The following is a 104,638-nucleotide window of genomic DNA, read 5'->3' on the forward strand; positions in this document are numbered from 1 at the left end:
ATACCTACCTTGAAGCTTTTAATCCAGGACCCTACTTCACCACCCGCCTTCTCTGTCACTTTCTCTACAAAGGAAGGACACGAGTTAAGACTTCCAAAAGAACAAAATATTTATTTTTTAAATTTAAGAATTATGGGAAACCTAAGTAATGGGAATTGCATCCTCATCGGGGTCTTCTGGCAAGTCGGAAGCACCACCCTCTCCTGTAGCTCGATGCTTCTCTAGTTTAGCAATCAATTCTTTCGCTGGATTGAAGACGCCATTGGTCTGCTGGTCACAGACATAGCAGCGCGGGGTGGTGCGGAAATGCTGCAGTGCACAGCTCTCGCAGAAATAATGCCTGCACTTGGTGACAACTGGGTTTTGGAAGCTCTGGCGACAGATGAAACACTTGAATGGTATTTCCTCATCATCGCTTCCCACTTCATAGTTTTCATCCTCATAGACACCATAGCGACCCTCATCAAGCTCACGTTCGATCTGCCACCCATGCTTGTAATCTGAACGGTCATGGAGGAATTTGCAGCTGTCTCCGAAGCCGCAGAAGCCAGTCTCTTTGTAGTCCTTACAGATGTCGGGCTGGTAATCCCAGCGCACAGTGGCACGTAGATGCTCGGGCGCTCGGATGGGGCCCTTCCTCACCATCCCGGAAGAAGCATTGCCCATAGACGTATCCTTGGGCTTCATGTATTTCTGGTAATTGTTGATTCCCCGATAGATCTTGTCATCCTCCTTGCCCCTCAGCTCCTCCTGGATCTTCTGGCTGCGCTCAAAGATGGCTTGTGCATCGCGCTCTTTCTCTGTGTCCAGCTCATAGACAGCTGTCGCTCCCATATCCTCTGGTCCCACGGGTTTCGCCGAGCGGGTGGATTTATAAACCACGCCGAGACTCTCGGGCTCATTTTCCTCTTCCTCCTCGCTGCTCAAGTCGCCGTAAGCCGCCTTCTGTTTACCACTGTCACGGGTCTTCTGTATCATTGGATTGTGGGTCACCCGCTTCTTTTCCGGTCGAACCACAGTGCAGCCTTCGTCGCTACTGCTGCCGCTTTCTCCGGGCTCTGGGGCGCTGGCCGGGCGCTTTCTGCGTCCAGCAGCCCCTTTCCGCCCAGGCTTTTTGAAAAGGAAGGTGCACACCTGATCCGCCGCCTTTCCTGGAGAAAGCTGCTCTGCCATTTTAGAGTCCCGAGCTCCGAAACGGCCGTGGCTGCCTGGGTTGCACTCGGCCCCTGCACGTCACTCCACGTTGTGCGCTCCGCCGGGAGTCGAAGCAAAAGACACTGACGGAAGAGGACTGCGAGAGCGCGAGCGCTCGCCTCTCTTGTGCCCTAGCAGATTCCGTCGCTTCTTCCGGAGCCGTACGTGGCACCGCCCCGCTCGCGGGCGGCCGCGGGGCTTACTGGGAAGAGAGGCGAAGCCAGGTCACCTTTCAAGGACCCAGAAGTAGGGTTTTGGCCTGGGTAACGGCGCAGAGATGTGGTTCGAGATTCTCCCCGGACTCTCCGTCATGGGCGTGTGCTTGTTGATTCCAGGACTGGCTACTGCGTACATCCACAGGTTCACTAACGGGAGCAAGGTAAGGCGGCTTCGGCCCGGGGGCCGACTCCACGGGCTGATTTCCGAAAAGGGTGGTGGGCAGGGAGGCCGTCAGCCTGCGAACCCTCTCTCCGAGGTCGGTCCTCTACTTTCTTCCGGTTGCCTAGAAGCCGAGGCTTGCGAAACGAAGTCCGGTCGAAACCACATCCTGCTCTAGTGAAAAACAGCGTTTCTGGGTGTATCAGAGTGGGCCTCAGGGCAGAGTAGCGACGCGGGGGCTGGAAAGGTAGATTAGAAGAGGTGGCTCAAACCTGAGAATCGCTCACTGCAACCTCCGCCTTCTGGGTTCGAGAGATTCTCCTGATTGGGCGCGGTGGCTCACGCCTGTAATCCCAGCACTTTGGGAGACCGAGGCGAGCGGATCACCTGAGGTCGGGAGTTCGATACCAGCCTGACCAACATGGAGAAACCCCGTCTCTACTAAAAATACAAAATTAGCTGGGCGTGGTGGCGCATGCCTGTAATCCCAGCTACTCGGGAGGCTGAGGCAGGAGAATCGCTTGAACCCAGGAGGCGGAGGTTGCGATGAACCGAGATCGCGCCATTGCACTCCAGCCTGGGCAACAACAGCGAAACTCCGTCTCAAAAAAAAAAAAAAAAAAAAAGATTTTCCTGCTTCAGCCTTCCGAGACCACGCCCGGATTTTTTTTTTTTTTTTGGTAGAGACGGGGTTTCATCATGTTGGCGAGGCAGGTCTCGAACTTCTGATCTCGGGTGATCCACCCGCCTTGACCTCCCAAAGTGCTGGGATTACAGGCGTGAGCCGCCGCGACCGGCCACCCTTGATTTTTTTATTCCCCACTTTATCTTGCAAGCCTTTAGGAATTTACTGCAAGATCTTGTTTTTTACGTCAGGATTCATTTTCCCCTCTTCCTAGCCCTTCACATCATCTCTAGAGTACAGAGTATAAATTTATTTACTTTTTGATTTTGTTATTGTTCACGTGTGATCTACAGCTGTTGTTTCTTTTTTTGTTTGTTTGTTTTTGTTTTTGAGACGGAGTCTCGCTCTGTCGCCCAGGCTGGAGTGCAGTGGCGCAATCTCGGCTCACTGCAAGCTCCGCCTCCCGGGTTCACGCCATTCTCCTGCCTCAGCCTCTCTGAGTAGCTGGGACTACAGGCGCCCGCCACCACGCCCGGCTAATTTTTTGGATTTTTAGTAGAGACGGGGTTTCACCGTCGTCTCGATCTCCTGACCTCGTGATTCGCCCGCCTCGGTCTCCCAAAGTGCTGGGATTACAAGCGTGAGCCACCGCGCCCGGCCCAGCTGTTGCTTCTTAGTGTCCCAAAAGGCAACAACTAGATATTTCTTTAAAAAAAAAAAAAAAAAAAAAAGGAAAAATTCATGTTGGTTAAAATAGTGTAAGAAGTCACAGTTACCAACTTAATCCTAAAGTTTAGTGGTCTGATTTTATTTAGGAGATTCTGTTCTTGTACTACTAATTTGCATTTTTATTTAAATGATGATTCCATTTCTCTGGAATGTCCCTTTTAAAAATTGTAATATCCATCAATTGGGTCACTCAGTTTTATAAACTGCAACAATAATTGTCTCTTATTTGAAGGAAAAAAGGGTTGCTCATTTTGGGTATCACTGGAATCTGATGGAAAGAGATAGGCGCATCTCTGGAGTTAATCGTTGCTATGTGTCAAAGGTAAGATGCCACTCTGATGCCAGCCTTTTGCCAGGGTTGAGGTGGGTTCTGGTAATGCCTTGCCAAGGGTCAAACAGTGCTAATATATAACTAGCATTTTCTTATCTACTAGTGAGGTTGGCATCTTTTTACATATTTAATCTTTTATATTTCTTTTTTTTTTTAGTTTTTCTTACTGTCATGTATTTCTTATTCTGTGGATTGTTGCCTATATCCTTTGCCTGTTCTATTGTCTGTCTTCTTCTTTTTGAGCTATAGTTGTTTATATATCCTAGACTTTAATTTTTTGTCTATTTTATATATGACAAACATTTTTCCCAGTCTGCTGTTTGTCTTTTTCACTTTATGATGTTTTTCATCAGGTAGTTCTAAATTTTGATATTCAATGTATCATGTTTTGTTGTTCTGGATTCTGGGTTTTTATGTCTCCCATACAAAGGCCTTTTCTATCTAAGATTATAAAAATACGTTCAAAAAATAAAATAGAGACAGTCTTGCTGTGTTGCCCAGGCTGGCCTCAAACTCATAGGCTCAAGTGATCTTCTTGCCTCAGCCTTCAGAGGAGCTGGGACTACAGGTGTACCACTATACCTGGCTCATAAAAATACATTTAAAAAAAATTTCTCCTAATATTGTTTCTTTAAAAAATCAGTGATTTGGTTACATCTACAAGTCATTTTGGAGTATAATGTGAAGGGAGGATTAACTTTACTTTTTTCCAAGAGGTAGCTAGTTATCGCAATTACCCATTTATAGAACAGTTTAGTAGTCTTAGCTACTCAGAAGGCTGAGGCAGGAGGATAGCTTGAGCAGGGGATCGAGGCTGCAGTGAGCTAGGATCGTACCACTGCACTCCAGCCTGGGCGAGAGAATGACAGCCTGTCTCAAAAAAAAAAAAAAAAAAAAAAAAAAAACCACAAAGCACCTAGTTCATTTTTACTTGTAATACCACTCTGGTAAACTAAATTTCCATGTACACATGGGCCTGTTTCACGGATGTGCTTTTCTATACTCTAGGTCTGCCTATTCCTGCAACAATACTTCATTTAAAGAATTACTATAATTTTATATTTGATTCAATTATGACATTGCCATTTTTGTAGGTCAAAAACGACCAAGCAGTAGCATTTCATAAGGCTCAACCTAATAGTATATTTTTTGTTTTTCTGCGTTTTTTTTTTTTTTTTTTTTTTTTTGAGACAAGGTCTCACTCTGTCACCCAGTCTGGAGTGCAGTGGTGCAATCTTGGCTCACTGCAACCCCCACCTCCCGGGTTCAAGTGATTCTTGTGCCTCAGCCTCCTGAGTAGCTGGGATTACAGGCACCCGCCACCATGCCCAGCTAAATTTTTTTTTGTACTTTTTGGTAGAGATGGAGTTTCACCATGTTGGCCAGGCTGGTTTCCTAACTCCTGACCTCAAGTGATCCGCCCACCTCAGCCTCCCAAAGTGTTAGGATTACAGGCGTGAGCTCCTACTCCTGGCCCTAATAGTATGTTCTTATATTTTGTAGGAGTCGTTTATTCTCATAATTCTTTTAAAAATGTTTACTTTTTAATATTTTCTCCTTCCTCATTTATTCCTCGCAACAAACCTAAGTAAATAGTATTTCCATTTTATAGACAAGGGTCAGAGTGATTAAGTAATATTATAAGGACTCAACCTGGGTGATACACCTCTCAGTGGAGAGGTAGTTGAGAATCTAATCCAATGAACATGATAATAGATATCTACTTATCTGGAGCCATGTTTCTCAAAGTATGGTCCAAGAATAACCATCAGAATCACCTGGCATGTGATTTAGAATTAGGATTTCTAAGAACTGGCTCCAAGGAAGATACAGTTTTAACTTCTCTTAAGGCAGTTCTTCCTGTAATAGTAAACCAAATACCTGGACTATGTTATTTAATACCTAAAAGAAGTGTCATCACTGATGAGTCTTTTTTTTTTTTTTTTTTTGAGATGGAGTCTTGCTCTGTCGCCTAGGCTGGAGTGCAGTGGCATGATCTTGGCTCACTGCAAGCTCCACCCACCAGGTTCAAGTGATTCTCTTGCCTCAGTCTCACGAGTAGCTGGGATTACAGGTGCGCTGTAATTTTTGTACTTTTAGTAGAGACGGGGTTTCACCATCTTGGCCAGGCTGATCTTGAACTCCTGACCTCATGATCCACCCACCTCGGCCTCCCAAAGTGCTGGGATTACAGGCATGAGCCACCGTGCCCGGCGTAATCTTTTAATTTATAGCTTCTGAAGTATTTGGTTGTCAACTTAGTAAGATCCAGTAGGTATTTTGAATAGATAATGTAGTGCTTGTCAGAGAAGGGTTCTGGAGTTGGGGTCCCTGAATTCTGGCTCTGCTAATTCCTTATGGACTTAAGCAGGTGACTTTTAACCTCTCTGAGCCTCTGTTTCCTCATTTGTGAAAAAAATGGAATGAGAATAATAGTATCTACCTCATGTTGGCTGTTATTTTTTAAAACAGATTTTACCTTCTTGTCCTGACTCACTGAGGTGCTTTGTAAGGATCCAGGTGGAGGCCAGGCACAGTGGCTCACACCTGTAATCCTAGCACTTTGGGAGGCCGAGCAGGTGGATCACCTGAGGTCAGGAGTTCTAGACCAGCCTGACCAACACGGCGAAACCCCTTCTCTACTAAAAATACAAAAATCAGCTGGGCATGGTGGCGCACGCCTTCAATCCTAGCTACTTGGGAGGCTGAGGAAGGAGAATTGCTTGAACCTGGGAGATGCAGGTTGCAGTGAGGCGAGATCGCGTCACTGCACTTCAGCCTGCATGATGGGAGTGAGACTCCATCTCAAAAAAAAAAGGATCCAGGTGGTAAAGAGTTGCTTGACTTTAGTTCTGACTGGGAGTCGGGGAAGGTTTGTTTCATATAAAGCAATATGCTGCTGTCAGAAAATGAAAACTAGAAATCATTACAGGTTATTCTTTAGTGATTATAAAATTTAATCTAATGTATTGTTGGAGTTAGAGAAATGTGGGATGTGGAAGCACTCTTTTTAATGACAGAATGCCATTTAATGACACTGGAAATAAAAGTACATGGCATATCTTTGATGGGAACAGACTTGTCACATTCTCCTTTTTAAACTGTTTTTCAGGGTTTGGAGAACATTGATTAAGGAAGCGTTTTCCTGATTGATGAAAAAGATAACTCAGTTATGGCCATCTACCCCTGCTAGAAGGTTATACAGTGTATTATGTAGCATGCAATGTGTTATGTAGTGCTTAATAAAAATAAAATGAAAAAATGCATTTCTTTTTTTTAAATATGTTACACAAAATGAAGCAATCTACCCAATGTAGTCTTTATCACTTAAAACTGGAAGGCAACTGTGAGGCTTGTATAGACATAATGTACATCCATAATGTACATCAAGCACCTGTCTCTGTGCCTAGCAGCTAATACTTCATAAATTGTAGTTGCTACTATTGTAATAGACACTAGTATATTTTATTTAACTTTATTTACTTTTTTAGACAGAGTCTTGCTCTGTTGCCCAGGCTGGAGTTCAGTGGCTCAATCTTGGCTCATTGCAACCTCCGACTCCCAAGTTCAAGTGATTTTCCTGCCTCAGCCTCCTGAGTAGCTGGGATTACAGGCACCTGCCACTGCACCTGGCTAATTTTTGTATTTTTAGTAGAGACGGGGTTTCACCATCTTGGTCAGGCTGGTCTTGGACTCCTGACCCCGTGATCCACCTGCCTCGGCCTCCCAGAGTGTTGGGATTACAGGTGTGAGCCACTGCGCCTGGCCAGTTTTTATATTTTTAGTAGAGACAGGGTTTCACCATGTTGGCCAGGCTGATCTCGAATTCCTGACCTCAGGTGATCCACCCACCTTGGCATCCCAAAGTGCTGGGATTACAGGTGTGAGCCATTTTGCCCGGCTGACAGTAAATTTTACAAACATAGTTTCTTCGGAGATGACTAGGGGAATACAGAAAAAGTATTTTTTTTTCTAGTTCCTTTTCTGAGTGGATCCTACAATGTTTAAAATTCCAGTTGGTTAGGTTTGAGCTGAGAGGGGTGTAAGAAAATAATTCCAGGCCGGGCGCAGTGGTGGTGTGAGACAGGAGAATGGTTTGAAACTGGGAGGCGGAGGTTGCCATGAGCTGAGATTGTGCCACTGCACTCCAGCTTGGGTGACAGTGACAGAGTGAGACTCCGTCTCCAAAAAAAAAAAAAAAAATTCCAGTTGGGATATGTTTAAAACAGATTGCACCTTCAACCTTCATGCATTCTGTATAGTATCTAACAAATAGTATATGCTTAAGTTAATTTTTGTTTTAGTATACAGCAACAGCAATCATTCGGTTTATTAAAATGAGAGTGTACTGAGCACTTGAAATAGAGATGCATGTTCAACGTTAAAGGTAACCAAAGATGAAGATCTGAAAAGATAAAACTAAAGATGGTGATAACTCCATGTGTATAAAGCAACACCACAGATGACACTTCCAGGTGAGAATACTAAGTTGCTTTTCATCGCTTATCCAGTTTAACATTTGATCTGGTTACCTTGAACATGCCTGCACTGTGTGATTGCCATTGATCTCATTTTATAGGGCGGGGCTTATAGAAGGAAGTGGTGTTTAAACTTACAGTGGTGGCTGGATTGTGCCATCCCTTGATCGGCAATGACCTTTTACTTTTTACTGTATAAGGAAAGCCTGGTCATGATTACAAACTTAATAGAACCTGTATTATCATTTAGTGCTTCACAGGCCTTGTGTAATTGACTGTTAGGAGAACTATCCCTGGCCGGGCGGTGGCTCACACCTTAATTCCAGCACTTTGGGAGGCCAGTGGATCACCTGACATCGGGAGTTCAAGACCTGACTGATCAACAGAGAGAAACCCCGTCCCTACTAAAAATAACAAAACTAGCTGGGTATGGTGGCGCATGCCTGTAATCCCAGCTACTCTGGAGGCTGAGGCAGGAGAATTGCTTGAACCCAGGAGGCAGAGGTTGCAGTGAGCCGAGATTGCACCACCACACTCCAGCCTGGGCGACAAGAGTGAAACTGTCTCAAAAAAAAAAAAAAACAACTATCCCTGGAAAGGAAGAAAGAGGGCAGGTAGTACACCTAGGGAGTTGTGGATACAGAAGATGTGTTGAAAACATGACTGATCTATTACTACTTTTATTGATTTTTAGGTCTGTTATTTCTCCATTTTGCCTGTAGGCAGGGATCATCCCCTAAACTTTTATCTCCTTAGACGACTGTCACAGCTACACAGCTGTATAGTGAGGGGCTACAAAATGACAGAGTTGGTTAGGTTCACGGTTAGAGTCCAAATTCTTCACTGCCCTTTTTTTGTAGCATCTGCTGTGAAATTGAGCTTTATTTTTGTACTCTACTGCTAGGGGGTGAACCAGATTAAAGCACTTTGAAGATAGAAGATTTAATGGTGGATTTCTTTTCTTTTTTCTTTTTCTTTTTTTTTTTTTTTTTTGCAAGTGCAATTAGAAGGGTTTTCTTAAGCAGCTCTAACTGATGTGGTAAAGCTACTGATGTCAGATCCATCTGTCACCAGCTCTTAAGGCCTGTTAAAATGCTGCTTAGGAAACAATCCCATTTGCTCGGTTTTATTTACTATCATGAAGTTTTAAAAAAAATAGATGTTATATTCACCTAGCTCAAAATCCAACAATATGAGGTATGCAGTGAAAATAGTTGCTCTAATCCCCTGCCCAACACCTGTCAATTGTCACACCACCCCAAAGGGTTTCTTTTTACTTTATTTTTATTTTTTTGCGATGGTGTTTTTGCTCTTGTCACCCAGGGTGGAGTGCAATGGCGTGATCTCGGCTCACTGCAACCTCTGCCTCCTGGGTTCAAGCAATTCTCCTGCCTCAGCCTCCCGAGTAGCTGGGATTACAGGCGCCTGCCACCACACTCAGCTAGTTTTTGTATTTTTAATAGATACGGGGTTTCACCATGTTGGCCAGGCTGGCCTCGAACTCCAGACCTCAGGTGATCCACCTGCCTTGGCCTCCCAAAGTGCTGGGATTACAGGTGTGAGCCACTGAGCCTGGCATGGGTTTCTTTTTACTTTAAAAATAATCCTTTTTGGCTGGGCGCGATGGCTCAAAAAAAAAATCCTTTTTTATTAAACCCAAACCAAAAATGGTCAATAGTGTTTCTTTTTCTTTTTTTCTTTTTTTTGAGACAGAGTCTCACTCTGTCACCCAGGCTGGAGTGCAGTAGCGAGATCTTAGCTCACTGCAACCACTGCTTCCTGGGCTCAAGTGATCCTCCCACCTCAGCCTCCTGAGTAGCTGGGACCACAGGCGCTTACCACCACGCCTGGCTAATTGTATTTTTTTGTAGAGACAGGGTTTTGCCATATTGCCCAGGCTGGTCTCGAACTCCTGGGCTCAAGAGATCCGCCAGCCTCGGCCTCCCAAAGTGTTGGGATTACAGGTATGAGCCACCGCACCTGGCCAATAGGGTTTCTTTTTGCACATACAGATACAAACGGGTTCTTCTGTCTTGTATGCAATTGTAGTGTCTGACACATACTGTTCACTTCTTTGGAAGTTTGGAAGAATGGTTCTTGTTTGAAATTACATCTACCAGGTTGTTACTTGTAGGGTCAAATAAAGTAGTCAATAGGAAAAGACTGAAAAAAGATAGAGGAAGCCATACATATTCAGAAGGAAGAGGAAGAGAATGGCGCTGCCTTTTGTTTGGGAACCAGATGATCACTTAGCCAGTGGCAGAGCTGGGACTAGAATCCTGATGTTTTGACTTCCAACCTAGTGTATTGTTCTTTGTGGTTTACTTCACTAAACACTGATTGAGTAAATGCTACATGCCAGGTGCTGTACCTCAGATTTGAATATGACACCACAGGCCAGGTGCGGTGGTTCACCCCTGTAATCCCAACACTTTGGGAGGCTGAGGCGGGCTGATCACTTGAGGCCAGGAGTTCGAGACCAGCCTGGCCAACCTAGCGAAACCCCTATCTCTACCAAAAAATAAAATGACCTAAAATAAATGAATGTGACACAGAACTGCTCTGCAGGAACTCAGTCAGTGGGAGTGACAGACAACTATGTGAAGGATAAGTGCTGTGACAGAAGTTTGCAGAAGGTGCTGTGGGAGCGCAGAGGTGGGGCAACCCAGCCTTGGGTTGAGGGGAAAGGAAAGAGCTTAGGGATACATTTCCAGAGGATGTCTACACTAAGCTGTCTGGAAGGCTGGATAGGATTTACGAGACAAACAACTGAGGGGAGGACATTCCAAGCAGAGGGAACAGCGTGAGGGTGGGGACACAAATAGCATGGCCATGTGGGAAACTCTACAAGCAGTTCTGCAGAGCAAAGAGGGCGAGGCAGAAGAGAGGGACCAGAGAGGTTGGCAGGGCCCAGAACGTGAATGTCTCCCCCTGGGTGTTGGAATTCCTCCTGAGGGCGACTGGGAAGTCTAGTAGGAGGTAGGAGAGTGATGCGACTTGCGCACATCTGCCTGGCTGCTCTGCACAGGGTGGGTTTAAAGCAGTGGTTCTCAGCTGGGTGAGTTTGCCTCCCAGGGCATGTTGCAACATCTGCCGACATTTTTCCTTGAGGCAATAGGAGGTATGGGTGGGGAGGTGTTGCTGACATCTAGTGGGTAGAAGCCAGTGATGCTTCTAAACATCCTAAGATGTACAGGACAGTCCCATGTGACAGTTTCCGGTAGCCTTAAGTGTCAATAGTGCCAAGGTTGAGAAACTCTGAAAACAGTAGCAGGGTCTTCATTAAGGAACACAGTAGGAAGTATTTTTTTAAAAAATTCTGCCTGGGCACAGTGGTTCACACTTGTAATCCTAGCACTTTGGGTGGTTGAGACAGGAGAACTGCTTGAGCCCAGGAGTTCAAGACCAGCCTGGGCAATACAGCAAAACTCCTTATCTATTTTGAAAAAAGTATTAAAGAGTCCAGGCGCAGTGGTTCACACCTGTAATCCCAGCACTTTGGGAGGCCAGAGCGGGCGGATCACTTGAGGCCAGGAGTTTGAGACTAGCCTGGCCAACATGGTGAAACCTCATCTCTACTAAAAATACAAAAATTAGTCCAGGCGTGGTGGCTGACACCTGTAATCCCAGCACTTAGAGAGGCCGAGGCAGGCGGATCACCTGAGGTCAGGAGTTCGAGACCAGCCTGGCCAACATGGTGAAACCCCATCTGTACCAAAAATTACAAAAATTAGCCGGGCGTGGTGGCGTGCATCTGTAATCCTGGCTACTTGGGAGGCTGAGGCAGGAGAATCACTTGAAGCCAGGAGGTGAAGGTTGCAGTGAGCCAAGATCAAGCCACTGCACTCCATTCTAGGTGACAGAGGGAGACTCCGTCTCAAAAACAAACAAACAAATAAACAAAAATACAAAAATTGCTGGGTGTTGTGGCGGGCACCTGTAATCCCAGCTACTAGAGAAGCTGCAGCACGAGAATCACTTGAACCCAGGAGGCAGAGGTTGCAGTGAACCGAGATGGCGCCACTGCACTCTAGCCTGGGTGACAGAGTGAGACTCCCTCTCAAAAAAAAAAAAAAAAGCGTTAAAGAGAAAAAAGTTTTAAAAAGTCCTAATTATTCAGAAATGTATGGGAGCAATTTTCCTTCTCCCTCCCTCTCCTGGTTCTTTTTTTCATTCAGATCTCTGTTGGCTCATCTGTAAACTTGAACCATATCCCTTCCCTGGAGGCGTTTGTTTTTCCAAGGAAGTATCCTAATGTACTCTTCTTTCTTTCTTTCTTTTTTTTTTTTGAGACAGAGTTTTGCTCTTGTTGCTCAGACTGGAGTGCAATAGCGCAATCTCGGCTCACTGCAGCCTCCACCCCTGGGGTTCAAGCAGTTCTCCTGCCTCAGCCTCCCGAATAGCTGGGATTACAGGCATATGCCACCACACCCAGTTAATTTTTTGTATTTTTAGTAGAGACAGTGTGTCACCATGTTGGCCAGGCTGGTCTCGAACTCCTGACTTCAGGTGATCCACTTGCCTTGGCCTCCCAAAGTGCTGGGATTACAGGCGTAAGCCACCGTGCCCGGCCTCCCAATGTACTCTCAGTGATGTGCCTTAGCTTGGGAAGGCACAGAACAACATGTTTCTTTTCCAAATAGATGATGTAAGATGTGGAGACACAGAATGTTGGGAGTAACTTCACATCAGGAAGCTGCACCACCTGTGGGTTGTGTGGGCTTTGGTAGGTCACATCACTGATCTTAGCTTCAGTTCTCCCATCTCTCAAGTGAGGACAGTATGTGCCCTGCATATGTCCCTGGGTAGCTGAGAAGATCTCACAAAATCATGTATGTGAAGTAGTTTGTAAGTGTACAGCCTTGTGCATGCGGAATGGACCATTGCTGCATTTTGAGCACCCCTTTAACAGCTCTCCAGCCGACCCCCAAATCCCTCAGGCACTTACACAAAGTGATGTTGGGAGGACCCTCAGGCCAGGTCTTTGGTCCCCTGTTAGAGTGGTCACAGCTAGGGAATCTCAGAGCACTGCAAGGACAACAGACGGTAGGAACTTTGATGAAGACACTAATTGTTTGGAAGCTGTTTTCTGAAAGCAGAGCTAAAAACGCAGTTTCATGCCACTGTGAGAACCGAGTGCCTAGTTACCCCTCTCAGCTCTTGCTGCTTGCTCTGCTCTAAGGGAAGGTGCTGAATGGATAGGACTGAAGCTGGCCATTCTCACCAAGAAGCTTCTGGTTGAGGGTAAGGGATGGAGGATGAGAGTTAAACATCAGTTGGTTTTCAAGATTCCATATCACTCTGATACTTCTGTGAACTGAGAAATTATTCTCCTGTACTTCTGTGGGAAACAAGGCACATGGTACAATTTTAGGGTTTTTTTTTTTCTATACCAAGTGTATAGATTTGGATTTTAGATATCGAAAGAGACTGTCATTCAGCTTACTGGTTTGGGTCTGTGTGTGCTTGCTTGTGTAATGCTCCCTCTGTCACCTCATCTATACCCTCCTGACCAAATATTTTATCTTTGAGGTTTGAATATTCTAGAATTTTATTATATTTTTTGAGATGGAATCTCACTCTGTCACCCAGGCTGGAGTGCAATGGTATGAGTGGTGGAGTGCTCGGGCTCACTGCAACCTCTGCCTCCTGGGTTCAAGTGGTTCTCCTGCCTCAGCCTCCGAGTAGCTGGGATTACAGGCGCCCCCCACCATGCCTGGCTAATTTTGTATTTTTAGTAGAGACGGGGTTTCACCATGTTGGCCAGGCTGGTCTTGAACTCCTGACCTCAAGTGATCAACCCATCTCTGCCTCCCAAAGTGCTAGGGTTACAGACGTGAGCCACCACACGTGGCCAGTTGTCACATTTTGATGCAGTTTTGATAAAACGTGGAGAGAAAGAAATCCCTATAAAGAATAAACCCTATGTTATGTTTACATAATCTTTAATTGTTAAGTTTTTTTGGCATATTTCTGTACCCTATATGTCTTATGCTATTGTCTGTAATACACCTTCCTCCAACCCCAAAGACTCTTCTGCAACAAAAATCCAAATAATTGCTTTTAGGATTTCCACAAATCTTGATTCACCATTAGACACATAATTGTTCTTTACAGGGCACCACTGAGAAAATGACCCAGCAGATATTACTTGTATAAACTCAAGTAACTGTTGCTTTATTAGTTTGAACACATTTGGTATCATCCGTTGTTTTGGTTCTTGGTAGGTGTCTTCCTCAGTTCGAGTAAACATGGAGAGACCAATTATTATATTTGGGCTGGAGAGTGATCAGGCAATAAAATTTATAAACAACCATGCAATTTTAATTATGACCCCAAAAAACTATAATCCCAAAGGCAACAGAAAGAAGGTAGGGAAAACACTGGGAACACTGAGCATTACTGCCCCAAGAAAACAAGGATATTTTCCAGGTGGTTAAGAGTTTCTTTGGTGGCTGGGCGTGGCAGCTCACGCCTGTAATCCCAGCACTTTGGGAGGCCAAGGCAGGCAGATCACCTGAGGTCAGGAGTTTGATACCAGCCTGACCAACATGGAGAAACCCCGTCTCTACTAAAAATACAAAATTAGCCGGGCGTGGTGGTGCATGCCTGTAATCCCAGCTACTCGGGAGGCTGAGGAAGGAGAATTGCTTGAACCTGGGAGGCAGAGGTTGCCGTGAGCTGAGATCGTGCCATTGCACTCCAGCCTGGGCAACAAGAGTGAGACTCTGTCTCAAAAAAACAAAACAAAACACCACCACCAAAAAAACCCCAACCAAACAAAAAAACACAGTTTCTTTGGTATACTGTGCCTATCTGCTCTGTACCACCTGCCATGTTGCTGGGGAGTGTTTCATTCAGCAGACAGATTTTCCCTCTAAGCCTAATACGTTTCGTTTCTAGAGGCCAGAAGTCACCCCGGCTACCAGAAGCTTGCTCTTCTCTCTTACCTCTAAGAACTTAGTATTTGGGGTGGGGTTGGTCTGGTCTCTAGGGAAACCCTGGAGTTTTCATACAGTGCCTACAAGAGCAGCCCACTCTAGTTATGACTGTGGATCTGAACATCAAGACATCACTATCAAAAATCCAGTCATTGGATTATAAATCATGCTGCTATAAAGACACATGCACATGTATGTTTATTGCGGCACTATTCACAATAGCAAAGACTTGGAACCAACCCAAATGTCCATCAATGATAGACTGGATTAAGAAAATGTGGCACATATACACCATGGAATACTATGCAGCCATAAAAAAGGATGAGTTCATGTCCTTTGTAGCGACATGGATGAAGCTGGAAACCATCATTCTGAGCAAACTATCACAAGGACAGAAAACCAAACATCGAATATTCTCACTCATAGGTGAGAATTGAACAATGAGATCACTTGGACACAGGGTAGGGAACATCACACACCGGGGCCTCTCGTGGGGTGGGGGGAGGGGGGAGGGATAGCATTAGGAGATATACCTAATGTAAATAACGAGTTACTGGGTGCAGCACACCAACATGGCACATGTGCACATACGTAACAAACCTGCACTTTGTGCACATGTACCCTAGAACTTAAAGTATATATATATATTAAAAAATCCAGCCATCAGGAACAGCTTTGCCATAATACTTTTGTTCTGAGGAAGGCACTATTCAATGAGGCACTCATGCTCAAGGATGACCGGGATATTCTGAGAGGTTTTTGTGACATCATGACTCTCAAGGACCTACCCACCTGGGCCTGACTACCACAGTACTCAGGTCTGTGGCCTTACTGTTAGAGGATGGGCCTCTGCTTGGGAAAGGCCCTGGGTTCCTACCACCTCCTCCCTCTTTCTTCCTAGGGCATTCTGGTGGCCTTTGAGACGTGAAGCAAAGTCACTTGCTAAGAACTGAGGCAGGAGAATACAGTCTGGAAGCAGGGAACCTAAGGCCATTTCACGCTGACTTCCTAGAACTAAATTGAAAGGAAAGCCCTAACTTTCCACGCTTATGTAACAAAAGAACCAGAGGCTGCCCCCTTGCAAACCCCCACCTTTCTGTGTGGCAGATGGGAAATTGAAAGTATCTCTGATTGGTTGGAAAAAAAGCAGATGGCAAATTGAAAGTACCTCTGATTGGTTGCTTTTTGCAACCAATCAGACGTTTGCATAGGAGTGTAACTTTGTAACTTCACTTCAACCTCTGACTGGTTGCCATTCTAACCAATCATACAGATTGGAGGTCAAGTCTTCGTTTGTATAGAAGGGCAACTTTGTAACTTCACTCTAGCCTCTGATTGGCTGCTTTCCACAACCAATAAGATGTTGGCATAGGAGTGTGACCTTTGTAACTTCATTTCAGCCTCTGATTGTGGGCTGCAACTTTATGAACACGGGGTGAACACCAAGTGGCCAATGGTAAACCTCTAGCGGGTATTTGGACCCCAGAAGATTGTGTATCAGGGCCCTTGAGCCACTGCTCCGCCCGTTCTCACACTGTGGAGTATACTTTCACTTTCAATAAATCTCTGCTTTCCTTGCTTCTTTCTTTCCTGTCTTTGCTGTGCGTTTTGTCCAATTCTTTGTTCAAAACGCCAAGAACCTGGACAACTTGCAGTAAAGACCCTCTACTGGTAACAGAACCTGCCCAAATCCAACATGCCTCATGTTTTGGGTAAGAAAGCATTTCATTGTCCCCTGCTTTGACTTACTTGCTAGTTATTTTTTCATGTGAACACACTTTGTCTTCCCAACTACATTGTAAGTGCATCGAGGGTGGGAACCTTGTCTTAAGCCAGTTTTACTTCTCACAATTCCTGCCACCTGCGCACTTTATGGTCACTTAAAAGATACGTGGTGGCCGACTGGGTTCATTTGACAAGCAGAGAATGTCAGCGTTAAGCCTAGGCTTGTGGCTAAGAGGCATCAGCCTTGCTAGGGATTGGTAGGATAAGAGAAAGAAGGGGAAAAAAGTAAGGGAAGGGGTGAAGGGGTGAGCATGAGAGTATAAGGGGGGGAGAGGGAAGAAACTGAGAAGGAATGAAAATGAGGCATAGGTGGAAAAGAGTATAATTCAAGGCCCAGGGTGTGGAGTCCCAAGAGAGGGCTCTGGCCTCTCTTCCTTGTGCTGTGATGTAGACTACCCCTGTCTAGGGCATCTCCCTGGATTTTCTTCAGTTCAAGAAGAAGCTAGGCCAGGCGCAGTGGCTCACGCCTGTAATCCCAGCACTTTGGGAGGCTAAAGTGGGCAGAACACTTGAGGACAGGAGTTCGAGACCAACCTGGCCAACATGGCGAAACCCCGTCTCTACTAAAAATACAAAAATTAGCAGGGTGTGGTGGTGCATGCCTGTAATCCCAGCTACTCAGGAGGCTAAAGCAGGAGAATCGCTTGAATCCGGGAGGGGGAGGTTGCAGTGAGCCAGGATCGTGCCATTGCACTCCAGCCTAGGCGACAAGAGCAAGACTCTGTCTCAAAAGAAAAAAAAAAAAAAAAGCAGCAGCAGCTAAGAGAGTGTGGGCCAGGCGCGATGGCTCATGCGTGTAATCCCAGCACTTTGGGAGGCTGGGGCCGGCGGATCACTTGTGGTCAGGAGTTTGAGACCAGTCTGGCCAACATGGTGAAATCCCGTCTCTACTGAAAATACAAAAATTAGCTGGGTGCGGTTGCACACACCTGTAATCCCAGCTACTTGAGAGGCTGGGACAAGAGAATCGCTTGAACCCGGGAGGCAGAGGTTGCAGTGAGCCGAGATCGCGCCACTGCACTCCAGCCTGGGCGACACAGTGAGACTCCGACTAAAAAAAAAAAAAGCGTGTGGATCTGCAAGACTCTCCAAAGCAGTTCTCTCTAGTGAGCACAACATCCTTGATACAAATTTCCCCCTCCCCTCCACTCCCCACATTCAGGACAAGGGAGGCGCTGGCCCTCTCGCCCCCTGGCGGTCTGTCTAGCTCCCGGCAGCCTCGGAAAGCCCAGGACAGTAGGGCAGTGTATTTGCGACCGACCCCGCCCATCGGCTCCTGGGGAGCGGACAGGACGCACTCCACTTGGCCAGGCCTGCATCAGGCTCTGGCTCTGTCGCCCAGGCTGTAATGCAGTGGTACGATCATGGCTACTGCAGCCTCGGCCTCCCCGGCTCAAGTGATCTTCCATCTCAGCCTCCCAAGTAGCTGAGACCACAGGAGCGCGCCGCCACGCCCGGCTAATTTTTGTTATTGGGGCGGCGCGTATTGGTGCAGTCTCCACGTTCTTTCAGAAGAACGCGGGCGCATCGCTGGACCACGCGCCAGCGGGCAGCCGGCGCCGCTTCCCTGCCCCCCATAGTCCCGATGCTTCCAGAGGCCCACGGTGGGGGTGTGGCGCGGGGGGTGGGGAGTCGGGTGGGAGTTAGGGCTTCCCAAGCAGCCAAGTCTATTTTCTTCCCAAAGAGGGAGGGTCTGAGGGGTCTAGCCAGCTCCTCCCGCTCTGCCCCACCTGCTCCTCCCAGCTCTCCCCTCCATCTCTGCTTCCAAGCCATTTTTCTCCACTCATACCTGCACTAGCATCCTAGCAGGGAGTAGTTTGGAAGAACCTGTCCTGGGCGCTGCATGAGGATTCAAAAGGCCTCTCAACCTAGAGAGCCCTGGAAGCCAAAATTTGTGCATTTCAGTAAGGGGCTTGGCTGGGGGTAAGAAGTAAAGTTCTGGCCACAGAATTTAAGCTTCTGCTTCAAAGAAGGAGCCTTTCTAATCTGCGGGGAAATCTCTCCAGGTTGCCTCCACGAAAGCATTTTGCCTGCATTTGTCTCCTCTGGGCAATAAGGAATCCTACTCCCAGCCCGTTGGAGTGGCTTACGCCTGTAATCCTAGCACTTTGGGAGGCTGAGGCAGGAGGATCGCTTGAGGTCAGGAGTTCGAGACCAGCCTGGGTAACATAGTGAGACCTAGTCTCTACAAAAAATTATCTGACCTTGGTAGTGTGTGCCTGTGGTCTCTGCTACTTGGGAGACTGAGGCGGGAGGATCACTTGAGTCCAGGAGGTCGAGGCTGCAGTGAGCCGTAATCGCACCACTGCACTCCAGCCTGGGTGACAGAGTGAGACCCTATCTCTCCCCTCCCCCCACCAAAAGAAAAATGAAAACAAAACAAAGGGGAAAAAAACAAATCCTGGCCCAGCGTGGTAGCTCGCACCTGTAATCCCGGCACTTTGGAAGGCTGAGGCTGGCGGATCCCTTGAACTCAGGAGTTCAAGACCAGCCTGGGAAACATAGCAAAAACCTGTCCCCACAAAACAATACAAAAATTGGCTGGGCGTGGTAGCAGGCGCCTATAATCCCAGCTACTCAGGAGGCTGAGGCAACAAGATTGAAATTCCATCTCAAAATAAAATTAAAATAAGGCCGGGCGTGGTGGCTCACACCTGTAATCCCAGCACGTTGGAAGGCTGAGGCAGGAGGATCACCTGAGGTCAGGAGTTCTAGACCAGCCTGGCCAACATGGTGAAACCCCATCTCTACTAAAAATACAAAAAATTAGCTGAGTTTGGTGGCATGTACCTGTGATCGCAGCTATTACGGAGGCTGAGGCAGGAGAATTGCTTGAACCCGGGAGGAGGAGGTTGCAGTGAGCTGAGATGGCGCCACTGCACTCCAGCCTGGGTGACAGAGTGAAACTCCATCTCAAAACAAAACAAAACAAAACAAAAAAAGAAAAAAGAAAGAATCCCACTCCCCTTCCCACACCAGGTCCTCCCCACCATGTTCCTCTCACCAGTGGCCTCTGGGCTGCCTAGGAGAGGTCTTGCTGTCCTTGCCCACCTAAGCTCGACACGAAGGAAACGGGAGCTCTACTTTACGCAATGCAGCTACTGTGGGGCCTGTTTCTAACCCCCATCCCAGAAGCAGCACAACTCCCCCACCCTGAACCCAGGAGGAGGGCAGGGCTGTGGTTCCTGGCCTGTTGTGGCACCACAGGGTTAATGACAGTTGGTGTGATGGGCTTTCTGGGAGTCAGATCGGTGAGCAGAACCGAGGGCAGTCACCATCATTGATCAGAGCTCCGGAGCTTATGTGCTCAACAACAACAACATCCACACAAATCCTCTTATTTATTTATTTATTGAGATGGAGTTTTGCTCTTGTCGCCCAGGCTAGAGTGCAATGGCGTGAGCCGGCTCACTGCAACCTTTGCCTCCTGGGTTAAAGCGATTCTCCTGTCTCCGCCTCCTGAGTAACTGGGATTACAGGTGCCTGCCATCATGCCTGGCTAATTTTTGTATTTTTAGTAGAGACGGGGTTTCGCCATGTTGGCCAGGCTGGTCTTGAACTCCTGACCTCAGGTAATCCGCCCGCCTCGGCCTCCCAAAGTGCTGGGATTAGAGGCATGAGCGACCATGCATGGCCCATACAAATCCTCTTTCAGGCTTGGCTTCCGGGCATTGACCCTACCAAATGAGAGCTCAGGACACACCGGTCCCTGGAGTACTGGGCTAATTCTCCCAGCTCAGCAGAGTGGTGGGCTCTTCCCGGTTCCTCTGCTGTTGGAGTCTGTGCTGGTCAGTCTTACCATCATCATGATATGTTAACTAATGTTTATTGAGCACGTACAATGTACCTGTCCTTGTTTTGAGGGCTCTGTCTGACTCACCTAAATTCATCTTTTTATCAACCCTATAAAAACACTATTAAGATCCCCATTGTGCACATGAGGCTCAGAGAGGTAAAACTATGGTATGAGACCACCACTTCTCCTGTTGTCCTTCCCAGCTTCTCCCCCACCTCCCCTTTTCCCTAGTTTATAAGACAGGAGAAAATGGAGAAAGCAAAAAGTTGGAAAGAAACAGAAGTAAGATAAATAGCTAGACGACCTTGGTGCCACCACCTGGCCCTGGTGGTTAAAATAATAATAATAATATTAACCCCTGACCAAAACTACTGGTGTTATCTGTAAATTCCAGACATTGTATGAGAAAGCACTGTAAGACTTTTTGTTCTGTTAGCTGATGTGTGTAGCCCCCAGTCACGTTCCTCACGCTTACTTGATCTATTATGACCCTTTCACGTGGACCCCTTACAGTTTTAAGCCCTAAAAGGGCTAGGAATTTCTTTTTCCAGGGAGCTCGGCTCTTAAGACGCGAGTCTGCCGACGCTCCCAGCCGAACAAAAACCTCTTCCTTCTTTAATCCGGTGTCTGAGGAGTTTTGTCTGCGACTCATCCTGCTACAAAACAACCTGCCTGAAGTCACAGTTACAACGCCAGTATGTGGCAGAGCTGGGATTTGAAACCCTGTACTGTATCTGCGTTCAGAGTCTGTGCTCTTTTTTTTCTTTGTGACAGAGTTTTGCTCTTGTCGCCTGGGCTGGAGTACAATGGCACAATCTTGGCTCACTGCAACCTCTGCTTCCCAGGTTCAAATGATTCTCCCGCCTCAGCCTCCCAAGTAGCTGGGATTACAGGTGAGCACCACCACACCCGGCTAATTTTTGTGTTTTTAGAAGAAATGGGTTTTCACCATGTTGGCCAGGTTGGCCTCAAACTCCTGACCTCAGGTGATCCACCCGCCTCAGCCTCCCAAAGTGCTGGGCTTACAGGCGTGAGCCACTGTGCCCGGCCCAGAGTCTGTGTTTCTTCTACTAAACCATACTGTCTCCCAAACTCCTCCCTTCCCACCCTCCATTCCCCTGCCTCACCACTCCACCTCCACAGCATGATCTCTGGGTGTGGGACCTCAAAATATGTGATGTCTTCCAGGCAGTGAGCTCAGCATTTCTTCCTGGATAAAGACACTTAACATTGCAGTTTTCTTCCTTTGTTGGGTTTGAGATCCACTGTCTTTTTTTTTTTCTTTGAGCCAGAGTTTCGCTCTTTTTGCCCAGGCTGGAGTGCAGTGGCGAGATCTCGGTTCACTGTAACCTCCACATCCCCAGTTCAGGTGATTCTCCTGCCTCTGCCTCCCAAGTAGCTGGGATTACAGGCGCCTGCCACCATGCCCAAATACTTTTTAGTAGAGACGGGGTTTCACTATGTTGGCCAGCCTGGACCTGAACCCCTGACCTCAGGTGATCCACCCACCTCAGTCTCCCAAAGTGCTGGGATTACAGGCGTGAGCTACCACGCCTGGCCAATACCACTACTATAAATAATAATACTATTAATAGAAATGATATCTAGGCTGGGCATGGTGGCTCATGCCTGTAATCCCAGCACTTTGAGAGGTGGAGGTGGGAGCCTAGGAGTTCGAGACCAGCCCAGGCAACAAATAGAGACCTTGTCTCTACAAAAAAAAAAAAAAAAAGCTGGGTGTAGTGGCACATGCCTGTGGGCCCAGCTACCCAGGAGGTTGAGTTGGGAGGATCGCTTGAGCCTGGGAGGTTGAGGCTGCAGTGAGCCTTGATCACACCATTGCACTCCAGGCTGGGAAACATTTTGAGATCCTGTCTCAAAAAAAAAAAAAAAAAAAAAAAGAGAAAGAAAAAAGAAAGAGCCTGGGCACAGTGGCTCATGCCTGTAATCCCAGCACTTTGGGAGGCCAAGGTGGGCGGATCACCTGAGGTCAGGAGTTTGAGACCAAACTGGGCGTGGTGGCGGGTGCCTGTAATCCCAGCTACTCGGGAGGCTGAGGCAGGAGAATCGCTTGAACCTGAGAGGTGGAGGTTGCGGTGAGCCGAGATAGTGCCACTGCACTCCAGCCTGGGCAACAAGAGCAAAACTCTGTCTCAAAAAAAAAAAAAAAGAGAGAGAGAGAGAGAAAAAAAGAAAGGCTATCTAATCATTATAGAGAGAGATTATGATGTACCAGGCATTGTTCTTGGTCTTCACATGAATTGCCTGGTTTGATCCCCATAAAACCCCTATTCTGTAGGCATTGTTATTAACCCCATTTTATAGACAAGGGAACTGAGAAAGAAAAATGTTAAATTGTTCCTGAGTGTAAGCTGATAAACACTATATCTCTTTCATCTTTGATTCATAAAAGACATCTTTGAAAGCTGTGAAAGGAAAATAAAAACTTGGGACCCCAATTCACTCTGCCAAAAGGAAAAAAAATTAAACTGAAAGCTGAGTCATGCAAGAAGCTGCCTTTCCTTTTGTTCCTAAGCAGACAGCTACAAATAACAGGTTAAATATCTCCACCTGTAGTTACTCTATGTTTACCTTATCTTATGTAAAGTGCTGATTTACTGAGCAGGAGACGGATACATAATTGATCATTCCTCTACCTGCTCTTTTTCTCTTATAACATGTGGATTCAATAATGTGACCATACCTTCCCTCTCTTCCCTCAAGCTCACATTTCCCCATTATTATTATTATTATTATTATTATTATTATTATTATTATTATTTGAGACGGAGTCTGGCTCTTGTTGCCCAGGTTGGAGTGCAGTGGTGCGATCTTGGCTCACTGCAACCTCTACTTCCCGGGTTCAAGCGATTCTCCTGCCTCAGCCTCCCAAGTAGCTGGGATTACAGGTGCCCACCACCATGCCCAACTAATTTTTGTATTTTTGGTAGAGACAGGGTTTCACCACATTGGCCGGGCTGGTCTCCAACTCCTGATCTCAGGTGATCTGCCTGCCTTGGTCTCCTAAAGTGCTGGGATTACAAGCATGAGCCACTGCACCTGCCCTTGTATTTCTCCTTTAAATACTGAAGCCTAGGCTGGGCATGATGGCTCAGGCCTGTAATCCCAGCACCATGGGAGGCCGAGGCGCATGGATCGCCTAAGGTCAGGAGTTCGAGACCAGCCTGAGCAGCATGGTGAAACCCCGTCTCTATTAAAAATACAAACACTAGCTGGGTGTGGTGGCAGAAGCCTGTAATCCCAGCTACTTGGGAGGCTGAGGCAGCAGAATCGTTTGAACCCGGGAGGCGGAGGAGGCTCTTGGTGGAGCCAAGATCGTGCCATTGCACTCCAGCCTGGGCAACAAGAGTGAAACTCCATCTCAAACAAACAAAAACCTGAAGCCTGGCCGGGTGGGGTGGCTCATGGCTGTAATTCCAGCACTTTGGGAGGCTGGGGCAGGAGGATAGCTTGAGCCCAGGAGTTTGAGACCAGCCTGGGCAACAGAGCGAGACCTTGTCTCTACAAATAATTTAAAAATTGGCTCCCTCTGTTGCCCAGGCTGGAGTGAAGCAGCATGGTCTCGGCTCGCTGTAGACTCCCTGCCTCGGGCTCCCGTGATTCTCCTCCCTCGGCCTGCCGGGTGGCTGGGATTGCGGGCGCGCGCCACCACGCCTGGCTGGTTTTGGTATTTTTGGTGGAGGCAGGGTTTCGCCATGTTGGCCAGGCTGGTCTCCAACTCCTGGCCTCCAACTCTTGGCCTCGAGTGGTCTACCCACCTCGGCCTCCCGAGGTGCTGGGACTGCAGACGGAGTCTCACTCACTCGGTGCTCGGGGTTGCCCCGGCTGGAGTGCGGTGGCATGGTCTGGGCTCGCTGCAGCCTCTGCCTCCCAGCCGCCTGCCTTGGCCTCCCAGGGTGCTAGGATTGCAGCCTCTGCCCGGCCGCCGCCCCGTCTGGGAGGTGGGGAGCGTCTCTGCCTGGCCGCCCATCGTCTGGGAGGTGAGGAGCGCCTCTGCCCGGCCGCCCCATCTGGGAAGTGAGGAGCGCCTCTGCCCGGCCGCCCCGTGGGGAGCGCCTCTGCCTGGCCGCCCCATCTGGGAAGTGGGGAGCGCCTCTGCCCGGCCGCCCCGTCTGGGAAGTGAGGAGCGCCTCTGCCCGGCTGCCCCGTCTGGGAAGTGAGGAGTGTCTCTGCCCGGCCGCCCATCGTCTGGGAAGTGAGGAGCGCCTCTGCCCCGCTGTCCCGTCTGGGATGTGGGGAGCGCCTCTGCCTGGCCGCCCCGTCTGGGATGTGGGGAGCGCCTCTGCCCGGCCGCCCCGTCTGGGAGGTCTACCACGGAGGCCAGACGCAGTGTGGGGGCTGGACGTGGTGGCTCACGCCTGTAGTCCCAGCACTCTGGGAGGCCGAGGCGGGTTGATCACTTGAGGCTAGGAGTTCGAGACCAGCTTGGCCAACATGGCAAAACATATGAAAAATACAACAAACTAACCAACCAACCAACCCAGCAACAACAAAACAGGTCTACCCTGGAGTCATACTCTAATTTTTTCTATTTTCCTCCCTTTCTGATCCTTTATCCCACTTTCTTTTTCTTCCTCTTCCTTCTCCTTCTTCTTTGTCAGAGACATAGAGGATTGAGTTATTATCATTGATCCATACAAAGTCCCTCTCTCATTTATTTTCTTTTATTCCCACCCCCCATTTCTATTCCGCGTCTTCCCATGTGCAACCTTCCTAATATGTTTGATATGCATCTTTTTGTTTGTATGTATTTTTAGAAAATGTTTATTGTTTTGTGTGCAAAAAAAGAAAAAAATTAATAAAAAAAAGAAAAAAATACAAAAAAAAAATTGGCCAGGTGTGGTGGTGGCACACCTATAGTCCCAGCTACCTGGGAGGCTGAGGTGGGAGAATCACTTGAGCCCAGGCAGTCGAGGCTGGGGTGAGCCATGACTGTGCCACTGCATTTCAGCCTGGGTGACAGTGAGACCCTGTCTTTAAATAAATAAATAAATAAATAAATAAATAAATAAATACTGAAGCCCTCAAAGTCATCTTTGGAGAAAGGCACAGACCTGTCTCCCAGACACATCCTTAACCTTGGCAAAATAAACTGGTAAATTGAGACCTGTTTCAGATACTTTTTGGTTTGCAAAGCAATGAAGTACACATGGTAAGTCCTAACCTCAGAATCTGGAAATGAAAAAGTAAAAGCTCAGCCAAAGAAGTCAGACAGCTTTGGGTTTGAGTTTGGGACAGTACTTGCTGTGCCTCAGTCTGTTCAACTGTAATATGCAAATACTAATACTTACCTCATAATGCTATTGTGAGGAGTAAATGACTTCAGACACTGAAGGCTTAACACAGTGACTGGCATATCATAGGGATGCCCAATACATACTAGCTGTGAAGCTTATCACCACTGTTCTTCCTGGCATGGCCCTGTAAGCTCATCTTCGGCTGAAGAGAAGCTAGGTATAGCTACTACAGTTTGGTCCTATTATTGCGGTCAGACAGTTGCTGTGATTGGCTCTCCCCTCCTTCCCTCACCCCCTCCCATCTTACCCTCTGTTATTAACATAAGCAGTCAGAAACATGTAGGCTATGCTTCCCATTGGTTGAAATTGTTGTTTCCTTGGCAGCACTCGCAAACATTCCATCTGGCAATCTGAGAGAAGCTACTGAGAGAATCCTGAGACATCCCCAGCCACCTACCACTGCTCCCGTTCCAAGCAAAGAGGATCTGCTCACTCCGGTACTGGGGATTCTCCGGGGTGGGGGAGTCCACAGAAAGGACTTGCAGTGGTTCTCCCTATTCATCACCCAGACCCCAAACGTTACCATTCCCCCCATCTCTTCCCACCCACCCTGCTTATCTGGACTCTGAGAAGGGGAGGAGAAGGGAGAGGGAGAGGGAGGGGAGGGGAGCGGAGGGGACGGGAGAGGAGGGGAGGGAAGGGAAGAAAAATAACTAGGAGATGCTAGTGGGAGGGAGGCTTAAGAATGGTGTGTGCCCACAGACGTGTGAGGGTAAAAACTGAGCTTCTTCCTGGGCACTGCTCCCCATCTTCCCTCTCCTGTTGGAGCACGGGCTCCCCAGGGAAAGTCTTAAGGAGGTCCTTCCATGCATAAAGCACACACCCCATGTGCTTCGTGTTGGAGGTCACAGATTTGACTTCTCATCAATTTATCAATAGGAAATTTGCTGAAAGCAAAGTTACTGAATGTCCAAGTTACCAAATGGGCAACTTTCTTTTCTTTTCTTTTCTTTTTTTTGAGACAGAGTCTCGCTCTGTCACCCAGGCTGGAGTGCAGCACGATCAAGGCTCACTGCAACCTCTGCCTCTGGTTTCAAGTGATTCTCCTGCCTCAGCCTCCCGAGTAGCTGGGACTACAGGCATGCACCACCATGCCTGGCTAATTTTTGTATTTTTAGTAGAGACGGGGTTTTGCCATGTTGGCCAGGCTAGTTTTGAACTCCTGACCTCAGGTAATCCCACACTGGCCTTCCAAAGTGCTAGGATTACAGGTGTGAGCCACCGCGCCTGGCCCCAAATGGAAAATTTTCTTTCTTTCTTTCCTTCTTTCTCTCTTTCTTTCCTTTTTTGAGGTGGAGTTGCACTCTGTTGCCCAGGCTGGAGTGCAGTGGTGAGATCTTGGCTCACTGCAAACTCTGCCTCCTGGGTTCACGCCATTCTCCTGCCTCAGCCTCCCAAGTAGCTAGGACTACAGGCACCCACCACCACGCCTGGCTAATTTTTTGTATTTTTAGTAGAGACGAGGTTTCAGTGTGTTAGCCAGGATGGTCTCGATCTCCTGACCTCGTGATCCGCCCGCCTTGGCCTCCCAAAGTGCTGGGATTACAGCTGTCAGCCACTGTGCCTAGCCATGCCCGGCTAATTTTTTGTATTTTTAGTAGAGACGGGGTTTCTCCATGTTGGTCAGGCTGGTCTCGAACTCCCGACCTCAGGTGATCCGCTTGCCTTGGCCTCCCAAAGTGCTGGGATTATAGGTGTGAGCCACTGCGCCCGGCCCAAATGGACAATTTTCTAAAGGATCAAGTTGATATATGGCTACCTCACCAAAGTCTACTGAAATTACCAATTTACCCAAAAACCTTTGTACAGTTGTCTTTAACTACAGAATTTAGAGCAGGTTGCTCTGGCCAAATTGGCATGGTCTAAGTAAGGGCTAGGGAGAGCCAGTTCTCTAGTGTTAAGGGCCTTTAGGCTTCTCACTGACCACCCTTTAGCCTCTGGCTGCTCTGGAGTGGGCAGCCTGGAAATGCTCTGTGTGCTCCGGCAGATGATCCTGTCTACCTCCAGCTGCAGCAACAAGGAACTGGGGCAGAGGCAAACTGGGCTTAAAAATGCTAACATCAGTCTGGGCAACATATTGAGACCTATAAAATAAATAGCCTGGTATAGGCAGGACACAGTGGCTCATGCCTGTAATCCCAGCATTTTGGGAGGCCGAGGTGGGCAGATCACCTGAGGTCAGGGGTTCAAGACCAGCCTGGCCAACATGGTAAAACCCTGTCTCTATTAAAAATACAAAAATTAGTTGGGCATATTTTTGTATTTACAATACTTTTGTATTTTGCATTTACACACCTGTAATCCCAGCTACTCAGGAGGCTGAGAGAGGAGAATCGCTTGAACCCAGGAGGCAGAGGTTGCAGTGAGCCGAGATTGTGCCACCGCACTCCAGCCTGGGTGACAGAGTGAGACTCTGTCTCAAAAGAAAAAAAAAAATAGCCAGCTGTGGTGGTATAGGCCTTTAGGCCCAACTACTCAGGAGGCTGAGGTGGGAGGATCACTGGAGCCCAGGAAGTTGAGGCTGCAGCTAGCTGTGATTGCACCACTGCACTCCAGCCCAGGTAACAGAACAAGACCCTATCTCAAGAGAAAAAAAAGGAAAAAAAAAGCTAAAATGAACAATGGCCAACATTATTTCAGGGATGTTCAAAGGCTGTCCCAGTGGTTCTTGAACTGATGGCCATCGGAGCCAGGTTGCCTTTTGCAGTATCTACTACCCCCTGGGATCAATGATGATGTCAAGAAAGGAAACAGAGAGTTGCCCTTTGTCCGGGCGTGATGGCTCACACCTGTAATCCCAGCACTTTGGGAGTCCAAGGCAGGCGTATCACCTGAGGCCAGGAGTTCAAGACCAGCCTGGCCAACATGGTGAAACCCCGTCTCTACTAAAAATAACAAAAACTAGCCGGGCATGGTGGCGGACACCTGTAATCCCAGCTACTTGGGAGGCTGAGGCAGGAGAATCGCTTGAACCCGGGAGGCAGAGGTTGCAGTGAGCCGAGATTTCGCCATTGCACTCCGGCCTGGGCAACAAGAGTGAAAACTCCGTCTCGAAAAAAAAAAAAAAAAAAAAAAAAGAGTTGCCTTTTGTGAAAGAGGCTCCCAGAGAGACAGTGGTCACTGGACTCTAGATGAAAATGTGAGAATAAGGCCAGGCGCGACAGCTCACACCTGTAATCCCAGCACTTTGGGAGACTGAGTCGGGTGGATCAGGAGGTCAGGAGTTCAAGACCAGCCTGGCCGAGATGGTGAAACCCCGTCTCTAGTAAAAATACAAAAATTAGCTGGGCGTGGTGGCAGCTGCCTGTAATCCCAGCTACTCGGGAGGCTGAGGCACAGAATGGCTTGAACCCGGGAGGCGGAGGTTGCAGTGAGCTGAGATCGCGCCACTGCCCTCCAGCCTGGGTGACAGAGCAAGACTCTGTCTCAAAAAAAAAAAAAAAAAGTAAGAAAGAGAAAATGTGAGAATAGGGCCCTACTGCTCTTTCTGAATCTTGGAAAGAGAAGAGCAGCACAGTTGAGAGCATGGGCTGTGGAGCCAGACACTGTGGGTGTACAGCTCAGTTTCCTCATTTTCTCATGGCAGCAACAGGCCCTCTGTCTGTGACTCAGGGTTCCTGTAGGAAACTGTTGGCATATTAAAATGAGGATAGCTGTAGAAGGGTTAAGTAAGGGAATATTTACAAAGGTGTGGCCAGAGTGCAGGGCAACAGAGGAAGGTGCAGCTCCCCGGGGCTAGTAACAGTGGGCCTAAAACGTTGAGGGGAGAGAATGCTTACCCTTACCACCCTGAGAAGCTGGGAGAGCGCTGCCCTGAAAGACGCTGGGGACTTCATGCAGCCAGCCATCAGCCAACTCACAGGGGAAAAACCACCAGTGACATATATTTTGACTTCCTGATCTCTTTATTGTGTGGAACCCCCTAGAAGCCAGAGGGCACCATTTATGGGTGCAGTCAGGTTAGTTTTCCAGGGCAGGAAGCAGGAGGAGATGCAAGGACAGTGGATTTGGAAAGGCAAATGAAAGGTGCCCAGTGCACTCTTTCATAGGGCTGTGATGACAGTTAAATGAAACATAGCACATTAAACACCCCCAAATTGGGAGCTGTTATTTATAGAAAAATAGCTCCATTTGGAGAGAGATACCCACTTTCATGTAGCCCTTCCACCCAATGGAAAGATTGCTTGCAACATACTTATTTTTTATTTTTTGAGACAGCCTTGCTCTGTCACCAGGCTGGAGTGCAGTGACACGATCTCGGCTCACTGCAACCTCTGCCTCCCGGGTTCAAGCAATTCTCCTGCCTCAGCCTCCTGAGTAGCTGGGATTACAGGCGCTGGCCACCATGCCAGGCCAACTTTTTTTTTGTTGTTTTTTTTGAGATGGAGTCTCGCTCTCATTGCCCAGGCTGGAGTGCAATGGCGTGATCTGGGCTCACCGCAACCTCCGCCTCCCAGATTCAAGCGATTCTCCTGCCTCAGCCTCCCGAGTAGCTCGGATTACAGGCACGTGCCACCACACCTGGCTAATTTTTGTATTTTTAGTAGAAACGGGGTTTTGCCTTGTTGGCCAGGCTGGTCTTGAACTCCTGACCTCAGGTGATCCACCCGCCTCGGCCTCCCAAAGTGCTGGGATTACAGGCGTGAGCCACCAAACCTGGCCCAGGCCAATTTTTGTATTTTTAGTAGAGATGGCGTTTCTCCATGTTGGCCAGGCTGGTCTCAAACTCCTCACCTCAGGTGATCTACCCACCTTGGCCTCCCAAATTGCTGGGATCACAGGCGTGTGCCACCGTGCCTGGCCATATTTTTTATTTTTTCTGAGACGGTCTCACTTTGTCACCCAGACTGGAGTACAGTGGTGAGATCACGGCTCCCTGCAGCCTCGACCTCCCAGGCTCAAGTGATCCTCCCACATCAGCCTTGTGAGTAGAAAGCTGGGATTACAGGCACACATCACCATGCCTGGCTAATTTTTAAAACTTTTTTAGAGATGGGGCCTTGCTATGTTGTCCAGGCTGATCTCAATCTCCTGCACTTAAGCGATCCTCCCACTTTGGCCTCCCAAAGTGCTGGGATTACAGGCCTAAGCCACTGCACCCGGCCGCCTGTAAGGAATTTAAAGCTGTGCTGGAAGTAAGCAATTTTTCATAAGCAAAGGGACTTAAACAGTAACAAGAAAAGAAAGGATTTAAGACTCAAGGGAAAAGATGTAAAAAAAATTGAAAATGAGCAAAGACTTCTAGCTCTGTGATGGAGCCATGTTTACAGCCCTAGTAACACAAATTTTCACATTGTCGATACATGTTAAAGGCATCTGGAAGATTATAGCTATCATTTATGATAAAAATCTTACTAGAACAGGAACAGACAAATGTTTTCTTGATGTGATACATCTCAAACCATAAACCAGCATCATATTAATGGTGTAACACCAGAAAGCAAGGCCAGGAAAGTCAGACACAATAGGAGGATGCTCATTATTTCCACTTTCATTTTACATTTTCCTGGAAGTATTAACCAAAGCTAATACTCATAAGGATATATACTCCTGGAAAAAGATGATAAAAGTGATAGTTTATTGGAAATGATATAATTGTATACTGTACTGGGAAAACCCAAGAGAGAGAACTATGAAACCAGTATTCCTCTGCTGTAATGCCTCTACTCATTTTAACACTATCTTTATAGGCCAGGCGTGGTGGCTCACACCTGTAATCCCAGCACTTTGGGAGGCCAAAGTGGGTGGATCACTGGAGGTCAGGAGTTCGAGACCAGCCTGGCCAACATGGTGAAACCCCGTCTCTACTAAAACTACAAAAAATTAGCCAGGCGTGGTGGCACACGCCTGTAGTCCCAGCTACTCGGGAGGCTGAGACAGGAGAATCACTTGAACCCGGGAGGCGGACGTTGCAGTGAGCCAAGATTGTGCCATTGCACTCCAGCCTGGGTGACAGAACGAAACTTTGTCTCAAAAAAAAAAAAAAAAAACACTATCTTAGCCAGCGCACTGGTTCACACCTGTAATCCCAACACTTTGGGAGGCCGAGGCGGGTGGATCACCTGAGGTCAAGAGTTCGAGACCAGCCTGGCCAACATGGAGAAACCCCATCTCTACTGAAAACACAAAATTAGCCGGGCATGGTGGCGCATGCCTCCAATCCCAGCTACTCGAGAGGCTGAGGCAGGAGAATCACTTGAACCCAGATTCTCCCGGGAGGCAGAGGTTGTGGTGAGCCTAGATAGTGCCATTGCTCTCCAGCCTGGACAACAAGAGCAAAACTCTGACTTAAACAAACAAACAAACAAAAAACAAAACACTATCTTTATACTTTTTTTTTTTTTTTTTTTTGAGATGTAGTCTCCCTCTGTAGCCCAGGCTGGAGTGCAGTGGTGCGATCTCAGCTCACTGCAACCTCTGCCTCCTGGGTCCCAGTTCAAGCAATTCTCCTGCCTCAGCCTCCTGTGTAGCTGGGATTACAGGCATGAGCCACCATGCCCAGCTAATTTTTGTATTTTTAGTAGAGACGGGGTTTCACCATGTTGGCCAGAGTGGTCTTCAACTCCTGACCTCGTGATCTGCCCGCCTTGGGCTCCCAAAGTGCTGGGATTACAGGCGTGAGCCACCGCGCTGGGCCTTTATATTTCTTTTTAAAAGTTAAGACGGGTTGGGGAGTGGGGAGATCTCACTATGTTGCCCAGGCTGGTTTCAAACTGATGGCCTCAAACTATCCCCCTGCTGCAGCCTCCTGAATAGCCGAGATTACAGGCACATGCCACCACACCCACTTCATTTTAACATCATTTTAAAAGAGCCAGGTGCCCTCAGTTGCTCCTACCAGGGATTGGGTTTCTTATCAAAGATTCAACTTGGAATCAATATTGCTAGGCACTCCAAAGAAGTGCTACTTTTTTTCTACTACATTTTGATTTAAGTCATTATGGTGTTTTTTTGTTTTTTGTTTTGTTTTTGAGATGGAGTTTTGCTCTTGTTGCCCAGGCTGGAGTGCAATGGCGCGATCTCGGCTCACTGCAACCTCCACCTCCCAGGTTCAAGCAATTCTCCTGCCTCAGCCTCCTGTGTAGCTGGGATTACAGGCACCTGCCACCATGCCCGACTAATTTTGTATTTTTAGTAGAGACGGGGTTTCACCATGTTGGTCAGGCTGGTCTTGAACTCCTGACCTCAGGTGATCCACCTGCCTCGGGCTCTCAAAGTGCTGGGATTACAGGCGTGAGCCACCTTATGGTTTTGAGAATGTGAAAATCCTTGGTTTTCAGGAAAAGTAGGTATCAGCAGCCAGGCACAGGTCTGACTCCTAACCTTAAACCCCTAATCCTCTCCCTAGAGGCAATACTGCTTCCTGTCTCTTGATTCTTCAAGAGATGATCTGTACTTATATGAGTGCGTTCACATGTGTGTACACACACAGGCACGCAGTAACTTCTTTTTTTCCCCAGGAAAAAGAAAATGGGTGAGACTCAAAATTCAACAAGCCAGAAAGCAATGGATGAGGATAACAAAGCCACAAGCCAAACAATGCCGAATACACAAGACAAGAACTACGAGGATGAATTCACTCAAGTAGCTCTAGCTCTGGTTCAGGATGTCATCAATTATGCTGTTAAGATTGTGGAAGGTAGTAATCCTGTTTGTTTGGATGCCTAAATAATTGTCTCATTATAAAGCACCACATTACCTGGCAACTAACGAATTCACACCTTTTTTTTTGCAGAGGAGCGAAACCGTGTGAAAAACATCAAGTGGATGACTCACGGTGAATTCACTGTGGAAAAGGGTCGTAAACAAATTGACGAATATTTTTCGGTAAGTCAGGCCGGCCACTCCAGCACGGTACACCGGTGTGAAGAACAATAAGGAGACTCTCAGCACATCAAAAGTCTGAAGTCTGGAAAAACTAGGAGATGGCATCAAAGGGGGCTGACTAGAATAAGTAAACATCGTCTCCATCTCAGTTCCAAAATCAAGGTGGGATAGTCTTTGAAGGTGAAATACACAGTCACAATCATTTTCCCTGTGTCTGTATCATTCTAACCTTACATTTTCCTGGGAAAATCTGCTCTTCCTATTTAAGCAATTTGTTCATGCTGGCGCATTAAATGGGGGCCTAGTGGCCTAAGGAGGGAGATGCTCCTCCAAAACAGGAATTCTCCACCACCATTATTTTGTTTATTTTTTTTTAGAGACAGGGTCCCACTCTGTCACCGAGGCTGCAGTGCAGGGGCCCGATCCTAGCTCCCTGCAGCTTTGAACTCCTGGGCTCAAGCAATCTTCCCACCTCAGCCTTCCGAGTAGACAGGCGTGTGTCACCACACCTGGCTAATTTTTAATTTTTTTTTGTAGAGACAGGGTCTTGCTATGTTGCTCAGGCTGGCCTCGAACTCCTGGCCTCAAGGGATCCTCCTGCCTTGGCCTCCCAAAGTGCTGGGATTACAGGTGTGAGCCATTGCACCCAGCCTCCACCACCAACTTTAGAATGCTCCTGTTAACAGAGGGGATGCAGATGGATCAAAAGACTTTTTGATTTGGCTTTGGAATATATTGCCTGCATAGTAAGATGTACAATCCCATGAATTCCTTTGTTTTTCTGCCTGTGTCTGACTCTGACTTCTTCGTGTGGCAGCTTTGCTGAGAAGGCCCTGGATTACTTTGCGTAACTGGTGAGTGAATAAAGGAGAATGGCTTGGGCCAGGTGCAGTGGTTCATGTCTGTAATCCCAGCACTTTGGAAGACCAAAACAGGAGAATCAATCATTTGAGCCTAAGAGTTTGAGACAGCCTGGGCAACACAGTGGGACCCCATCTCTATAAAACTAAAAAATTAGGCCGGGCGTAGTGGCTCACGCCTGTAAGCCCAGCACTTTTGGAGGCCGAGGTGGGCGGATCACAGGGTCAGGAGTTCGAGTCCAGCCTGGCCAATATGGTGAAACCCCGTCTCTATTAAAAATACAAAAATTAGCCAGGCGTGGTGCTGGGCGCCTGTAATCCCAGCTACTCGGGAGGCTGAGGCAGAAGAATCACTTGAACCCAGGAGGCGGAGGTTGCAGTGAGCTGAGATTACACCACTGCACTCTCCATCCTGGGCGACAGAGCAAGACTCCGTCTCAAAAATAATAATAATAATAATTAGCTGGGCGTGGTGGTATGCACGTATAGTTCCAGCTACTCAGGAGGCTGAGGTGGGAGGATCACTTGAGCCCAGGAGGTCGAGGCTGCAGTAAGCTGTGATTGCGCCACTGCATTCAGCCTCGGTGACAGAGTGAGACCCTGTCTCAAAAAAGAAAATGGCTTGAAATCCTTCTCATTGTGCTTCTATGGAACAGAGACCAGTTGAAATTGGTGGAGGCGAACTCCCCTATCCCTGGGAAAAGTTCCAGCTGTCTCTGTTCCCCAGGCCAGCCCCTCAAAGCCTACAGCCCTCAGGGCAGTTTCCCAGGCCTTAGGAAGGCCTGGTCAGGTGTGAAGGAGGAAAAGTCAGGGATTTCTGGCTCCACGCCTTCTATGCTCCAGCGGACACCACTCACCGTTCTCCTTAGGAGGGGTATCTCAAGCATAGTGAAAATGAATGGTGCAAGTTATTCTTGAGCCTCCCTGCTGTGGAGCACATCTCCATTTGGGGTTGGGCAAAGGCCCCTGCCTACTGCACTCAGCGTTCCTGAATCAAACTAGAATGGAACACATAGCAAGTAGGAAAAATTTCCCTTGCAAATCCCACTGGTCATTCTGAGTAAAAGGCAAAAGTAAGTCCTGACAGTGGTCTACAAGGCCCAATATGATCTGAGTTCCTTTTCCCCTCCCAACTTGTGGTTCAGCTCCCATCACTCCTTCCCCCCTCTCACCTTCTTCCCTCGGCCACACTTGCCTCCTTGCTGTTCCTCGACTGCCAGGCATGTTCCCCTGTCAGGACCCTTGCTCTTGCTGTTCCCTCTGCCTGGAACCCTCTCCCCTAAGATATATACCCATGGCTCACTGCTTTACCTCCCTTCAGATCTTTGTTAAAAAATATCACCTGCTCATTGAGGCTTTTCTTGGCCACTTCATCTAAAATCACAACCCTCTCCACTTCTCTGATTCATTTTTCCCTTCGCACTTCTTTCTGCCTACTACAGTCTATTTACTTGTCCTACTGCCTGTCTTCCACCACCAGACCATATGGTCCATGAGGGCAGATTTCTCTTGACTGCTCTGTTCCCAGCCCCTAGCAATGTCAGGTACACAGATGCTCAATAACTCTGTGTTGAATACATGAGCAGATTTATTATTGCATTACCATATTTCTTCACAGATGAAGAGCCAGGTCAAAGGATTTGTCTTACCTATTTCGTAGGGCTGTTGTGAGGATACAGACAATTAAAAAGTAAATGACTGAAAAGCTAAATATGTTATATTAACTCATGATGTAAAATCGCCCTGTTCCCAGCCCCACTAATGCAGCATGCCTGGCATTTCTTTCTTTCTTTTTTTTTTTTTTTGAGACGGAGTCTCACTCTGTCACCCAGGCTAGAGTGCAGTGGCACAATCTTGGCTCACTGCACCGTCTGCCTCCTACGTTCAAGTGATTCTCCTATCTCAGCCTCCCGAGTAGCTGGGACTACAGGCGTGTGCCACCGTGCTGGCTAATATTTTGTATTTTTAGTAGAGACAGGGTTTCACTATGTTAGCCAGGATGGTCTCAATCTTCTGACCTCGTGATCCGCCCGCCTCGGCCTCCCAAAGTGCTGGGATTACAAGCGTGAGCCACTGTGTCTGGCCTGATATATTCTTTTTAAAAAATATTTATTTATTTATTTATTTATTGAGACAGAGTCTTGCTCTGTCACCCAAGCTGGAGTGCAGTGGCGTAATCTCAGCTCACTGCAGCCTCAAACTCCTGGGCTCAAGTGATCCTCCTGCCTCAGCCTCCTGAGTAGCTAGGACTATGGGTACATAGCACCATGGCCAAGTAAATTTTTTATTTTTTTGTAGAGATGAGGTCTCACTTTGTTGCTCAGGCTGGTCTTGATCTCCTGGCCTCAAGTGGTCCTCCTGCTTCGGCCTCCTAAAGTGCTGGGATTACTGCCAGCCACTGGCAGTGGCCACTGCACCCGGTGTGAGCCACTGCACCCAGCCAGTTCTATCTGATATATTCTTTCCACCACGGTAGGAAAAGTACTTTTTTTTCTTATTTGTTTTTTTCTCACCAGCTTCTACTGACCCAGGAAAAGTACTCTTGGATGACAAAAATAATGCAGACTTTTATTATCATTTAAAAATACAAATTCAAATGATTTTAAGGTACTACAAAGTGAATACGAATAATTAAACCTGGTATCAGAAGGCTGATACAGGCTGGGCGCGGTGGCTCACGCCTGTAATCCCAGCACTTTGGGAGGCCGAGGCGGGCGGATCACTTGAGGTCTGGAGTTTGAGAACAGCCTGGTCAACATGGTGAAACCCTGTCTCTACAAAAATACAAAAAAATTAATTGGGTGTGGTGGTGTGTGCCTGTAATCCCAGCTGCTTGGGAGGATCACTTGAACCTGGGAGGCGGAGGTTGCAGTGAGTGCTGAGATCGCGCCACTGCACTCTAGCCTGGGCAACAGAGTGAGACTCTGCCAAAAAAAAAAAAAAAAAAAAAAAAAAAAGAAGAAGGATGGTATAGGATGGTATAGTTGTGGGGAGGGAACACTTACACATTGCCAATGGCAAAGTTGGTTCATTCTCTTCAGGAACACAGTCTGGCAACAGGAATATACAAATGGGTTCCTTATAAAAGAAAAATCAGAGAATGCCCATCACCTCACACAGTTAAAATTACTTTTATAATAAAAAAAGACATCACTATAAAAAATGCCCAGTGAGCAAAAAGATACAAATTAGAAAATGAAATTACCCATAATACCCATTTCTATTACCCCAAAGGTCACTTACCATGGATAACAGTTTTGTGCATATACTGTTTTTTTATTGTTTTTTTGCCTTGTGCATATACTTCTATGTGTCTGTTGATTTTGAGTGTCCAGTAGTATGTAGCTGGCTAAGCCATCCATGATCAAGTAGTACAGTGAGATACTGTTTCCTGGAAGTGAGTATATGAAGCAGTATTATGTAAAAATCACAAAACACACTCACTGCTGCTACATAAAAGTCTGCTGCCTGCACATGGATAAAAATGGGAGGAGATTCGCCTGATGAAAAGTTAAATTTAATGTCATGTGTAAGGCTGCCTTCATTCACAAAAGGGGGGAAAAATCCACTAAGAACCAAGCTGAGAAGGAGAAACTCTTAGAACTGAGGCTTCTAGTGGGGTGGAGAAAGCACTGAGCGGGCTGCTCAGGAGTCCTGGGTACCAGTCCCAGTTTATTGTGTTAGACTGTCCCTACCTACTTCTAGGCCCTGGTGTCCTCATCCGCAAAGTGAAGGGCTGCATTAGATTATCTCTAGCGACCAATTCAATGTTACAAAGTCTGTGATTGTGTGACAGATTAAACGTTAGGGCTAGAAAAGTATATTGAGTAATATAGAACAGTTGAAGGCCGGGCGCGGTGGCTCACGCTTGTAATCCCAGCACTTTGGGAGGCCGAGGCGGGCAGATCACGAGGTCAGGAGATCGAGACCATGGTGAAACCCCGTCTCTACTAAAAATACAAAAAATTAGCCGGGCGTAGTGGCGGGCGCCTGTAGTCCCAGCTACTCGGGAGGCTGAGGCAGGAGAATGGCGTGAACCCGGGAGGTGGAGCTTGCAGTGAGCCGAGATTGCGCCACTGCACTCCAGCCTGGGCGACAGAGCGAGACTCTGTCTCAAAAAAAAAAAAAAAAAAAAAAAAAATATATATATATATATATGTAAAACAGTTGAAAAAAAAGGCATGCTCTGGCTGGGTGCGGTGGCTCATGCCTGTAATCCCAACACTTTGGAAGGCCGAGGCAGGTGGATCATCTGCGGTCAGGAGTTTGAGACCAGCCTGGCCAACATGGTGAAACTCCATCTCTACTATATGTGCTGCCGAAGCGAGCACAGAAACTCCGTCTCTACTAAAAATACAAAAATTAGCCAAATGTGGTGGTGCACACCTGTAATCCCAGCTACTCGGGAGGCTGAGGCAGAAGAATCACTTGAACCCAGGAGGCAGAGGTTGCAGTGAGCCGAGATAACACCGCTGTACTCAAGCCTGGGTGACAGAGCGAGACTTCATCTCAAAAACACACACACACACACACAAAAAAGGCATGCTCCAATGAGCCATAAGGGGTTGACTGTTGGGCCCCTTCATTAAAAGGAGTAATGGGCCGGGCGCGGTGGCTCACGCTTGTAATCCCAGCACTTTGGGAGGCCGAGGCGGGCGGATCACGAGGTCAGGAGATCGAGACCACGGTGAAACCCCGTCTCTGCTAAAAATACAAAAAATTAGCCGGGCGCGGTGGCGGGCGCCTGTAGTCCCAGCTACTCGGAGAGGCTGAGGCAGGAGAATGGCGTGAACCCGGGAGGTGGAGCTTGCAGTGAGCGGAGATAGCGCCACTGCACTCCAGCCTGGGCGACAGAGCGAGACTCCGTCTCAAAAAAAAAAAAAAAAAAAAAAAAGGAGTAATGACTTTGGGGCCAGGCGTGGTGGCTCATGCCTATAATCCCAGCACTTTGGGAGGCCGAGGCATGCAGATTACCTGAGCTCAGGAGTTCAAGACCAGCCTGGATCTCTGCTAAAAATACAAAAATTAGCTGGGCATGGTGGTGAGCACCTGTAATCCCAGCTACTCAGGAGGCTGAGGAAGGAGAATCGCTTGAACCCAGGAGGCGGAGGTTGCAGTGTGCCGAGATCACGTCACTGCACTCCAGCCTGGAAGACAGAGAGAGACTCTGTCTCAAAAAAAAAAAGGAAGGAATAATGACTTTGGGAGGCCGAAGCCAGTGGATCACTTGAGCCCAGGAGTTTGAGACCAGCCTCGGCAATATAGGGAGACCCTCATCTCTACAAAAAATACAAAAATTAGCCAGGTGTGGTGGTGCATGCCTGTATATAGTCTCAGCTACTTGGGAGGCTGAGGCGGGAGGATCACTTAAGCCTGGGGAGGTTGAGGCTGCCATGAGACATGATCGTGCCACTGCACTCCAGCCTAGGTGACAGAGTAAGACCCTGTCTCAGAAAAAAGGAATAATGATACATGAAAGAATACACAGCTCCTGATCTCAAGGAATCTCGAGTCCAGTGCTCCTCTCTGGACTGAAACAGCCAATTGGGTACAAGTTTGAAATAAGCTGAGGCAAAAGGCCAGCCTACATTTATTTTAAAGGAGGGCCTGAAATCTTTTTGATGTCTCCTGTACTCCCTCTCCACATTACTGGGATTTGTTAGACTCTCCCAATTCCTTCCTTCTGTGAACCTTTATCTTAATTCAGGCTCTTCTTTGATTCAGAAGCTTCTGGTGCCCCGAGAGCCAGCCCAAGGAGGTTCAGTTGAATTGAATTTGTTGAATACCTGTGAAATCCAAGGCCCTGTGCCAGGAATCAGGGATGCATTTTGACTTCTGTGGGCCCTAGGCACTCTTCCCTTTGTAGGCCCCTTTCTCCTTCAAAATACGAAAAAATTCAAGACAGCACTGGTATAAAGATGAATATAATCATGACCCTAAAATTCATATATTCTTCTTTTTTTTGAGACAGAGTTTTGCTCTTGTTGCGTAGGCTGGTGTGCAATAGTACAATCTCATCTCACCACAATCTCCGCCTCCCAGGTTCAAACGATTCTCCCGCCTCAGCCTCCTGAGTAGCTGGGATTACAGGCATGCGCCACCACGCTGGGCTAATTTTGTATTTTTAATAGAGACTGGGTTTCTCGATGTTGGTCAGGCTGGTCTCGAACTCCTGACCTCAGGTGATCCACCCTCCTCGGCCTCCCAAAGTGCTGAGATTACAGGCATGAGCCACTGTGCCCGGCCTTTTTCTTCTAATATTAAAAGAAATGAACACATTTTTTTTGTGGGCCCTAGGTATTGAGCTTACTATGCCTTACAGATAAGTCAGCCCTGTTAGAAATGTTTTAATATTGGCCAGGCACGGTGGCTCATGCCTGTAATCCCAGCACTTTGGGAGGCCGAGGCGAGCAGATCACTTGAGGTCACGAGTTCAAGATCAGCCTGACCAACATGGTGAAACCCTGTCTCTACTAAAAATACAAAAATTAGCCGGGTGTGGTGGTGGGCGCCTGTAATCCCAGCTACTCAGGGAAGCTGAGGTGGGAGAATTGTTTGAACTTGGAAGGCGAAGGTTGCAGTGAACTGAGATGGTGCCATTGCAGTCCAGCCTCGGTGACAGAGCGAGACTCTTTTTCAAAAAAAAAAAAGAAAAAAAGAAAGGAAATTTTTTAATATGGAGACTACAACGCAGACAGTTCCTTATGGCTGTACTATGCGGGGAGGTCTCAAGTGCCATAAGACAGGCAGAAAACAAGTTCCACCAGTGTTCAAAGGGAAAGGGTGTGAAGTCACATCTGGTTGGAAGAGGGATCAGAAAGACTTCTTGGAGGTGATAGTTTTAAGGAAAACAGAATTTATCAAGTAGGTGATAGAGAGAAGCTTCTCAAGAAATGACAACAGCCGGATCAAAAGCATGGTGTAAACATGGGGAATAGTGCTAATTATAGTTTGATGGGAATATGAGCATTTTGTTGAGAAAAGTGTGACATGAAACTTTTTTGTTTTTTGAGACAAGGAGTTGCCCAGCCTGGAGTGCAGTGGCACAATCATAGCTCACTGCAGTCTTAAATTCCTGGGCTCAAGCGATCCTCCTGCCTCAGCCTCCCAAAGTGCTGGGATTACACCACGCCTGGCCATTGTGGGAGGTCTTAAATGACACAGTGAAACATTTTCATTTTGTTTGGCAGGCAATGGGGAGCTACTGGAGGTTGCTTTTTTTTTTTTTTTTTTTGGTGTGTGTGAGACGGAGTTTCGCTCTTGTCGCCGAGGCTGAAGTGCAATGGCTCGATCTCAGCTCACTGCAACCTCCGCCTCCTGGGTTCGAGGGATTCTCATGCCTCAGCCTCTCAAGTAGCTGGGATTACAGGCGCCCACCACCACGCCCGGCTCATTTGTGCATTTTCAGTAGAGACAGGGTTTCACCATGTTGGCCAAGCTGGTCTCGAACTCCTGACCTTAGGTGATCTGCCCACCTCAGCCTCCCAAAGTGCTGGGATTACAGGCGTGAGCCACCAAGCTTGCGCCCGGCCCACGGGAGGTTTTTGAGCCGAGCAGCTATGACTGAAGCTGTGCTTTAGGAAAATAACTCTGGCTTCATTGTGGGTGGGGGATTGGAGAAGTGAGGTTGAGGACAATGGAGTCTAGATAGGTTATTGCCTAAGTCCAGGTGAGAAACACTGAGAGCTGAAGTAGAGCAGTGGCAGTGGGACTGGAGAAGAATGGATAGATTTGAGACACATTTCAGGTAGAATAGATATGATTGAAGGTTAATAAAAAATGGATGAATTAAGGAAGGAAGGAAGGAAGGAAACTGAATGAATGCTACTTTTCTTTTGAGATGGAATTTCACTCTTGTAGCCCAGTCTGGAGTGCAATGGCATGATCTTGGCTCACTGCAACCTCCTGACTTCAAGTGATCTGCTCACCTCGGCCTCCCAAAGTGCTGACATTACAGGCGTGAGCCACCGTGCCCAGCCTAAATGCTACTTTCAATAATGTAGTTAACCTTAGTTGTGTACAGTTGGCTCTCCATATCTGCAGGCGAATACGTTTTCAGACCCTCCATGCATATCAAAATCCACGTGCGCTCAAGTCCCTTAGTCGTCCCCCCACCCATGGATTTAACCAACTGTGGATTGAAAAGTTTGGCCCTATGTATTAGAATCCGCAGCGGCGGGACTGTATTCCCATCTCAACTCCAAGAATAGGCCCAGACAAAGGAGACGTTCCAAGGAAGATTTTGCTTCTCAACTCTCATCACTACGAAGATTTGTGCCTTGAAAGGGAGAAGTGCCCGGGAGTGGTGGCTCACGTCTGTAATCCCAGCACTCTGGTAGGCTGAGGCAGGCGGATTGCTTGAGCCCAGGAGTTCAAGGCCAGCCTGGACAACATAGCAAGACCTGGTCTCTAAAATAAATAAATAAATAAATAAATAAATAAATAAATAAAATAAAATTTTAAAAAGAAAAGGGGGAAGCTTCTCCAAGGGTGCAAACAAGGAATCCCTCCTTTCTGTAGGATGTGGATTATTCTATTGCCTCCCTGAACTTATTTTATATACCACCTATGGCTACAATTAAGTGAGCTGGATTTTCACAAATGGCTAAAGCCAGCCTCATGACTTTCCAGTCACACATTTAGGTCTCCCGGGGTGAGCAGAACAAGTGTTCTAATCACTTTCTAATTATTTTCCAACGAATTGAACCTGCCTCCTGTGAAGGGGTCTGAAGCAACATCTGTGTGTATATACACTTAGACATTGAAGGGTGTGTCCTTGCTGGGCGTGGTGGCTCACGCCTGTAATCCCAGCACTTTGGGAGGCCAAGGCAGGTGGAACACTTGAGCTCAGGAGTTTGAGATCAGCCTGGGCAACATGGCGAAACCCCATCTCTACCAAAAATACAAAAATTAGCTGGGCATGGTGGCGCATGCCTATAATCCCAGCTACTCGGGAGGCTGAGGCAGGAGAATCGCTTGAACCCAGGAGGCAGAGGTTGCAATGAGCCAAGATCACGCCACTGCACTCCAGCCTGGGTGAAGAAGTGAGGCTCTGTCTCAATCAATCAATCAATCAATCAATCAATCAATGTGTGTCCCTACAGTCCAAGGCTCAATCTCAACTGATGTTTGCATTCTTCACTTGTTTCATTTCAGCTTAACCTTTTCTCTCCTCTACCCATGGTGATAATTGGGAGCTGACCCTAGTTTGACCCCAATAAAAAATATTAGGAGTGGCCAGGTGCGGTGGCTCACACCTGTATTCCCAGCACTTTGGGAGGCCAAGGCGGGTAAATCGCTTGAGGTCAGGAGTTCGAAACCAGCCTGACCAACATGGTGAAACCCCGTCTCTACTAAAAATACAAAAAGAATTAGCCGGGCTTGGTGGCATACGCCTGTAATCCCAGCTACTTGGGAGGCTGAGGCAGGATCGCTTGAATCTGGGAGGCACAGGTTGCAATGAGCCGAGATCATGCCACTGAACTCCAGCCTGGGCAACAGAGAGAGACTCCATCTCAAAAAAAAAAAAAAAAAAAAAATTAGGAGCAGACTCCAGAACAGAGCTCTAACCCTGACTGTTACATGCCACACTTATCCTTTATTTTTATTCGTTTTTTTAGGGATAGGGTCTTGCTCTGTCACCCAGGCTGGAGTGTAGTGGTGCGATCACAGCTCACTGCAGCCTCAAACTCCTGGACTCGGGCAATCCTATTGCCTCAGCCTCCCCAGTAGCTGGGATTACAGGTGCGTGCCACCATGCCTGGCTAGTTTTTAAATTTGTTTTGTAGAGATAGGGTCTTGCTACATTGCCTAGGCTGGTCTGGAACTCCTGGGCTCAAGTAATCCTCGTGCCTCGGCCTTCCAAAGTGCTGGGATTACAGGCATGAGCCACTGCACCCAGCCATGCTGCATTTATCTACAGGACTTGAACAGAAGGCTTTTCTTTTTCTGTGTGCTTTTTCTTTTTTCTATGAAACAGAAGTGTGTTTCTAAAACATGCTGGGGACATCACGTAGAGTTTATAGAGAGGAAAGACTTAATTCACAGCTTCCTCTACATCTACTATGTACACCAGAGTATCCCAACTGCTCAGCTACCCATATCACGAATCTCTGCTGGTACCTACTTCACCATGAAGGTCTCCAAAACCAAACCGCCGGTAAGTTCTTCTTTTTCTCCTTTCAGTGGGGCTTCAGTGAGAATGGAGAATTCTCTTGTCAAGGTCATCAATAACCCCATTTTTGCAAAATTTAATAGTCATACTTCTGTCCTCATCTTACTGGACTATGCACAGCACTTGCCAAAACTCATCACTCCCCGCTCCATGAAACTTTCCATTTGGCTTCTAGAACAACATACTTTCCTGATTTTCCTCCTGCCTCACTGACCACTCCTTCACAGTCCGTCTCTACTTGTAGTTTCCCTGCCTCATACCAACCTCTTCATGTTGGAATGTCCTGAAACTCAGGCCTTGGACCTCTTCTCTATACTCAGTTCTGTGGTTATCTCATCCAGTCTCATAGCTTTAAATGCCACCTAGAGCTTATGATCCTCAAATTTGTATCTCTAGCACAGACACCACATGGATGTTTAATAAACATCTAATTTATTGTATGTAGAACTGAACTTGTGATTTTCCCTTCCAAGCCTATCTACTTGCAGTCTTCATCTTAGTTAATAGCCAAAATCCTTGGTGTCATCCTTGACTCTTCTCTCATATCCCTCATCTAATCCATTAGGAAATCCTATTGGCTCTACTTTCAAAAATGTATCCAGAATCCAACAAATTTTTTTTTTTTTTTGAGACAGAGTTTCACTCTTATTGCCCAGGCTGGAGTGCAGTGGCATGATCTTGGCTCACTGCAACCTCCACCTCCTGGGTTCAAGTGATTCTCCTGTCTCAACCTCCCAAGTAGCCGGGATTACAGTAGTGCGCCATCACGCCTGGCTAGTTTTCGTATTTTTAGTAGAGACGGGGTTTCACCATGTTGGCCAGGCTGGTCTCGAACTCCTGATCTCAGGTGATCCACCCGCCTCGGCCTCCCAAAGTGCTGGGATTACAGGCATAAGCCACCGCACCTGGCGCCCCCAACAATTTCTTACTACTCCACTTCTATCATCCTGGTCCAAGACACCATCCTCTCTCACCAAGATTATGTCAATAGCCTCCTAATCAGTCTCTCTGCTTCCACCCTTGCCCTCATCATGTCTCTTTTCAATGTTGCAGGCAGCCTGAGTGAGTCTTGTGAAACAAATTTTTCTTTTTCTTTTTTTTTTAAGAGATGGTGTCTTGCTTTGTTACTCAGGCTGGTCTTGAACTCCTGGCCTCAGGCTATCCTCCTGCCTCAGCCTCTCAAAGTGCTAGACTTACAGGTGTGAACCACCATGACCAGCTGTAAAACAAATTTGTCACTTTTGTGTTTCAAATTTTCCAAAAGTGCTTCTCAAACTTATTTTTTTCTTTTTTAAGACAGAGTCACTCTGTCATCCAGGTTGGAGTAGAGTGGTACAATCAGAGCTCACTGAAGCCTTGACATCCCAGGCTCAAGTGATCCTCCCACATCAGCCTTCCTTATAGCTGGGACTACAGGTGCACACCACCATGCCCAGCAAACTTTGTGCTGGGATTACAGGTGTGAGCCACCACACCCGGCTGTAAAACAAATTTCCGTCACTCCTCTGTTTTATCTCTGTCTGTCTGTCTGTCTGTCTGTCTGTCTGTCTGTCTATCTATCTATCTACTTACTGAGACAGGGTCTCACTTTGTCACCCTGGCTGGCGGGCAGTGGCATGATGAGGGCTCACTGCAGCCTCTACTTCCTGGGCTCAAGCCATCCTCCTGCCTCAGCCCCCCAAGTAGCTGGGAATACAGGCATGCACCACCACACCTGGCTTTTTTTTTTTTTTTTTGAGTTTTCGTAGAGACAAGGTCTTGCTATGTTGCACAGGCTGGTCTTGAACTCCTGAGCTCAAGTGATCCACCTGGCTTAGCCTCCCAAAGTGTTGGGATTACAGGCGTGAGCCACTGCGCCTGGCCCATTCCTCTGTTTAAAACTTTCCAAGGGCAGGCGCGGTGGCTCATGCTTGTAATCCCAGCACTTTGGGAGGCTGACGCAGGCGGATCATGAGGTCAGGAGTTCGAGACCAGCCCGACCAACATGGTGAAACCCCATCTCTACTAAAAATACAAAAATTAGCCCGGCATGGTGGCGCATGCCTGTAATCCCAGCTACTCAGGAGGCTGAGGCAGCAGAATTGCTTGAACCCAAAAGGCGGAGGTCGCAGTGAGCCAAGATTGTGCCACTGCACTCCAGCCTGGGTGACAGAGTGAGACGCCGTCTCCAAAAAAAAAAATAAAAAATAAAAATAAAAAATACATAAATAAATAAACTTTCCAAAAGTGCTTCTCAAAATTTAAAGTGCTGGCAGGGCATGGTAGCTCATGCCTGTAATCCCAGCACTTTGGGAGGCCGAGGTGGACAGATCACCTGAGGTCAGGAGTTCAAGACCAGCCTGGCTAACATGGTGAAACCCCGTTTCTACTAAAAATACAAAAATTAGGCCGGGCGCAGTGGCTCACGCCTGTAATCCCAGCGCTTTGGGAGGCCAAGGTGGGCAGATCACCTGAGGTCGGGAGTTCCAGACCAGCCTGACCAACACAGAGAAACCCTGTCACTACTAAAATTACAAAATTAGCCAGGCGTGGTGGCTCGTGCCTGTAATCCCAGTAACTCGGGAGGCTGAGGCAGGAGAATTGCTTGAACCCAGGAGGTGGAGGTCGTGGTGAGCCGAGATCATGCCATTGCACTCTAGCCTGGATACCAAGAGTGAAACATCATTTCAAAAAAAAAAAAAAGAAAAACACAAAAATATAGCTGGGTCTGGTGGCTCATGCCTATAGTCCCAGCTACTTGGGAGGTTGAGGCAGGAGAATGGCTTGAACCCAGGAGGTGGAGGTTGCAGTGACTGAGATGGTGCCATTTTACTCCAGCCTGGGTGACAGAGTGAGACTCTGTCGCAAAAAAAAAACAAAAAAACAAAAAAGAAAGAAAGAAAGAAAGAAAGAAAGAAAGAAAGAAAGAAAGAAAGAAAGAAAAAGAAATTTAAAGTTTGTACAAATTACTTAGGGATCTTGTTAAAATGAAGATTCTGATTCAGCAGCTCTGGGGTAGGGATTGAGATTCTGCATGACTAACAAGCTCGCAGGCCATGCTGAGGCTGCAGGCCTAGAGACCAGCTTTCAGTAGTAAGGGCCTACAAGGCCTTGTGTGATCTGGTCCCATATTACTTGTGCTTTCCCACTACTCCTTCCCTCTCACTGTGCTCTGGCCATTCTGATCTTGCTTCTCCTCAAGTAAGTCAGGTATAGTCCTGCCTCAGGGCCTCTGCACTTGCTGTTTCTTTTAACTAGAACACTCTCCCCTAGGTATGTGAATTGCCTGCTCCCTCACCTCCTTTTTCACTCACTTTCCTATGCTTTTTCTCCATAGCACTTACCACCTTTTCATATTCTATATAATTTTTTTTGTTTTTTTTTTTTTAGATGGAGTCTCGTTCTGTCTCCTAGGCTGGAGTGCAGTGGCACGATCTCGGCTCACTGCAACCTCTGCTTCCTGGGTTCGAGTGATTCTCCTGCCTCAGCCTCCTGGGTAGCTGGGACTACAGGCACATGCCACCACACCCAGCTAATTTGTGTATTTTTAGTAGAGATGGGCTATCACCATGTTGGCCAGGCTGGTCTCGAACTCCTGACCTCAGGTGATCCACCTGCCTCGGCCTACCAAAGTGCTGGGATTATAGGCATGAGCCACCACACCCCACCCTGTAATTGTTTTATTGTTGCCTATTCTCTCCATCAGAATGTAAGCTCCACGAAGGCTGGGATTTTTGTCTTCCCGTAAAACAAGGCCTGGCAAATAGTAGGCACTCAATAAATACTTGAAGGAATGATTGCTGGTATCCACGAGGTAGACCATGAATAAGAAATATGTTAACTTGATAGCTGGTGTGAAAAGACCAAAAATAACATCCATGAATCTAGGGGAAGGGTCATCAGAGGAGCAGGGCTGGTACCAAGCATAGTGCCTGAAACATAACAGACATAAACATTTTATTTCCTCTTTGCCTTCCCATCCTTTCCCAAAAGTTATTTGCACCTTGGCCTGATGTTAAGGTTTTGTATATGACCACACAGTCAGTGAGCCATCTATGTCCTATATTCATCCTATCCTAGTACAAATGTGCCTATTCAGAGCGTTTGGAACCTGCAGTAATCTAAAGAGGTGCAATATGCAGAGATCTTACTTCTGGTCATATATCCCTCTACCAGCTGTCTTGCTAATTGGCCAGGTCAGAGGTCAGGAAGTGAGATTGGTGGGGGGGAACAAGACTACACCAGAGACCACACAGAGAGAGGTCTTGGGAGAATGGCTCTTGCTCAAAATTCCAAGTATAATTTTGGAGGCGAGGATGGGAGGGACTACTGAGACAGTATTACAACCTACATGTTTATGCTGCTTTAAAAATGTTTCACACCTTTTCATCTATATTAATTCATTCTCATGCCATTCCTAAGAGGTAGAGATTGTCAGTTGAGTAAAGTGGAGCATGTAAAGAAGGTTAATGACTTACACTCCTATTGGTGAGGAGCACAAGCCTGTCCCAACTTATTTCCAATTTTGTAAAGATTCTTAAGGTATTTGTTTGTTGTCAAAAAGATATTTTGGGGAACAGAGGTTTAAAGTGACAAAAAACTATTACCTATAGATTCCCAATTCATAAACAAGATGAATTCTAGAAATTCAAGAGTATGCATACGGGCAAGTGTAGGGAAGTAAGGAATTAAGAGTTTGTATGATTGGGCTGGGCGTGGTGGCTCACGCCTGTAATCCCAGCACTTTGGGAAGCCGAGGTGGGTGGATCACCTGAGGTCAGGAATTCGAGACCAGCCTGGGCAACAAGGTAAAACTCCGTCTCTACTAAAAATAAAAAAAATAGCTGGGTGTGGTGGCGGGCATCTATGATCCCAGCTACTTGGGAGGCTGAGGCAGGAGAATCACTTGAACCCAGGAGGCGGAGGTTGCAGTGAGCTGAGATTGCGCCACTGTACTTACACCTGGGAGACAGAGCAAGACTCCATCTTGAAAAAAACAAAAAGAGTTGGTATGACTGGTCTGGGCTAACAGTTGTCCTTCTCTTTTTTAGGATGCACCCATTGTTGTTTCTTATGTAGGTGAACACCAAGCATTAGTTCACAGGTAATGAACATTTGGAGGTTTGTTTTAAAAGGGTGGGAGAAAGGTCATCACACTCCAGGAATCCAGCAGTTGCACAACAGATAGTTCATGTAATGGTCACTTTTCTTCTTTGGACAACGAAGAATGGGCTGAAATTGTTCTAGAAAATTATTTTTCTTAGTGTCTGGTTTTTCATTCATTGTAAGCTTGAGGATTAGTTGCTGGAGTGGGGTGGAGGCAAAGTGGGTAATGTCTATCGTTTCTATGGAAAACTTCAATATCACATAAAATTAACTCATGTATAATAATCCCTTTTATAGCAGCTCTCTTAAAGTATCTTTACATATAAGCTCATTAATCCTTTCATTGACTGGGCTTAAGAAACAGTAAAGGATAGACATAAAGAACCTTAGCTACCTCCCCTCCCCCACCAATAAAAGAGGCTTCTTGCTTACTAGGAATATAAAAGAGTAAATAGGGAATCCCCTTTGTTTGATTTTAAAAGCTTTTGATTTAAAAATACTTTAAAAGTGTTTGTTTTTCTTCCTTTGTAGACCAGAAATGGTTTGCTTTCGAGAAAACTGGCTGAAGAATTTTACTGATGCCAAATATAGTTTCATGGAGTCATTCCCCTTCTTATTCAATCGTGTCTGATACTTACAGGATGTCTTAGGATTGTTTTTCTCATCAGGATATATTAAAAATACAATACAGCACGTCAAACCACAGAATATTTATTAATAAACTTGTGGCACACAATCCAGCTGTATTTTTTTGCATTCATTCATTTTCCATTCTGCAACCTCCATCACATTAGCAGAGTAACCAGTAAGTTGTTTTCTATTTTCTAAAATATTTTTTTCTATCACTATATGCATCACCTCTGAGTCTTACAGGTATAGAGCTGAGTTTAGAGAGTTGCTAAAATTCACCTATCGGACCAAACTAAGGTTGGTACTTGGCTGTTTGTTCCCCATCTGAGCCTAAGTCTCCAGCTCAGACACATCTCTTTATGGGCACAACTGGGGAACAACAAAATGGCAACAGTTCTACAGCTCATAATATAACCAGTCTGAAGGGTTCCCCTACTCACAGACCCCTTCATTTACTGGGAGTTAAGCCTCACTGCTAAATAATATATTTTGAAACTGGAAAACCGTGCATGCTGCCTTCCACAATATACCACTATACTCATGATTGCAGGAGGGTGGCTTGGGGACTAGGGGCAATGACACGGGAAGGATACAATCATTGCCCTTACTTATCTTTGATCTTCTTCCCATCCTCACACTGAATAATCACTTGTTCCTACCTTCCCTGTGAACCTCTCTTACCTGGCTGCAAAATTTTAAGACACCAAAGACAAAATTACATTATGCTCTGAGTGATTACTTACAAGTACATCAGAATGTTTACCTACATAGAAAAGCACTGGAAAGGAGGAACACAAAATATGAAAGATAATTGATATGGTACTGAAATTTTTCTTTTTTTTTTAACTGTTAGATATTTGTGCAATAAATAAAAAAGGAGGGAAAACCATATCAGAGCAATGGGCAAGGAGGTGGCAAACTAGGTAAGTCTCCTTGGAGAACAAAAAATATATTTAAAATATAATAGCCCTACTACAACTGATTTATGGCTCAGGTGACTAAACACAATTTGAAGCAGTAACAACACTCATAAGCTGAAAATAAAATACTTTTAGCCCTTTTATTCTTCTTGCCTCTTTCCCAAAGAATATGCCAATGAAGCTGTTCTTGATGTCACAATATTCATATATCACAGAATTTCTGCATTTAAACTACCTTGCCTACTGAAAATAAGATAATCATTTCATCTCTAGGAAACAGTAACCAAAAAAAAAAAAAAAAATGTCCTTAGAGAATACATTTTTGTTTATTTATTTAGAGACGAAGTCTCACTCTGTCTCCCAGGCCAGAGTGCAGTGGCTTGATCTCGGCTCACTGCAACCTCCATCTCCCAGGTTCAAGCGATTCTCCTGCCTCAGCCTCCCAAGTAGCTGCGACTACAGGTGGGTGCCACCACGCCTGGCTAAATTTTTTGTATTTTTAGTAGAGATGGGGTTTCACCATGTTAGCCAGGATGGTCTTGATCTCCTGACCTCATGATCCACCCACCTCGGTCTCCCAAAGTGCTGGTATTATAGGCGTGAGCCACCACACCCGGCTGAAAATAAAATTTTTAAGTGGGTATTAAAAAATTCAGGTTTTATTATTCAGGGAAGTAGATGGATTGAGACTCAAAACTTTGGGAACTAGTTTAACTTTTGAAAACTACAGATATATTAGGCTAGGCAGCAACTATGATTAGGTATAAACAGAAATTATTTCAAATTCAGGGGTCATTAATGTTGCTACATGCTGACTCTATTTCAGTAGTTTCGGGTTAAAGGTAGACATTTCCTGGAACATATATTTAATAGTATTTAAGACTGTTAATACTATTTAATTATAAAACTTTTGACCAGGTGTGGTGGCTCACGCCTATAATCCCAGCACTTTGGGAGGCCGAGGTGGGCGGATTGCTTGAGGTCAGGAGTTCGAGATCAGCCTGGGCAACAAGGTGAAACCTCGTCTCTACTAAACATACAAAAATTAGCTGGGCATGGTGGTGCACACTGGTAGTCCCAGCTGCTCGGGAGGCTGAGGTGGAGGATTGCTTGAGCCTAGGAGGTGGAGGTTGCAGTGAGCCGAGATTGCACCACTGAACTCTAGCCTGGGTGACAGAGGGAGACCCTGTCTCAAAAATAATAATAAAAAAACTTTGCTCTATACTTTGAAATATGACTGGCTTATTTAAACACTTTTGAAAAACAACCACTTAAAAATATAAGGCAAGTGGGCATTTTACAATAGTATAATCAGAATGTCCTTATCACTCAGGTAATTTAAATTTACCATAGGCATGTAATAATAATGCAGATCAAACAACCTTAACAAAAATGGCCAGGCATGGTTGCTCACACCTGTAATCCCAGCATTTCAGGAGGCTGAGGCGGGCAGATCACTTGAGGTCAGGAGTTCGAGACCAGCCTGGCCAAGATGGCAAAACCCCATCTCTATTGAAAGTACAAAAATTAGCCAGTTGTGGTGGTGAGTGCCTGTAATCCCAGCTACTTGGGAGGCTGAGGTGGGAGGATCACTTGAACCCAGGAGGCAGAGGTTACAGTGAGCCGAGATCACACCACTGGGCTCCAGCCTGAGTGACAGAGTGAGACTCTATCTCAAAAAACAAAAAAAACAGAAAACCAACCTTAATGAAAACAGCCAAAACTTCCAGGGTTCCCTCCCCCATTCACTCTTCTGACCTAATTAAAATTGAACAAAACAAAGGAACAAGATCATGTTATCACAGTCCCACAATTTTCCCTTTCTCCCCAACTTAAAAACAAGCAGAAAGGTTTAGGTGTTTAAAATGAAATCTACTTAGTATATGAAAGACAGTTAAAAATATTTAATATCATTTTAGTTTCTCTTATGAAACAATTAAGCTAAAATACTGACTCATTATATTTTTCCTTATCAGAACTCTTGGCCATAGTTGACTCCTATTCTTTTGGATGTTATCCTATCCTCAAGCTCATATCAGCTCAGATTGAAATAAAGTACTTACATGGGGATAAGGGTAGATTTCTTAAGACTTTATATTTGAAATAACCATTTTTAAGTAACTTATTAAGAATTTAGGCTGGATGAGGTGGCTCACGCCTGTAATCCCAGCACTTTGGGAGGCCAAGGCGGGCGGATCACCAGGGGTTGGGAGTTCGAGACCAGCCTGAGCAACATGGAGAAACCCTGTCTCTACTAAAAATACAAAATTAGCCGGGCGTGGTGGCACATGCCTGTAATCCCAGCTACTCAGGAGGCTGAGGCAGGAGAATTGCTTGAACTTAGGAGGCGGAGGTTGTGGTGAGCCGAGATCGCCCCACTGTACTCCAGCCTGGGCAACAAGAGCAAAATTCCATCTCAAAAAAAAAAAATTAAAATATCTAATGTTCACATTTTCAATTCAACAAATCTGTGGGTTAGTTTGCTTTTTGGTTTGTTTGTTGGTTTTAGAGTGGAGGTAGGGACTTAAATCAAAACTCATCATTTCCAGGGCAGATCATATATTATAGTACACAAGTCAGTTTTCAAATTCCAGATTTGCTTTTCGCAGCAATGCCTTCATTTTGTTAACAAAAGTGGCCTCCTATATGTTCCTATCAAGTCCATTTATAACACATTCAACACGGAGGAGTGATAATTTCCCAAAAGTTCAGTTGGGGTAGAGGTGGGGGTGGGGCAGGCATCGCATAGAGCTAATAGTAGCACTGTCTCATGGTGTGAGATTGAAGTTTCTCATCTCACTTTTTGTTCATGCCACCTCCTCCAACACAGTAGGATTTTATTCATAATTTGGGTTTTTGTTTTTTTTTTTGAGACAGAGTTTCACTCTTCTTGCCCAGGCTGGAGTGCAATGTCACAATCTCGGCTCACTGCAACCTCCGCCTCCTGGATTCAAGCAATTCTCCTGCCTCAGCCTCCCAAGTAGTTGGGATTACAGGCGCCCACCACCACGCCTGGCTAATTTTTGTATTTTTTGGTAGAGACAGGGTTTCACCATGTTGGCCAGGCTGGTCTCGACTCCTGACCTCAGGTGATCCACCCGCCTTGGCTTCCCAAAGTGCTGGGATTACAGGCGTGAGCCACCATGCCTGGCCTTTTATTTTTTTTTGAGACAGAGTCTTGCTCTGTTGCCCAGGCTGGAGTACAGTGGCACAATCCTGGCACACTGCAACCTCCACGTCCTAGGTTCAAGCAATTCTCCTGCCTCATCCTCTCAAGTAGCTGGGACTACAGGTGTGCGCCACCACACCTGGCTGATTTTATATTTTTAGTAGGGACAGGATTTCACCATGTTGGCCAGGCTGGTCTCGAACTCCTGGCCTCAAGCGATCCACCCGCCTCAGCCTCCCAAAGTGCTGGGATTACAGGCGTGAGCAACCGTGCCCAGCCCATAATTTGGATTTTTAAACCATTAAGTTATTATGGTCAATCCAAAATAACCCAAAGAACTTGCTAAAGTTATATCAATAAGCAGCTTTTTATTGAAGGACTGAAAGAATTAAATAGAAGGCACAGTAGCACTGTAAAGCTTTCTCAGAACATAATAATCTTTTTCTATGTATGTGTGGAACCCAGATTTTCTTTTTTGTTGTTAAAAATGTCTTCTGGACAATCAGAAAATCTTTATTTGTCATCCTTCCCTTTGGTCTTTCTGTAAACCATTTCTCGAAAACTGGCCAGAATCTTGTTCTCTCTCTTTCGTCTCTCTTCTTGGTTAAAGGATGCAAGGGCTCTCTTCTCATCAGCACTGTAGATCTGGTTCTCTTTTCGCAGTCGCACAGCCTCCATTCGGCGATGCCTGGAGAGAATTTTATTTTTGGCTTAATTTCTCAGTAATTATTTTCATAGTACATCCTCATTAATCCTTTCTTACCCAGAGTGATCGATTTAACAGCTGACAAATAAAAATTGAAATGGGTTAAATTTCCAAAAGATCATTTATTAATATTTTAGCTGCCTGACACGTCCTTTTTTTTTGTTTTGTTTTGAGACGGAGTCTTGCTCTGTTGCCCAGGCTGGAATGCAGTGGCGCAATCTCAGCTCATTGCAACTTCCACCTACCTGGCTCAAGCAATTCCCCCATCTCAGCCTCCTGAGTAGCTGGGATAACAGGTCTGGCTAATTTTTGCATTTTTAGTAGAGATGGGGTTTCATCATGTTGGCTAGGCTGATCTTGAACTCCTGACCTCAAGTAATCCGCCTGTCTCAGCCTCCCAAAGTGCTGAGATTACAGGTGTGAGCCACTGTGCCCAGCCCTGATATGTCTTTGATTCATTTCCACTATTCAAATAATGATCTCTGATTTCCTGTCAACATAGTAAATGTTATCCTTTTTTTTTTCCTTTTTGTGAGATGTAGTCTGGCTCTGTCACCCAGGCTGGAGTGCAGTGGCACAATCTTGGCTCACTGCGACCTCTGCCTCCTGGGCTCAAGTGATTCCCCTGCTTCAGCCTCCCGAGTAGCCGGGAGTACAGGTGTGTGCCACCACGCCCGACTAATTTTTGTATTTTTAGTAAAGATGGGGTTTTGCCATGTTGGCCAGGCTGGTTTCGAACTCCTGACCTCAGGTGATCCACCTGCCTCGGCCTCCCAAAGTGCTGGGATTACAGGTTTGAGCCACCATGCCCGGCCGCTATCATTAATTTCAAATACTAAGGGTATACGTCTAATTTGTTTCCAGTAAAACAACCAGAAATGGGCAAATTATTAAACTTCCTAGGTGATATATCCATTTGCCTTTGTGGAATTGGAAGTAGGATAGATAAAACATTTAACTAGTCATTAATCAGATGGAACTTCCTTCAAGGTTCTACTTTACCATAAAACCAGAAGAACCAAGTCTAGGCTGGGCACGGTGGCTCACGCCTGTAATCCCAGCACTTTGGGAGGCTGAGGCGGGCAGGTCACCTGAGGTCAGGAGTTCAAGACCAGCCTGGCCAACATGGTGAAACCTCGTCTCTACTAAAAATACAAAAATTAGCTGGGTGTGGTGGCGGGCACCTGTAATCTCAGCTACTTGGGAGGCTGAGGCAGGAGAATCGTTTGAACCCAGGAGGTGGAGGTTGCAGTGAGCTGAGATCACGCCACTGCACTCCAGCCTGGGAGACAAGAGCAAAACTAGGTCTCAAAAAAAAAAAAAAAAAAAAAAAAAAGAACCAAGTCTAAATCTATAATTGAAGAGCAGTTTTTGTCAGTGGATTTAACTTCCGAGTCTCCCTCTGTCACCCAGGCTGGAGTGCAGTGGCATAATCTTGGCTTATTGCAACCTCCGCCTCCCAGGTTCAACCGATTCTCCTGCCTCAGCCTCTTATTTCATGTACTGATGGTTCTTTCTTTCCCCATTGATCTGACATGCTATCTCTTTCATACACTGAAGTTCCATACATGTATGGCTATCCTTGGGCTCTGAATTTTATTTTAATTTTTTGAGATAGTGTTTCACTCGTTGCCCAGGCTGGAGTACAACGGCGAGGTCTCAGCTCACTACAACCTCCGCCTCATGGGTTCAAGCGATTCTCCTGCCTCAGCCTCCCAAGTAGCTGGGACTACAGGCACTAGCCACCACGCCCAGCTAATTTTTGTATTTTTGTCAGAGACAGGGTTTCACCATGTTGGCCAGGCTGCTCTTGAACTCCTGACCTCAGGTGATCCACCCGCCTCAGCCTCCCAAATTGCTGGGATTACAGGCGTAAGCCACTGTGCCCGGCCTGAATTTTATTCCACTGAACAATTCAGTTGTTCTCCTATGCTTTCTAAAGTGCTGTAAGCTTCATAATAAGTCCTCCTATCTTGTAGGGGAAATCTTACCTTTCTGCTCTTCTTTTTCAGGAGTGACTTGGCTATTCTTGTCCTTTTAGTCTAGTATATAAATTTTAGAACTGGCTTATTAAGTTTCATGAAAAACTGTTGTGATTTTGATTGGGACTGTATTGAATATAAAGATCAATTTGGGAAGAAATGACAACTTTACAATATTGCCTTCCTATCCATGAACCTGGTATCTCTCCAGTTATTTAAGTTTTCTTTAATCTTACCTTCTTGCTCTTCTTCTTCAGAAGTGACCTGGCTATTCTTGTCCTTTTAGTGTAATATATAAATTTTAGAACCAGCTTAATAAGTCTCATGAAAAACTGTGTTGTGATTTTGATTGGAACTGTATTGAATATAGACGCTTAATGTCTTACATTTTTCCCCATAGAACCTTGGGCATCTTTTGTTAAGATTTATTCTTAAGTCTCTCGTATTCTGACACTGTTATAAACTTTCCAGGTTTCTCTTGTTAGTAAATAGAAATGCAGTTCATTTTTATTGGAACTGTATTGAATATACAATCTCTTAATAATGTTTTATAGTTTTCCTCACAGAGCCTTGGGCATCTTTTGTTAAGATTTATTCTGAAGTCCTTCATATTCTCTGATACTATAACAAATGTTGTTTTCTTCTTATTTAGTTACATTTTCTAGTTGTCTGTTGCTGGTAAATAGAAATGCAATGGATTTTTGTGTACTAACCTTATATCCAACCATTTGTTAAATCTTCCTCTTACTTATAATTTATCTGGAGATTCTTTGGGATTTTCTATGTAAACAATCAAATCATTCACCATGTCATTCACAAAAAAATGACATTTTTTTTTTAAGACGGAGTTTCACTCTTGTCACCCAGGCTAGAGTGCAATGGCACAATCTTGGCTCACTGCAACCGCCTCCTGGATTCAAGTGATTTTCCTGCCTCAGCCTCCTGAGGAGTTGGGACTACAGGCATCCGCCACCATGCCCAGCTAATTTTTGTATTTTTGGTAAAGGCAGGGTTTCACCATGTTGGCCAGGCTGATCTTGAACTCCTGACCTCAGGTGATCCACCCGACTATGCCTCCCAAAATGCTGGGATTACAGGCGTGAGCCACCGTGCCTGGCTAAAAAATGACATTGTTATATCGTCCTTTCCAATCATTATTATTGTTATTATTATTGTTTTTTCAGGCTGAGTCTTGCTCTCCAGGCTGGCATGCAGTGGTGTGATCTCAGCTCATTGCAACCTCCGCCTTCTGGGTTCAAGCGATTCTCCTGCTTCAACCTCCTGAGTAGCTGGGATTACAGGTGCGTACCACCACGTCTGGCTAATTTTTGTGTTTTTAGTAGAGACGGGTTTCGCCATGTTGCCCAGGCTAGTCTTGAACTCCTGGGCTCAAGTGATCTGCCTGCCTTGGCCTCCCAAAGTGCTGGGATTACAGGCACGAGCCACCGTGCCTGGCCTTCCTTTCCAATCCTTGTGTCTCTAATTTCTTTTTCTTGCCTTACTGTGTGGGTCCTCCAATGCAATGCTTCAAATATTGGTCCTCGGTATTACAAGATTCTGGAGGTGCTTCAGGGTTTCTGCAAATATTTGCCTTCAATGTCATTTAAAAATAGTTATCTACTTAAAAAAAAAGTTTATCAAGTTTTAAAGAATCCAAAATTCAATTTGATCTAAGTACTGCTGCCCTAATTAGCTCATTCTCCTGGTTCTTCCTGGAACTTTTCTCTTTCCTAATTTTATATTCATTTTCCCATGCTGAATCCAGTGGCTTTTTAAAATTTATTTATTTATTCATTTATTTATTAGCCAGGATATGTTCTCAGCTGACCAATGTCTTTTATCATCTTTTTCTGTTATTCAGTCTCAGAAATCTGGGTCCATAAAAACTGGAGACAAACTTGTAACCAGGAAACACTGTCTTGTGAAAATATTTTCCTAACTGCCACATTCCTCATGGGGCAGTGATAAATAGCTGAATTTAACTATATCCTCCAGTGGATAAAACATCTGTAAGCAAATACCAACTAAGAAAGGACATTAGAAAGATTGGTTCTTTGAAGTCAGAAATATAGCTGAGTTTGAGGCTGAGTTGCATATATACTTGGAATTACAGAAAACCATGTTATACTAACAACACTAATATCAAACCAATATTTATACTCTACTTTTCATAAGAAACAGTCACTTATGAAATGCAATGGATTTTTGTGTACTAACCTTATATCCAAAGGTTATGAAAATCAATTACCAAAATATAAGTCTGGTAGTAAAAAAGAAGAAAAAGATCTAATCATGGAAACTGAGCTTAATGCCAACAACATACCTGCTACCACTCATTACATAACCTGAGCATTCAAATGATGCAATTTCTTCACTTGTCAAGCCAATTTCACCTCTTCGTGGGATACGTTTTCCAGCTTTTACATATTCAGCCATAGCTGCACCTTCACCAGGTAACAGAGCATGGCCATAGCTACAAAGTAATTCAGAATTCAGAAAAGGTCCATTAAATCATCTTAATATTAAAAGCTTATAATCTAAAGAGAGCACCAAAAATCCCCACATTTTCTCAGACAAGAGTAGGAATAACAGTGCTCAGCAGTAGTGTGCTAGGAAGCTTAATGTGAATTGCTTTATCCTAATTAGTATATTAAACATTGCATTGCACTATGACCTATACAACTAACCCAGAAATGCAGAAATATTTTGGAAGAAAAGAACTGATGTGAGTATAGATTCACAGTTTACAATTATGGATTAATTTATCCCTACAGGTATTGTCATTACTGATTCTGGCTCCAGCTGACTCCCATTCCCTTTTTTCCTTAAAAAATCCAAAGTATGCCAGGCACGGTGGCTCAAGCCTATAATCTGAACACTTTGGGAGGCCGAGACGGGCGGATCACCTGAGGTCAGGAGCTCGAGACCAGCCTGGCCAACATGGCAAAACCCCGTCTCTACTAAAAATACAAAATTAGCCGGGCATGGTGGTGCATGCTTGTAGTCCCAGCTACTCAGGAGGCTGAGGCAGGAGAATCACTTGAACCTGGGAGGCAGAGGTTGCAGTGAGCTGAGATCGTGTCACTGCACTCCAGCCTGGGTGACAGAGCGAGACTTTGTCTAAAAAAAAAAAAAAAAAAAGCAAAGTAGGCTGGGTGCAGTGGCTGACGCCTGTAATCTCAGCATTTTGGGAGGTTGAGGCGGGCAGATCACTTGAGATCAGGAGTTCGAGACCATCCTGGCCAACATGGCGAAACCCCATCTGTACTAAAAATACAAAAATTAGCCCGGGCGTGGTGGCAGGCGCCTGTAATCCTGGCTACTTGGGAGGCTGAGGCAGGAGAATCACTTGAACCTGGGAGGTGGAGGTTGCAGTGAGCCAAGATCACGCCACTGCACTGCAGCCTGGGCGACAGAGTGAAAATCACACCACTGTACTTCAGCCTGGGAGACAGAGTGAGACTCCATCTCAAAAAAACAAAACAAAACAAACAAACAAAAAATTCTAGGCCAGGTGCGGTGGCTCACGCCTGTAATCCCAGCACTTTGGGAGGCTGAGGCAGGTGGATCATGAGGTCAGGAATTTGAGACCAGCCTGACCAACATGGTAAAACCCTGTCTCTACTGAAAATACAAAAAAAAATTAGCCGGGTGTGGTGGCGCGTGCCTGTAATCCCAGTTACTCAGGAGGCTGAGGCAGGAGAATCGCTTGAACCTGGGAGGCAGAGGTTGCAGTGAGCCAAGATCACGCCACTAAACTCCAGCCTGGGCAACAGAGCGAGACTGTCTCAAAAAAAGAAAAAAAATTCTGCTGATAAAAAAAAGAAAAAAGAGAAAAAAAAAGGAATAAAAAATTCTGTGAGGATCAAAGAGAAATAGAAATCACACCTACTTGTGGAGGGGAAGTATTGGGAATCAGCATATGCATCTCCTTTTGAAAAGGGCTTCGAAGGATAGTAAGTAACGATTTTAACAGGAAGAAACTGGGGATAGGGAAGAAAACAGAGGGCAGGGAAAAGAAGGGAAGGCACACTGGATGAAGAAATAAGCTGAACATGGCATAAAAGTTGCAAAGTGCACGTTAAGCCCAGGGAATAGTTAGTCCAGCTCAGCTGGAACCTGGAGTAGAAATAAGGGAATAAAGTCAGATAAGCTTGGCAAGGTAAGTTAGAACCAGACTTTTTGGTGGGTACTTTAGATATTATAAACACACTGCTACTTACTTCAAAGGTTTATCATCTTGAGAGGTAAGTGTTTTTGGAGCCTCTGGGCCAATTAAATCTGAGGGTTCTTCAGCCTCTGCATGAAGGATATTAAGAAACACATTCACATTCTGACTAATTGGTTAATGTTTCATCTGTTCTGAGTTAAAGTCTATCAGAAGAACCTACTTGTTCGATCCTTCCAGGGATTTTCCAGAAACTCTTCTTGGGATTCTTTAGAGCTTGAATCACTGGACTCTTTTCTGCTCTTCTTAGACCTCTTTTTCTTATATTTCTTCCTATAGGGATTTTAATTTGATACAAATTCACTTAATCTTCCTATGTTAGAGGGCATCTTAATTTTTCTTTTTCTTTTTAAATTTTGAACTGGTGACTATACATCTTAATTTTTCAAGGCAAAGAAAGGTGACAATAAAATGATCTGAATTCCCAGCTTATTCAAACTTGCAAGATAATTTTACTTAAAAAAATCTGCTTCTAACTTATCCTGGGAAACAGAGCAAGACCCCGTCTCTATTAAAAAAAAAAAGTAGCTGGGTGTGATGGCACACACCTGTAGTCTAAGCTATTCAGGAGGCTGAGGTGGGAGGATCACTTGAGCCCGGGAGTTCGAGGTTGCAACGAGCTATGATTAGCCCACTGCACTCCAGTCTGGGCAACAGAGCGAGACACTGTCTCTTAACAATTTTTTTAAAAAGTATTCTAACTTATTTAACCAAATCATCTTTTGCTATAAAAATTATCACTAAAGGAGGCTGGGTGTAGTGTTTCACCCCTGTAATCCCAGCACATTGGAAGACTGAGGCGAGTGGGTCACTTGAGCCCAGGGGTTAGAAACTAGCCCTGGGCAACATGACGAAAACGTCTCTACAAAAAATACAAAAATTAGCCAGGTGTGGTGGCACACGCCTGTAGTCCCAGGTATGGGGAAAGTGGAGGCACAGGTGGGAAGATGGCTTGATCCTGGAAGGCTGAGGTTGTAGTGAGCTGTGATCGTGCCACTGCACTCCGGCCTGGGTGACAGGGTGAGACACGGTCTCAAAAAAAAAAAAAATTCACTAAAGGGAACAATGAAATACAGTTCTGATGTTGTAGAAAGACAACAGAAATAAAACAGCCTAAAAAGTCCCAACAATTTGAACGTTATGAATAATTTTATGTGTAATGGATTAAAATATGTCAAATATGTTTAAATCCTTGGGTTAATAATACTTTTAAAAAATCCAATTCATTATTTGAAAAGTCATAAAACAAAAAAAATCAAGCAATTATCCTGTTCTTACTATATAAACTATATTTCAGGGTATCTAAATAGTTGATGAGGGTAAGTTTCTCTTATAGAATTATTCTGCCTAATAAATGAAGGATAAAGCCAGGATTAGACTATCAGCATTTTACAACCCCTAATGAAATAATGGATCGAGATAATGACCATCAATGGCTGTTAATATGACAAAAAGTGACAACCAGACATTATTTGCCTCCTGACAGTATACAGCACCACTTATGAAGTATTCTTGCCCCAAACTCAAATCTGAGCCTTCTCAGGCCTCTAGACCTATCAATCTATTGGAAATACAGGGGACAGAACATGCCAAAGAATACCATAAGAATACGGTCATTGCAATTTAGGGACATTATTTGGATCCTGATTGGAATAAACTACAGAAAAGACTGCTGAGAATAGAGGAATTATTATTAAATGTTTTAGGCACAATAATAGCATTCTGGTTATGGGTTTTTTTTTTAATACAGAGACAGGATCTTGCTATGTTGCCCAGGCTGGTATGAACTCCTGGGCTCAAGCGATCCTCCTGCCTGGCCTCCCAAAGTGCTGGGATTACAGATATGTGCCACTGTGCCTGGCCAGTTTTTTGTTTTGTTTTGTTTTAAAGAATGCCTATCTTTGTGAACCCGGGAGGCGGAGCTTGCAGTAAGCCGAGATCACGCCACTGCACTCCAGCCTGGGCGACAGAGCGAGACTCCATCTCAAAAAAAAAGAAGAAGAAGAAAAAAAAGAATGCCTATCTTTTAGAGAAAGGTACTGAATTGCTTATGGATGGAATGATATCTGAGATTGGTTCCAAAATAAATGATGGATGGCAGATACTGCCCATGAGTTGATAATCATTTAGACTGCATGACAGGTGCAGGAGGGATCATTATACTATTTTATGTAATTTTATATGCATTTGAAATTTTCTGGCCGGGTGCGGTGGCTCACACCTGTAATCCCAGCACTTTGGGAGGCTAAGGTGGGAGAATCACTTGAGGTTAGGAGTTTGAAACCAGCCTGGCCAACATGGTGAAGCCCCATCTCTACTAAAAACACAAAAATTAGCCGGGCATGGTGGTGGGTGCCTATAATCCCAGCTACTCGGGAGGTTGAGACATGAGAATCGCTTGAACCTAGGAGGCGGAGGTTGCAGTTAGCTGAGATCGAACCACTGCACTCTGTTGCCTGACAGAGTGAGACTCTGTCTCAAAAAGAAAAAAAAAAAAAGAAAAGATTTTCCATAATAAAACTTAAAAAACTGACGATCTGTGTTTCTTCTTCTTTTCCTTTTTCTTGGCTTTCTTTGCTCTCCTTTTGTTATCTTCATCTGCAAATTAAAGCACATTACAATTAAGAAAAAATTTTTTTAACTCTAAAACCGTAGTACTTTTGAGTAGGTAACTATCCTATTGCTGTCCCATTTATTGTTACAAAGAAATTACCTCATTGAAACATTTATTGCTATTTGTTAGGAACTGTAGGAGGTACTATGAACGTAGAAATTAAAGTCACTAGGTATTTGATGATATAGGGTATTATTATTAATTTTATTGTGTGAGATAGTGTGGTGGCTAAGTAGGAAAATGCCTCTTTTTACGGGATGCATACAGAAATATTTAGGGTGGAAGTGTGATGATATTTGTAATTAACTTTGACTATCTCAGCGAAAAGCTCATATTTGAAGCAAATATGTAAAAATACCAACAACTGCCAAATCTAGGTGATAAGTATATGGTATTAATGATACTATTCTCTTCGCTTTTCTGAATATTTAAATATTTTCATGATAAAAAGGGAAAGAAAACTATGTGTGTTGGAGACGGGAGAGAAAATACTTTCCTGGAGCTCAGTCTAATGGAGGAGACAGATAGGTAAAGAGATCAATACAATCTGGAATGATAGAGGGAAGCTTGGGGAACCTGGACACACAGAGGAGTCTCAAAATCAGACTGATTTGGGGAGGGTGGCTGAGGAATGGTTGATAGGAAAGGTGACTCTTAAAGTAGTTCTTTGATCACAAAAGTAACGCATGCCCATTGGTGCAATGAGTAAACCAAGCTGGATGGAGGGAGATACTGGCATTGTAGGCAGAGGGCCTCTCTACCAAGTAACAAGAGAAAGAACATGGAATACTGAGGAGACAGAAAGTAGTTTTCAGATTACAGAGGATGTTGCAAGAGAGTGTAACAGGGTATATGTGATTAGAGAGAAATGAGTCAGGGTCTGAACTTTACCCTGAAGGCTATGGAGTGCTATTGAACGATTTTAAGTAGGTATTTGGTGTTATGGGGTATTATTACTAATTTTATTGTATGAGATAGTGTTGTAGTTAAGTATAAAAATGCCTCTTTTTAAGTGTTGCACACAGAAATATTTGAAAGTTCTGTCTTCCAGCACTGAGGAAGAGAAGTGACAGGGAGGGCCAGGAAACTTGGGCGATATCAAAGGAAGGTGAATCTTTGTGTAATGTGTTAACCTCAGAGGAGGCACCTTCTGGTCAATCATCAGCCAGGAGAGAGTACAAAAAGGAGACTTTGTGATGCACTACCCCAGATAGGGTGCCTTCCACAAATAGGCAGCCAGCATGAAGTAGGCACTTTATGGCATACCTTTTTGAAAACTGTACAGAGGTGCTCATTGAGCATGAGAATTAAACAAAAGAGCCCTTCCACTGGGCTGATGCAGCCCTGTAAGGCTTACTTTGGTACAGCCCAACCCCCTGACTTGGTCTGGTGCCATGTGCCTTGTACACTTTGCACAACCAATCCCAAGCCGGAGTCAGATTGCTTAGGTTTGAATCCAAACTGTGTGACCTTAGGGATAGTACTTATAACCTGCTCTGTCTCCATTTCCTCATCTATAAGATGTACCCTACAGTTATTGTATGGATTAAATGGCAATAATGAATATAAAGCACTTATTAGGGTACCTGGCACAAGGTTAGCAAGTGTTCAAAAACTCTTCAGTATTATTATTGTTTTCAGGAACCTTCTTCTAAAATAAGTTTTAAGAAGTAAAACTGCAAGCAAGGCTTGCAGAATGCTGTTGGCATTCTTACCACTGGAGTCTGTTTCAGAATCAGAGTCACTGTCGCTATCTTCAGAATACTTCTTATGTTTTCTTTTCGATGATTTTTTCTTTCTCCTTTTCTTGGACCTTTCTTTTGAATGGCTAGACTTCTTCTTCTTCTTTTTTTCTTCTAAGAAAGTACAAATAAAAAAATTATATTCTAAAAAACTATTTCTGAACATCAAAAGAAACAGACGATGGGCAATTTGAGTAAAAGCAAAGTCTAATGTTCAACTATTTACAAACTGATTTTTTAAAATCTCTCAATAAAATAGCTTGTATTTTAAAAATACCCTTTTTTTTAAAATACCTTCTGAAGTAGAAGCTGAAGTAGTGCTTTTCTTTGGCTCTTCATCCTCCACTGGTGTATGTTCATCAGAACTGAATTTAAATAAAATGGTTATAAGAATTAGGAAAGTGATGAGATATGGACCATGGAGTATAAAAATAAGAACTCCAAATTTTTCAGTAACAGCATCAATTGTCCAAGAACCATTAAAAGCAAGCATTGGAGATCCTAAGGCATCCTTGGGAATCAAAAAAACCAAAACAACAACAACAAAGCAAGCACTGAACTACTTTCGTAAACGTGCAGTTCAAGGGTCTACCATCTTTGTAATAATAAAGTAACTTATCATTTGCATAACACTTTAGAGTTTACATAGTGCTATTTAAACAAAGCAGCATGGAGGATTTATATTTTCACAAGAAACCACAGGGAAAAAGTAGAGAAACAGGAACCATAGGAAAGATTAAAGAAACTGGGTATAAGAAGGCTGAAGAAAGACTTTATAATTTTATTTTAAGCACGTAAAAGACAAATGGTAAAGCAGCAACTGTTCTGTCTCCTCAGAGCAAAAACCTAACAAACTACAGTCTAAAGAGATGTTGTTCTTTTGCAGAGAATTCTGAAAATGAGTATTCAAATTCTATAATAGTTTAGAAAAGGAGTTTCCACATCATATAATCTTTTCCTCTGAAGATCATACTTGGAGTAATTTAAATATTATCTAGAAAATTATTTTGGCTGGGCGCGGTGGCTCATGCCTGTAATCCCAGCACTTTGGGAGGCCGAGGTGGGTGGATCATGAGGTCAGGAGTTCAAGACCAGCCTGACCAACATGGTGAAACCCCATCTCTACTAAAAATACAAAAATTAGCCAGGCATGGTGGCATGCACCTGTAATCCCAGCTACTCAGGAGGCTGAGGCAGGAGAATCACTTGAATCCGGGAGGCGGAGGTTGTGGTGAGCCAAGATCGCACCACTGCACTCCAGCTTGGGTGACAGAGTGAGACTCTGTCTCAAAAAAAAGAAAGAAAGAAAACTATTTTTAGGGTTCCTTCCAACTCTAATTCAATACGTTCAGGTTCTTCAAGCATTTTCTTTTTTTTTTTTCTTTTAAATAGTCTTGTTATTTGCCCAGGCTGGTCTTGAACTCCTGGGCTCAAGGAATCCACCTGCCTTGGCCTCCCAAAGTGCTGTGATTACAGGCGTGAGACACCGCACCTGGCCTCTTCAAGCATTTTCTAAAGGTATCTGTAAGAACAAGTTTCAGATAATAATGCTTTATTATCCAGTCACAAATTACAGGTTTACCTGTCAAGCACATTGTCTCAACTCAACCTAAAGTTGGCACAGAAATAAAGAGGGAAGAAGAAACTTATGAGTAGCATCAAAGAGAAAAGAAATAAGCAAAAAGAAAAAGCATTAAGCCTGAAGATAGTATTGGATATAGGAATATTAACTAAACAAAACCATACTGGTATATTCATTTTAAAAAATCTCTTTGTAGGCTGGGCGCAGTGGCTCACGCCTGTAATCCCAGCACTTTGGGAGGCTGAGGCAAGCAGATCACGAGGTCAGGAGTTCGAGATCAGCCTGGCCAACATGGTGAAACCGCCATCTCTACTAAAAATACAAAAATTAGCTGGGCGTGGTGGCAGGCGCCTGTAATCCCAGCTACTTGGGAGGCTGAGGCAGGAGAATCGCTTGAACCCAGGAGACGGAGGTTGCAGTCAGCTGAGACCGCACCATTGCACTCCAGCCTGGGCGACAGAGCAAGACTCGTCTCAAAAAAAAAAAAAAAAAAATCTCTTTGTAATGCTAATATCTGGCATGCAATCTGCCACTGAGTTGAGAAAAAATAATTCAAAATAATGTGTATTATTTAACAATGAACCCTATTAATAGGAAATTTATACTCCATGAATTATTTTAGATTATGCTAAAATCTACTAGCAACATGTTTTAATCTTTAGATGTGTTCTATGTTCTTAAAACTTAAGGGATAGAAGAACATAAATCACAAGAAAGAAAAATGTGAGATATATTTAAAGTTCTTCACTTAAACATTTTCACAATAGATTCAGGATTTAAACACATATTATAACATTTTAAAAATATATTTTTTAACCACTTACTCTGGTTCAGGATTCTTTGGAGAAAGTCCCCATACTTCAGGAGCTCCCAATTCTCCAATTCTCTCTCTCTCACTTAATCTCCTAGCAGATAAAGACATGTAAATTATAACTCAATGGCTGAGTTGTTTCCTAAATATATAATCAAATTCAATAGGAGTCTAGTTAAGCCTTTTTTCCCTTTATATTTTAAACATGAATAAAAACTTGGTTTAAATGTAAACTCATCACTTAAGGTCTGATGTTCTGATGATACTATCAAATGGTACAGACTATAGAAATGATGGCCTGAGAGACTGTCAAGTGCATCCGTTCTGCTGAATGCATGACACAGCTCTTAACTGCTCATTTCATCATCTGTAATATGTGACAGAAACAGCTTCACATTTGTAAGTAACCATTTGTTTACAGATTTATGAAAGATGAAGAGAAGTCTCTTGATTTGGTCAAACCTTCAGTTTTCAGAAACTGAGGAATTAATGAAGAAAATAAAAATGATGCATTAGACGTAGAAAACAACTGAAGTTCTGAAAATGAAAGAAAAGTTTTTATTTTATTTTATTATTTATTTATTTTTTTAGATGGAGTCTCGCTCTGTCGCCCAGGCTGGAGTGCAGTAGCGCGATCTTGGCTCACTGCAACCTCTGCCTCCTGGGTTCAAGTAATTCTCCTGCCTCAGCCTCCTTAGTAGCCGGGATTACAGGCATGCGCCACCATGCCAGGCTAATTTTTGTATTCTTAGTAGAGATGGGGTTTCATCATGTTGGCCAGGCTGGTCTCAAACTCCTGACCTCAGGTGATCCACCTCAGGTGCTGGGATTACAGGCGTGAGCCACTGCACCTGGCCCGAAATAAAAGTTTTTTATTTTTTGTAGAGATGAGGTCTTGCCGCCGGGCGCGGTGGCACATGCCTGTAATCCCAGCACTTTGGGAGGCTGAAGTGGGCGGATCGCTTGAGATCAGGAGTTCAAGACCAGCCTGGCCAACATGGTGAAACCCCGTCTCTACTAAAAATACAAAAATTAGCCAGGCGTGGTGGCACATGCCTGTAATCCCGGCTACTAGGGAGGCTGAGACAGGAGAATTGCTTAAACCCAGGAGGTGGAAGTTTCAGTGAGCCAAGATCGCGCCACTGCACTCTAACCTGGGAGACAGAGCGAGACTCCGTCTCAAAAAAAAAAAAAAGGTCTTGCTTTGTTGCCCAGCCTGGCCTCGAGCAATCCTCTTGCCTCAGCCTCCCAAAGCGTTGGGATCACAGGCATGAGCCACTGCACCTAGTCAAAAAGTTTCATTTAACAAAAAATATACTTGGGCTGGGCGTGGTGGCTCACGCCTGTAATCCCAACACTTTGGGAGGCCGAGGCAGGTGGATCACCTGAGGTCAGGAGTTCAAGACCAGCCTGGCCAACATGGTAAAACCCTGTCTCTACTAAAAAAAAATACAAAAATTAGCTGGACATGGTGACATGCGCCTGTAGTCCCAGCTATTCAGAAGGCTGAGGCTGGAGAATCCCTCGAACCCTGGAGGTGGAGGTTGCAGTGAGCCAAGGTCACGCCACTGCACGTGACAGCCTGGGTGATACAGCGAGACTCTTATCTCAAAATAAAAAACCAAAAAAAAACTATACTCAATGAGATACAAGGTTTGTTCCCTCTCTGTTTTCCTTTTAGTTCCTTTTTGGAAAAGGAGTGCATTTTGTATCTGTTCTTTGAAGGACACTAAAATTTGTTTCTTCTTTTGTTTTATGCCTATGGTTTCTTCTGTTTTAATTTTTGTTATTCCTCATAAACTAAAAAAAAAAAACAAAACAAAGACTAAGGCTCATTCTCTCAAACTTTAGCTGCTTGTGACTCCATTTGTTTTAAAAAATCCTTCCAAAATAAATTGCAATGAGTTTTTATATAAATTGTTTTTGCTTCTTTAATCAGAGGAAAAGGTATTATAACTATGCAGAGTCAGACTGAGAGGGTTTCTCACCTGAAGTAACAGACAATTTAAAAGGTAACATATTTATAGCTGTACTTGGAATGTATGGATATCGGGGGAAGAACGCCTACCAGACTGTAAACAGCAGGAAGTCCTGTTGTCACCTGGTTTCATCTGTAATGTTAAGATAAATTATTGGCCGGGCCCAGCACTTTGGGAGGCCGAGGCGGGTGGATCACCTGAGGTCAGGAGTTCGAGACTAGCCTGGCCAACATGGCGAAACCCCGTCTCTACTAAAAACACAAAAATTAGCTGGGTGTGGTGGTGCATACCTGTAATCCCAGCTATTCAGGAGACTGAGGCAGAACAATCACTTGAACCCAGGAGGTAGAGGCTGCAGTGAGCCGAGACTGCACCACTGCATGCCAGCCTGGGAGACAGAGTGAGACTCCATCTCAAAAAAAAAAAAAAAAGATAAATTATTTATTTGCTAAATGTACATATGCAAGTTTCATCCAAGCAGTTCTGACATCTTTTGGTGAGGATTCTCCAAGAAGAAACTATTTACTTTTTGATTGACATAGCCTGTGGGTATGTTTCTGAAAAATGTAACTTGGAGAGATGGGTCTCCAACCTAACTCAGGACTGTTTTTACTGTTTTTGCTCCCATGCATGAAACATTAATAGCTAACATTTATGGAATAGTTATTATGTTCCAGCCAGTTAATTATTACAATCCCAAAATCCATAGTACTTATTTTATCCCCTTTTTAATCCGTAATACTTATTTTATCCCCCTTTTAATGATGAAGAAATGGAGCCCAGAGAGGTTAAGTAACTTGACCAAGGTCACACAGCTATTAAGTGGCAAATAAAGGCTTCATACTCAGTCTGATTCTGGAGTTTGTCCTTTTCCTTTCTTCCTGTTCTTCTCTGTTTGTTTGTTTTTGAGACAGCATCTCCCTCTGTCACCCAAGCTGGAATGCAGTGGTGAGATCATGGCTCACGGCAGCCTTGACCTCTCCAGCTCAAGTGATCCTCCTACTTCAGCATCCCCAGTACCTGAAATTACAAGCACATGCCACCACGCCCAGCTAATTTTTAAAACACTTTTTGTAGAGACAGGGTATCCCTATATTGCCTAGGCTGGTCTTGAACTCCTGGATTCAAGTGATCCTCCTGCCTTGGCCTCCTAAAATGTTGGGATTACAGGCATGAGCCTCTGCGCCCAGCCAAAAATGCATAGTTTTAAGGAGAAAGGAAAAGGCTCATAATTATTGCTGTGTAAGTCTTAATATCTTATGTTTATTGTTAAATTATGTGTCAGGCACTGCAGTAAGTTATTTACATGCACTTATATGTTTAAAAAAATGAGAAACTTAGAAATATTACAGGCATTGAGAGGTAGGTTAAAGTTTCAACAGTTGGGAGATGTCTTGATTCTTTTTCTTCCGGCAGTGGGAGGTAATAAAGTATAGTGATGAAAAGGACAGGTTCGGCAGGGCATGTGGGGTCATACCTGTAATCTCAGCACTTCGGGAGGCCAAAGTGGGAGGATCATTTGAGCCCAGGAGTTCGATACCAGCCTGGGCAATATGGTGAAATCCTGTCTCTACCAAAAAATACGAAAATAAGCCGGGTGTGGTGGTGCGCACCTATAGTCCCAGCTATGAGGGAGGCTGAGGTGGGAGGATCACTTGAGCCCAAGAAGGTGGAGGCTGCAGTGAGCCAAGACTGCACCACTGCACTCCAGCCTGGGCGACAGAGCTAGACCCTGTCTCAAAAACAAAACAATCCCCAAGCTATGCATTCTTCCACTTTGATTAGAGATCTAGTCTCATCCTGGCGTCATTTTTCGAGGTCAAGACTGAGACCACTTAACAAGACCTTCCTCAAAGTGGGGTCATCTATAGCTTATCAGATCACTTTTCCTACATGCATCTAATCGTCTTGTCTGAGGGGAAGGTTTATTTCCTCTCCAACTTAAACCCTTGATTTCATCTCTTCCTAATTCCCCACAAAACATTTCTACATAAATATCCTGTTATCTCAGACCTGTGAGTTCCTTCATTCAACAAGCAGTGGTTGAGCGCCTATAAAGTATCAGGCACTTAGAATTCTGTGATCAGAATTCTCCTTCGTTCACTGGCTCCTCCTTTCCATGAGCTCAGTCTAGTGGGGAACACAAATATATTCACGAATGATAATGACACAACCACAATTCTGATAGGTCTGAGGCTCTCGGCAATATTCTCTAACAAGACCGGAGGCGGAAGGGGGTAGCGGGAGACCAGGGTACTATACGAAGGGGCCTGAGGGTAAGGGAAAATGAAAAGGACGAATAAAGGGTTGTCGTGGGTGGATTAAAGAAAGGGATGAAAATGGGCGCAAGGCAAGCAGAGTGAGGGAAATGCAAATACCCAGAAGCGGAATGAATGATAGATCGGACTCCAAAGGCACGTAGGCTCGTACAAGAGAAAGTGCGGCCGTCTCACTCACTTCTGCCGCAGGCTCTCCTCCCTCTCCTTGTCGAGGAGGCTAGGCCAAGGCTTGTCGCTCCCGTAGGGGCGCGAGTAGCTGCCGTAATAGACTGACGAGGAGGCAGAAGCGAAGGGGATGCCCCGGGGCGCAGAGGGCCGCTCTCTAGAACGCGACCGCGAGCGTGAGCGGTAGGACTGGTTTCGGGAGCCTTGGCTGAGGCCACCCAGCTGATGGCTGAGTCCATTCCGGTCCCCGGACCGAGAGCAAGAGTGCGAGCGAGAGCGGCGGCCCCGCGGGGAGCGGGCAGATTTGCTGGGCTTTGGACTCTTCGACGAACTGCGACGTCTTCCCCCCGAGCCCGAGGCCTCCCTATCCGGGCTGCGCGAGCCGGACACCGGAGCCATTGTTACTGGGGGGCCCCAGCAGCCGTGGGAGAAGGGGGCGCTCTCGCGAGCCTAGGAAGATCTCTGTTGCCCTGGTTCCCGGGACCTGCCGCTGCGGAACAGCCCAAATCTGAGGAAACCTTAGCAATAGTTCTCGGTACGTCTGCAAAACCCTTCCCCGGATCTAGGCGGTCGTCGCCGACGGGAAGCGATGTGTGCATCAATATAAATAAGCCGGTGGGGCAACTAGATTGCGTACACCCTTCCAGTTCCTAGTGAGGCTCCTCAAATCTAAGCAAGAGACCAAGTCCTTTCTCAGCCTGGAACTTGAAACACTTGAAGGGAAGTATATATTTAAAACACAATATACAGTATACATTTCACTGAGTGGCCGTATGAACAACACAGTTAATTCTGCTTGTGTTTCATGTGCTTTCTGTGTGTATTTATATAAATGTGTGTGTGTGTCTATGTCATGTATGAAAGTATGAATGTATATTTTCTTTTTCTTTCCAATCCCAAGCAAATTTGGGAGGGTTTTTCGCGACTGGGGATGAGCTATGATGTCTAAGCCCCATATTGCCGTGTTAGCTTAGAGGGCGCAAATTTTGTTAATAACTCGCGCCTGATAAACTTCAGTTAAGTTTCCCGCCTAGAGAAAAACTGCATACTTATCCCCTAGCCACCCGTCTCCACCAATAATGCCCCAGCAAAAGGAGGTTTTGTTTTGTTTTGTTTTGTTTTGTTTTGTTTGAGACTGGAACTCACTCTGCTCACTCTGTCACCCAGGATGGAGTACAGTGGCAAGATCTCAGCTCCCTGCAAACCTCCTCCTCCCGGGCTCAAGCGATCCTCCCACCTCGGCCTCCTGAATAGCTGGGATTACAGGCGCATGCGACACCAAGCCTGGCTAATTTTTTTTTGAGGGGGGTTGGGGGAAACAGGGTTTCACCTTGTTGCCCAGGCTGGTCTTGAACTCCTGGGCTCAAGCGATCCGCCAGCCTCGGCCTCCCAAAGTGCTGAGATTATAGGTGTGAGCCACTGCGTCTGGCTTGTATTTTTTCTCCCCAAAAAGTGTCATTTTATTTTTTATTTTTTTATTTTTGAGACAAAGGCTCACTCTGTCACCCAGGCTGGAGTGCAGTGGCTATCTTGGCTCACTGCAACCTCCGCCTCCCAGGTTCAAGTGATTCTCCTGCCTCAGCCTCCTGAGTAGCTGGGATTACAGACATGTGCCATCATGCACAGCTAATTTTTTTTTTTTTTTTTTTTTTTGAGACAGAGTCTCGCTGTCGCCCAGGCTGGAGTGCAGTGGCAGGATCTCGGCTCACTGCAGGCTCCGCACCCCGGGGTTCACGCCATTCTCCTGCCTCAGCCTCCCGAGTAGCTGGGACTACAGGCGCCTGCCACCTCGCCCGGCTAATTTTTTTGTATTTTTAGTAGAGACAGGGTTTCACCATGTTAGCCAGGATGGTGTCGATCTCCTGACCTCGTGATCCGCCCGCCTCGGCCTCCCAAAGTGCTGGGATTACAGGCGTGAGCCACCGTGCCCGGCACAGCTAATTTTTTATTATTTTTAAAATTTGTACAAATCTACGGGATACTTGTGAAATTTTGTTATATGTATATAATGTGTAGTGATGACGTCAGGGTATTTAAGGTGTCCATTATCTGAGCACAGTACATTTTTGTTAAGTGTACTCTTGGCCTGGTGTGGTGGCTCATGTCTGAAATCCCAGCACTTTGGGAAGTAGAGGTGGGTGGATCACTTGAGGTCAAGAGTTCGAGACCAGCCTGGCCAACATGGCGAAACCCTGTCGCCACTAAAAATACAAAAATTAGCTGGGCCTGGTGGCACGTGCCTGTAATCTCAGCTACTAGGGTGGCTGAGGCACGAGAATCGCTTGAACCCGGGAGGCTGAGGTTACAGCGAGCCGAGAGCTGAGATTGCGCCACTGCACTCCAGCCTGGGCAACAGAGTGAGGCTGTGTTTAAAAAAAAAAAAAAATAGTGTACTCTCACTCTACCCTGATGTCAATATCAAACATTGAATTTGGGGCTGGGTGTGGTGACTTACACCTGTAGCTCCAGAACTTTGGGAGGCCGAGGCGGGCCAATCACTTGAGCCCAGGAGTTGGAGACCAGCCTGGGAAACATAGGGAGACCCTGTCTCTACAAAAATTTAAAAATTTGGCGAGTGTGGCGGTGCACGTCAGCTACTCAGGAGACTGAGGTGGGAGGAACACTTACTTGGGCCCAGGAAATCGAAGTTGCAGTGAGCCATGATTGATCCACTGCACTCCATGGGCGACAGAGTGAGACACTATCTTAAAACAACAACAAAAACCATTGAATTTATTTCTTCTATCTTACTGTATGTTTGTACCCTTTAACCTATTTCTCTTCATCCTTCTGCTTTCTCCCACATACCCTACCCAGCCTCTATTATCTGTCCAGCAAAAGGAATTTGTAATCCCCTCTTTGTCCAGCTCCTTAAACTAGTCTCATTGTATGCCAGCCCAGCAATATAGAGTTAAGGATCAGTATTTCTATTCTTTTTTTTTTTTTTTTTAGATGGAGTCTCGCTCTGTAACCAGGCCGGAGTGCAGTGGCGCGATCTTGGCTCACTGCAGTCTCTGCCTCTCGGGTTCAAGCTATTTTCCTGCCTCAGCCTCCCGAGTATCTGGGATTACAGGGGCATGCCACCACGCCCAGCTAATTTTTGTAGTTTTAGTAGAGACAGGGTTTCACCATGTTGGCAAGAATGGTCTTGATCTCTTGACCTTGTGATCCACCCGCCTCAGCCTCTCAAAGTGCTGGGATTACAGGCGTGAGCCACCACGCCCAGCATTTCTATACATTTTATACTGTTTTTCTTTTCTTTTTTCTTTTGTGGAACAGCGTCTGGCTCCCTCACCCAGACTGGAGTGCAGTGGTGCAATCTTGGCTCACTGCAACCTCCGCCTCCTGAGTTCAAGGGATCTTCCCACCTCAGCCTCCTGAGTAGCTGGCATGTGCCACGCTCGGCTAATTTTTGAATTTTTTTGTAGACATGGGATTTTGCCATGTTGCCCAAGCTGGTCTTGAACTCATGGACTCAAGTGATCCTCATACCTCGGCATCTCAATGTGCTGTCATTACAGGCTTGAACCACTGCGCCTAGGCCTCTACTGTTTTTAAATCAAAGGGCATTCCAACATTAATTCTACTGATTTCGACTTTTTTTTTTGAGACGGAGTTTTGCTCTGTTGCCCAGGCCGGAATGCGGTGGCAGGATCTTGGCTCACTGCAACCTCTGCCTCCTGGGTTCAAGCAGTCCTCGTGCCTCAGCCTCCCAAGTAGCTGGGATTACAGGTGCCCACCACCACGCCCAGGTAATTTTTGTATTTTTGGTAGAGACTGGGTTTCACCCTGTAGGCCAGGCTGGTCTCAAACTCCTGGCCTCCAATGATCTGCCGGCCTCCGCTTCCTAAAGTACTGGGATCACAGGCATAAGCCTCCATGCACAGCCCTCAATTTGGATTTTTGAAGGTACATAGGTTTGCTGAAGAAATTCCAAGTCCAGTCTGCCAGTAGCATGATGGCCTCTGGGATTTTCCTAAGAAGTAATTTATCAGATCATGAAAATTAATGCCAATTGATTATCAGAAATCTCCTTTTTTTGGAATTTAAGGGAAAGATGTATGAAATAATGTTAAATGGGAAGAGTGGACCACACTATTGGATATCTTCTATGTATAACTAATTTGTCATGGGGCCAGGTCCAAAAACTTAATTGAATAAGAGAAATTCTGTGATTTGAGATGGAGATTGGGGAGAATTTCTAATAAGAAAGTTTTCAATGGAAAACCTACTGCCTAACTTTTGTGACAACGGGCTGTACACCTTCACATCAGTTGCCTATAAAACCAACTCTGCAACAGTGATTGGTCTACCTGCCCCATGGCTGGTGGACATGTACTTTAGTTGGGAAGAGCAAACCCCTACTCCTGCACATCTGAATGGCATGGTGCTCTTCTTGCCAGGTATCCTGGGAGCAGCCTGTGTTTCATGAGTTGGCAGTGAGGGGGAGCTAGAGCACACAGGCAGGTGCAGACAGCCAGTGGGATCAGGCTTGCAGAGTTTGGGTCCTGCCACTGCACTCCAGCCTGGGCAACCTCCACCTCCCAGGTTCAAGTGATTCTCCTGCTTCAGCCTCCCAAGTAGCTGGGACTACAGACATGTGCCACCATGCCCGGCTAATTTTTGTATTTTTAGTAGAGACAGGGTTTCACTGTGTTGGCCAGGCTGGTCTTGAACTCCTGACCTCATGCTCCGCCTGCTTCAGCCTCCCAAAGTGCTGGGATTACAAGCGTGAGCCACCGCACCTGGCTTATTCTTCGTTAAAATTTTTTTTTTTTTGAGATGGGGGTCTCACTCTGTCACCCAGGCTAAAGTGCAGTGGCACTATCTTGGCTCACTGCAACCTCCGCCTCCTGGGTTCAAGCAATCTTGCCACCTCAGCCTCCCGAGTAGCGGGGACAACAGGCGCATACCACCATGCCTGGCTAAGTTTTGACATTTTTGGTAGAGACAAGGTTTCACCATGTTGCCTAGGTGGGTCTGGAACCCCTGAGCTCAAGTGATCCGCCTGCCTCGGCCTCCCAAAGTGCTGGGATCACAGGCATGAGCCACCACACCCGACCTGATCCATTCTCTACAGGAATTAAACCATTTGTGTGTTATGGGATATGGAGGTATTCAGCTTCCATTCACTACTCCTCTTCAAAGTCTGAGACTCTGCAGCTGTCTGGGCAGGTAGGTGCATGGCTAACACCCAGAGTACTGAGGCAGGGATCTGGGTTGTAGAAATGGAATTTAAGGAGTGGGTGTTAGGGGGACTCGAGACTGCGAGATTAAAACAATGTTTTTAATCACTAACCTCTTTTGAAAGAATTTACAGGATCAAAACCCGAACTACATAATTTCTAAAAAGAATTTTCTTTTAGAATACTGCTTAGTCAATACAGATCTGTGATCCCTGATAACTTAACTGGCGTGCTGGCTTTGTCAGTTCCTCTAACACCTCACTTATCTGCATTTCTTCTCTGATAATGAATTGCTGCTACTTCTACAGGAAGAAATTTGATGATATTAGGCCCCTAAATATGGAAAATTTCGCACTCTTGGGTTAGCCTATTTGAATCTCACATTGGAAAGACTGTCATAAATGGAGAATTGTTTCTAATTTGACTCCACTAGGAGGAGCTGTATCTACCAACAGGTAGAAATATGGCTGAAACTTACAGGTGTGTTCTGAGGACCAAAAGCACAGGATAAAATAAGTGATGTGACCATTCTAGGATATATTTGAGCTAAAGATCTTGTGTGCTCATGAGCACACAAAAGATAGAGAGAGGAAACAGTGAATGAAGCAGAGCTCAGTGCTAGACATGGATGGAGAATTTGAGTGCTCTGCTGCCCACCGGGTCCCTAGGGGACTAGGATGTTAGCCAGGAGGCGAGGCCGCTCCAAAACTTGGCCAAACAACCGATATCCTAAAGCACAGCCAATAATCACGGTAGACACAATAGTTGTGTCACAGATTCCAAATACAATTGAACAGCTTCCAGTTTGCATCTATGTGAGAAGGGGCAAAAAAGGGAAAGAGGGTTGATTACAGAGAGAAGTAAGATATAACCCTCTGTTCCCGTGTTGCTTAACTCCAATTAACTGACATTCCTTATTTGCAGTAGCTAGAGTACAAAACTTTGGTGCTGATAGTGAGAAATCAACGTGCCGCACATTTGCTATTCCTGTAAGGGCAAATGTTAAATATGGGACTGTGGCATTTGATTCCCTCATGCTCCCCTCTTCTTTTCCTCCTCCTTCCCTTCTGTCCCTTCCCCCTCTCTTCCTCTAGCTTTAAAAATGAAAGAACAGGACTTCCTCAGAATGCAGTTTTGCAAAATTTAACTAAACACTACATGAAGTACTCGTATCTATTATCGGATAAGCCATGCCAATAAACTGAAAACCCGAAATAGGCACACCCTGAAAACATTGGATTCAGTGAGCAGAGATGCTAGCTGTAGTCATGCTTTGATCTTGCCTTGTTTTTTTTTTTAAATTAATAGCCTTTATTTTTAAGAGCAGTTTTAGGTTTACAGAAAAATGGAGCAGAAAGTACAGAGTTCCCATATACTCCCCCTGCCCTGCCCCACTCCATCTCCACAGTTTCATCTATTATGAACATTTTGTTTTGGTGTGGCACATTTGTTTTTTTGTTTGTTTGTTTGCTTTTTAGGCGGAGTTTTGCTCTTGTTGCCCAGGCTGGAGTGCAATGGTGATTTTGGCTCACTGCAACCTCTGCCTCCTGGGTTCAAGCGATTCTCCTGCCTTAGCCTCCCAAGTAGCTGGGACCACAGGCATGTGGCACTACGTCCAGCTAATTTTTGTATTATTAATAGAGACGGGGTTTTACCATGTTGGCCAGGCCGGTCTCGAACTCCTGACCTCAGGCCTCCCAAAGTGCTGGGATTACACCTGCCTTGGCCTCCAAAAGTGCTGGGATTACAGGCGTGAGCCATCGCGCCTGGTGATGTGGCACATTTGTTAATTGATGAACCAATTTTGATATATGATAACTAAAGTCTGTAGTTTACATTAGGGTTCATTCTTTGTGTTCTACTTTCTATGGATTTTGCCAAAGGCATAATGTCATGTACCTACCATTACAGCATCATACAGAGCAGTTTCACTACTTTTAAAATCTCTCTGTGCTCTACCTATTCATCCTTCCTTCCCTACCCTCTCCCTTCTTCCCTGCCAAACTTCTGGAAACTGCTGATCTATTTACTGTCTCTACAGCTGTACTTTTTCTAGAATGCCATAGTATTAGTCAGGGTTCTCTAGAGGGACAGAACTAATTATATATATACATATATATGTATGTATATATGTATACATATATGGTATACTGTGTATATATATACATATGTATATGTGTATATGTATATATGTATATATACATATATGGTATATATGTGTGTATATGTAGTATATACGTATATATACTATATATGTGTATATGTAGTATATATGTATATATACTATATATGTATATGTAGTATATATGTATATATACTATATATGTATATGTAGTATATATGTATATATACTATATATGTATATGTAGTATATATGTATATATACTATATATGTATATGTAGTATATATGTATATATACTATATATGTATATGTAGTATATATGTATATATACTATATATGTATATGTAGTATATATGTATATATACTATATATGTATATGTAGTATATATGTATATATACTATATATGTATATGTAGTATATATGTATATATACTATATATGTATATGTAGTATATATGTATATATACTATATATGTATATGTAGTATATATGTATATATACTATATATGTATATGTAGTATATACGTATATATACCATGTATATATATATACTCATATATGTAGATATAGTATATATACTATATATACTATATATGTGTATATATATACGTGTGTATACTATATATGTGTATATATATACGTGTGTATACTATATATGTGTATGTGTAGTATATATACGTGTGTATACTATATATGTGTATGTGTAGTATATATACGTGTGTATACTATATATGTGTATGTGTAGTATATATACGTGTGTATACTATATATGTGTATGTGTAGTGTATACGTGTGTATACTATATGTGTATGTGTAGTGTATACGTGTGTATACTATATATGTGTATGTGTAGTGTATACGTGTGTATACTATATATGTGTATGTGTAGTATATATACGTGTGTATACTATATATGTGTATGTGTAGTGTATACGTGTGTATACTATATATGTGTATGTGTAGTGTATACGTGTGTATACTATATATGTGTATGTGTAGTGTATACGTGTGTATACTATATATGTGTATGTGTAGTGTATACGTGTGTATACTATATATGTGTATGTGTAGTGTATACGTGTGTATACTATATATGTGTATGTGTAGTGTATACGTGTGTATACTATATATGTGTATGTGTAGTGTATACGTGTGTATACTATATGTGTATGTGTAGTGTATACGTGTGTATACTATATATGTGTATATACTATATACGTGTATATACTATATATGTATATACGTATATATACTATATGTGTATATATGCTATATAGGTATATACGTATATATACTATATATGTGTATATATGCTATATAGGTATATACGTATATATACTATATATGTGTATATATGCTATATATGTATATACGTATATATACTATATATGTGTATATATGCTATATATGTATATACGTATATATACTATAAATGTGTATATATACTATATATGTATATACGTATATATACTATATATGTATATACGTATATATTAGCAGTAGGCCTAACAGTATATATATGCTATTAGTAGAACTAATAGCATTAGTAGAACTAATAGCATATATATATATATAAATATATATAAATAAATATATATAAATATATATAAATATATATATAAATATATATATATATATAAATATATATATAAATATATATATATAAAAATATATATAAATATATATATAAATTATATATATAAATATATATATAAATTATATATATAAATATATATAATTTATATATAAATTATATATAAATATATATATAAATATATATATAAATATAAAAATATATATAAATATATAAATATATATATAAATATATATATAAAATATATATATTTATATATATATATCAAGGGAGTTTATTAAGGAGTATTGACTCACATGATCACAAGGTGAGGTCCCACAGTAGGCTGTCTGTAAGCTGACTAGCAAGGAACCTACTCCAAGTCCCAAAGCTGAAGAACTTGGAGTCTGATGTTCAAGGGTAGGAAGCATCCAGCATGGGAGAAAGATGTAAGCCAGAAGATTAAACCAGTCTAGTCTGTTCTTCTGCCTGCTTTTATTCTGGCCCCCTGGCAGCTGATTAGATGGAGCCCACCCTGATTGAGGCTGGATCTGCCTCTCCCAGTCCACTGACTCAAATGTTAATCTCCTTTGGCAACACCCTCATGGACACACCTAGGAACAATACTTTGGAACATTCTTCAGTGTGATCAATTTGACACTCAGTATTAACCATCACAGCCATATATTTGCAATCAGACTGGCTTCTTCCACTTAGCAATGTGCATTTCACATTCCTCCATGTCTTCTTGTTACTTGACAGTTCATTTCTTTTTAGTGCTGAATAATATTCTATTGTATGGATACACCACAGTTTGTATATCTATTCACCTATTGCAGGACGTCGTGATCGTTTCCAAGTTTTGGCAATTATGCATAAATCTGCTATAAACATTTATGTGCAGGTTTTTGTGCAGATATATGTTTTAACCTTACTTGGGTACATACCTAGAGGTGTGATTACTGGATCATATGGTAAGACTATGTTTAGCCTTGTAAGAAACTACCAAACTGTCTTTGAATGTGGCTGAACCATTTGGCATTCCCATCAGCAATGAATGAAAACTCTTGTTGGTCTACATTCTTGTCAGCATTTGGTGCTGTCAGTGTTGTGGATTTTGGCCATTCTAATAGCTGTGTAGTGGTATCTAATTTTAATTTTCAATTTGCAAACTACATATGTGATGTTGAACATCTTTTCATGTGCTTGTTTGCCACGTGTATGTCTTCTTTTGGGTCACATCTTTTTAATTGGGTTATTTTCTTATTGTTGAGTTCCTTGTGTATTGTGGATACAAGCCTTTTATATGTGTTTTGAAAATATTTCCTTTCAGTCAGTGGCTTGTATTTTCATTCTCTCTCTCTCTCTCTTTTTTTTTTTTTTTTTTTGAGACAGAGTCTTGCTCTGTCACCCAGGCTGGTGTGCAGTGGCACGATCTTGGCTCACTGCAACCTCTGCCTCCTGGGTTCAAGTGATTCTCCTGCCTCAGCCTCCTGAGTAGCTGGGACTTCATGTGCCCGCCACCAGGCCCGGGCTAATTTTTGTATTTTTAGTAGAGACAGGGTTTCACCATATTGGCCAGGCTGGTCTCGAACTCCTGACCTTGTGATCTGCCTGCCCCGGCCTCCCAAAGTGCTGGGATTACAGTCATGAGCCACTGCATCCAGCCCCATTCTCTTAATGATGTTTTTTGTAGGACAGAAGTTTTTAATCCTAATGCCAAGTCCAAGTTATCAATTTTTTTCATGGACTATTCTGTTTGCTTTTTACCTAAAAACTTATTGACAAACCCCAAGTCACCCAGATTTTTTCGTATGTTATCTTCTTGAAGTTTTATGGCTTTACATTAATTTTTTTTTTTTTTTTGAGACGAAGTCTTGCTCTGTTGCCAAGGCTGGAGTGCAGTGGCGAGATCAGGGCTCACTGCAATCTCCACCTCCTGGGCTCAAGCAATCCTCCACCTCAGCCTCCTGAATAGCTGGGACTACAGGCAGGCGCCATCATGCTGGCTAATTTTTTTTTCTTTTGGTAGAGACAGGGTTTCGCCATGTTACCTAGGCTGGTCTCAAACTCCTGAACTCACAAGATCCAGCCGCCTCAGCCTCTGAAATTGCTGGAATTTCAGGTGTGAGACACTGCACCTGGCCTAGTTTTACATTTTGTATTTAAATCTGTGATCCATTTTGAGTTACTTTTTGTGAAAGGTGTAAGATTCATTTTTTTTTTTTGCATGTAGCTGTCCAGTTTTTCCAGCACCATTTGTTGAGAAGACTATCCTTTCTCCATTGGATTGCCTTTGTTCCTTTATCAAAGATCAGTTAACTATATTTGTGTGGGCCTATTTCTGAGCTGTCTGTTATGTCTCATCAATCTATTCTTTCACAAATACCCCACTGTCTACATTACTGTAGCTTTATAATAGTAATATCTTGATGTTGGGAAATGTCAGTCCTCTCACTTTATTCTTATTCTTGAGAATTAATTTGGCAATTTCTGGGTCATTTGATTTTTTATATAAATTTTAAAATCAGTTAGTTGATTTCCACAAAATGATTTGCAGGGATTTTGATTGGAATTGCATTCAATCTATAGGTCAAGTTGGGAAGAAGTGACATCTAAACAATACTGAGTCTTCCTATTCGTGAACATAGAATCTCTCTTCATGTATTTATTTATTTTTATTAAATTTTTTACCTTGCAGCTCAAAGGATCTCCATTTAGATCTTTGATTTATTTCATCAGAGTTTTGTAGTTTTCTGCATACTGATATTGAGATATAACACATATTTTGTTATACCTAAGTATTTAATTTTTTGGTGCTAATATAAATGGTATTGTGTTTTTAATTTCAAATTTCAGTTGCTCATTGCTGACATGTAGGAAAGTGATTGACTTTTGTATATTAACCTTGTGTCCTACAATCTTGCTATAATTGCTCATTAGTTTCAGGAGTGTTGTTTTTTTATCGTTGTTAATTCCTTGGGATTTTCTACACAGCTAATCATGTCATCTGTGAATAAGGACAATTTTATTTTCTTCCTCTCAGTTCATATACTGTTTATTTTATTTTATTTTCTTATTGCATTAGGCAGGACTTCCAGGACAATTGTGATTTGGAGTGGTGAGAGGTGATGCCTTTGCCTTGTTCCTGATCTTAAGGGGAAAACATCTAGTTTCTCACCATTGAGTGTGATGTAGGCATTTTTAGATGTCCTTATCATGGTGAGGAACTTACTCTCTCTTCCTGGTTTTCTGAGAGTTCTTAACATGAATGGGTGTTGGATTTTGTCAAATGCTTTTTTCTGCATCTGTTGATATGATCATGTTATTTTTCTTCTTTAGCTTGTTAATGTGATGGGTTACATTAATTGGTTTTCAAATGTTGAACCACCTTTGCATGCGTGAAATAAATTCCACTTAGTTGTGGCGTATAATTTTTTTGTATACATTGCTGAATTTGATCTGCTAACATTTTGTTGAAGATTTTACATCTATGTTCACGAGAGATGTTCATTTGTGGTTTTCCTTGCTTGTAATGCATTTGTCTGATTTTAAAATTTGGGTAATGCTGACCTCAGAGGATGAGTTAGGATGTATTTCCTATGCTTCTATTTTTTAGAACAGATTGTAGAGAATTAGTATAATTTCTTCCTTAAATGTTTGGTAGAATTCCCCAGTGAAACTATCTGGGCCAGGTGCTTTCTGTTCTGGAAGATTATTGATTCAATTAAAAATACATATAGATGTTCAGATTGTTTCTCCTTGTTTGAGTTTTAGTAGATTGTATCTATTGGGAGAAAAGCTGTGTAGGGAGAGAAGCTGAGGCAGGGCTTGCATGTCTGCTAGACTTGCTGGCTCCTTACTTCTAGCACTACCATTATCCCAAGTAGCCATATGTTTTTCATTCACTTGATACACTGTTTCCTTTCCACCCCCACATCCTCACCACCTGTTTCTTTGAGCACCAATAAATAGCGTGGGCTCCCAGAGCTCAGGGCCTTTGCAGCCTCCACACTTGCGATGGCCCCCTGGTTCCACTTTCTCTCAAACTGTCTTTTTCTCAATCCTTTGACTCCACTGGACTTCGTCGTCCCCACGACCTGGTGTTGGGTCTGATCACCCCAAGATACTTCTTTCAAGGAATTTGTCCATTGCATCTAAGTTATTAAATTTGTGGCCATAAAGTTTTTCAAAATATTCCTTTCTCATCATTTTAATGTCCATGAGAGCAGAGATACTTTTAATTTCCTATCTGCCAATGCAGAAAAGATGGGGGTTTGCAAAGGGAGTAGCCACTCGTACTTTTGTCCTTTTGTTACTTAGGCATGGAAAGTTAAGGTTTTCCTTTCAGTTTCATTCTAGGAAGTCAGCATGAAATGGCCTTGGGTTCCCTGCCTCTAGACCTTATTCTTCTGCCTCAATTGCACTCAGGGTCCCTGTCCCATAGTTCTGTGCTGATAGCTGAGATATCAAGTGTGATATTGACTGAGGCGAACGACAAATTACCAATTCCAAAACGAATACTAATTGTGTAATAACAGTTTCCAAGCTGTTAGCCTGCTTTCCTAAAAAAGCTAATTTAACACAAGCACAGAACTGGCTTTTGCTCATGGGTTGTATTTTCGGTTGGCAGACTTTGCTTTGCAAAAAGATTGGGGGAAATGAGGGCTGCTGCAGAGGAAGCATACTTGGCCTTTTGTGAAGAGGGTACAAATTGCATCAACCTCTCAAGGCCTGAAAGTGTGGACAGAAGGACACTTAATACCTTCAAGAGAGGTTAATTACCCTTCCCAGAGGTAAAATGACCTAGTGCTTTGGCTTGAGTGGGATCCTTGAATTTTCAGCCCTTTGAAGGAGAGTTTTGTGCAGGATGGAGGTGCTTGAGTGCTGAGGAACTGAACCTGGGTTGGTACGCATTTTCCATAGGATTCAGGGCCCAGGGGAGAGCGTGGTCACTAAATGGCTGATCTTCTCTGGAATGAAACTTTAGAAAGCAAAACGCAAAATTTTTTGATTACTGTAGAATGCTGAAGTTACTGGACTCCTCCTGAGATTATGTTCATAACTTTTTAGCTGAAACTAACATCTACAAAGACCATCTATCTTGGATGAACCTATTTTCTGGTAACTAGTGTTAAATATTTTTTAATCAAAAATTTAAAACTTGCATTAGAATAATTTCTGATTTTCACCTTTTTAAATAGAATTTTTTAAAATATATTTTTTAAAGATGAGGTCTCACTACATTGCCCTGGCTGGTCTGGAACTTGTGCACTCAAGCAGTCCTCCCACCTCGGCCTCCCAAAGTGCTGGGATTACATGTGTGAGCCACTGTGCCCAGTTTGATTTTTGCCTCTGAAGTATTTGAAGTATATTTTAAAATACATGCTTTTTGTGGGATTACATTTAGAAGACTTCCCTTTTTTGAAACTTAGAAAAAGTGGAAATTATTATCAGCAGCAGTGTTTTTGAATATTTCCTTTGCCTCATGCCTTAATTCTTGTGGAACCTGGAAGAAGTAGAGATGCATGAAAAATAGTATATATATCAACCAGGTGCCATGGCTCATTCCTGTAATCCCGGCAGTTTGGGATGCCGAAGTGGGTGGATCGCTTGAGCCCAGGAAGTCGAGACCAGCTTGGGCAACATGATGAAACCCCATCTCCACTGAAAATACAAAAATCAGCCAGGCATGGTAGCACATGCCTGTAATCCCAGCTACTTGGGAGGCTGAGGTGGGAGGATCCCTTGAGCCTGGGAGGTGCAGGTTGCAGTGAGCTGAGCTCACGCGACTGCACTCCAGCCAGGGTGACTGAGAACAGGGCTCAAAAAAAAAAAAAAGTATATATATGTGTCTCTTGAAGACCCCATCAGTTATGGGAAAGGGTATTCACTATTCTTTCCCAGACAGCCTGAGCATGAAAAAAAAAATGTTCTGTTAGTGTGTGTCAAATTGAATGTTGGTGTTAATTGCAGGATTTGTGGGGAGTAGTTGTCCAGCTTTCAGTCTCAACATGGCAAAGCCATGTGCTCAACTGTGGACACAGGTTAGAAGAGGTCAGAACTCAGTCTGATGGTGTCCTGTGGCTTTTATCTTTATAGATCCCGTAGTTCTGTTTTGAGGGTATTTATAACATTGAGGAAGCTGATGTTTAAAAAGAACAGGTGCCAACATTGGGAAATAAGAAATGTTGGTTTCAAAATTATCTGGCGAGGATGGCAGTGGGCATGCACAGGTGCATTCCTAGATGTTCCCCACTCCCGCCAGGCGCTGGGGGCTCTGGGTGGCAATAACCTCCTCTCTGTGCAGAAGTCCCACATTACATGCAACTGCTTTGTTGACATTTCGTATCCACAACTGTGAAGGGCACAGAGTGAGATAGTGGGTAACACAGCAAAAAAATGCATGCTTTCCTAAGAAAACAGAGCCTCACTTTACACTGGGAACACACAAGTGCTGTGAAACTGGACTTTGATTTTTCCCCTGTGAGAGGAAATTCTGATGGAACCATGGTTAGCAATCACTTCATAGTGCAACGTTGGTGCTCACAATTAACCACTTTTTTTTTTTTTTTTTGAGACAGAGTCTCACTCCATCGCCCAGGCTGGAGTGCAGTGATGCGATCTTGGCTCACTGCAACTCCACCTCCTGGGTTCACGCCATTCTCCTGTCTCAGCCTCCCGAGTAGCTGGGACTACAGGTGCCCGCCAACAGGCCTGGCTAATTTTTTTGTATTTTTTTAGTAGAGACGGGGTTTCACCATGTTAGCCAGGATGGTCTCAATCTCCTGACCTCGTGATCCACCCGCCTTGGCCTCCCAAAGTGCTGGGATTATAGGTGTGAGCCACCGTGCCCGGCCCACAATTAAGCACTTTTAATAGCAAATGAAAAGCCTTGCATTTCTAGAGATTGCTCAAAAGCAAAGGCTGTATTGAGAAGAACTTAATGCTTTTTAAAAAGTGGGCCTGGCCTCCTTCACCTCTCCCATTTTTCTTTTTCTTGCTTTCTATTCTGGCAATTGCACAGGAAGAAGACAGCATGAACAACTTACTGCTTATTCCAGTGAATGATGAGTCTGGATCACTGTTCAGGGGACTATCTCTTTGCTTTGAGTCCCAATAACCCCAAATATTCCCTTTCTATTTTTAATTAGCAGGAATTTGAGATCTCTTAAGGATGAAGAGAGCAACAAAATACATTGGACATTGTGATTGTCTGTTTTGAGTTGGGGAAGGTGTAATAATATGCCTTCTGGGCTGGGGATGGGGGAGAAAAGGGAGAACAGCCTCATTCTGGCTTTGGTGGAGTCTCCTCTCATGATTCTTCTAAAGCAGCAGGACCTTTGGGCCAGAATGGCTCCTATTCTCCTGTGTCCCCCACAAAAAGGGAGGGCGGTGGACAGAATTTGGAGCATGTTGAATCAATGCTTAGCTGTTGCCTTCCCATAAATACTGAGTAGCTGCTTAGGAAGCTTCCTCTAGAGTCCGGAGTTGGGCATGAATGTTCCTATTAGCATGGATGGGGCTCTACTCTGAAAGCACAGTTCTCTCACTAGGAAGTCACCCACCCCATCTTGCATATGTATGTGGTCCTAAAGGGTAAGAGTGAGGATGGGGTGATGGAGAGCAGAGGAGAAAAAGTATGGGTACCTGGAGAACTTCTGTGAAGTGCAGGGCCTATTCATGCTGACGCAGAGAGGTCACCTCTTGAAAAGAGGCCTCCTCACCATTCTGTTTCAATGTCATTCCCTTAGAAATATGCACCCATACATTATTAACCCCATTTGATATACACACAGACACACACAAATGGGGCACTGACTTTGTTTATTTGGCATTTGGTGAACTGCTCTTGACATTGTGCTCCTCACAATTAAAATCTGCCAGAAAAACACTTTGGAAACTGTCATGAAGACAGTACCTTAGAGAAGGGGGACTACAAAATGACGGCTGATGACAGGGGATCATTCCAGGCCAGCTGGGGCCAGGCCAAAGGAAGGCAAGGGCAGAGGAGGCATGGGTGGTGTCGGCAGCCTGGGCAGTGGTGGCTCCAGAAGAGCCCATCTCCAATAGGGCTCTGGAACACGGATGACATGATAGGGCCCATCCAAGATTATGCCTACGCAGTGGCCCAGGGTGACAGGGCCACTGTCATGTTATTTCTGAACATTAATTAATGCCTCCTGATGTCTCCTCTACTTGACCCACCTATTTTTATTTTTGTTTTATTTTATTTTTTGGATATATTTAATTTTATTAACTAAATCTTAAGTTTAAATATTGACAATGTCGCACTTGAATTACTGAATATATTTAACTTTATGAAATATGTTGCTCTAAATATGCATATTTAGTTTAATGTGTATTGTTTTATGTAGATGACTTAGAGATAATTTTGTATTTGTCAGTAATCCTAATCACAGAATGTTACAGTTTTCAGTGGCACTAACACTTTCTTCTCTAAGAACATTAAAATAAATGAGCCAACTGGAATAATGCCAGCACCTCTAATTATTGGGCCTTAGGAATAAATAGATCAATTAAGAACTATGTCTTCTAAAATAGCAAGCTTAGAGGTGTGCTAGGACATGACAAGTCCTTGTTCCTGATGACAAGGGTGAATGGCCTTGTAGGACTCTTTAAGGAGATTGCATGTTAGCCTAGGTTTTGTAATAGCCGGTCTCCAAGATGACCCTCAGTGATCCTTGCCTGTTGGTATTCATGCCCTTGTGTAGTTTCCTCCCATATTGAATTAAGGTTGGCCCTCTGTGACCAATAGAATACAGCAGAAGTGATGGTGGGCCTTCCAACGCTGTCATAAAATCCACTGATGCTTCTGCTTTGGTCTCTTGGATCACTCACTCTGGGAAAAGCCAGCTACAATCCTATAAGGATCCTGAATAACCACTGTAGGAAGGCCCATATGGAGAAGAAGGAAGGTGCGCAACCAACAGCCAGCACCACTTTGCCAATCACGTGAATTAGTCAGCTTGGAAGTGAATCCTTCAGCCCCACTCAAGCCTTGAGATGACTGCAGCCCTGGCCAAAATCTGATTGCATCCTTCTCAGAGCAAGAACTTCCAGGCCAAACTCTTCCAAATTTCCTGACCCATAGAAACCATGAGAAACAATAAATAATTATTGGTTTTCTAACCCACTAAGTTTTAGAATAACATGTTACTGATACAGAAGGTATGGAAGTGATGTGACTCATTCAAGGAATTTTTGTTTTGTTTTGTTTTTGGGTTTTTTTATTTTTTATTTTATTCATTTATTTATTTATTTTTGACAGGGTCTCACTCCTGTCACCCAGGCTGTAGTGGAGTGGTGCAACTATGGCTCACTGAAACCTTGACTCCCTGGACCCAGGTAATTCTGCCACTTCTGCCTCTCAGGTAGCTGGGACCACAGGTGCACACAACCACCCTTGGCTAATTATAAAATTTTTTGTAGAGATGGAGTCTTGCTATGTTTCCAGGGCTGGTCTTGACCTCCTGGGCTCCAGTGAGCCTCCTGCCATGGCCTCCCAAAGTGCTGGGATTACAGACATGAGACACTGCAGCCAGCCATAGGCCTGGATTTAGAAACAACTCTGCCTGAGGCCAGTCATGATGGCTCACGCCTGAAATCCCAGCACTTTGGGAGGATGAGGCGAGAGGATCACTTGAGGTCAGGAGTTCAAGACTAGCCTGGCCAGCATGGTAAAACACTGTTTCTACTGAAAACACAAAAATTAGCTAGGCATGGTGGTTTGTACCTACAGTCTCAGCTACTCAGGAGGCCAAGGCAGGAGAATCACTTGAACCCAGGAGGCAGAGGTTGCAGTGAGCCAAGATCAAACCACTGCACTCCAGCCCGAGTGACAGAGCAAGACTCCTGTCTCAAAAAAAAAGTATATATATATACTTTTATATATATTTTATATATATATTTATATATACTTTTTTATATATATACTTATATATATACTTTGATATATATACTTATATATATACTTTGATATATATATATTTAAAGACATCAGCAACATTGTCTGATTTTATTTATTTATTTATTATTATATATTTTTTCATACAGAGACAGGATCTTGCTATGTTGCCTAGACTGATCTTGATCCTGGCCTAAAGTTATCCTCCTGCCTTGGCCTCCCAAAGTGCTAGAGATTACAAGTGTGAGCCACTGCCCAGCTCATAATCTGATTCTAAAGAGACAATTTTTTTTTTTTTTTTTTTTTGAGACAGAGTCTTGCTCTGTCACCCAGGCTGGAGTGCAGTGGCGCAATCTCGGCTCACTGCAAGCTCCGCCTCCCGGGTTCACGCCATTCTCCTGCCTCAGCCTCTCTGAGTAGCTGGGACTACAGGCGCCCGCCACTACGCCCGGCTAATTTTTTGTATTTTTAGTAGAGACGGGGTTTCACCGTGGTCTCGATCTCCTGACCTCGTGATCCGCCCGCCTCGGCCTCCCAAAGTGCTGGGATCTAAAGAGACAATTGATTTACTAAACTGAAATTTATTTTTTTATTTATTTTATTTATTTTTTATTATACTTTAAGTTCTAGGGTACATGTGCACAAAGTGCAGGTTTGTTACATATGTACACATGTGCCATGTTGGTGTGCTGCACCCATTAACTCATCATTTACATTAGGTATATCTCCTAATGCTATCTCTCCCCCCTCCCCCCACCGTGACAGGCCCCATTGTGTGATATTCCCCACCCTGTGTCCAAGTGTTCTCATTGTTCAATTCCCACCTATGAGTGAGAACATGTGGTGTTTGGTTTTCTGTCCTTGCGATAGTTTGCTCAGAATGATGGTTTCCAGCTTCATCCATGTCCCTACAAAGGACATGAACTCATCCTTTTTTATGGCTGCATAGTATTCCATGGTGTATATGTGCCACATTTTCTTAATCCAGTCTATCACTGATGGACATTTGGGTTGGTTCCAAGTCTTTGCTATTGTGAGTATTGCTGCAATAAACATACGTGTGCGTGTGTCTTTATAGCAGCATGATTTATAATCCTTTGGGTATATACCCAGTAATGGGATGGCTGGGTCAAATGGTATTTCTAGTTCTAGATCCTTGAGGAATCGCCACACTGTCTTCCACATTGATTGAACTAGTTTACAGTCCCACCAACAGTGTAAAAGTGTTCCTATTTCTCCACACCCTCTCCAGCACCTGTTGTTTCCTGACTTTTTAATGATCACCATTCTAACTGGTGTGAGATGGTATCTCATTGTGGTTTTGATTTGCATTTCTCTGATGGCCAGTGATGATGAGCATTTTTTCCTGTGTCTGTTGGCTGCATAAATGTCTTCTTTTGAGAAGTGTCTGTTCATATTTCTCTCACTTTTTGATTGGGTTGTTTGATTTTTTTCTTGTAAATTTGTTTAAGTTCTTTGTAGATTCTGGATATTAGCTGTTTGTCAGATGGGTAGATTGTAAAAATTTTCTCCCATTCTGTAGGTTGCCTGTTCACTCTGATGGTAGTTTCTTTTGCTGTGCAGTAGCTCTTTAGTTTAATTAGATCTCATTTGTCAATTTTGGCTTTTGTTGCCATTGCTTTTGGTGTTTTAGTCATGAAGTCCTTGCCCATGCTTATGTCCTGAATGGTATTGCCTAGGTTTTCTTCTAGGGTTTTTAAGGTTTTGGGTCTAACATTTAAGTCTTTAATCCATCTTGAATTAATTTTTGTATAAGGTGTAAGGAAGGGATCCAGTTTCAGCTTTCTACATATGGTTAGCCAGTTTCCCCAGCACCATTTATTAAATAGGGAATCCTTTCCCCATTTCTTGTTTTTGTCAGGTTTGTCAAAGATCAGATGGTTGTAGATGTGTGGTATTATTTCTGATGGCTTTGTTCTGTTCCATTGGTCTATATCTCTGTTTTGGTACCAGTTACTGTTTTGGTTACTGTAGCCTTGCAGTATAGTTTGAAGTTAGGTAGCATGATGCCTCCAGCTTTGTTCTTTTGGCTGAGGATTGTCTTGGCAATGTGGGCTCTTTTTTGGTTCCATATGAACTTTAAAGTAGTTTTTTCCAATTCTGCGAAGAAAGTCCTTGGTAGCTTGATGGGGATGGCATTGAATCTATAAATTGCCTTGGGCAGTATGGCCATTTTCACGGTATTGATTCTTCCTATCCATGAGCATGGAGTGTTCTTCCATTTGTTTGTGTCCTCTTTTATTTCGTTGAGCAGTGGTTTACAGTTCTCCTTGAAGAGTTGACCCACCTATTTTTAAAGCAAACCTTCAGTCAGAGTTTTATAAGGTATTGGTTTAGTATATCAAACAATTAATATCATAAGAAAAAAAACCCACAACATGTAACTCTATGCCATTGACATTTTAAACTACACTGGGAGAAGCTATTTCCTTATTGGAAAAATATTTTAGGAAAGTTAATGCTGTACCCCTTTCCCTTCAGTTCTGTTTTGGACTATGCTTATTTCTTTGTCTTTCTCCTCCCATTGTTAATATTCTTTAAGGGTTTTTACCCAGCTCCTGGATGTGAGTCTAGTGGACACATTGCAATCAGTACCTGCTGTTTTTTGTTTTTTTTCTTTGTTTTTTTTTCGAGACAGAGTCTCATTCTGTCGCCCGGGCTGGAGTGCAGTGGCACAATCTCAGCTCACTGCAACCACCACCTTCCAGGCTCAAGCGATTCTCCTGCCTCAGCCTCCCAAGTAGCTGGGATTATAGGCGCTTGCCGCCACACCGAGCTAATTTTTGTATTTTTAGTAGAGACGGGGTTTCGCCATGTTGGCCAGGCTGGTCTCGAACTCCTGACCTCAGGTGATCCGCCCACCTTGGCCTCCCAAAGTGCTGGGATTACAGGCGTGAGCCACCGCGCCCAGCCAGTATCTGCTGTTAAGGCTATGCTTGGTAACAGGATGAAGAAATTTCAGTATCCTGACAGTGGACCATTGGGGTGTCCTTGAGCAGCTGCCTCTGTTGCCTCACTTCATAGTGTCACCCTGGTTGTCGGGATAGTTGAGCGAGGTATAAGGTGGGCCCCATTTGCAGTTATATGGAGGGGAATGGTCCCTCCATTTGGGAAGCTAATTTTCTCACATTGTTCTCACAATAACTTCTTATTGCTTGTCGGAAAAATGAGTTAATACTAGAGATACCTACTGATAACTTGGTAACTACTTAAATGCAGGCATAAAGCAATCATGGCTTGAAGCCAGATAATGCAAAACCAATCTTTTCTCCCATCTGAATTCCTGTATCTTGTTTAATTAATGAGTTATCCCAATAGGTAATTAGTCACACCTTGTTAACTAGATATAACTAGATATACTGATTTTAGAATTTTAATTAACCCACCCTTCTCACATTTAAATATTTATATCTTGTAATATGGAAGTAGTGCTGTAAACGGAGTTATCTATGTAAGACGTATGTAAAGATAACTAGATATTACTAGAACTAGACTGAGTATGTGAAGGCAGGATGCTGTCAAACAAGTTTTCCTCAAATTTAACTTCATAATTCTTATTTTAAAAAACTTGCTATAATATAGATAATATGTGGTTCCTAGTTAAGTACTTACTTAGAGATATTGGAAATAACTACAAAAATACCTCAATCTAGGATGTTGAAAAACACATTCTTTTTACATCCGAATTTAATTTCTTTCAACATAAGGTATTGGAAAGATAGATAACTAGTGGTAGCTATGTAATTTTAAATTAGAGATACCTAGAATTAGCTAGAAAGCTACTTAAAGCCATAGAGCTGAAAAATACATGCTTTTCATCTCTAAAATATTCCTTTTTTAATATTTCTTTTTGGAATGTGCATTTAGTACTCAAAATACCTAGCATACTAAGCTAAGCTTTATTTTTATATTTTTGAGACAGGTTCTCACTCTGTTACCCAGGCTGGAGTGAAATGGTACCGTCATGATTCACTGTAACATCAAACTCCCTGGCTCAAGTGATCCTTCTGCTTCAGGCTCCCAAGGAGCTAGGACTACAGGCATACGCCACCATGCCTGGCTAATTTATTTTTTATTTTTTATTTTTTAAGGTAGAGACGAGGTCTCACTATGTTGCTCAGGCTGATCTGGAACTCCTGGTCTCAAGCCATCCTCCTACCTTGGCCTCCCAAAGCACTAGGTTGACAGGTATGAGCCACTGCACCCAGCCTCTAAGGTAAGCTTTATATAAAGATAACTAGATATAACCTAGCCTGGGCAACATAGGGAGAACCTATTTCTACCAAAGATTTAAAAATTAGCCATGTGTGGTGGTGTGAGCCTGTAGTCCCAGCTACTCAGGAGGCTGAGGCGGGAAGGTCAATAGAGCCTGGGAATTACAGGCTGCAGTGAGCTTGATGGGCTCAGTGTACTCCAGCCTGGGCGACCGAGTGAGGCCATCTCAAAGGTAAATAAATAATAAAAAATAGATACAACCTGAATGACTAGTTGAAGGCAGAAAGCTAAATAACACATTTTTTTCAATCTAACTTCTCATCATTGAAGGAATATGTTAGTAATATAGATGACTAGTGTTACTTATATAACTACTTATAGAGAAATAACTGGAAATAACTAGAAAATTAATTGAAGCCGGGATGTTGGAAAACATTTTTCTCAAGTGCAACTTATTATTTCTTCTTGAAGTAAAGTACTGGAAAGGTAGATAACTAGTGATACACAGACATATCTAGAAATAACTGGAAAACTACTAGCTGTCCAAAAAAGAACAACAACAACAAAAAACTATACTTCTCTGTTCTATATATATATATTTTTTTGAGACGGGGTCTGGCTCTGTCGCCCGGGCTGGAGTGCAGTGGCGCAATCTCGGCTCACTGCAAGCTCCGCCTCCCGGGTTCATGCCATTCTCCTGCCTCAGCCTCTCCGAGTAGCTGGGACTACAGGCGCCTGCCACCACGCCTGGCTAATTTTTTTGTATTTTTAGTAGAGACGGGGTTTCACCGTGGTCTCGATCTCCTGACCTCGTGATCCGCCCGCCTTGGCCTCCCAAAGTGCTGGGATTACAAGCGTGAGCCACCGCGCCCGGCCTGTTCTATATTTTTTGAATGCTATTACTATAAATAAGTAGTAATCAAGAGGCATTTGGCTTACTCTGGATAGCTAAACATGAGTGGAATAAGTAGTTAAAGCTGGAGAGCTAAAAACACAACACAAAATTGTCAATTGTAAATTCTGCTTATCATTGGAATAATTAGTTAATACTGTAAATGTTCAGTTGGTACCTTTGTAATTATTTACCTAGAAATAACCAGAAATAACAAGAATAACTAGTTGAAGGCAGGAAGTTGCCAGTCACGTTCTTTTCAACACTAAATTCTCTGCTGAAGAAAAGTTGATCAATCCAGAAAGTTGAAACAATATTCTTCTCAACACTACAGTCGTATCTATTGTGGATATAATGAGTTAGTGTTGCAGATAACTATTTGTACCCAGGACACTAACTAATTGGATATAACTATTAATGTGGAAATGAAGATGAGGTAGGAGGCCAGCAGAAGTTATTTTCCAGTCACAGGGTCACAACCCCACTGATGGAAACAGGATCAGGTCAAAACAGGATGCAGTCGTCCCAGCCTGTTGGCTCGAGCCTGTACTTCCTGCACTTTGGGAGGCCGAGGTGGGAGGATCACTTGAGGCCAGGAGTTCAAGACCAGCCTGGCCAACATGGTGAAAACCCATCTATACTGAAAATATAAAAATTAGCTGGGCGTGGTGACAGGTGCCTGTAATCCCAGCTACTCAGGAGGCTGAGGCAGAAGAATCACTTGAACCCGGGAGGTGGAGGTTGCAGTGAGCCGAGATGGCGCCATTGCACTCCAGCCTGGGGACACAGTGAGACTCCCTTAAAAAAAAAAAAGAAAAAGAAAAAGAAAAACAACAAAAACCCAAAAAACCAGGATGCAGGGAAGAAGCCAGCGAAATCCAGCAGATGGCGACGAAAGCTACCTCTAGTTGTCTTCACTGTCCATTAGCATCAGGACACTCCCAGTGTAAAAACAATTTACAACTGCCATAGCCAGGGGCCATGGCAATAGCCAGGAAGTTACCTTGTATTTTCTGGATATTCCTCACTCGTTTTCTTGAAAGTTCTCAATAACCTGCCTGTTGATTAGCACATAATTAAAAGTGGATATAAATACAGCTGCCAACAGCCCATCGGCAGCTGGCTCTGGGTGCACTGCCTATGGGTTAGTGCTGTTCTGCAAGAAGCAATACCAGTTCAATAAAAGTTGCTCAGTCTCACTACCTGCTCACCCTTCATCTGGGCAAAATCCCAGTTTGGCGGCTTGCCTGTCCTACGTCAAAGAAAAGGAGGTGAGAAAATATTCTCATAAATACCTTCTTTCTTTCTTTTCTTTCTTTTTCTTCTTTTTCCCTTCCTTCTTTCTCTTCTTTTCCTTTTCCTTTCCTTCTTCCTTCTTTTCTGTCCTTTCTTCCCTTTCTTCCTTCCTTCCTTTCCTTCTTTTTCTTTCTTTTTTTGAGACAGCACCTCGCTGTGTTGCCTACACTGGAGTGCAGTGATGTTTGAAAGCACAGTCTTCACAGACTCAAATTCTTATTTTTTATGAAATAATGAGTTTATACTACAGATATTTGGTAGTACCTATGTCAGTAGTGAAATAGATTTAACTAGAAATAACCAGAAAAAAAATACGAAGTCATGAAGTTGAAAAAAATCATGATTTACCACTGCAACTCCTTATTTCTTATTATTATAACGAGTTAGTATTATAGATATCTGGTGATGTCTACTTCATTACTTACCTCAAAATAACTGGAGAGAATTAAAATAAGTATTGTAATCCTGGAAGGTGATAAACAAAGTCATACAGTACTATGTTCTCATTCCTTGTTGGAATTTTGCCTTAGAACTATAGCTAAGTATTGGTACCTGAGAAACTAGATATGTAGAGACATCTGCAGATAACTAAAGTAACTAGTGTAAGAAGAAAAATATTCTTCTTGACTCTAAAATGTTATTTCATGTTGGCATGATGTGTTAGTACTGCAAATAACTGGTGGTACCTAGGGAATGAGTAAACTGGAGATCACTTGTGATATGTAGAATAATTAGTGGAATCCAGAGAATTACTTCATTTGTTGTTGATGGGTTAGTATTACAAATAACTAGGTGTCCCTTGTGAAATATATAATTAGAAATAAGTAGAGAGAAGCAGAAAAACTTGTAGAAGCCCAGACCCTGGAAACACATTTTTTCAGATCTAAATTCTTTTTACTTGTGGAATAATGAGTGAATGGTATGGTTATGTAGTGGTACCTAGGTAATTGGACACAACCAGAGTAAACGTTTGACAGCAGGAATGTAACAAAGAATTACAAAAGATTATTTATGAAAATTAATATTATTAACATAAAAATAAATAAATAATAATGAGCAATACCATAAAACAAGAAGTAAGTATCACAAACAAGAATACAAACATTATTTGGAAATCTGACTTTTATTTTTTCTAAGAGTGTTAGTATTATTGATAAGTAGTGGTACCTATTTATTTAGAGGTAACTAGACTTAACTCAGTCAAGTAGACACAAAATTAACCACCACAGTATGTAACTAGTTTAGTAGGGACAGTTAGAGATAACCAGGAAATCTATTTGAATTCAGAAGTTGAAAAACCATTCGTCACACCCCTAATTCTTATCTCATATAGGAATACATATTTAGTACTATGGTTAACTACTGGTCACAAGATTACTAGTTAACTACAGAGAACTGGTTTGAGCCAGAAGGTAGAAACCACAATCCTCACAACTGGGAATTCTTGATTAGAGTTCCCTCTAATTAACTATACTACTGATACATTATTTCAACCAGAATTAAGAATTTCATGCTGAGTAGATTATGGTTCCACTTTTTAGCTTCAGCCAGTTATCTGTAGTTAACTAGCTAAGCTGTTACTACTAATTATCCATAGTAACAAATCCTTATTCGAACAGGAGATTAAGATTTAGGGTGGTAATCCCAGCACTTATGGAGGCCAAGGCGGGTGAATTGCTTGAGCCCAGGAGTTCAAGACCAGCGTTGGGCAAACAGTGAGACCTCGTCTCTATAAAAAATCTTTTTTTAATTCGCCGGGCATAGTGGCTCCTTCCTGTCGTCCCAGCTCCTCGAGACTGAGGTAGGAGGATGGCCTGAGCACAGGGAGTGGAGGTGGCAGTGAGCCGAGATGTTGCCAGTACACTCTAGCCTGGGCAACAGAGTGAGACTCTGTTTTAAAACAAACAAGCAAACCAAGATTTAGGGTGGTATTAAACAGTTTTTCAACTTCCGGATTCAAACAGATTTTCTGATTATTTCTAGCTGTCCCTAGTAAAGTAGTTACCTCGCTACCAGTATTTGTCTATAGCACTAATACATGTTGCAAATATTAAATTTGGTGTTGAGAAAAAATGTTTTTTCAGCTTCCTGCCTTCAAATTATCATTCTAGGCATATCTAATTATCTCTAATTAAATAAATAAATAGATATTGTTCCCGGAACCGAGCCGGGTTTGGCTGTGTTTTCTTGTGGCCCAGTAAGGACAAACAGACAAACCAGGAAAGAAGGGAATTTATTGCTGTAACCAGATACAGGGAGAAGGTCAGAGATATTCCACCAGACCAACTCAAAGCGTTACAATTTTCTTAGTGCTTACATAGGTTGGGGTTATGTGCCTATGTGCAGTATAGCATTCGCCTAAGTCTGTAGGTAACTAATTTTGTTTCAATTAGGTCAGAGGCAAAAAAATGCTTGCTAAGTCCGAGTATGCTGTGAGGGGCCCAGTGCCTTCAAGGCATGTCTATTGTGGTACCGGAGTGATTATTTCTATCTTATCTCCTTTATAACTTGGCCCGGAGAACTGCCTTAGACTCTCCAATAAATCTGTTTGAACAGCTGTCTCCGTTACCTTGACTCGTCTCAGATTTCGTCGACCAAGACAGATCCTGGCACTGGGAATGTAAGGCTGTCTGCATTATTTTGACTTGCTCCAGGTTAGGGACAAGCTTATGCAAGGCTCCTACTGATCATATGTTTCATTTCTAGCTTTGATGTCTGGACACCGATTTCCCTAGATTTAACTATTTGCTCAATGTTAAGGCAGCTCTGTGGAAATTTATGTAACTGAAGTGTTATGCAGGCCTGTGTGTGATTGTCAGGGAGAATTGGCCTGCCACAATAGCACTATTTATCAATAATATTGCCTCATTGTTATTTTAAAATAAATGAAAGAATTGAAAACAAGTCTTTACTAACTTCCTGGTGTCATATATTTATTCTGGTTATTTCTCTTCACCTTTATTTAACTGATTACCTTTGTAACACTAGATAACTGCACTACTCACTTATTATTCTGCTATAGTAAGAAATTAGCTTTGACAAAAATGTGTTTTTTCAATTTTGGGCTACTATGTACTTCTCTATTTAACTGTACTTATGTCTAGGTACTCCCAGATATCTGTGGTATTAACTCCTTATTCCAACAAGAAAGTAGAAAGTAGACTTGAGAAAATGTTTCTCATCTTCCTGCATTCAAATAATTATTCCACTTTTCACAAGCTATCAGTTTGCTTTTTCCCTACCTACCATGACTTATGTGTAGTATTAACACATGCCAACAAGAAACGTGATGTCAGAATTGGGAAGAATGCTTTTTAGATTCCTGGCTTATACTAGTCATTGTAGTTACCTCCAGTTATCCCTAGATACCTAATTTTTTAGGTATCACTACTTTTCTATAATTCTAAAGCAACAGTCCACCAAAGAATAAGGATCTAGTATATAAGACTGTGCATTTCAGGCAAATAAAAATACACAAATGGGACTTCATTAAACTAAAAAGCTTCTGCACAGCAAAAGAAATAATCAACAGACTGAAGAGACAACCTGTTGAATGAGAGAAAATATGTGCAAACTGTTCATCTGACAGGGGACTAATATGCAGAATATACAGGGAACTCAAACAATTCAAGTGGAAAAACCCACAAATAATCCCATTTAAAGGTGGGCAAAAAACATGAATAGACATTTCTCAAAAGAAGACATACAAAAGGTATATGAAAAACTGCTCAAATTTATTAATCATCACAGAAATGCAAATGAAAACTACAATGAGATATTATCTTACCCCAGTCAGAATAGCTATTATTAAAATGACAATAAATAACAGATGTTACTGAGTATGCAGAAAAAAGGTAAGTCTTATACACTGTTGGTGGGCATGTAAACTAGTATAGCCACTATGAATGACAGTGTAGTGATTTCTCAAAAAACTAAAAATAGAATTACCATTTGATCCAGCAATCCCACCACTGGGTCTACCCAAAGGGAAAGAAATCAATATATCAAAGGGATACCTTCATTCGCATGTTTATTGCAGCACTATTCACAATAGCAAAGATACGGAAGCAACTTGTGCTCATCAACAGCTGAATGGATAAAGAAAATGTGGTACATATACACAGTGGAATAGCATTCAGCCATAAAAAGAATGAAATCATGCCATTTGCAGCAACATGGATGGAACTGCAGGTCATTTCCTTAAGGGAAATAAACCAGGCACAAAAACACAAGTATCACATGATCTCACTTATATGTGGGAGCTAAAAAATGTGGACACATGGAGGTAGAGAGTGGAAAAATAGATAACATAGAATGGAAAGAGTGGAGGGAGGGGGGATGATGAAGAGAAGTCAATGGAAGGGTGCAAACATACAGTAAGATACAAGGAATAAATTCAATGTCTGATAGCAGAGTAGGGTGAATATACTTAACAAAAATATACTTGGGTGAGGGATACCCTAATACCCTGACTTGACACTAAGCATTAAATACATGCAACCAAATTTATCCTGTATCCCTTAAACTGGTACAAGTACAAATATCTCACACCTGTAATCCAAGGTACTCAGGACGCTGAGGCAGGAGGATTGGTTGGGTCCAGGAGTTCAAGACCGACTTGGGCAACTCTGTCTCTAGAAAAGAAAAAAAAAACTGTACATTTCATTTCGACCACAAACGCATGTTCCAACTATCTTTAGTTACCTCTAGTAACCTCGTTGAATAGGTATCACCAGGGATCCATAGTATTAGCTGATTATTATAACAAGAAACCAGAGGTTAGAGTGGTAAATCATGATTTTTCAGATTCGTGCCTTCAAATATTTTTTCTTTTTCTTTTTTTTGAGATGGAGTCTCGCTCTGTGGCCCAGGCTGGAGTGCAGTGGCGCGATCTGGGCTCACTGCAAGCTCTGCCTCCCAGGTTCACGCCATTCTCCTGCCTCAGCCTCCCGAGTAGCTGGGACTACAGGTGCCTGCCACCATGCCCTGCTAATTTTTTTTGTATTTTTTTTTAGTAGAGACGGGGTTTCACCGTGTGAGCCAGGATGGTCTCGATCTTCTGACCTCGTGATCCGCCCGCCTCAGCCTCCCAAAATGCTGGGATTACAGGCGTGAGCCACCGCACCCGGCCGCCTTCAAATATTTTTTCTAATTACTTCTACTTAATTCAAATTTACTAGCGATCTACATACCACCAGACATCTGTAGTACAAACTCATTTTATCAATGAAAGATAAGAATTTTGTCTTGTTGAGGATTGCTTTCCAGGTTCCAGGCTTCTCTGAGGTTTTCTAGTTATTTCTAGTTATCTCCAGTTCAGTAGTTACCATGTACTCCTGCTTATGTAGAACTAACTCGTTATGCTAACAAGAAATAAGAAGTTGGTTATAGGAAGACGTTGTTCTCCACTCTCTGGCTTTATCTGTTATTGACATTTTACAGGTGTGACATTATTGAGTCACAGAGACGTTAAATAACCTGGTCAAAGTCACCCACTTGGGAATGTCCAGCGCTGGGATTTGAACCTATCTTGAGTACTATCCGTGATACAGAGGATGTTTGTTATCGTGCTATATGCTATAATTTTCTTTTGTAATTAGTAGCTGTAATTATTGCTATTTAACTAGTTTCCTGTGTTCAAGCAGTTATCTCTAGGACTAACTGATTCCAACAACACACAAAAATGTAGTGTTGAGGAGAATGGTTAACTTCCTGAATTCAACCACTTTTCTTCAGCATCCTGGTTTAAACTTGTTATTCTAGATATCCTCATTTACCCCTTGGTTACTAATGAGGGAGGTACTACTAGATATCTACGGCACTAATTCGATATTCAAACAAGTGAAGGAAATTTTGAGCTGAATGATGTTTTATTTCTGTATATCTCTAGTTAACTAATTACAAAAGAATAATAATTATAGTGTAATAGCAAATGTTATTGAGCACATCCTCTGTGTCAGGGATGGTACTGAGGATGGGTTCAAATCTCATCTTTGGACATTTTCCAGATGAGTGACTTTGAGCAGGGTACTTAACATCCAGGTGACTCAATAACACCACCTATAAAATGACAATAATAGCACATCAATATGTACTGGTTTGTTAAGAGGATTACATGTGTTAATATAAACAAATCACTTAGATCATTGCCTAGAACACAGTAAGAACCAGGTAAGTGTGAGCCACCATTAGTATCATCTCAATTAATCTCCACAACAGCTCCATGAGGTAGGTATTATTATAACTGGTTTTACAGATGAGAAAAATGAAGCACAGGGAGAAAAAAACCACTCCCCAGGTTAGCTAGCTAGCAAATGTAAAGCAAAGCCATGATGCAGATGCCAGCAGTCTGACTCCAGGGTCCCTGTCCTCATAAATTTGGGACATCAAACTCATCATTTGGGCCTATTTTTGCTTGGATGATGCTCAATTACGTACAAAACATTTGCAAGAAGTGAACCAATTTAACTAAAAATTTTAAGTGAATACTAATTGATTGGTGCCCTGGTAGGTAACACTCACCGTAGGGGCACAGAAATGACTACTGAAGCTTAGAAAGCACTGAAGGAAGTCATGTTAATCTCTCAGACACCACACGACTCCAATTCTGACAGATGTCCTAGCTGGGCTAAGGCACCCCATGATTAAAATCATTGTAGGTCTCTCATATAGTAGCGGATCCCAGGCCAAAATTCATTACAGGGTGACTGGCCACGAGAAGGGTGAGGTCTGCACAACCCTGCAAGAGGCAGCCTGAGGAGGAGACGTCTTGGTTAATGTCAGGGAGAGGCTGTGGGGGCGAAACTCCTTGACAGCTTTTTCAGAGTGAATTGGTCAACCAACCATCTTGTAGCTGGTTTCCTATCTATCCTCCTGGAACAGGAGAAAGGAGAGACTTATCTGTCTGGCACAGTGGGCGAAGTGAGTGGGTGTACCTTTATGGGCCTATGAAAATGGCTTATTTTATTAAATGGGTCTGATAGCAATGGTGTTTATCATGGTAAAAAAAAAAAGGATGAATAATCCCAATATTCAGGAAACCAACTCATTCCAAGGAACAATTCTTATTTATTTAT

General features: G+C 43.8%; 4 protein-coding genes and 1 long non-coding RNA gene across 6 annotated transcripts; 3 read left to right on the forward strand and 2 right to left on the reverse strand.

Moving 5' to 3' along the window:
• Positions 1-91: 91 nt before the first annotated feature.
• On the reverse strand, positions 92-1,173 carry RNF113A (ring finger protein 113A). The gene has a single exon (XM_055267694.2). It carries the CDS (start codon positions 1,171-1,173, stop codon positions 142-144), a length of 1,032 nt encoding a protein of 343 aa, XP_055123669.1. The 3' UTR covers positions 92-141.
• A 261-nt stretch (positions 1,174-1,434) lies between these two features.
• NDUFA1 (NADH:ubiquinone oxidoreductase subunit A1) lies at positions 1,435-6,543 on the forward strand. The gene is made up of 3 exons (XM_055267707.2): positions 1,435-1,573; positions 3,159-3,248; positions 6,370-6,543. Exons 1-3 carry the CDS (start codon positions 1,472-1,474, stop codon positions 6,388-6,390), a joined length of 213 nt encoding a protein of 70 aa, XP_055123682.1. The 5' UTR covers positions 1,435-1,471; the 3' UTR covers positions 6,391-6,543.
• Positions 6,544-25,597: 19,054 nt separating this feature from the next.
• On the forward strand, positions 25,598-50,257 carry AKAP14 (A-kinase anchoring protein 14). Of its 2 annotated transcripts, XM_055267701.1 has the most exons (7): positions 25,598-25,732; positions 25,900-26,012; positions 33,036-33,214; positions 33,311-33,402; positions 44,242-44,421; positions 49,467-49,519; positions 50,053-50,257. In XM_055267701.1, the coding sequence occupies exons 3-7, from the start codon at positions 33,046-33,048 to the stop codon at positions 50,150-50,152; spliced, it is 594 nt and encodes a 197-aa protein (XP_055123676.1). In that variant the 5' UTR covers positions 25,598-25,732; positions 25,900-26,012; positions 33,036-33,045; the 3' UTR covers positions 50,153-50,257. The 2 variants fall into 2 exon arrangements, with proteins under 2 accessions (XP_055123676.1, XP_055123677.1); XM_055267702.1 differs by lacking the exon at positions 44,242-44,421.
• A 4,331-nt stretch (positions 50,258-54,588) lies between these two features.
• On the reverse strand, positions 54,589-77,912 carry NKAP (NFKB activating protein). Its single transcript, XM_055267689.2, has 10 exons — positions 75,697-77,912; positions 72,342-73,565; positions 67,919-67,999; positions 65,807-65,877; positions 65,486-65,626; positions 63,691-63,754; positions 61,320-61,429; positions 61,152-61,227; positions 59,252-59,401; positions 54,589-54,928 (listed from the first exon to the last, which is right to left on the reverse strand). Exons 2-10 carry the CDS (start codon positions 72,725-72,727, stop codon positions 54,754-54,756), a joined length of 1,254 nt encoding a protein of 417 aa, XP_055123664.1. The 5' UTR covers positions 72,728-73,565; positions 75,697-77,912; the 3' UTR covers positions 54,589-54,753.
• Positions 72,979-100,288, forward strand: LOC134736019 (uncharacterized). The gene is made up of 3 exons (XR_010119675.1): positions 72,979-73,052; positions 95,255-95,375; positions 100,119-100,288. It is a non-coding gene; the product is annotated as an uncharacterized lncRNA (long non-coding RNA).
• The last annotated feature ends 4,350 nt before the right edge of the window (positions 100,289-104,638 follow it).

Source organism: Symphalangus syndactylus, chromosome X, assembly GCF_028878055.3.
Source record: "Symphalangus syndactylus isolate Jambi chromosome X, NHGRI_mSymSyn1-v2.1_pri, whole genome shotgun sequence".
Classification (NCBI taxonomy): Eukaryota; Metazoa; Chordata; class Mammalia; order Primates; family Hylobatidae; genus Symphalangus; species Symphalangus syndactylus.

Coding starts and splice junctions, on each gene's coding strand:
- NKAP (XM_055267689.2), bottom strand. CDS start 72,727: ATGGCTCCGGTGTCCGGCTCGCGCAGCCCGGATAGGGAGGCCTCGGGC. Junction 68,000..72,341: donor GAGGAGAGCCTGCGGCAGAA/GTGAGTGAGACG, acceptor TTTATCTGCTAG/GAGATTAAGTGAGAGAGAGA. Junction 65,627..65,806: donor TTCAGCTTCTACTTCAGAAG/GTATTTTAAAAA, acceptor GTACTTTCTTAG/AAGAAAAAAAGAAGAAGAAG.
- NDUFA1 (XM_055267707.2), top strand. CDS start 1,472: ATGTGGTTCGAGATTCTCCCCGGACTCTCCGTCATGGGCGTGTGCTTG. Junction 1,574..3,158: donor GGTTCACTAACGGGAGCAAG/GTAAGGCGGCTT, acceptor TCTTATTTGAAG/GAAAAAAGGGTTGCTCATTT. Junction 3,249..6,369: donor ATCGTTGCTATGTGTCAAAG/GTAAGATGCCAC, acceptor ACTGTTTTTCAG/GGTTTGGAGAACATTGATTA.
- AKAP14 (XM_055267701.1), top strand. CDS start 33,046: ATGGGTGAGACTCAAAATTCAACAAGCCAGAAAGCAATGGATGAGGAT. Junction 33,215..33,310: donor TGCTGTTAAGATTGTGGAAG/GTAGTAATCCTG, acceptor TTTTTTTTGCAG/AGGAGCGAAACCGTGTGAAA. Junction 49,520..50,052: donor CACCAAGCATTAGTTCACAG/GTAATGAACATT, acceptor CTTCCTTTGTAG/ACCAGAAATGGTTTGCTTTC.
- RNF113A (XM_055267694.2), bottom strand. CDS start 1,173: ATGGCAGAGCAGCTTTCTCCAGGAAAGGCGGCGGATCAGGTGTGCACC.